Raw genomic sequence first — 136,599 nt, forward strand, 5'->3', positions numbered from 1 at the left:
TGGAATTGCTTGTGTTAAAAATATGTAATTATGAATTGATTCGGCTATTTGCTTTCACTGATTTTGGTTATGCAATTGTCTTTTCTAACAAATAAAAGCTGGTCACGGGCATTTATAATTTCTCTTATCTAATTTCCAGGGAACTGCTTACTTCGTTCTTGCTTTTGGTGCTCTTTTCAATTGCATTGCTTTCATCGTCACCAGACGAAACTGCTTTCTATATTTGGCTGTTGCTTTTACCATTTCAATAGCAACATATCTTGGATTTTTCCGTACGCAGATAAAAAAGAAGTTTAACATCAAGGTGAGCTATTTCTTCGCTCTACCACTGTGCTTAATTTCTTACTGAAGGATAATGTGACAAGTGGTAGCCTTTTTTCTGGTTTTTAAATTTTAAAATTGTCTTACACTTCCATTTTTCACTCATGGCTAATCATGCTCCCAAGATAGGGTTTATAAGCTTTTGTAAAACAGAGAAGGTTGAGGGTAGGGGGTTGATAGTGGATTGCTATCTATGCTGGAGGTTAAGAAGACATTGTATATGTATATATATTTGCAAACGGTGAACTTAGTCACTCTGGGATGCATAATCTGTATATCTATAAATACCTAATTTGTGAACTACAATTTGGGGTGTTTGGAGATATTTTAAGATTCAATCACTTTGTTGTGCATAACAATTGACTTACTTGACCTTTAAGTGATGTTTTAACAATTGAATCACTTAACAATTACTGACTTTGATTGTGTTTAGTACTTAGCCTTTAATTATATGATTTTAAAACAAGTAATGACATTGCCTTGTTTCTCAAAACTGTATATATTTGTTTTCTCCACTGCTGGTTTTTTTCACTATTTTCTGGTACATGAACGTGGAGCATTTTGTCTCTCACTATTCTAGTTTCTGTTCAATTGAAATAGAAATTATTCATTTATTTTTAATTTATAATTTGTTTTATTTTCTTTTTTTACTTCAAAGATTTTATTGATTATAATCTTTTGTTGACATACAAGGTATTGGACTGAGTCATTGAGATTTGTTTGACATTTTATCTGCTTATCAAGAAGCCTATAATAGCATGTACAAATATTTTCTTAAAAAAAAAAAAAAAAAGAGGATGAAAAAACCATCCTTCTGTATGTTATACCTTTTGCTGTTATACTTGAATTATACTAACATTGTGGGAAAAATAATTGTTTACAGGGTAGTGATAGTACGTTGGATGAATGCATCTTCCATCTTATCTGCCCGTGCTGCACATTATGTCAGGTCATTTTCTTTGCATAACCTATACCTAAAGTATTTTATAACACCTTTGTCATCATTAAATGAAGGGTCTCAACTGGTGAAAGTAGAATATAGCATTAAAACTTGCTCCACATTTTTGTTATTGCCAGAAACTTAGTATTGGTTAATATGAAACAGGAATCCAGAACATTGGAAATGAACAATGTCCAAGATGGCATTTGGCATGGTCGGGGTGATACAATATGCATAGGGGGCTTTCCTGAAGGGGGAAAATCATTCTTTCAGCTGCAGCCACCTCCTCTTGTTTCACCTATGTCCCCTGAACTTCACAGCACACAGAAAAGTACAGATGCTACTGATCATTCTTGAACTTGAGAAATTGGAAAACTTTGGCAATTTGTGAACTCAGTCATCCATTCTTGCATATCATGGTGCCTACAGCATATTGACTTGCCTATCGGTGTTTAATCCAATGGAGAGTCGTTAAGCATCTTGATCAGATCAGCTTTTTTTATTCTGGAATCAGCTGTAGCCTCTAGAAGTAGAGCTCCTTTTGGCTGCATGACCTGTGGGTCACTATTCTTACAGATCGAGAATGTGATAGGTCTTGAAATTATTTGGATGGAGGATGTATTTTGGTGATGTGCATTAAGATAACTGTGTTATACACTTTTTTGTTTTGTGGGGGGGTGGGTGGGTGTGGGGTGGGGTGTGTTTAGAACATCCCCAGTTTTCTCTGTATTTATTAGTGATTATTAACAAATTAAATTTTTATTTGTTACTCATTCACTGTCCACAATTTTTATGTTTGCTTCTCAGTGTATGCCTACTCCTTGTTAATACGGTGTTGTTTGGGAACAAAGCATTCAAAGGTGGGTAGGCATCTATATTTAAGTTTCGAGACGAAGGGGAAGCTGTGGAAGACAGAGGCTACGCCTGCCTGCATTTCTAGAGCTTCTGATGTTGTTTTCTGATATTGCTACAAGTATCTATAAAGCAAAAAGGTTGGAACCGCATATGTAACTTGTAAGTCTCGGTCATTATCATTTACACTTGGAATTCTTTAGACTTTAGGCACAACAATAGACCGCACAAAAAAAGTGCTCATGGTCATGAGTGTTTATTTGTTTCCTGGCATGATCTGAACATATGTCGGATGGATTGGCTAAGAAAATTCACACACACATATAACCCTCTTCATATAAGCATTTATATGAGCCCAGTATTTGGACTACACAGAGAGACCAAACAGGAAAACAGGAAGAAAAGAATAGAAAAGAAAAGAAAGGAATTCGCAAGTCTAAAAAGCAAAGCATGTGAGGTAGAAATCAAGTAAAACTGATATACGAAATTGCCATGTGATATGCAAACGGATGACTTTCTTTTTTTCGATCGAAGGATGACTTTGACTTGGATGTTTTTATTTATAGATAAATTATTAGACTAACCAATGAAATTAAGCTATAGTTTATACTTTTTATAGCATGTTTTAGGCGTGCCCGAGTTATTGTTTGTTGAAATTCTTCCAAAAGTCAGTTTCCACACCCAAGGAAACTTGCAAGTAAATTGTAAACGATTCATATATATATATATATATATATATATCATAATCTCACGCAAGTAGAGGTGTTAAAAAAACTGATCAGATCTAATTCAATATAATTGAATTGGTTAATCAATATTAAATTGGATATGTTTGGATGATTTTTTGAAAAATTGATTTGATTTGGTTTAGATCGTTTTTTAATTTGAAAAATCCATTCTAAACCGAACCTTAAAAATTATATATTTTTTATATGTGTTTTTTTTTTCCCCCCTCCCAATTATATAAAAAAATTTGGATCGTTTACATGGAAAAGCTTAAAAAATTAAAACCGCCAAAAAAAAAATAAAAAAAAAATCAACCAATCCAAATAAACATCCCATCCAATTAATAATAAAAACTGATTATCCAATTCGTTCCAAACTGATTTACAGTGGATTGGATTAGAGATTTGAATTGAATGCAAAATTCATAAAACCGATCAAGGTTGAATTTGTTTGATTATTGGATAAAATAGTTAATTATGAACCGATGTGGTAAAGTTTAGTCTTTGAAGCTAATTAATTATAAGTTTATTTATTTATTTGTAACTTTGTTTTTATTAAAGGTAGTGGAAACCAGCTCCCTAATTGCAAGATGCAAATGCAATTCAGCTGGTCACTGGCGGGCTCTTTCTGATTTTTCAAATAACCTGGCCATTTTGATGGTTTAATTTATTACCTTGTCATTGGGTTTTCATTTAATCAATTGCATGCATATATGGTGTTAACCATGCGTACAAACAATATAACAATTATCACAAATTCTTTGTCCATCGCCATGTTTTGGAATTCCCAAAAGACAAAATGAAGTTAATTTCAAACTAGTTCTACTGCTAATGGACTTTCTTTTTTTTTTTGTTTTTAACTTTTTTATGGCTAGCGCTAAAAACGAACTAAATATTATGCTGCCTAAAGCCAACAAATGTGAAGCCACATAAGTCCTTTGCAAAATTAACAATTAATGTTACAGTTGACATTATTTACCTTGACACTGTATATCTATATATGTTTTTTTTTTTTTTTTTTTTTTTTTTTTTCGGCTAAAGGACAAAGGTTGAGAACAACCAAAACACCCAAAGCCCAAAAGCCTACAAAAGGGAGTTGGCCCAAAGGCCATTCTCCTGGGCAACAAAAGAGGAAAGGATTCTTGGGAGGGAATCTTGAGGAATAATCCTACAAAATTATTAGTAAAGCACCATCTACTCACGTAATGTTTGCAATAATTCCGTCTGTCAGCCAGTGGGTTAAGCAGAGAGATTGGTTCTCAAGATGTAGGATTATATTCCTCGCATCTGTCTCGGACCAAATCAAATTCCATCCTCACTCTTTGGCTAGTTCAAAACCCTGTAAAACTCCATAAGCCTCAGCAACTTCAGGAAGATCGGTTTGAAACCAGGTTGCCTTAATGGCAAGCGCTTTGCCTATGTAGTCCCTTGCGATTATTCGAACGAAAAAAATGCCATCTTTGACTGCAGCATCGGTATTGATCTTTATAAAATTATTTGGGGGTTTAGTCCAAAGATCTTTGCGATAATGATAGTCTGGGCCTTCAATACTCTCCTTAGATAGTGTAAGTTTAAACTCTGAAAATCTGTGGTGAAGGGTATTCATAGACTTTTCGAGGGTGAATGCAACGTTTTCCAATTTTACTGCGTTTCTGATCTTCCATAATTGATCCAAAAGTAGAACAGTATAAAGAAAGAAGTCCTCCTTGTCAGTGGTGTACACTGACAGTGCCCCGTTTGGGTTAGACAGAAGATGCATTTTTTCCTCTACTGATAGGTGAGCAAAGCTTTCCCATTTGATGTTCCAGGGAGAAGAGAACCAAAGCGCCTTTGCCACATCGCAATGGAAGAAGAGATGGTTGTCTGCCTTCTCGCTGTTACATCCATGGATGCAGTCTATATAGCTTACCTCAATGTTTCGCCTGCGAAGATATGAGGCCGTAGATAAACCCCCATTAATTAGTTTCCAAAAAAAAAATTTCAATCTCTCGTGTATTTTGGATGTCCATAGGAATTTCCACCAGGGAGAGTGAGTGAACTCATTCCAAAACTCTATCATAAAAGCTGATTTTACTGAGAAGGAACCATTAGCATTGCCACTCCAAATAATTTTGTCCTCTAAATGAGAGGTGGCGATAGGAATCTTGAGAATGTTTTTGATCGTTTCTCTATCAAACAAACGCTGAATTTTCTCCGAATTCCATCTTCCATCCGAGCTCATAAGTGAACTCATCGTTCCTAGTTCATTTCGAGTTTCTTCATGTAAGGGAGTAGGCTTGAATTGTGGATTATTTTGCACCCAAGGGTCTTCCCAATAATCAATGCTATTCTTCGTTGCTACTCGATAGCACAACCCCTTTTTCAATATGTTTCTAGTCATGAGTATACCCTTCCAATGTCTAAAGCAGTTTTTTCGGATGGGGCACGTCATGAAGGGTCTACCCACACAATATTTAGCTCTCAATGCTTTGACCGAGAGTTTGTTTTCTTTAGTAGCTAAACTCCAACCTAGCTTGCTGAGTAAGGCCAAGTTCATATCTTTAAGTCTTCTCAAGCCTAGACCTCCTGCTGCTTTTGGATGGAAAACTCGAGACCAGGAAATAGGTATGAGGTTCTTGTTCGATTTTCCTTTATCCCAAAGAAACCGATTCTCCAATTGTTCTATCTTTTGGCACCAAAGAATAGGGAGCTTGTCTGCTGACATTGCATACAGGGGTATGGTGCTAGTGACCGATTTTAAAAGAGTAACTTTGTTCACTTGAGACAGGAGTTTAGATTTCCAGCCCTGAAGTTTGCTCTTAATTTTCTTCTTTAGATCCTCATAAGAATGAATCGTCTTTTTCCTCGTGAACAGCTGATTTCCAAAGTATTTGGAATCGTCTGTGAGTTCGTTTAACCTGAAGTTTTTTTAGGTGGTGATCTTAGCTCTTCTTGGAGTATGCTTGGAGAAGAAGCAACTTGATTTGGCTAGGTTGATTTTCTGGCCGGACCAGCTGCAGTAAAGATTTAGACACTTTTGAATTTCCCGAACCTTTCCTGAATTTCCCGAACCTCTATATATGTTGATGGGGTCGAAATTATATGTACGAATTATTTTTAAACCCCCCTGATACTAAAAACCTTACATTTTACAAGAGGGTAGAAGGAAAATTCATGGTTCACCTTTTTTTTTTTTTTTTTTTTCGTTTTGTTTTGGGGTTAAAGTGGAGATAAAAAAAATTGCCGATCATATTATTGGTTAATGGTTGTAACCCATTTGATATTTGTTAATACTGCACGCATGTGGCTCTGATTAATTTACTGTATAATTATGTATTGCCAGCTTAATTATAACTAGATATTTATATTTGGAAGCTAGGGTCAGTTGTCAACCATCTATAGCAAGTCCAATTATTTGCGGATCATCCCATTATGCCATGCATTTATTAATGTCGGGAATGGCATGCTAGCTGCAAGGGATATGTGTAATATATATATATATATATATATATATATATATATAAAGTAGTGCTCACTGCTCAGGTCGGTCGGAATATCGATATAACTAAATAAAGTTTCATTATTTAGAACTGTTGCGTTATATGTATCTATGTAACAAGTTTAATGTGACACGTATATAATTCAACAGATCTAGATTATCAAATTTATTGATCCTTAATTTAAAAGCACCATACCGTACATATAGTAAAAATTTTCTTGTTATGATGTTTTGATAGTTTTCTTATTAGAATTTCACTTATAGATGTAAAATTATTTTTTTGAAGTCTAAATGAGCTCCGAGGTTTACTTTGTCCTATTAAAATTTTACTATATCACTTTTAAACTACCAAAATATTTTTAAATCTTAACTCTTGAAATAATATAAGAGTCAATAATAAAGATCCAGATAAAAGACTAATTATTTGTATATGTATCAAGTTTAGATGAGAATGCTAACTGGAGGATATTATTGACATACATATTCCAACATATTAGATGAATTTACTTTTGTGACATGTTAAAAGATGTGCATGCTTTCGATATCCTTAAATTAGCTTTGTTACTTGAGTATTATTGTATATGCATATGTAGGCCTGAATATGTGTTGGATAGGTCGGGTTGAAAAAATAATAATAATCAATCTGATCAAGTCGGATTAATTGAGTTTCCACTTGATTCAGTCTGATAGTCAATAGTAATTCAACCCAATTTAACCTAATAATAATTGGATTGGGTTGAGTTGTATGATCGGTTGGGCTTAAGTTTGGCCTAAACCCAAATGTCAAATTTTTTTTTTTAATTTTTTTTTTTTTGGGTGGAATCATAAACTTTTTTTTTGGATGACCTAAGGAGACCTTGGAGTCCGAATTCTTTTGCCTTTTTTCTACTTGCTTTCATATTGCTCATTTGTCTTTACCTTTTTTAGGCAAGATCTGGTTCCCTGCTTCATTACTTTTATGAATATTTTTTTTTTTGGTTCAATATTTTGGGTTTAGATGGGGTCAAGGACATGTATCGGTTTTACCCAATTTAGGTTGTTTTGCACGTCCATTTTAAATTCTTAAGCAATCAAAGGAACTAACCACCTTGAAAGTCTACAAAACAAGGAAAAAAGTGCCCTCTATTTGGTTGCCAGGAGATCGAAGATTACAGGCCAAGAGAAGAAGGGCAAAACCAATTTGGGGCAAAAATGGATGAAACACGTGATTTTATTATGTTTTATGAAAAATCATTTTTTTTAGTTAGTAACAATGTACGGGTTAGATTGAATTACATCGGATTTCAAATATATAACCCGATATCCGACTCAATGAATTTAGATTGAAAAAAACTAACCGGCAACCCATTTGAATGACATTGATTTCTCTTATTATTGGATTGGATCGGAGCGGATTGATAAGGTTTTACAGGTTGATGGGTTTAATGAACAGTCCTATGCATACACATAAATGATATTGTAGGCATTATATCCTAGCATATGGTGGGCAACAAAATTTATTATCATTCATTCAACATAGTCAAACAATCATCGCCCATCAAAAAATGGATGACGATGTTTATTGTTACATATATATACGGTTTTGATATAAAAAAAACTAAATTATTTTTATAAGGTAAAAATCTAATGCTAAACATAATTTAGGGAGGATTAATTTCATATCGAAATGGATAAGTATACTCTATAGGCATGTTTCATGAAGTAATGTTCATTCCAATGCAAAATTACCCCTTCTAAAATGATATTTAGCTTTAGATTTTTTTTTTTTTTTTTTATGGAGAAAACTTAATCCTTTTTATAATATAAGTGTATATATATATATAATTATTCTATAATATTAGTCATAGTATATAAATGTCCAGTAATATATAATTCTAAGTAATATCTATCAACTCATGCCCACCGTAATAAAATATATATATATATATATATATATCTTGAACGAGGCAACCCTGCTTATGCTGGCTGACTCATGTCCTGCCAGATCTTGCAGGGTGTAAAAGAACATCCCATTCGACAGCTTGCAATCCTGGCTGGTCCACATCATTCAATAGAATACAAATTTTATATATAAATATACATGTCCATTTGGATGCATGACAAAATTTATCATCAAGCCCGGAAATTTTGACCATTCTAAACATTAGATTATGGGTCTTGCATGACTCGCTATGCATATACACAACGTGCACCTTCACGTTATTATTATTATTATTATTATTATTTTTTCCTTCTTCTTTAATATTATGTACGTTCAAATTGCCACACAATACATATATATTGACTTGTGTATATGGAGAGGATTTACCAGATCTCACATATGGAAAACAACTCGCAATTAATTATTAGATAAAAGTGGGTCGGACTGCAAATCTTACAGGGTTGCTCCTTTTTTATTTAAATTTTATTTCTGAATTAGGGGAACTTTGATTTCATTAAATCTTGAAGATGCTTTATATAAATGTTGTCTAAGCCATGCCATTGTTTGGATTTTGTTAGATTTAAATTTAAATAATAATACATATATAATCTAACAGAAAAAATATTTATTATATAAGATCTTTTTATGTATTAAAAACTCACTTTATATATATATATATATATATATATATATGTATACCAATTTCAAGTTCTTGACCCAACAAAAAAAAAAAAGAAAAAAAAGAAAGAAAAAAACGTGCAGTTTTGTTTTATTTTTATTTATAACAGTATTGTTAGAATTTGTGGATCTAAACATACATAATAAATTCTATAAATCATAAATTACTAACTTACAAACGCAGCCATTGATAAATTAAATATTTAATTCTACAAAATAGAAAACAATGTAAAGTAGTGCCTATGGACACACTACTCTCAAACCATTCTCAGATCTTTAAAAACCCTAATATCAAAATACCGTATGACATATATTTGTGTGCTTGGCCTAGACCTTTTATAGTCTCTGCAAGTCACACTTACCCGTTAATTTTAACATACACAAAATACTAATAATTTAATAATATAATAATACTAGAAAAAATATGGGTGAGTCAATGGGCTTATAAAGAGAGTTGGTTCTCCAGTCTAATGGGCCAACTGGACTCTTATAGAGAGTGTGTGACCAAGGGCCCTACTACAAAATATTAAAATAAACTAGTCCCATTAATGGCATAAATAGGTCCTATAAGTGAGTAATTGATTATGCTAAGTCCACAATTATTAATTTATTTAACATTCTCCCACTTGGACTGCATAATCATTATTATATATATAATCCAAACTCACTTACTACAGAATCTCCGGAACCATAATGCCATTTCATCTAAATATATAGCATGCCGACAGGGCATAACAATATATTAGACTAGGCAGTAGAGATTCTTTCAGTAAATCTTCCAAAACATGATACCATTTCAACTGAGCACTTTGCATGCCATAAACTCAGTCTAGGTAGTAGAGATTCACCTAACCACATGCAATCCCTCAACACACAAATACCATTTCATCCAAGCACATTGTGTATCGACAGGATACAACAATATACCCAAACTAGGTAGTAGGGATTCACCATGGCATCTGTGGATCAACATATACATATACATAGACTAATAGTCTCAACAGGCCTGTAAATATAAGGAGCAATAATATGTGTAATAAAATATCTCATAAATATATAATGATCCACATACATCAATGTATCAAAATAATAAATAATACTTAACATGGATATTACTGCAAAAAATATAACAAACTCCCACCGATTCACAGCAGTCTCAGCTGCCTAACAATCCCATACGGGACACATGCTCTTCAAATATGCCTACAGGTAAGGCCTTGGTAGGCGTGTGAACTACAGTAATGAGGCCTTTTTCAACTTTCTCCTTAACCATAAAATACTGAACATCAATGTACCTTGCACCAGGGGTACCTTTTAAATTATTGGAGAAAGATACTGCTGCAGTATTGTCATAATATATCATAATAGGTCTCTCAATGGAGTCAACCACTCTCAAGTCACGAATAAAATTTCGAAGACAAACTGCATGACGAGTAGCCTCATAACATGCCACATACTTTGCCTTCATAGTCGAGGATGCTGTCACTGACTGTTTGGCACTGCGCCAAGATACAACACCTCCTGCCATGATAAATATATATCCAGTGGTAGATTTCTTATCATCCACATAGCCTTTATAATCTGCATCACTATAACCAACAACATCTAGGGAGTTGGTACGTTGATATGTCAACATATGATCTTTAGTAATCTAAAGATACCTAAAGACCATCTTAACTGCTTGGTAATGAATAGGACCAGGATTGCTCATAAATCTACCAAGCACACCCACAGCAAAAGCTATATTAGGCCGTGTACATACTTGAGCATACATCAACCTACCCACTGCTAAAGAATAGCAAACATTTCTCATCGCAATCCTCTCTTTATTATTCTTGGGACATTGATCCTTAGAAAATCTTTCACCCTTTGTGACCGGTACACTTCTAGGAGAACAACTATCCATATCAAATCTCTTAAGGATTCTATCAATATGGGCTCTTTGAGACAATTGCAACATATAATTAGTCCTATCTCGAACAATCTTGATGCCCAAAACAAAAGAAGCCTCTCCAAGATCTTTCATATCAAAATGGTTGCACAACATCTGCTTTATCTCAGCCAACAGGTCAGTGTCATTAGTAGCCAGAAGTATGTCATCAACATACAACACCAGAAATATAAAACTGCTCCCACTGACCTTTATATATATGCATCTATCAACAACATTCTCCTCAAAGCTATTTTGGATAACAACCTCATCAAACTTAAGATACCATTGCCTCGAAGCCTGCTTAAGACCATAAATTGACTTCTTAAGCTTACAAACCAGATTACCATTCTCTATTTCCTGGAAGCCAACTGGTTGAACCATATATACATCCTCATACAAGCCACCATTCAGAAAAGCAATTCTGACATCCATCTGATGCAACTCCAGGTCATAATGTGCCACAATCGCCATAATGATTCTAAAAGAATCCTTTGTGGATACAGGAGAGAATGTCTCAGTGTAATCAATTCCTTCCTTCTGGCTAAACCCTTTGGCTACAAGTCTAGCCTTAAACTTCTTCACTTGACCATTAGAGTCTCTTTTAGTCTTAAAGACCATTTGCACCCTATAGGCTTGCTACCCAATGGTAACTCAACTAAATCCCAAACATCATTTGATGCCATGGATTTCATTTCATCTTCCATTGCATTCAACCAAAAATTTGAGTGCGAACTGCTTATGGCTTCCTCATAAGTGACTGGATCTGAATCATCACTTATGTCAAAATCATGCTCTTACAAGTAAACCTCATAGTCATCAGGAATAGCTGACCTCCTAGTCCTTTGTGACCTTTTCAAAGGCACATTAGCATCTACAATAGCTGGAATATCTTGTTCCTTAATAATGGATTCATCCTGACCAACTACTGGTTCATTAATTATTGGATTAATAATATCTCTATTATGAACTAAAACACTGGGAATGAATACATTTTCTTCTCTAAATTGAGGCTCCCTTGGAGTATTACTATCATCAAACCCAAAATCATCTTCAAAATAAATGGCCTTGTTTGACTCTACAATTTTGGTGGTGTGAGATGGACAAAAGAATCTTGAACCCCTAGATTCTGTACAATAGTCAACAAAATACTTACTTATAGTTTTAGGATTCAACTTCTTAATTTGGGCTTATAAATTCTTACTTTAGCTTTGCAGCCCCATACTCGAAAATGATGCAAATTAGACTTTCTTCCTGACCACAACTTAAAAGGAGTCTTAGGAACGGATTTACTTGAAACTTGATTCAAAATATGAGCTACCGTCCTTAAAGCCTCTCCCCATAAATAATCTGGTAAACTAGAATTTGCCAACATAAATTGCACCATATCCAACGAAGTACGATTTCTCCTCCCAGCAATGCCATTCTGCTGAGGCGTACCAGGCATTGTATATTGCACATCAATGCCACATTCATGTAAATATATTGTAAAAGGCCCTGGGTTCCATCCAGTCTCATCATATCTACCATAAAATTCACCTCCTCTATCAGACCTCACAGCCTTTATCTTTTTATTCTTTTAAAGCTCCATCTTTACCTTAAACTCCTTAAAAGCACTTAAAGAATCTGACTTCTCATATATAAGCTCAATATGTCCATAACGAGAAAAATCATCAATGAAGGTAATAAAATACCTATAACCACCCAAAGCAGTTGGAGTGAAAGATCCACATATATCAGTATGGATTAATGTCAAAACATCTCCACACCTTACTATCTTATCCTTTCTAACCTTGGAAGTTAGCTTTCCTTTCACACATTCTACTTAAGTCGACAAATCAGAGAAATCAAGATTAGGAAGTATTACATCCTTCTTTCACACATTCTACATAAGTCGACAAATCGGAGAAATCAAGATTAGAAAGTATTACATCCTTCACTAACCTTTCCATCCTGTGCCTAGAAATATGTCCCAAACGTTTATGCCACAACATTGAAGAATTATCATTAACTTTTGGACATTTAGAAGCAATAATAGGGGCAACAACAGAATTAATAGAAGAATTGACACCATTACTAAACAAATCAAGTCTATATAAATTGCCACATAAAGTTCCCAAACCAACAACTTTACCATCCTTATACACTTCAACTTTGTTATGTCCAAACAAGAAACTATAACATTAACTATCCAAAAGAGAAATAGATAATAAAATCCTCCTAATTTAGGGTACATATGAAACTTCTTGTCATTCTAAAACATATCGAGTAACAAGCTTCAACTTGATTGTTTCTATGATATCCATTTTCACTCTTGAGTTATCTCCCATATAAACATGCGGCTCAAGATTAGTTGGCCCCTTTTGCCTTATCATCCTTTGTAATGAATTAGTAACATGAATTGTTGCTCTAGTATTTAACGTCCAAGAATTCAAAGGCACATCAACAATATTGGTCTTAATCATTAAAATATTATCTTTCTTCTCTTGCTTTCCCTTTAAATTCCAACACTCTATCTTCTTGTGTCCAATTTTATTGCAGTAACCACACCATCCATTGAAGTACTATTTCATTTCTCTTATCTGATAAGCATCATCATACTTAGTATTATTCAAAAGGTCTAAATAATGATGTTTCTCATTCATATCAAACTTGATAAATTTATTTCCTATCTCTTTAAGAAGTTCCTTTGCAGTATCAACCTTAGGAATACTAGCATACATTGATTCGTCAATATAATTCTCCATCATCATCATGCAGCACTTATTAGAATGCCTCCAATCCTCATAAAGTTTCCTATCTGCTACACTACTCTCATCAGTTGGTATCTCTAGTGGATCTATCTCCAAAGCCAAATCCAATTTCATAAAGGTAAAATTCATAACTAAAATCTTCTTCCACTTCTGATAGTTTGTCCCATCCAATTTCATCATGGCAGTCATAGGCAGAATATTCGGGGTGTTACTAACTGTGAAAATAGTAAATACAACAAAGCATTTAATATATATAAAACAATAATTATTTTCCAACCCCTTATCACATAACATAAAATCAATATCGCTAAGGTCTTTATAACACTAAAGATACCCTTTCGCGGGCCAGGGACAGTCAACTAAAAAACCACAATCAAATATATTGAACTGAATTACCAACCGGGTAACTCAGAACCTGCGATTCATGGCATTCAATCAACTTCCACTGCCATTCCAGACGTCATACAAAGTAACTAAAACCACCGACAGGATAGCCTAGTTACCCGTATAGACCCTGATTAATAAGTGGGAGATAAAAACATATTGGCAATTTCATGAAATAGGTAAATATAAAATATCCCATTCACTATGCCAACATACATTACATCGGTACACATAATGCAGACAAAATAAGTCTCACGACAGGTGAATACTTAAAATTCTACACTATTATACCAACTAGGCACAAAGTCTCTTTAGGGAAAGCTAACACAATCCAATTCTTCAAATATAGATATTTAATTTAATTCAATAAATTTGGAATAAAATAATTAAACAAATAAACAAATGAACTAATTACCAATAAACAAATAAATAACAAATTTTTATATTTATATTTTTATTTTATAATAATAAAATAAAAACAATAGATAAATAAATAATTAATCAACAATAAATTAAATAAATGAGAATAAATATAAGTAAGAAAACAGGTTTTTTTTTTTTTTAAAATTTTCGGCAGCTGACGTCAGCAAACGACATGTCGTGCTGATGTCATCATGCTGACATCAACAAGCCAGCCAAAACTACATGTCGTATGTTTCATCTTCTTCAGCTAACCGGGTCACGGGAGACCCGGTTCCATTCCAAACGGGTCACGCGACCCGCTTATTCGACCCGCCTGGAAATTTCTTTTCCGGCAATCTTTTTCTACAATTTTGGTGCCGTTTGATTCCTTTTTTCTTGGGCAATGTTTTCAACAAATCAATTTCAATGTTTTAGCAACCAAAATCAATGCCCAAGAAAACTTATTGGTTCGGCCAAAATGGGGTTTCTCAATTTTTTTTTTATTCAAAAAACAAAAAGGTTTCAAGTCCAATTAAAGATGTTAAAGAATACAATTCATACCAACAACCTATTTTTCCACCGTGCCCAGATCTTAATTCGAACTAAAACAAAAAATTTACATAATTTGCACAAACTCAATATAAACCCAATATTGCGCAAGAGAAAAGAAATTAATCAATAAAATTCAAAATTAAAATTTGGATCTCCAGACAATCAATAGCCGCAAACACAAATGAATATCACATATTGGATTTCAGGAAACAAGCATGTAATAATAGAATCACGAGGACGAGAGAATAATTATAAAATAAATATCATGTCATCAATATACACGATTAAAGTTCAATGGCCGCATATCAATATAACAACAAATTTCAAAATAATTTATTATGCATATTAACCATGTGCTCTGATACCAATTGTTAGAATTTGTGGATCTAAACATACATAATAAATTTTATAAATCATAAATTACTAATCTCCAAACGTAGCCATTGATAAATTAAATATTTAATCCTGCAAAATAGAAAACAATGTAAAGTAGTGCCTATGGACACACTACTCTCAAACCACTCTCAGATCTGTGAAAACCCTAATATCAAAATACCGTATGGCATATATTTGTTTGATATCAAATTTTTCATCTCTCTTTCAAATATTTTTGGTATTCTATTGGGTGTCAACTTAGAATACATTAAATCTATAGTTAGTTTCTTTATTTAAAAGTGTATGATTTTTCTGTATATGCTAGATGACAGAACACCATAATATAACGAAAAAAGTTCTTGTGCACCCAGAATTTATACTCCTTTCTCTAATACACAGATAAAATTCTGTGATTCCATCTGTGTATTAGAGATTCCACCTGTGTATTAAAAAAAGGAGTACAAAGTCCGATTCTATTGAAAATTTTTTGCAATGTAACCGATAACCACACAACTGATAGTGTAATACAGTCAAAGATGTTTTTCCATGGTGGAATTAATAATCAGTAAGTCAGTCAATTCATATGCGCCTGAGACCATAACTTATTAATTCTAAGACTTATGCTATATATTGTAGAAGTTGTTTCGTAAAATATATTACACGACCCTACCATATACCATATTATTATGATTATGAAAAAAAAAAGAAAAAAGAAAAAGAAAAAAAAAAAAGAAACAGGTGTTTCTCAGTATTAAAAGGAAGATTTTCAAATTAAGACCAAATTAAGAAAACATATTCAAAAGGGGAAAGGGACCCTCATGGGACATGCTTCTCGTTTATATATATATATATATATATATATATATATATATATATATATATATGTATATATGGAAATTCTATGGTGAGGACGGTCCGCATGAGGACCGCAGTATTAGTGACGGTTTTTCATAGTATTAACGACGGTTTTTTAGAAAATCATCACTAATACTATGAAAAACCCTTACCAATACTGTAGTCCGCATGAAGACCGTCCGCACCATAGACGGACTGTATGTATATATATATAGCTGTTAGGGTCTTATACGTGGGCTGGAAACTAGTTGAATTCTGACATAGATTTTATAGAAATGGTCAAAACAACATTGACTGGTGAGAAGACTTGTCTGAAGAAAGGTGCACGGAGTCCTTAAGAAGATCTCAAGTTGGTAGTTTATATTAAGAGATACGGCATATGGAATTGGAGTGAGATGCCAAAACCTGCTGGTAATTCCAAACCCTCTACAAACTTTTTAATTTTTTAAAAATATTATATTTATATATATATATATATATATATATATTATTAATTAATTAAAATGCTGTAAATTAATCAATTTTCCTCCAAATTTGTTATAGGTTTGGCAAGAGTTGTAGGCTTCGATGGATGAATTACTTGAGGCCAGACATCAAGCATGGGAACTTGAGCAAGGAAGAAGTGGAAACCATACTCAGCTTGCATGAAATGCTAGGAAACAGGCAAGCAGGGCTTTAAGAGCCGTTTAGATATATATATCTATACTATATATATAGTTTTGGCACAAACATGAATTATCTTGTTAATATGAAAAGCTAGCTAGCTAAAACTTTAAAATTAATTACTCCTCTGGTTGAAATTAAACAATGAAAATATAAATATTTTATAACAATTGGATGTGAGGATAAAACTCTAAGCAGGTCGATTCCCCATGAAATTTCATAAGTAGAATATTTCTGCACCATGGTGTCAATTGATCCGTCACTTGGCTTTGTCTATTTCTTAATAACAAATTAGATTTCGCATAAAATAATATCAGTCAGTTGACACTGTTGAGTTTTGTTAAGAATTCGTAGACGATGAAGCAGACCTAGTAATTAATCAGTTTTCACAAAGGTACACTGAAAGTAATATAATCAAGATGGTGCAATAGAACAATTAATTTCTTCTAGCTAATATAAATCTCGCTATCAAGATTTTTTTTGTTTTTTGGTATAATATCTGAAAATATTTTCAATATTGTTTTAAATTTTGTTTCAGATGGTCTACTATAGCAGCAAAACTTCCGGAAGAACCGACAACGAAATAAAAAATTACTGGCATAGCCACTTGACAAAACGTTGCAAGGTAAATTTATCAGTTTTACCAAAGAAATTTCAAGTTGCAGCAGAAGCATCCATTACCAATCATGATGAAGCTGCTTATAACCAGAAGAAATATTCTGCTTCTGAAACTGATCAGGTCCAATACATAATCACTGAAGCTGAAGGAGATCCAAAAGCCTCAATAATAATATCGGAAAACATGTCCAGCAGTCAGTAGTACTAGTGTCCTCATACCACCACCACAATTTTCAACAGCGAATTTGTCATCATTTAGCTCCGTTCTTAGTAATTATGATAAAATTGATAAAAGCCAGAACATTGATCAGAAGAGTAGTATTGCTGCATCTGATACATTTGGACAAATCCAAAGTCTATGGACAAAACCAGTTGCAAGTGGAAGCTTAGAGGATTCTCAGCTGACCATATTTGGAGATTCTGAATTTGTTGTACCAGCTGCAAATTCTCAGGTGTGGCAGCAGGAGGGGCCCATTGTGGCATGTCATTTCTATGAAGATATATGCAGTGAGGATTGGGTAGATATAATAAATCCATCAATACAACCTGAAAATAGAAATACTTGATGCTAGTCTCTCTCTCGCTCTCTCTCTAAAGTACCTTTTCTTGTAATTTTAATGCATTGTGAAAGAGAAATAGTTAAAAAAAAAAAAAAAAAAAATGTTTAAGATTGACCCGGATGATCTCCTATCAGTTTAAAAGAAAAAAACAACCCTGTGCTTTCATTGAGAGTCGAACTCAAGACCTCCCGCTTACTAAACGGGTGCTCTAACCAACTGAGCTATGAAAGCTATATGACGCATTTTATTTAATATGTAAAATTAATTAGTATTTAGTACTATTTACGCAACATTTTTCAGCAAGCGGGACGTTTTCTTCACACGGACTGCGGAGAACTCGAGTCCCAGACGTTGGCGTCGATTATTCCATTCCTTCGTTGGTACACCATGTTAAAAATCAACTTGGAGAAAAAGACAAAAAGAAAAAGAAAGTGTTGTCGTCTAGATGAGGGAAAGAACCAATATTCATTCCATTTTTCAGTCTTTTGCCCGAAACCCTCTCTACAGCATATATACTATGGTTTGTATCCCAAGTCATCTCCACGAAAAAGAAATTCTTGAACCCCTTTTTAGATTATTATGCATTGGAGATTGAGATTCAATTTCTCAGTGGTGTTTCTGACTTCTCGTTGATTATCCTTTTCTTTCTTCTCCGACCAATATGTCTTTTTCTACAGTCTCTTCCTTAACAAATACCAATGCAAACTCGGTCCTTGAGGGCCTTGACAAAGTAATCGGTATTGTTCGCACTGTGCTCGATCGTCTAGAATGTTCCAAGCCCAAAACCACCACCAACGCCAACCAACAGAGCGCTGACGTTGTCGACACCAACCAGCCGCAGCCCCATACCGGCAGCGTTGCTAGCAGTAGCAATGCCAACCAACAAGCCAAAAGCGTTGGCGTTGTCGACAACAACCAGAGACAGAGCCAGAGCCAGACCCAGCCCATGCCCATTCCCAATAGCGGCAGTGTTGCTAGCAGTAGCAATGCCAACCAACAAGCCAAAAGCGCTGGCGTTGTCGACAACAACCAGAGCCAGAGCCAGAGCCAGCCCATGCCCATTCCCAATAGCGGCAGCGTTGCTAGCAGTAGCAATGCCAACCAACAAGCCAAAAGCTTTGGCGTTGTCGACAACAACCAGAGCCAGACCCAGCCCATGCCCATTCCCAATAGCGGCAGCGTTGCTAGCAGTAGCAATGACAACCAAGAAGCCAAAAGCGTTGGCGTTGTCGACAACAACCAGAGCCAGACCCAGCCCATGCCCATTCCGAATAGCGGCAACATTGATAGCACTAGCAATGCCAACCAGCAAGACGACGGCGTTGGCATTGGCAACCGTCCCCGAACACAAATCGAGGCCCAGCCCTTCCACGATAGCAACACCATCGCTAGTAGCAGCGATGCCAACCAACAAAACAAGAGCAATGGCAAAGGCAATGATTATCAGAGGTTGTGTGATCAATTCTTCCAGCTGGAAAGAGATCTCTCCTACATCAAAAATGCCTTCATCAATCTCAACAAATTTGAGCAAAGCGCATTGAATCTGTTGAAAAGTCTTGAACGTTACGGGCTTGACGAACAGCTCTCTGAAAGCCTAAAAAATTATCCCAGTGATGATGCCTCGCAAAAGAGGATCGAGGAGAAGCTTGGCATACTAGTTGAAATCGTCATGAGGTTGAAGCTCCAGATTCCATCTCTCCACAAGATATCTTCCATGAGTTCGGAGATCGGTCGTCACTTGCGGATGGCCTCAGGGAATGATGCCCACCACTTCATTGCCAAATTGTCTAAGTTGCATTCAAGTCCAACTTTTAAAGATAATCCACACTTCAAAGATTTTCGGGTGATTTATAATAGTCTTGATGTTACTAAGAAACTATGTTTGTTGTGCTTTGCTGCTTTTCCTGCTAATGAAGTCGTGAACAAGAGGCTTTTGGTTTATTGGTGGCACGGAGAAGGTTTCGTGGAGCCTCCGGTTGATGGGGAAAAGACGATCATGGATGTCGCTGATGAGATATTCCTTGAGTTAGAGAAGAAGGGCTGCATCGAACCCATTAAGACGAAACGCGGTAAGTTGTCCCCAGATGGCTACAGGATGCACCTTGTGATTCATTGTTCGGTGTCTGTGCTTGCTAAAGAAGCCCGGTTCTTCGATTTCGATAACGGAAGTCCTACTCCCACTGTAAACTTTGCCACGTCTTACAGAGCTTCTCTGGATGAGGGACAGGGGAAGCCAAAATTGGATTCGGAGCATGTAAATCTGCGGACTATATTCAATCTTAATCAGCCATATCCTGATTTCGAATTGGAGTGGTTCTCAAAGCTGAGGAATGTCAAGGTTCTTTCTCTGGGTAGGTGGCAGGATACGGCAAAGAAACATATTGAAGTAGAGGGTGTTGAATTCTTAAAAGGGTTGAGTAGTATGAAACATTTAAGGTTTTTCAGCCTTCAAGGCATCTCAACGATTGCAAAGCTCCCTGATGCCATATGCACGCTAAGTAGTTTGAGGATTTTGGATCTTCGAGCATGTCACAATCTAGAGGTACTTCCAGATGGGATAGGTTCACTCAAGAAGCTGACACATTTGGATATATCCAAATGTTACTTGCTAGATTACATGCCCAAGGGGATTGCTATGCTCTCTGAACTCCAAGTCCTTAAAGGGTTTGTAATTGGTGACGACAAAGAAGGACGATCATGCCCTTTCAATGATTTGTCATCATTGCTGAAGCTGAAGAAGTTGAGCATCAACACAAGCAGACAGAATTTCCCCAGTAAGGAAGAGCTAAATACTCTCCGAAGTTTTGGAATGCTTCAAAATCTGACAATAGCATGGGGAGGGATATCCTTCTCCACCCACCAGTTGGGAACTGCAAACGACGCCAGAGTCAAGAAGAATCGAGGTATCAGTAAAACTCCAACTAAAGCCCTGACTAAGTTAACGTCGACTTTAACAAGATCAACAATGTCGTCTACCAAGACTAAGGAACCTTTTAAGGAGCTAAGGAAACTGGACCTTCAGTGTTACCCTCTGCGGGAAGCACCCAATTGGTTGATCCCACGTGAACTCAAAAGCCTGAAGAAACTCTACATTCGAGGAGGGGAACTGCAAGATCTGCCAGTGCAAGAAATTAGTTGGGAGAGCGTTCAGATATTACGCTTGAAGTTCTTGAGGAACTTGAGGATGGATTGGATACAACTTAAGGAGTCATTTCCTGAGTTGACTCACTTGGAGAAAGTCAAATGCCCTAAGCTCACCTTCTTTCCATGCGATGAGGGTGGGATATGGGTATCAGATCGGTCGAGTGTATAGCATGATGAATTCAGGCAATTCATGTTTACTACATCTCAAGCATACGGCCAATGCTTTTTACTACGAATTTCGTTCTATTCTGTTATATAACATATCATTTTAAATTTGTAATTATTTTTCATGTTTGGAAGATAATTAATTTTGCTGTATGTGTGAAATAAATTGCTAAAGATTGGCCCAATTACGTGTGAAGATTCTTGCTCTATCAATTTTCCCACTACCCCTTCTCCTCAATACGCTATGTAATAAATTTATAGTTTTGTTTAATTACTTCATCAAAAGCACACAAAAAGAGTTTTAGAGGGGGAAAAAAGAATTTATATATATATATATATATATATATGTTTGATATTGAGGTGTAGATTTGAGGGCAAATTTCAACTATAGTTTTTGAAGTTTTTCTTAATTCAATTTCAATTCTTTAAACTTTTTTTAAACGTTTGAACTATAATCCTTATCGATGGATTGCCATTTGGAGCTTTCCCTTCTCTGTCCTATACGATCACTTAAATTACTTTTGCACCCTTAATGATTATATTTCTTTTTTATTTTTATTTATTTACAATTTATTTCATAATTATTAATATATACTAACGTAAATATTGTACTTAAAAAACAAATAACTTTGTCAAAATTTATATTAAAATATTTTATCACACGCCCGCGTATATATATATATATATATTCATTTCTTATTTTATATGTACATATTTAAAAATATTAAATTTAATTTACAATATTTTCTTCAAAAAATAAATATTTGATTTATAAAATAAAAAAAAAATTATATAGAAAAGTACTAAATTTTTTTAAAATGTGTCCAAAAAAATCTCTTTCTAATATATATATATATATATATATATATCCTTTTAACTGATTTCATCTAAATCTAAGAAAAATAAAATATTTAAATATAAAAAAAATCAAATAAACAAATAACCTTCCAAATTCCATCAGATTTCATTTTCCAAAGAAAGATTAAAAAAAAAAAAAAAACGTTCCAACAAATTTCAACTTTTCTTTAAATTTTTTTTTTAAATTAAAAATTAAAAATTAAAAATTAAAAATTAAAACTTAAAAGAAGAGAGATTGAGCAGATATAATTTATGCATAGATTTTATAGATTTTACCTTAATTCATTCATTCAAATTTTTTCTCTCAATGCAAGTATAATTTCTTTGTCTTTGTGATTGGCACCAATTTTCCAGTTCTCAAGTTCAATCCATGAAAAAAATTAAGTGAAAAATGAAGAACCTTTCAAACTTGCAGTAGTCCATGATTTGCTCTATTTCTTTAGTATTATTTGAACTAAATAATAATAACGATGATAATTTCAAATTACAAAGCAAACAAGTATTTCAAGATTTAGTAGATCTAAAAAATCTAATGGGCAAAAAGAGCATGGTTTGAGCACAGGAAATGAGGCAGGGTTAAAATTTTCAATGATTGCCACTGATCTTGCTACCTCATCGCCCAACATCACCCACCAGTCAGTCTTCGATCTCGATCCTGCCACTGATCGTTTGATGATGGTCTTCCTCATTCAATATTTTTCTTATCCAAAAATATTAAAAAAAAAATTAAAAATTTTGAAAAAGAAGAAGATGAAGATGCAGAAACCCATAAAAAGAAATTGAAGAAGATGAAATAAAAAAAAAAAAAAATCCTACAAGAAAGAAGGAGAAGAAGAAGAGCCTTTGGGAGATATATACAAAAATATATATTTTTTATTTGCCAAGGAAAAAGAAGAGTGGAATCTTGTTTATTTGATTTGGTTCACAGAGAGATGAAAAGAAAGAGAATGGGGAAGGGAATCGGAAAAACAGATTTAAAAAGAAAAAAATTATTTTATTTGTATTTTACATTTTTCAATATAATAATAATAATATATTTTTATTTCTAAAATATGCAATTACATATTCATCTTTTAGCTATTAACAATAATAAAATATTCAAAATGGTAGGGATTACAATTTAAATATCTAAAAATTTAAAAATTAAATTTGAATTAAGGTAAATTTCAGGGATTTTAGTTAAAATTGTTTCTAAATTTAATATATACCCCTTCGTTTTGCTATAATTATACTTATATTTTTTTTAATCATAAAAATTAATTAAAAAAATGATAGACAGTTTTGAATATAATTTTTCATAAGTATAATTTAATTATAATTAAGATAAAATTGAAAGAGTTTAAATGAAATTTTTTAGGATAACTATTGTTAGAGGAAAACAAGAAAGTAATAAAGTTTTATGTTCAATAGGTGATGAAATTAAAAGACTGGAATGTTCTTGAGTAGCTTTTGGGAAATTTTATCTACTCTTATGGCAGTTGATGAATGTACATTTTAGTTATCTAAAGTTAATAATTATCATTTAATCTTAAGATTTGGATAATAATTATCACATTACACTCTTGTTTATAACCATAGTTTAAAAAAAATAATCTTTTTCTTTCCTTTTAAATAATTAATTTGATTGATGATTTTTTTTTTTTTTTTTTTTTTTTTACCATAGGGTATCTTAATATTCAATTGAGTATAGGCCTAATCCCTATTTAAGGATTAGAGCATTAATAAATATTTTATCTCCCAATAAAAGGTACTCCAACTTAAATCCTGATTTTGGTGAGATAAAATCTTTGGGGTATCAAAATAATTATTAATTATTATTTTTATTTACTTTATAATTAGTTATAATATGTATTAAAATTTATTTACTGTGAGACTAATACAAGACTTTGTATTTATTGATGTATAAAATTAAAATTAAATAACTATCTAATAACTAATTTGGTACATAAGTGATAATTTTCTTAACGAGTGCTAAGCAAGGTTTAAAATATCAAAAAAAATTTCGAGATTTTCTCGAAATGTTTATTTATTTAAGAAGTCGAAATAAAATTTAGGTTTCAAATAGAAACGGGTAGAATTTCAGTAATATCTATCGAAATTTCTAAAATTTTGCAAAAATTTCCATGGAAATTTTCATCTAAATATTTACATAAAATCCTTAAAAATTTTGTTAAAAAATCAATAATATCCATCGAAATTTTGAAAATATCTATGAAATTTTTTTAATAAAAATTCAAAAATATTATTGATATTTAGTAAACTATTTTACCAAATTAGCTTTAGTGATAATTTTTTTAACCTTTTAATTATTTTTTAAATATTTAATGATATAAATAAAGTGAGTAAATTAAATTCAATAACCTTACTATGTTCTATTCATAGATAAAATATATGTACTTGCTATACATTTTGTATAAGATGGATTCAATAGAATCACATAATTATAAGTTAATAATTGATTATATAATAATAAAAAATAATAACATGGAAATATAATACTATGTAGTAATAACATGGAAATGTAATACTATGTAGAATTGATAATGATAACATTTAAATTAATGATATTAAACAAATAAAAATAAAAAGATGATATAATATATTATACTAAACATCAAAGACAACTATATTTAATATAAGATTCTTATGGTTAACATATTAATAATCACATAAAAAATTATTAAGAAGATACATATTTTAATAATTACTTTTCACATTTCATAACTCAAAATGAGAATGACAAATATATTAATAATTTTTAATTATCTAAGAGTTGTATGAGTATTGAGATGATATTCATGAAAGATAATGTAATAGTAATGATTGTTTTATCTTAATTAATAAACAATTTATCAAATATATACTTTTTTCTTGCATATTGTTATCAATCATAGTTTATTCATAATTGTTACCTTTTACTATAAATTAAATTGATTAAGAAAAATATAATATCTATTCAATATTTTTACAATTTTTATAATTAATTTGATAATCGATTGTTTAAATAAGCTAATGCTAAAGTTTTCACAAAAGTTTTCATTTTTTTAAATAAATTTTAATCATTTTTTGTAAATTTTTATCGATATTCAATATTTTATGATAATACTATGAAAATTTCTATATTTTGAACTTTCAATATTTTTATTGATATCGAAATTTTAAACCTTGGTGCTAAGGGAAGATTTTATAAACCTCGTAGTGCTTTTATAAACCTCGTAGTGCCTTTGTGTTTAGGAGTGATTTTTAAACCCTAATAGGATTGCAAAGAGGACCAAAACTTTTATCAAATTTTTTGGCAAAAAAACATAAAATTTATTTTTAATGATTTTATTTTGGATAAATCATCAATTTGATAATTCTGTTAAAAGAATTAATTACATACTTTTTCAAAAATCACTTTTTTTCCCTGCTTCTAAAATAACTTTGAAAAGGATAAGCAGTGCTTATAAAATCATTCACAAATAGATTCAAAATTTACCATCAAACAAAATGGACTTTGTCAACATTCCGACTTTGCCACACAAACATGCATGAAGAATATATACCCATCAAACGAATTCAAATCCAAGTATAGTATAGGAGTAATTCACTTATCTAGAAACAATGTTTTATTAGGATTGTCCACAAATACATCATACCAATGTTTATATGATTTATACACATTTGGTATAAACTGCGTATCGGACAATCTAAGCAAAATTTTCGATATAAATACATAATCTATTTTTTTTTTTTTTAAAAAAAGATGCCTATATGAAATGTAATATATGCATATACACACACACACACAAAAAGTGAGAAATAGTTGTCTGCATAATCATGATAATCAGATGAAGATCAAATTGTTGCTGTCAATAGAGCTATATATACATAGAGTAGTTCTACGGTGTGACTATACCAAAGCCAATGTTTTTTTGCACTTTTTGAAGAAAAAAAACATCGGCTTTGCTGTATATACATATACAGCAAAGTCGATATCTTTTTTTCAAAAAGTTTCGATTTTGGTGTAATCCGCATATAGACCATCTACATCATAGAATTTCCCTATATATATGTATATATAGGAATCTGACATGGTAAAAACTTTTTCGACGAAGTTAGAGCACCATTAATAGAAATGTGGATTATAAAAATTAGCTAACAAGACATGTAATCAAATATGAAAATATTTTTAAAAAGTACTTTGTAATGGAAATGTGCAAAATGTGTAGCATAAATATTTGTCAAGGTAGATCTTTATTTCTAGAGGCTTTATTAGATATTATTATAAATTTTTCTTAAAAACCAAAATTTTTTTAAAAGATCAATTTTTTTTTATAGAAATAAAACAATTAATAAATATATAATTAATTATAGCATGTTTTCAAAATATAATTTGACAACAATTTTTAAATTGGTTATCAATACATTAGGCATTTAAGGTAATTTATGCATTTTCCCCCTTAAACTATGTATATTTTAATACTTTAGTTCCTGAACTTTTTTTAGCACTTTGGTCCCTTAAGTAGCATATTTTTTTTGACAAAAATAGTCCTTAAACTTAATTTTGTCAATTCTTTAATGATTTTGATTATGAACATGTCATATGTGGAAACAGAGAGGAATAGTGAGTGATAAACATGGTCTTTTTACCATCTGAAAAAAAAAAAAAATTCATAGACTAAAGTGACAAATCGCGTGTAGTTCAAGGATTAAAGCGACAAATCTTGTATAATTTAGGGGAATTTGCACCAATTAATGATTTGACATTATTTTTGTACTAAACAATTTTTTTTTAAATGTCATGAGCTAATTTTTTTTCCAATATTATAAGTTAAAATATATAGTTATTATGTAATTACTAGCATTCATCTTCGTACGATGCACGACATAACCATAATAAATAGATTTTGAAAATAAATCATAATAATTAATTATGTTTGAAAACTTATTTAAAAATTTTATTGCTTCTAAGTATATTTGGATCGTTTTTTTTTTCAATTTGTATTATAAAAGTTTGTTAATGACTATAAATTTAACCTCTACATATAATACTATTCAGTTATAGAATTCAAATTCAAAAATGTTTACCTATTTAATTTTTTCCATCCATGGAATTTTCCTATCTAATTTTTTCTATTTATGAAATTTAAATTCAAATTTAAATGTATTTATATAATTTAATTTAAATTCAAATGTTTTCAATCTATAGATAATGTATTTTTTTATTCCTTGTAAATAATTATTTTTCATATATTAAATACTCATAATGTAACTTATTTATTTATTTATTTATTATTGTTATTCTATAAACACATTTTTACCTTATATAAAATTTAAATTCAAATGTATTTATATAATTTAATTTAAATTTAAATATATTTATATAAAATTTTCTATCTATAGAATTCAAATTCAAATTCAAATTTATTTTTTGATTTTTTGTAAATAATTAATTTTCTATCTATGGAATTCAAATTAAAATTCCAATATATTTTTTGATTTTTTTAAATAATTAATTTTTTCTATGTTAAATCCTTATAATATAATATAATTATATTTATTATTAATATTATTATTATTATAACTTAGTTAACAATAATTTGGATTTAAAATGAGGTGTATATATATACATACAATATCTATTTTTGTTATTGTAAAATAAAAAGAACATCTTTTATTATATAATAAAAAAAGGAGATTAATTTTATTATTAATTATTGTATATAAATATTTTTATTTTATAATAAAATATACATAATAAACTACTAAAAATATTTATATATAGATAATAAATCTTTTTCTATGTTTTCTTATAACTATATATAATTTATGTACTCATAAATTTTAATATATACATACAGTATTCTTTTTCATTGATTTTGTATTTTGTATTTTTATTTTTTGCTAAGAAGATGGTATGAATATATATAAGTACAATATTCTTTACCATATATATATATATATATTATCATAATTTTTAGATCACCTTTTAAAAGCAACTTTAATATATATATATATATATATATCAAAATGCTTTTGAGCATTGGTTTTCTTTGTTAACATATATATATATATATATATATATATATATATATAAGTAAATTTTAAAGATTTTTTGAAAAATATTGAAAAAACATTATTCATCTTAAATTTTTTGATAAAGATATAAATTTCATCATTAATTACCATATTTTAACATTATTATTTTATAATAAAATTTCATTTATTACATCTCCATACATTTTCAAGAGAAACAAACAACCACCACATCTTACTACATTCTCCTTTTCATTTTGTGAATATTTGTCGAATAATATAATATTGGCAAAATAAAAGAAACAGAAATGTGGGTGCTTATCTGATATCATTGCCTCTGATAATAGGGATGGTGGTTTTCACGTTTAAATATTTTGCTAGGCCTAACGTCCCCAAATACATCCTCTACATCGTTGGATATACCTAGCTCAGCTCTCTATCCATCATCATCTTATTCCTGCTGATATCTGAACAGTAATATATACTTACATGTTTATATATATAAAATATAAAATATCTTCCACATTATGTATATATTAAAACATTATGCATCAAAAAATACTCTGCGTGTGTGCTTGTATGTGTGTGTGTGTGTGTGTGTGTGTGTATATAGGGCGTCTCAACAATTTTTTAGGCCCTAGGCCAAACAAAATATTTAGGGTCATAATTAAATATTATTTTTTATAAAATTGAATTTTTGATATAAAATCTATATATATATATATATATATATTTTTTTTTTGCTTTTTAAATGTAAAATTACTAATTAAATTTTTATATTTAAAATTTGATAATAAATATTTTTTAATTGATAAAATTATTAATTATTTAATCTTTTTGAGATATAATCAAACATAAATAAGCTTTTGTTAATTTCAATTTTGAAAAACTTTTTTTTTATTGAAGCTGCACTAACAAAAAATAATAAATCTATACATAGGGAGAATAGTTTATTTTTTTTTAAGTTTTAATTCTCAAAATGAATCTAATTAATTTATTTGAATTAAGATATAAAAAAATATATAAAAGTAAAAACTAAAGGGATATAAAGTCTACTTTTTTACAAATAATTAGAACAATTAGTAAATAATTAAAATTATGAATTCATAAAAAACAAATTAAAACTATTATGAGAATGAACAATACAAATTCATTAAAATAAATTATCGCTTACAAGCTTACCTTTTATTTTAAAGTCATTTACATTAAAATTGCTAATGATATAGGTTGGATACCAAAATTAAATAAATATAAAAAATGAGTGAATGATAAATGATGAAAATAAGTGAGTAAGATGAGAAAAAACGCATAAACAAATGAGAAAAAGTGCATAAATGAGAAGAATATTTAACATGCTTTTTTCTTCTTTTTTTATTATTAAAATATAATTAATTATAGAATACAAGATATTTAATTGAGCTTAATTAATATTATTTTTCAAAAATAAAAATAATTAAAAATGATTAATGTAATAAATAATCAATTAAAATTCACCTAAAAACAAATAATCAATTAGAGATAATTTAATTTTTTTTAAGTCAAAATTTTTATACTTTTAAAATTAATTAATAATTATATTCTATTTAATATATGTATATATTATATATATGGATTTTTTTTTTTTTGAGGGGCCCCAAGGAAATGAGGGCCTAGGCATGGGCCTTAGTGGCCTATGCCTTAAGCCGGCCATGTATATATATATATATATTTAACTATTTATGTATTGCATCTATTTACTTATATATGTGTTTGGGAATCATTCTAAACATTTTATATCTCATCTGCTAACAATTGTTGGGGATTTTTATATTAATTGGAGCATTCTTGTATTGATTGATCAAAATGTTTCAATTAGAATATGATGGAAAATGCGATTTTGATTATAAATTATAAGTTTAGGGTTTAGGGTTTAAAATATAAATCTTAAACGTTATAGATTTGGAAGCGCCCCGCGGGGGGGGGGGGGGGGGGGGGGGGGGGGGTGGGGGTGTGTGGAAGATTGGAACTTCTTAGCGTTATATGCATCATTCCAATAGATGATAGGGTTAAGAACATAAACAAACAAAGCAAACCCAATGAAGATGATAGGGTTAAGAACATAAACAAACAAAGCAAACCCAATTAAGATGCTAACGATGGCAAAGTCTAGTGTAGCCAAGGCCAAGAAAGCCGATAATAGTAGACCAATCAAAGACAAAAGAAAAGATTCAGAGGCCGTGAAGACCAGAACCAATATGTTGGGCAATGATGGGTTTCTTTCATATCAAACAAATAACAGAAATGACAGTAATTGAAGGGAAAATATAAGGTGGAATGACATAGTAAGCAAAGTTGTTTATGAAGACTAAGAAGAAAAATTGTAGCCTAGTATGTCCTCGCTTTTGCTGTTTTTCTTTCTCATGCAATGCCCTGCAAAGTTCACAATAAAAAACATATTGTATACCAATACAAAATGTGAATGAGGTTTTCGAGTTGAAATTTACCAATTTCAAGCAATTAAAATAATTAAAATTTACTAATTTGATCTTAACTTATCCTAAGAAGTTTCCAATCTTTCCCCCCATACTTTTTAGGATATAAACTCTAAAATATATATTAATTGGTAAATAAATTAAGATTAAATAATTTGTTTTAGATATTAATCTTATTTTATTATGTTTAACAATTATTATTTATAATATTATATTTTTTATATTCAAATAAAAAAGATATTTTTATTAATTCCATATAACTATATTTATATATGTAAAAATATTTAAAATATGTTTAATTAAAGAAACTATATATATGCAAACACATTTTAGGTATTTGACTTATTTGGTAAATAAGATATTTTGTTTATTAAAAATTTATTTCATACCAATACAATCATAAACGGTAAGATACTAAATAAATAAATAAAATAAAAATAAAAAAGATGATTTTGGAATAAGAATATGCAGACATGTGGTATATATTTTTTTTCTTTTTTATATTATATAGATTGACGCATTATTGGAATGGAATAACAAGAATGTAGTTTTAGGTTTTATTATTTTTGAAAACTATATTAACTTTTAAATTATCCCTATTATTTTCAAATTCTGGCTTGGTTATTAGTTTTGAAAACTTTATACTAAATTTTAAATTATCCAAACTATTTTCAAATTCTGGCTTGGCCACTCGAACAAAATATACAATTATAATCTATTGAGAATATGTTCCTAATATGAGATTGATATATGTTGAGGTGTTAAAGTGTTGAGGATGACATGCCAACTAATGATTTTATACTATAATTAAGCAAATAACAATCCATCACACTTGTTAAATCACTAAATGTCCAACAAATGTGAGAACTAAGTTCCCAACATAGATCAAAACCTTCTATATATATAGAAATATTCTTTTTAAGCAGTGGCAGATCCAAAAAACTTGGTTAGAGTGGGCACAAGTGAAAACAATTTTTTTAAAGAAATTATATTATTAATTATTGATAATAAAACCAAAAATTACTTAATGAACAAGTGCATAATTAGTAATTTATATTTTCCATCCAACTATTGTGGTATATAAAATAATGCAATAGTTATGATAGAAATAATATTTAAAAAGTTAAATATTTTACATGTAAGTATCTCGAAAATTTTATTGTATAAAAAACTAGTTTCAATGGTGAAAGATATTCATAAAAAAATAAATGCTGAAAATTATTTTTGGATTTTATTTTCCTCAAAGAAATAAATTTGTAGGTTTACATGTAAATTCTAAAAGTAGTTTTGCAATAATCAATAGAATATTTAGGATTGATTAGACAAATTCATTAAGCAAAAAAGAAAAAACTAGTAAAATGGTTTAAAAAAAAAAAAAATGAGGGAGGGCACTTGTCCCCCTCGTCTTTAAGTAGATCCACCCCTGCTCTTAAGCAATACAATTTCCCATAACATGTTGCAGAATGCCTAGGATATACTGGGGTTAATCACCTATAAGAATATGATTGTATATACAAATATAATTTTTCTCTTGTCTAGGAGAAATTTGTCTAAGATGATCTAGGATGACATCATATATTGCATGACAGTATAATATTCCACAATGTATTGCTTGACGATAATTTCTCCTTAGTGGGAGAAAATATATATGATATATAGTCTCATTCTTGTAAGCAATAAAGCCTAGTTTCAATCATAAGAATCCTTTAAGATTCTTTTATTCGCTATTTTCGATTATAATTGTCTGATTTACATAAAATTCTTATGCACTTTAATTTTATTTCAAAATGAAGATGGCATGCGAGTATTTATATTTACAAAGGTTACAACTAGTTTGACTTTTTTTTAATCCATAGTTTTAACACCCAAAAATATATATATATATTAGGATCCAAAAGATCCAACAAAAGTGCCGTTGGTACTATGCCAGGTTTTAAGTATCTAAAATTTTTATCAAAATTTTTTGGAAATTTTTCTTTCTTTAAAGGGTCGAAAAAAAAAATTTAGATCTCAAATGGAAATGAGTAAAATTTTTATAATATCCATCAAAATTTTCAAATTTCGTCAAAATTTTCATGAAAATTTCTATCAAAATATTCACATCAAATCTTTAACAATTTGTTTAAAAAACCATAATATCTATCGAAATTTTAAAAATTTTATGAAAAATTTGAAAATATAAATATCTATTAATTTTTTAAAGAAAAATTCATAAATATTATTGATGTTTAGTAAATTATTTTACCAAATTAACTTTAGTGATATATATATATATATATATATATATTTTTACTTTTAAATTATCTTTCAAATATTTAATGATATGAATAAAATAGAGTGAATTAAATTGAATAAGTTTGATAGGTTCTATTTATTGATCAAATAAATATATATACTTACTATATATTTTGTACAAGATAGATTCACTAGAATCTCATAATTACAAATTAATAGTTAATTATATAAAAATGGAAAATGATAATATAAAATAATAATATGGAAATACAATATTATATAGAATTTGTATTGATAGTATTTAAATTAATAACATTAATCAAATAAAAATAAAAAAGATGATAAAATATATTATATTAAACGTCAAGGACAACTATATTTAATACAAGATCTTTATAATTGATATATTAATAATTACATAAAAAATTATCAAGGAGATATATCTTTTAATAATAATATTTTATATTTCACATCTCAAAATGCGAACGAAAAAAAAATCAATAATTTTCAATCACCTAAGAATTCTATGAGTATTGAGATGATATTTATAAAATATAATATAATTATAATTATTGTTTTATCTTAATTAATAAATAATTTTTTATCAGATATATACTTTTTTGCATATTTTTATTAATAATAATTTTTTATGATTACTATCGTTTATTATAAATAAAATTGATTAAGAGAAATATAATATATATTCAATATTTTTAAATTTTATAATCAATTTGATAATTGATTTATTAAATAAACTAATTCTAAAGCTTCAACAAAAATTTTTATTTTTTTAAATAAATTTTCATCATTTTTATAAATTTATGTAGATATTCATTTCGATATATTCATGAAAATTTTCATATTTTAAATCTTTTATATTTATATCGATAACGAAATTTTGAACCTTAATTATATATCACTCCACTAAAAAACCTTTGAAAATGAAAGTATAATTAATTTTCCATTGAAAAAAAAAATACAACCACCAAAAAAAAAAACAAAAACAAAAAAGGTAATTGGTGCGTATAGCCGTGCTTTAGTTTTTGAACTACTGAAGATTTGACATTTTACTTCCATTTTTCTTTTTTCTTTTTTCTTTTTTGAGTGTGAAAAGACCATGTTTGCTATTTGCTATTCCTTTCCATTTTTCACTTGTAACATGCACGTGATCAAAATCACCTTGGAATTTATGGAAATAAGTGTAAGGGTCAATCTCACCAAAGATATGCTAGTTCAAAGACCAAAGCACTAGAAAAAGTCTAAAGATTAAAGTGTCAAAACATGTGTAATTTAAAGAGAAACACATCAATTATCCTAAATATTTATTTGTCGCTTAAGTATCAATACTGTTAATTTCTATGGCATATAGATAATAAATTAATAATACAGATTTTCATTGAGATGCCTTTATAGAGAGAAACTTATGTGCGGTTCATGTGTGTCAACCTATATTATCCAAATACTGACATGATATGTCAATATATATGTGTATATATATATATATATATTAAATAAAATTTAAATAAAAAAGACAACAATGTACAAGATATATATGAGTTAGTAATGGTTGATTCAAATTTTGGAAGTAAATACTACAGCTGATATGACATTTTTTTTTTTTTTTTGGCTAAAGGATATGGCATTTTCTTTTTCATAGGTTCTTACCATCACACCATATCACAATTATGGCTATGTTTGGTACATAGGACTAGAATCGAGACTAGATTGGCCTTTTTGCGATTATTTATTTATTTTTAAATCTTTGTTTTTTTCCTTTTTTTTGATTATTTATTTTGTTTTCCCTTTTTAAATCTTTCCTCGTTTCTTTTTTCCCCTTCTTATTTTTCAATTTTTTTTTCTTTCTTTTTATTTTTTTCAATTTGTTTTTTATTTATTAATTTTTATTTTTATTCCGCAAGTTTTTTTTTAATATAAAAGGATGTCTAGATTAATATATGCAATTGTGCTAATTGATATTAATGATTTTTAAATTAATTAAATAAACTTTGTTTTTAAAAAAACGATTAGACTCTATTTTATTATATTGAACTTATTTAATTTAAATCATTTTGTTGAATTCAAAAATTAATAAATTATAAAATAATCTATACTCAGTTTAATGATTATAGATATAGTAAGTCTTTCATTAGAATTTTTTAATTGCTTCAAGGGCTAAAATTTAAATATTATGTGATAGTTTAAATAAGTTGGATAAAGTATTAAAACACTAAAATGGCAAAGTGAACCCTATTTAGGCTCATTAAAATAATCTAAAAGTTAAAAAATGAAATCTTGATGAGAAAATAAAAAGACTACCTGATTGGGGTTTTCCGATATAAATATATATATATATATATATATAATTACTCTTGTCTAATTGATACTAAATACAAAACTAGATTAGTTTTTATTCCATCCTATCCTAAGGTAATCCTAGTCCTAGTCTTAATCTTAGTCCTAAACCCTATTGAATCTCCTATCCTAAGGTTCTAGTCCTACTCGTAGTCCTAATCCTAGCCCCAATCCCTATTCAGTCTTGCATGCCAAAACAAACCCTATATAAATATAAATGTATATATATTGAAAGATTGATTTTATTTTAAAATGTAAGATATCCTTATTTGAGCCTAACTAATATAGAAACATATAGATACAATCAGTCTCTTATCAGAACGTGCTGATGATTTTCACATTAAAATCTTTAGTATTAGTCTTTTGATTACTTTAAGGGGTAGAATTTATATATATCTTGATAGACTATATGAGTTTGGTGAACTACTAAAATCCTAAAGAATATAGTGAACATCTTAGATAATTTGAGCTCCAAATTTGTGTATCTTTAAATATTAATTTTTAAAGCAATCCCGTAATAGGAAAATTTCTATATATTAAGACATAGTCTTGCATGCTATCTTGAGGATAATTTGAGGATGCACATCTTGCAGCATGTTGCAGGTCAAACTTGATCCCGCAACATGTTGCAAAATGTTGTAAAATTTACGTCTTTAAAGTCATGTGGATAGGCAGGAGAAGATTTAGGGGTGTATTCAATTTAGATTTTAAATTATTTTTATAGAGTTGAAAAGTCTACGAATCCATTGGTACATTGTACTGTAATACCCTATATTGAATTAATGATGCTGTATTAACTTGTATTGCATTACAACTTGCATTGTTTTTGTCAGGATCCTTGTAGGATTTCTTACTAAAACTCTAGGCTAGGCTTGAGTATGGAAAATCTCATCGGAAATTCGATAAAAAATTCGACAGTTTCTTCATTGGGAAAGAACCTTATCCAAGACTTTCCTGCACATAAAATATTTCCCAACCATATCCAAGACTTTCCTGCACATAAAATATACTAAAAAAAAAGTACAACTGCCTTATTCCTCCTCTTGTACTACAAAAGTTTTACAAGATTATAGCACTTGAATAAAGAAACAAAGCAAAAAAATAATTAATAAACATGAATAGCATTATACATGCCACTGAATCTACAAATTAGTACCGTAGCATTTTAATGTTATTTTAAGAAATATAGATATCACATAAACAAGAGTAATGATAAAAAAAAAAATATATATATATATATAGAGATAAAGGAAGAACAATTTCTACTATTTTGCAACAACAAGAGGAGGTAGTTAAAGGAACTCACAACTGGGCAGTCGATCCATTAATTACCTGAAACAAATTTTTTTTAAAAAAAAAATCTAATGAGATGCTAATCATCCCAATGAGTGATACTACGTTAGTTATTGACAATAATATTAAATAGTCAAAAATACATACATGAATAAGTAAATAAATAAATAAATAATTAGAAAATTAAAAGTTTAATAATGGCAAAGGTAATTTATGAAATTTAAGAAAATATTTAGAAATATGATTTTCTTTGAAAATCCTTATTAATTCACTCTATTTGAAAAGTTTTTTTTTATTTAAAATCATTTTTCACAAAAACCCATAGTTTTGTATTCCCAAATATTTAAATATTATTATGGGAAATAAAAATAAAATAAAATAAAATGAAATAAAATAAAGTTTAAATAAGATTAAAATGAAACAAAACATTCTTCAGATTAATGTCCCAAAAATATTCGTTTAAAATTACTAAGTAAAATTATGGTTAAAATAATATGATTTAATAAATATTACATACATACGATTAAATAAATTTAATAAATGAGTAATTAATAATTTAAAATCATAATTTAAATGAATAAATATATTTTAAAAACATTTTTAAAACATGTATCATGTATATACTAATACACCACACCATATATCAAGTGATGCTAGATGGAGATTGGTGTCCAAGTATCCCCTACGTGGAGATAGGGAGATACCTTGAGATCTCAAGGCATCGATGCTAACAGTCTGTCATTCTACGGCTCAAGGGAGGGTGACTAATGCTTATGATGCCAAATATCTGCCGACTCTCTCTCATTTAGCTTCAATAGGATGACTAAAGAATACTAGTGTACTAATTAATAATTTGATAGTGTTCTTATAATGCATCTAAAAATGGTAGAAATTTACAAATTTATCACAATATCTTTTTTTTTTTATAAACTTTTACGGGGTAATTGTAACATACCAAACCCATATAAATTATTTAATTGATTTAAATCTTATTTATAAAAAAAAAAAATCACGATATTTTACCTAAAATACATTACCAAATATATATATATATATATAATTTTAAATCAAAAATTTATTTCATAAATTTCAGCCAACCATTATTAAGAAAATGATCATAAAAACATTTTCATTGTACATACATAAAATAACCATTTTCTTAATAAAAACAACACAATAATTTTCAAACATTCATAACATTATAAAATTAATTAATTCCCATAAATAAGCATTGGAAAATGTACTGCTCACTTGAAAATATGACCACTTCAGATCCTCTACAAGATTCATCCCTCACTTCATATGGATACCTAAAATATCAACAAAAATACAACATCCACTAAAATATTATATTTAACAGGTATTTTATACAGACATTACTTGAGGATTTAAATACAAATCTCAATTAAAACTAGCTATATACCAACATGAAGCTTATGGTACAATGATGATGAATCGGGTCTTATCTATTGGAGATGCTATTGACAGCAGTTGGGATTTCGTCGAAAATATCTAATCAACATAATGCCCTTGGATCTCATAAAATAGCTCGAATTGAGCTAAATGGACATTGGATTTGGGTTTAAAAGGGTAAAAAATGATGGAATATGATAGTGAATCGGTCGAAACTCACCGTAGATGGAGAATCGATGAGCCACCATCGTCATCGGTCATAAAATTTTAAGGGAAGGTTGATTTTTGAGTGGGTAAGAGAATGGTGGCAGTGGTTATGCAAGACGTTGGTTGGATAGAGAGAAATCATTTGGCAAAGCAAATGGCCGCTGCCATCGAAATTTGCTCTGATCCTGGTGCATCGCCTACTGACTTGCCATGAAATTTGGCAGGTTAGTGCACCGTCAAGTGGCCAATCTAGTAGGTTGAACATGTAGTTGAGCGGTTGCCGAAGGTAGATGATTCGGTCAAAAAAAGAAATTATCCTCTCTCTCTCTCTCTCTCTCTCTCTCTCTCTCTCTCCCCTCTTTCACATGGGTTAAGTGGCCTAATTAAAGCCATTCGTGGTGCCACTATGCACCTATAGGAGCAGCTGGGTTGCTGACATGTAGCACATGTCAGTGGAGGCCAATTTCCCACGTTTTACACATGTTATCCAAAAATACTTAGTAAAATCAATCTTAAAAAAATAAATAAAATTTTATTGATCTATAACTTTTCAATCATATGTCCAAACTAAGCGTGCTGATAGTCTACGGACTTATATCGATGAGCACTATACAATGGTAAACAAGTCAAAACGATAATCTAGACAAGTTAGAAGTCAACCTCGGGCTTTCTCAATCAGTCCGAACCATTTGGAACCTTGTTTTGATCATAGCTTTTTGATGCTAGTATCAATTTTGTGCACTACTAATCTATGAACTCAAGATGATGAATACTTTGAAAAGGTCCTCAGTCAAAATAAAATTCCACCTACAACAAAAAGTTAATTGTGAAACCTATTTGATCAATCTTGATCAACTCTAGTTAAACTTAGTAAAAATGTGAAACATTTCTTTACATTTTGGTTTGGGATGTTAATGTATTATTACTATACAATTTTTGGTGCAAACTCTAGAGTAGTACTTTACAAATTGTGTTTGATAAAAGATCATACTACATTTTCTTAGTTTCTTTTATTATTAATTTTTAAATAAAAAATAAATTGTAATTTTTTTTTATTTATGTAGTATTTTATCCATTATTTTTAATAACCAAGAGAAAGTTGATAATATTTTAATTTTTTAATAGTTATAAAATGAATCTAATTATTCTAAGAAACCAACCAAAAAACAAAAAAAAAAAAGCCACTTTCTAAAAGTTTCATGATTTTTACTCATGTGATTTTTAAATATTATTATCATTACACACATGATATTTTAATTTGATTTTATCATTAATATTCTTATTGTTCTTTTGTGATAATTATTAAATTTTTGAAAAATGTTATATGAGCATAGTGGATAAGATAGCAAAAATTATATTTTCTAGCTTTTTATTAATTTTTTTAATATTTCTAAAATGATTTCAAACTTGGCAAAACCATAAAATAAAAAAACATAAAAAAAGGACAAAGAAAGCTGGAAAGTTGCACAACACAATTTACTCCCTTGTACATAAATTATACAGCATTTACGGTTTTACAAGTGCCCGTGCATAGTTTTTATATAGCGTAATGGTGTGGACTGCTTTAGAGACGATGATTTTTTAAAATATTATTATTAATATTCATTTTTGTGTGATAATATTAAAAAATTGTTATTTTTATGAAAGTTTATATGATAAAAATATGCGGACGTTCGCACCATAAACAGACTTTTGTTTTATCTAGTTTTTATAAGCTTTATTTTCCATGCTTTTTTTGAACCAAACATGGGAGAGTACTAAATTAATATTAGAGAATTTTAATTATAATATCAAAGCAATTTTAAACCCACACTCCCCTGTGCATAAATTATACAGGATTTACCATTTTACAAGTGAACCATACATAGCTTTTATATAGTTTTTATAAGCTTTTTTTTTTTTGTTTTTTTTTTTTTTTTTGGTTGCTTGAACTAGTTTTTATAAGCTTTATTTTTCATGCTTTTTGAACCAAACATGGGAGATTACTAAATTAATATTAGAGAATTTTTAATTGTAATATCAAAGCAATTTTATATAATCTTATATCCATTGAATGTACTAAAATACTTTTCTATTCTTTTAAAACCTTAATCATTAATTTTTTTTCCTTCTTCTTTATAATGTATATTTTAAACTTATATACCTTACATCTGAAACAGCCACCACCTGCAGCTGCTAAGGGAGTTATAGTAGACACCTTGCACTGCAAACAATAAATAAATAAATCTTGTTTTTCCTTTCTTTTAATTGATTTATATATTATTTTGTACTTTAAATATCATCCACTACTTTGAAGAGTTGAAAAGAGTTGGTGACAGTACTGAAAAAGTGGATGCCGGTTGGAAAACCACATTTCGTTTTTTGGTTTTTATAAAAGAAAACTAAAGGACACTTTAATATATATATATATATATATATATATATTTTTTTTTTTTGAAAAGAAAAGAAAAGAAAAAACAAAGGGATGGTCAGAAATGTGCGAGACCCGTTACGTCCATGTCTCAAAAGCGGTGCTAACAGTTTCTTGCCATTTTTTTTTTTTCCTTAGCTATGAAGAGCAAATATAAAAGCAAAATAATAAAAAAAAGATATTTTAATAAATACATATGACTATATAGAATTTAAATGGAATTGTAATTTTTTTTAATATTATTCTATATTTAATGCGTGAGCCAAAGACTTCATAGGTGTATTCAGTATATATTTTCAAAGACTCTATAAAGGTCATGGGTATTCAATATGAATTTTCAAGAACTTTTAAAAAATCTATTAAAATTAAAATTATGTGATATTCAATCTAGACTTGATTTTTTTTTTTAAGAAAAATCTTTGAAAGTCATAATATATTTAATTAAAATTTTCTAAAAGTTTATAAAAGTTAATGGTATTCAATTTCTTAATGAGTTTTGCAGACTTTTATTGACATTTTAGTTAAAAATAGAAATATTTAGCTCATTTTACAACAATCTGTACCAAAATATACATGTTTTAACAAATTTGATCAAGTTTGACCAAGTGAACAATATGTGGGTTCAAGTTGACTTTTCAATGGTCAATATTTTTTGTCTAATTGAGGTACTATTATGTAGATCTTGTCAATACAAGTTTATAAACCGGTGGCACATCAAATTCCGAGTTACGTATAAAAAATTATGGTTCTGAAAAATTTTAATTATAAGTTTTATATCAATGTCTAAACTAGTCCTCATTTTTTATCTGTTAGTGACTTAAGGCTCTATATAAGCCTTGATAAGCATGCCAAATAGGAAATCAATTTTCAAAATACCCATTTCATCCCCAAAACATGAGAAATCCTCCCCCCGAACTCGTGGGTCCGAACTGGATTGTTTCTACTCATTTAACGTCGAACCAGATCATCACCGTTTTTGCCCATTCAGGCCAACCACCACTTACGCATGCCAGACAGGGAGGAAGCCCACGTGGAGGCAAGCTCGGTCATGAAATTTCACAGTGAACGGCGGTCGAACGTGCTCAGATCTCACCGCCGAAGGCGGCGAAGGTTGGTGAGGTGAGTGGCCGAATTTTCCCATTTTTCAGCCATTTCAGGCCAATTCATACGCCTATCCTATCATTTTTGAATCTCTAAGCTCATTTCCATGGTTATTTTGCCCAGACTCCTCACCGTTTAAGAGATACGACAATGGGAAATTCAACTGAAGCTTCAATCGAGTTTTGCAGTCACCAGAGGAACCTTTGGACCGAGATGACCATACTAATAGGTTCCTTGTCTGTTGGGATTTTTGTTGATATAATGCTTGTGAATTTTGGAGGTTATTTGATAATTTTTCCATTTTTGGATCAATTAGTTAAATACCGGATAAATTGGGACTGTATTTGGACAAAATTTGTCAAATTGGATAAAATTGAAATTAGATTAGTGAAATTAGATATTACTAGGACCTATTAGAATGTTCAATTTCGAAATATTAGCCTTTGGGTGAAAAGTCCCAATTTTGAATATCGGATCATAAGGATACGCATTATAATCAGATCGGTCAATGTTCAATTTACATAATTTTATAGTTGTACAAATTAATTTAAGACATTTGATGTTCAAAATATCTTTGGTTTAGTTATTGGAACCTGAGAAATATTTTTATTATATTACAGATATTCGTGTTGACTCTAAAAGCAGTCCTACAGGAAAGCAGAAGTGAACATCTGCAGTATTATAAGTGGTTATATCATTTTAAAATGCTTTGGATATATAGTATAATATATATGTGGTTTAAATATTTTACGTTTATGCCATTTAATCGAAATGTTTGTTTTATGCGTGTATAAATATCCGTTTTCACATATATGTGCTATCATTTTATACGACTTTTGACAGTATTTTAAATGATTTTCAAATCTAATGAGTTCATAAATAGATTTGTGGTATTTAAATATCTTGGTATTTGAATTGAGATTTTAAATCATTTTGAAAATTAATTGATTTGAGAAAGCAGATTGAAAATTATATGATTTTAAGCATGTTCAAATATTTTATAATTTTATGTGCTTGAAATTGGTTTATGGTGAATATATTTTACTGTGGTATTTTTGGTTTTAGTATGAAATGATGATTTGAAAATTTTAAAATATTTAAATAAACGGTTGAATTTAAATATTAATTTATGATTTATGATATAGTGTCATTTGGAAAAGTATATATGATTTTACAAGATTATTTTAAGGATACTGTATTGGTTATTTTTAATTAATGTACTATATAGTATCAGAGTTTTGGTTCAGTATTATATTACAATGTGCTGGGTTTGTCACGATTCTATGAGGTTGGATTCATCCTACAGGTTATTTATTGCCACATTGTGAGGTTGGGTTTATCCCACAGGTTTATTGATTGTCACGGTACTGTGAGGTTGGGTTCATCCCATAAGTTATTTATTACCACATACTGTGAGATTAGGTTTATCCCATATGTTTATTTATTGTTACAATACTGTGAGATTGAAGTCATCCCACATGTTATTTATTACCACGGACCGTGAGGTTGAGTACGTCCTAATAGTTTAATATTTCCACGATGCCTTTCATATATTAAGGATCATGAGGTGGGTATATCTCACGGTTTACAGTTGGTACATCGAATGGTACATTGTATACATTTTGAGTATATTGTTGATTTTCAAATATTATGATTATTACTACGCATTTATAAATATTTTGTGGAACTGCGTTTATAATATTTTATGCTTAATATTTATATATTGATTAAGATATTTTATAATATTACAATGATTGTTTACTTTATACTTTTGAGCATCGATTTTATGATATTAAATTGGGGTACAAACTTTGATTTTATGAAATGATTTCTAAACAGGGAACTTTTCTAATGAGTAGAACGAAAGGTCTTGAGAGAAAGATTCTGCTGCAATAAATCATTAGTTTCCTATTATACTATACCACTCATTAAGATTTTTTTATTTCACGTTTTATTGTTTTAAATTTGTTCCCTTAGGTCCAAACAGTTAGTAGCAGTCTATCTCGTGCACCACTCGTTACTTCGTCCCTTCCATGTCAGCAATAGTATTTATCCTCTCTTTATTTTATTCTTATATTTCTAGACTCATTTACTACTTATTTATACTTCTAAACTTTATTAACACTTTTAGAATGTTCTGATCTAGTTATTGGACATAGTATTGACCGTATGTATAGTTATGCTGTTGTGGTTGTTATGTATATATTAAGGTATCATTGATAGTGCTTGTATTTCAGTTGTCCATGTTTTAAATGATATTCCATTGGATATCTTTTAGGGATTGTCCAGTGGGACTTCATTAAGCGGGACCACCTGGGAGGATGGGTCCTGTCAGCTTAGTATCAGAGTTTTGGATTCTAAATTCCTTGGGGTTATGCATTACTATACGACTCATCCTGTATTTTGCCTTCGATACCTACCCTTTTGTTGGTGTTAATTATATTTTGACTGGTTCCATCATATAAAATTTTTCTTGATGTCACGAGGGGGTAGACGTGGTTGCCAGTATGCAACACTAGAAGTACAGACAAAACAATATTTAAATAATAAGTTTTAATTCAATAAAAACAATATCTGATAAAAATTGACTTTCTCCAGCGTATTCCTCATCAAAAATTGGGGCAGAATCAAAATCAATGGGTTGATTTTTTTCAAAAACACAAACCCAATTGAAAAAGTTATGAATTTTTGATAAGATCCACTCAGGTGGACAACACCAAATAGATTTGTGTGTTGTTGTAGTTGCTTGATTTCGCCATGTTTTTGCTCCTTGTCTATGAGTTCATGACAAACAACAAAATGTTTCCAAGGCTGTATCACTTTATGTTTTAGGAAATGCTGATTAGGCTCTAATACCAATTGATGCTGCATGAAAGTGTGAAAAATGATAATAAATGTTAGATATATAACCAGTAAACTAAATCTATTGACTCATTCATGAATGCCACAATTAGATACTCAAATCTTGTTGATTCAACAGAATTTTAAGAATTTGACAAAAATTGAGAAAGCTCAAATATTATTAATATCAATGTTATTAAAAATGGACGATTCACGATACGAATCGTCCGATTCAAAACGAGATTGATGTTTAACGATACAGATTGTGTATTTGAATTGGTTTTCAAGTGAATCACACGTTTTACCCAAATGAATTGCATGATTCAATTGAATCACCAATTCATCGATTTTAAAATTCATAATCTTCTTCCCCGTTCTTCAATTAATTTTAGATAGAAGATGAAAAAGAGAAGCGAAAAAGATGATAATTAGAGAATATGTAGAAGAGAAGAAGATGATGATGATTTATTGAAAAAAAATAAAGAAGAAGATGTGCATAAGCATAGAGGAAGACGATGCAGAGAAGAAGACCAAGATGAACAGAAAAAATGAAAGAAAATTTATTATTATTGTATTTATTTATTTTTTAATTTTTATCGGTGATTTAAGATATTTAATTTTAAAAAAAAAAAACTTTCATACGGAATTTGCTGAATTAGGCAGAGCATGAGTATCTTTTTTATGAATCTCGAGAAAGAAATTAAGAGATGATAATATGTAGAATGGAAGACCACATAAAAAATATATATATATTATTTTTTTATTATTTATTAAGATGTCATGTTGTAATATAGGGCCACGTGCAAGAAATGATGTTGTAATATAGGGTGAATAAAAATAATTATTTTTTTATTATTTATTAAGATGTTATTAGATCTATTAGTATTATAAATAATATAAATTATTGGATATTATTTTTGCATGTATCTTAAGATGCATATGTTTCGTTTTGATACACATTTCACAAATTTTAAAACATAATTCATGTTTTAATTTAGGATTTGATAACATTAATTAATATTATTATTCATAGACAATTATCTTTCATAATCTTAAAATCGTCTATATATAGACAACATGTAGCATAGAAAGAAATAAATTGAAATACTAAAATAATTCAAAAATAATAAAATAAGGAAAAGATCTCCTAATTTTCTAATATTCTAATTTCCTTATTAAACTAACCACTAATAGATGAAAATAAGTAAGATAATATCTCTTAGTTTCCTAAATAACACTAATATTTAAATTTAAATATTAACAAATGATATATTCTATAAGTAAAATACAACAAATCAAATGTATGATATTTTCCTGCTATATCACTCTCCCTCTTCTTCTCATTTTCCATCTCTCTCTCTCTACTTAAAACTATTAAAACTAAAGCCTAACCCAAAAAAAAAAAAAGAATTTCAAAAAAGAAAAAAAGAAAAAAAGGGAGTTTTTCTCTATGTTTTTAATCAAACCATTATTATTAGAAAAATGCAACAGTTGATTTTTTTTTTTTAACATATAAATGTAAAAAAGATGCAACAGTTAATTTTTTTTTAAATATATAAATGTAAAAAAGTGTAATAAACTTTTGATTTGGTTTGAGAAATGGCCTCAATGACTATTTTCCTTTTTTTTTTTTCATGGTAATTTACTTTTGATTTGGTTTGAGAAATAGCCTCAATGACTATTTTCCTTTTTTTTTTTTATGATTATTTACTTTTGCTTAATATAAAATTTTTAAAATATCTAATGTATTTTTAAATACTGAATAAAAATATAAAGTAATTATGAATTTCCATCACTATTTTTTGTAAAAATATATTAATCAAGGTGACTTATTTTTAATTTTTGTGAATATTTTTATGGATATGAGAAATTTATTTATGTTGCGAAGGAGTCAATTATATATTTAAAAGTCAACGACATTGATTAAATTATTTTAAAATGAAAATCTATAAGAGTTTATAAAAGTTTTTTTTATAATTTTGTAAACTTTATAAAGTTCAGAAAAATCTTTTAACATGAAAGTCTATACAAATTTGCCGTAACTTTTATAAACTTTATAAAATTCCATAAAAGTCTATAAACTCTATAAAAATTAATCACTTAATAAAAGTTCATAAAAGTTTTCTAAAGTCTATACTGAATACACCCCATAATAGCATGGGGTTAGTGGAGACAGCTATCTCTATTCCAAATCTAGTTTATCCTTAATGAATATTGATTATCCAATGAAAAAATTGGATAGATTTATGTTTTTGCCCTCACAGCAAGGGTAATCTAATCTACAAAAAGAGTCAACAGTGTTGATAACTTCATATACTTAAATTATTTCATTAACAAGTCTTTATAGGGAAAATAAAATGCCTAGTCAGTAAATTCACAAATAGTTCGTGAATAATATGCATAGGTATGCATTTTTGACAAAAAAATTCAGTTTCTATATCAACTTCAAACATACATAATAATACACTTTTTCTTAAGGTAAAAATTTAAAATACGTATTAAGCGTATTGCTTATACAAGTTTTAAAAAAAATAAAAAAAATACATATTTTAAAAAATTAATAATTTCAATTATTTTTTCGTTTATAACAACTTAAAAAAATGTGTATAAAACGTAAATTTTTATTTTATTCTTTTAATTTTTTACTATTTTTATTCTTGTAATATAATAAATTATTATTATCTCACTAATAGTTATATTTTTATCATATATATTAAAAATAATTAATTTTAATATATATCTAATACCTGTATTTTTTGTCCCATATTATTTAATTGATAAAGTATTATACATGTATATGCCGAATTTATAAACTTCATTTTTATGTATTTTTTGGTCACATTTTCTTCGTATTTTTAGACAAATAATACGAGTTATATACATGTGTATCGTTCTATATTTTTGCCGTCCCATATTTAACTATGGTAAAATCTAATGATTGGTTCCTCTTTCTTTCTTTTTTTAAAACCAACATCCATATTCACCATAAACAACATCTAATTAATGTAAGCAAAAAGGTAATATTTATCTTAAATAATTCATAACTAATGTCAAAAAAATAGTAGTGGTTCACCTATCTTATGTTTAAGGTTAAAATTGTAAAAAAATTTCTTTCTTATTTTTTTATGAAAAGGAAAGAAAATACAGTAAAAAAATCTTTATTATTTATTTAACACAAACTTCAGGACTCAGAATTACTTTGAAAGTTCAACAGAAGAAATTTTTTTTAAAGGATTTATTAAAATTAGATAAATTTTATTTCAATTTAAACCATTTTGTTATTATTATATGTCTAAATCTTTTTTTGTTTCCAAAAAAATTCTTAACTTTTTTGTTAATTTGTCCTATCTATTTGTAAATATTGGCTCCAGCTCCATGTATAGGTATGAGTGGCGCAACATAAGGTAAGTAAAGTGAGCTGCAACTATATATATATATATATATATATGCAGCCCATTATACATAGCAAAACTATATATATATATATAGATAAGTGTTTGTGGTAAAACTACTATTTAATCAAACAATGATTTGAATCATATTGTCTAATCTCAATATATATAGAAGAATTCTTCTATCAGGACTTCCTTTTTTAGATTGTTTTAAAAGTTGAGATATAAAATTATTTATATATATATAGTTATATATAAGTTTTAGTGGTAAACCTACTATTTAATCAAACAATGATTTGAATCATATTGTCTAATCTCAATATATATAGTAGAATTTTTCTATCATGACCTCACTTTTTACATTATTGTAAAGGTTGAGATATAAAATTATTTTTGGGGTTCAAATGAATCCTAACAGGTTAACTTTGCCCTTATAGATTTTAGTACATCATTCCACTTGTTTAGATCATTAAGGCATCTTTAAATCTTAGTCCTTTAATTAATTTAATTACTAATGATAAAGGTCTTGATGAGAAAATAACTATACATATATATATAATCTTGATACAGACAGAATATATATTATAAAAGTACCATTAAACAAATATTCTTTTATTATTAAATAAGGAAATTTAAGAAGGTTTTATTGGTTTACAAACTCGTTAATAAACCTGAAAAATAATGTAAGAGGCACCAACTAGTATACAAAGATATAAACATAAAACCAATTGATGTAGTGATATTTTATTATTGATTTATAGTTAGTTAAACATATATCTTAAATGAATCCAAATCTGTTATATCCAGAAGGTTTCTACTACAAAAACACATAAATACGAATTACACGTATAAGAAGAAGATTATAAAAAAAATTGCTAATTTTTAGTTGATGTAAGAATTTGATTCTTTGGTTTTAAGACAATTTTTGTTCTGCACTGATGCTGAGAAGTCTAGTATATGGTGAATATCTTCTAGTCTATAATGATTACCTTTTGATAATAGCAGCACTTCAAATCCTTAGAAACAAAAAATAATTTTGTAGACATTATTTGTTAACGTGAGATGTATGAATGATAAAAATAAAAACAAATACTTTTTTTGCATCTTAATCATAGAAATCAATGTTATTTATAAAGTAGATTGCATCTATTGAGAAGAAATTCAATACTTCAAAATTTACAAAGTGATAAAAATCATTTGGTTTCCTATAATAGTTATTTTTCTATTTTGAAGTCATGTTCTTTCACTAAAATACTGTTTTTTATTGATTTATTTATTTATTTTATATAAAAAATAGTAATATAATTATTTTTAATAATTTGGCAACCAAATAAATAAATAATATTTATAATTTCTATTCACAAAATTTCTACAAAATCTATGTTATATTAAATTTTCAACCAGCTAATAAAATAAAAACATATCATTTTGGTAAATATATTAGTAAATTAAATGGTACCTCTAGCATTACTTATGATTTAAAGTGAATTTTTAAATGAAATATGAGAAAGCAAACTTGGACAATTGTGGATTTTTTTAATTTTCTTTTTCGCAGGATTTATTTTAACTCATCATAATTTTCTTCATTTTTTTTTAAATAATGATAATTGTCTTCCTCCCTTCCTCTTCAATATATTACATTATGTGAAAAGTATTTTCAAAAGTTAATCAAAATGCATAATGATTTGGAATTCTTCCAAAATTATAAATTGATTGAGTGTTCTATCTCATGTTATATATATGTGTATACATATACATATATATATAGGGTAAGACTACAGTGCGGATCATCTGCATGCGTACTACACCAAAGTTGATGTTTTTTTTTTTTAAAAGTATCGGTTTTGCTTTTACATACAAAAAGCAAAGCCGATCTTTTTTTTTTTTTTAAAGCATCGGTTTTGATGTGGATCCGCATGCGGATGAATTACACTATAGAATTACCCTATATATATATGTGTGTGTGTGTGTGTGTGTTTGAGTCAACAAGTATCAAATTAAGTCTTTAATATCATAACTAATATCAAATTTTTTTTTTCAATCCTTGGATTATATTAAAGACTAAAATTTAAAATTATATTTATTAATTATTAGATCCCAACATGATTTATTTTTTCTAAATAAAATTTTAGTATGCAGCTAAATTTATATTTTATTATTTTTTAATTTTAAATTCTAAAGAAAAACTTATCAGGAGCCTGACTTTTACACGAGTAAAGTTAAAGATATCGATTTATCTACTACCATAATGTGGTCTAACGATATATTCATATTTTATTGACTGACGTTTTAATAATATCTTGAATATAGTTAAGTGAACCCTTTAAAAAATAATATACAAAATATAAACCAATAATGCAATACTTACCGCTTGTAGATGAGTTAGTACATTATTCAGGTCATTACTTTTCCACTGCAACTCCATCAATGGCGAGTTATCATAAATTTGTAAACTTAAAATTTTGTTGATACATTTATCAATATGGCTTTTATTATTTAAATTATGAATGTGTTTATATAAACATGATTCATATAAAAACATTACAATGCCTTTTATTATCCATCACAGAGCATATTTTCATGGTACTTTGCTTAAATTTTATTAACATTTTAAGTTTTTAATCGTCCATTGTAAATAAAGAGACGGAGAAAGCTTACGTAAAAGTAAAAAAAAAAAAAAAAAAAAAAAAAAAAAAAAAAAAAAAAATCCAGTGAAAGGAAGAATGCTTGAATTTTTTTGGTAATAAAAATAAATGATATGTGGTTCATGCGCAAATGGAAAGATGCAATCTCTTTTGTCACTTTAAATTTGGTTCCAAATCAGCATGACATTAGTGAACTCCATGGAGAAACATTGATATGGTAGTACCTGAACTCCTATGCTCCTACTCAAAGACCAAATTCCTTACCAACCTATGCATTAGCATGTGGTAAGCTTGAAGAACTTGATCAAACAAAAGAAAACAAAAATACAGATTGAAACATTCCATTGGCACAAGAACCAAATTTTACTCAAATTTTCCAATAGTAGCCCAAACGACTACGATTCAATTCATTCATTCACCCAACTGTGGATGTGTATTGGAATTGATTAGTTATTACAAGAAGGAAAGCTTTCTATTTTTCCCTTTTTGTTTTTGTTTTTCTTTTTTCGGTAGAATGAAGTAATGAAAGACAGAATAATGATTAATCGTTTGTGTTGAGCAGAGCACTAGTCACTCCGCTTCATCTTGGCGTTGTTGACTACACATCTCACCCATCATTTTTGCTGCTAATGGAATCCCACCACATTTCTGCTTGACTTCCATTTGCAGATCTTCCACGTTTGGAGGATTGTACGTGTCATCGTTAACTGCGTCTTTGAAGATTGCCCAGCAGCTCTTAGACGTAAGTGGTAGAAGATGATGCAGATTCTTCTCCCCCACCATCGTTTTCGCTAATTCTTCATTCCTACTTGTCACGATTACTCTTCCTCCATACCCTTTTGGCAATCCATCTCCAAACCTCGTTTCGCATTTTTTATCATCAGCTAACCCCCCAGAATTCAATTGCTCGTACCACGAATCCTTATCCCTGGCATCGTCGAGAACTATCAGGTACTTCTTTCCTACCAGTTGCAAGTAAAGAGCGAACAATAGGTCTCGGAGTCCATGAGACTCGGAAACAGTCTTCTTTTCAACTCCCAGTGAAATCAACATTCTCTTGACAATTGCTCGTTTTGGGTCCTGATCATCATCATCATCATCATCATTGTCATCGTTGGACATGGATACCCAGATTCTTGGCAGGAAGTGGGTTTTCACCTCGGGTTTGTTAAATATCATCTGGGAAAGTGTTGTTTTCCCTATTCCCTTGGTTCCAACAATGGCGATCGCCTTGAACCCATCTTCATTTGTTCGAGAAAGAAGCAATTTCTTTACTATGATAGCATCCTCATCAAACCCATGAACCTTTATCTCAGCTGCTGGAGGAAGAGAAGTCTCTGGGGGCTTGGAGATAGGCGTGTCCACTGATGACCCATTTTTTGGTTGTTGTTGGATGTTCCCATTCGAAGCCGCTCTCTGAACTTTCATTTCCTTGAGTTCTGTCTTTATCTTGTTCAACTTCATCCTGATGTTGTTCATGGTGACTAGATCCTCTGGAGAGAAAAATATGCAGTGCTTTTCCGATAACATCTGAGACTCGACCAAGAGGTCGTTGAGGGAGTAGAGCTTCTCCCTCATTGATGAATCCTCCCGCGGGGTTGACCATAAAATCTTTCGGAGCAAAGTCTTTATTTCTCGAAATTTGCTAACGAAGGGAATTCTGGAGCTTCCCTTCGCATTCACATCAAGTCCTTTTTCGAATTTAGACATTAGATACTGTTCAATCTCCGGAGCCATGGCAGGAGTCTCTTCAACTCTATCTTTGCTGTTCAAAACTGTGGTAGCAAGTTGGGTTTCTGTCTCATTTGTTTCCATTTACGCCCTTTTTTTACATGCAATTACCAGTTTTATCTGAAATGTTGCTCAAATATTCAGACTATAACAGAAGTAAATGGTAGAATGGATAAGCAGATTCCTAGCTGGTAGAAAGATGGAGGTGTTTATTTTGTTGTTCTGGTCAAGCTCCATGGCTGGCTCTAGAATTACGGAGACTTTGGAGAAAGCTGACTACTTGTCGTGATGATGCATTAAGGAATAACTTTTTCTTTTTTTTCCACTCTCTCTCTCTCTCTTGTAATTTTCTTGCTTTCTTTTGCCAGCTAATTATTCCTACTTATGTTGATAGTCAAATTTGGAATTCGTGGCTATAAAGTTGCCAATTTTCCTCCTTGATCTATCATCTATTTTCAAGGTCACTACATTTTTAAATGTTTTAACTGGTATGTACAATAACTGAGAGATAAAGTAAAAAGATAAAAAAAAAAAGGAAAAACTGAAGTTCCAATACTATTGCAATAAAAGGTAATGTATTAATTAGTTATCCCTTTACACCATAAATGTTCCATTTGCATGCAGAACAGGGAAGGAAAGGATCAAATTCTAATCTGTTAGTGGTAGTTCAGGAACCAATTCTTCCAGTGGATTGCGATCCGGCCTTAGTTAATAAACGAAAACCTGTTTCTTTTTCTTTTCTTTTCTTTGACTTGTTTTTCTTTTTCTTTTTCTTAATAAACTGGACGTTCTTGTCCTTTTGAAGCTACCATGTGTCCGTAAATCAAAAAACAGGGGATTCTATAACAAAGAAGTTTAGAGCTCCATCATTTGTTAATAAATTAATAAGTACTCCGAAAAAATAATGATAATAATTGATAATAAAGCATGGTAGGAGTCTTTAGCAATCTCTTTAACACTTTCTGTGTTTGCTTTTCTGGATTCTGAAACTCTTTGGTAAATATGACACCAAGACACATTAGTCATTCCCTCATCTTTGTAAGATTCAAGTTAAGAAAAAGTTTTCGTGCTCGAGCAATTCGTCTAGATGACTCTGAATGACTTTCCTTTTTTCCCACTTCATTGATTACAATAGTACTATGGACATCAAAATCAAATCATCTATAGAGTGACGTAACAAAATTGAAATATTTTATTACCAAAAAAAATTATTGAAATATTATATTTTATTAGTTTAAAAATTGATATAATTTAGATAAAATTAATGAAATTTATTATAAACCAAATAAAATAATGGCATTCTGTTTTGCCTTATTGCTACCTAAACAGGTTGATAAACAACTTTGATATATTTTTATGTTTTTGTTGTCTTATGAAATTTAATTATAATTTTCTCTAATTTTGAAGATATGAAGCCAAGTATGTTATTTATATATTTATTGTAATATATTTTCTCTAATCTTCCACTGTGATCTATTTTTAGGTTCACTACCAATTGTTTGTTGCGTTTAAAAATTGTTTAATTGGTATGTAGAATAACTGAGAGATAAAGTAAAAGGGTTATAAAAAAAAAAGAAAAAACGAAAAAAGAAGAAGGAAAAACTGATGTTGCAATATGCTGTTGCAATAAAAGGTAATGTATTACTTATCCCAAAACTTCAACTTTCTTTACACCATAAATGTTCCATTTGCTTGCAGAACAACAGGAAGGGTAGGATAAAATTCTAATCTGCCAGTGGGAGTTCAAGAACCAATTCTTCCAGTGGATTGTGATCCGGTCTCAGTTAATAAGCGGAATCCTGAGGTAAAGTATTCAATCTCTGAACTACGACTAATTATGAGAATTTTTTAAAATTATTTTTCCTTCTCTTTGCATTGGTTTTCTCAGCAGCCAAATATTAGGGCATGTATATATAAAAATACAATATTTATTTCTCTCTCACTTGCAGCCTGTCTCATTCGCCACAATCACTATAATATTATATGGAGTTATGTTACTTAAAAAAGTAACACCTATGACTCTACTATTGCATACTGCCAGTTTAGTCTTCACTGTTTCATTCATGCACACTTGAAGTGTCAAAAAATGAATCTAAAATCTCATATTTGTTTTTGCATTTTTGATCTAAAGGGCTGTTGAAATTGAATATTGACCAGGGTATTACAAGAGAACAGAAGCTAAGCTAGCGAGACTATATGGTTTCCGCAATCCCCATAAGCGTCAAGAGGATATGGGATGAATGGAACCTCCGGGGTTCTATTATCTTAAGCCTCTCACTGCAGACCTTTTTAATTCTTTTTGCACCCTTCAGGAAGCGAACAGAGAATATGTCGGTAATCTTGCTCATCTGGTCTGCCTACCTGCTGGCTGACTGGGTTGCCAACTTTGCAGTTGGACTTATCTCCAGCAGCCAAGGCGAAAGTCCGAATCCAGACGGTAATCATGATGCCCTTTTGGCGTTTTGGGCTCCCTTTCTCTTGTTGCACCTTGGGGGTCCAGACACCATAACTGCATTTGCTCTAGAGGATAATGCATTGTGGCTAAGGCACTTGCTTGGCCTTATATTCCAAGTTGTTGCTGCGCTTTATGTCTTCATTCAAACACTTCCCAAAAATAAGCTGTGGCTTCCAACTTTGCTTTTGTTTCTTGCCGGAGTGATCAAATATGCTGAGAGGACACGGGCTTTGTTCCTTGCAAGCTTGGATAATTTCAAAGAATCCATGCTTAAAGAACCTGATCCTGGGCCCAACTATGCGAAGCTCATGGCGGAATACTCTTCAAAGAAAGACTCCAAACTCCCAACTCGCATAGAGATGACTCCAGAACCTGACAGAAAAATTAGGAATGTACCTTCACCAGATGAACGACTAGACAATGTTTTAGTAGTGCAGAATGCGTATCGCTTCTTTAAAATATTCAAGGGTCTTATTGTGGATCTAATATTCAGCTTCCGTGAACGCGATGAGAGCCGATTCTTTTTCTACCAAAGAACATCAGAAGAGGCTTTCAGTTTAATATCAGTTGAGCTCAACTTCATCTATGAAGTTCTCTATACCAAGGTTGTTGTAGTGCATTCGAGGGTGGGATATGTCTTCCGGTTCTTATCTTTCAGTGCTGTTTTGGTAGCCCTTTTGCTCTTCAATTCATTTGAGAAACGTATTAAGCTCCATCACATAGATGTTGGCATTACTTACATGTTGCTCCTTGGTGCCATAGGCTTGGATACCATAGCTTTCTTCAAGCTCATTTTCTCAGATTGGACTGTTATTTCTCTGAAAGAGAAGAAGAAAAAATCTTGGATTTACGGTATCTTTGAGAGATACCTCAAGTTAAAGAGGCCAAGTTGTTTTACAAGTTCACCATATTGTTTGGATTGGGCTAGAAGGATCTTTTTCCGAAGATGGTCAGAATCTGTTTCCTCATTCAACTTGATAGATTATTGCCTGAAAGAACGCCCCAAATTGAATAAGGTCATTGATTGTGGGGACACTGTTTGGTTGAAAGTGATTGATACATTTGGCCTGAGGGATTTTCGAGATAAGATGAAATACGTGTCCAGCAAGCCACTTGACAAGAAGCTATGGGAATTCATTTTTGAGGAGCTAAAAAAGAAATCCAAGGTTGCAAATGATCCTGAAACTGCCAAGAGAATATGTTCAGCTAGAGGCTATTGGGTTCTCCAGGATATCCCATGGAACAGTGACAGCACCACTCTAATGCCTTATGTTAGTGATGTTGATTACGATCAGAGCCTTCTGCTGTGGCACATTGCCACTGAAATCTGTTATAATAATGACAATGCTAAAGGGCGTAAGGATGACAATATTAAGTTTAGTAAGACCCTGTCTGATTACATGCTATATCTTTTAGTAATGCAACCTACTATGATGTCTTCAATAGCAGGAATTGGTCAAATACGATTTCGGGATACTTGTGCTGAGGCCAAAAGATTCTTTAGCAGATCGGAACTAAAACAAAGAGAAGAACAGAGTGAGGCCTGTAAGAGAATCCATGAGGTAAATACGGATGTTAGACCTGTGGCTGTGAAGGGCGACCGTAGCAAATCTGTACTGTTTGATGCAAGCATATTGGCCAAGGAACTAGATAATAAGTTTAAAGGAAAGAAATGGGAGCTTATGAGTGCAGTGTGGGTGGAATTATTGTCATATGCTGCCAATCACTGCAGGGCAAATACCCATGCTCAATTGCTAAGCAAAGGTGGAGAGCTTGTAACTTTTGTTTGGTTATCGATGGCTCATTTTGGCATCGGGGAGCAGTTCCAAATCAGTAAGGGTCATGCAAGAGCAGAACTGATTGTGGGCAAATGAAATAAATTTTTCCTCGTTTGTTCAATGCAGTACACTTTATTTTCCCTCTTTTTTGTTTCTCTGGAATCAAAAATTTGCTGTAAAACCTAATTCAATGGGAATACCCATGATTTGTGTTGGAACCGAACTTCTTGTAATTCTGGTGCTTTGCTGATATGCAGAGAAAAAGCATATAACTATTTATTATAATGAAATGTTGTTCTTCACATATTATGAACTGCTTTTCAATCCATTTGCTTCCAGGTCTCACCTGGACACAGAACTTGGTAAAGTTTAGTGTAGTTTGCTAACAGGTTCGTTTTTCGTGTTTTACCTTTATTTATTTATTTATTTATTTCCCTTCCTACTTAATTTGCATAATACGTTTAGTTGAAATAATTATTAGTAATTAATAGTAATTAGAATTTATTAGATATTTTAAATATCTTAAATTTGACGGAAGAATAAGAAAACCAATAGATTTTAATTGTGTTTCATTATTATTGTTTATTAAATTTGTAGTTAAGTGAGATGTGATTGTGCTTTTATTATTATTTATTTATTTATTTTTGTGGTGCTCAAGCTGTTATTTGAGAAAATAAGCATTTCCCAACATGTTTGGCAAAATTTAAATAAGTGTTTTTTGGATTGAAAAACAAAGCACGATACGTGCTTCTGCTAGAAGCACCACATAGTAGGTGCTTTTCAAACGAAAAAGTGCTTCATGTTTTAATCATCATATTATATTCTTAAAAACGCCCTATTTTACTTTTAAAAGCCCTTTTTTTTATAATTTTTTTAACAAAAACCTCACTGTTTCTATGTGAGAAGTGCCATTTGATAAGAGTGCTACAAAATAAAAGCATTACTAGGTAAAGCCAAACACACCCATACTATACACGATTAGCTAAAATAAAGATATAACTTTGTCCATAAACTTAAATAGTCTGGAAGAGATTATAGCAACTAAAGATGTTTATCCTTGCCATATTAGAAGATCCAAATATATTCTCATTACTTAAAAAAGAGCAAAGTAGATAGACAAAGTGAGATTTCCATAAGAAAACAACCCCCAAAAAAAAAAAAAGAAAAGAAAAGAAAAGAAAGACAGTGAGATTAACAGCTCTTCCAAGAAAAACAGAAAAAAAGAAAAAAAAGGTTAAGATCACCAGCTGGCCGGCATGTATTGCATCTCAAGGTTCTTTTTAAACAGGGTTCCTTTAAAGTATATATGCATTACATTACAGTTTTCTGTTACACTTATTTTAATTTATTTATTTTCCTTCTGAAAAAAAAAAAAAAATTATTCGTTTCTTTTGTCCAGGAAAATGGGTACAAATTTTCAGTATCTTTTTTTCTTTTTCTTTTTCTTGTCGTATAATCAACTGGACATTCTTCTTGTCCTTTTGAAACTACTATGTGTAAATCAAAAAATAAGGGATTTTAATAACAAAGAGGTTTAGATATGCTCTATCATTTGTTAATAACTCAATAAGTACAAGAAAAAAAAAAAAATATATATATATATATATATATATATATATATATATATATATATATAAAGCATGGTAGGAGAGTCTTTAGCAAGCTCTTTGTCATCATCTGCTTTTCTATATTCTGAAACTCTTTTGCAAACAAGACACCAGGACACATTGGTCATTCCCTCATCTTTCTAAGATTCAAAGTTAAAAATAAGTGTTGCCGCTCAAGCCTCGTCTAGATGAGTCTGAATGACTTTTCCCTTTTTCCAACTTTATTGATTCCAATAGTAACGCAGACATCAAAATCAAATTGTCTATAAAGTGATGTAACAAAATTGAAATATTATATTATATTAGTTGAAAAATTAATATAATTTAGATAAAATTAATAAAATTTATTATAAATCAGGCATTCTATTTTCCCTTATATTGCTAAGTAAAACATGTTGATAAACAACTTTGATATACTTGTATATTTTTATTGTTTTATGACATTTGATTAGATTTTTTTCTCTAATTTTGAAGATATCAAGCCAAGTATATTCTGAAATTATTTATTTATTTCAAAAAAAAGAAAAAAGAAAAAAAGTTGAGTGAGGCCCATTTGCACAGGCCCAACAATGCAAAAAGTACACGTTAAATTTGGCACCATCCGTGTGGTGCGGGAGGGAAGATTAGAGAAGTGTGTTATTGTGGAAGTGGAAGAAGACTCTGAATCTCCTCCGATCTCTCATTCCACTGTTTCGTTCTCGATTTTCGCTTTCAAACTTTAGAGTCAGCTCCACCGGCTTAAGGTAATTTTGCTTTACTTTCTCTATGCTTTCGTTTTACAATTTTGCGTTTTTTGATTAATTAGTTTGGTTTTTTTAATTATTTTTATTCATTTTATTTTTGTTATAACTTGGGTTTCGCTTTTCTTTATTGCCGATATGTTTGCCAGTAGTTTAACATACACATAATTCTCATTTCATGCAATACAAGGTTGATCTCAAGATAGGAACAAGTGTTATGAACTTTGTGTTGGTTTTTTTTCCTTTTTCGTTGTTTTGAAATCTTTGTTACCTTCCATGCTGTTGGTATCAATAGGAAGACACAATACAGCAGAGTAAACGGATATGCTGAATTTACTGAGAATTTAGGTGGTGTTTGGTTGGTAGAATGGTAGAAGGAATGGATTGGAATTAAGAGTAGGATGGAATGGAATGGATGGTGAGGTGGATGAAAAAAAGATGATGGAATGGATTCTTTTGTTTGCTTAACAATGGAAGCAATACTTCAATCAATAATGGGAACCCTTGACATCAAATTGTTACATATTATTAAGTTAATTAGACTATAAATAATAAATTTCATTTTTCGTAAAATATTTTTCCCCTCTCTTTCTCTCAACTTTCTCAATCCACTTGTCTCTCTACATTCTTTCAGTACATTATTTTTTGCTCTTACTTTTTTTTTTGCTTTTTTTCCCCTCTACTTTCTATGGGTACATATTTCTCTAATTTTTTAATCTTAATTGTTAATTTTTATCTCTATCTTTTTGCCGTGTGATTCTCTAATTATTTTAGTCGACAAGTCAACTAAAAGTGAGATACAATATAATTTAAAATTCTATTTACATTCTTTTTTATTTTTTAATAAATATAATATTTTTGTTGTTAATAATAAATAATAATTTAAACTTTTGTTAATAATTAATTTATATTTAAGTAGACATGTAAAAATTTCATGTTGAATTGTATTCGTGTATCGTGTTTATGTTAAATTTTATAAACGCGAACACTATTTGTTAAACTTTTGTTTGGAAATATGTAAATCTAAACCTATACATTAAATTATCGTATAACCGGTTATCTAACTTATTAACTCGTTAAAAATATATATAAGTTTAAATATTCAAATTTAATTTAGATTTCAAATGATAAAATGATTTTTATTTTTAAATCTTGCAAATATATTTGTTTTTATATTTTTAGAAAATAACATATTAATATATGTTTAAATAAAAAATTATGCATTTTTAATATTATAAAAGCTATATAATTATAAAAATATCCATCTTTAATAGGTTATTGTGTATTGTTGTATTTTACTAGTTGAGACTGGTTAACTTACTGGATTTAATTGGATGACATCCGATATGAAATTATTAATGCGAATTTATAAATTATCATACGAGATTCGATTTGTGATATCGTGTCATATAGGATTTTGTCGGACCTAATTTCAAATGTTCCACAGTCTATCTAATTCACAAGTAATTCATATTAAAGAAATAATAATATTAAAATGTGACTGAAAAACTCAACACAAAGGGAAAAAAAAAAAAAAAAAAAAAAAGAACAATGCACAAGTCCATGAAAAAAAGAATCCTACATAAACATTGCATTTGAAAAATTCACCTGGAAAAAGAGACCAACTATAAAAACATAAAACAAAAGAATATATTTATATATCACTGCAAAAAGGCAAACATGGATTGCTTTTGTAAAAATTATCAAAAATGAAATGTGTAGATTGCGTATAGACAATAAAAATGAAGAGTATAGAAAGAAAAAAAAATATTGAGAGAGAATGGAGCAACAAAATTTAGAGAGAGGAAGTTGAGATATAAAATCTAGAGAGAGAACGTGGATGTAAAATTTTTAAAGTTTTAATTTTTATAAGCTACCAATTCAAGAGTAAAATAATACTTTTCACCTGAGAAAAAAAAGGAATGGGGATTCCACCCATTTTGATGGAATGGAAGGGGTAATGGAATCCCCATTCCAACCATGTTTGGTCCAACCAAACAATAGACTAGTGATTCCAATGCATTCCATTCCATTCCCTTCTCCATGTGACCAACCAAACACCATCTTAGTTATGTGTACCTTTTGAGATTTGTTTGTGAACTTATCTCTAGACGTTTCAAACACATTATAAGAAACAAACAAATGGAAAAGGAGGTTTGAATTAGCTAATATTCCTTGCGTTCTCGAAGGATTTTATAATAATTGTAAACTTGATTTCGGAATATGCTTCTGGATTATGGCCCATCCTCCTGCCTGTAGTGATTTCATTTCACAAGGAGATCATATTAAATGTGCACTGATTTCAGTAAAATTTATTATTACTCTTTTCTTTGTTTTGGCCTTGTTAATATGAACTTTGACTTGTTTATTTATGTTTATTTTCCTTAGTATATGGAGAAACAACAAGGTTGTTGACCAAGGTTTCCCTGACCCTACAAATCTGCTGTCAGCCTTTGTTTTTTATTGATATTTATCCCTATCCTCCGAGTCTTGTAGCGTCGTTATGCACACTGTCATAGATTTAAAAAGGAATGATCAAGTTATCCAATAAATCCCACAACCAAGATATTTGTTTAACTTTGCTGCACAAGTAAGAAGTTAATTTTTGGTGGCTGCTTGACCACCATTTGCATGCAGCACTAGAAAAACAAATGAAGCTCAAATTTTTTAAGTTATAACTAGGTTAGTATTATGTACTTAGTTTAGATTAATATTAGGTTGCTTATTTCTTAAGTCAATGGAATTTATCTATATCAATTTGGGATAGTATAGAATATTGGTTTAAGTTGGGAATTAATTAGACCTTTTGGATTGTTTATAAAATTAACGAGAGAATAAAGGGGAACCATCATGAGAACTGGTGCGAAATTAAGATACCTAGAGCTAGTGGATCATTGCTGTAGCAAGCAGATCGAACTTTTATGCAGAAATACAAACACAGCCCACCTCAACCCTTAGTTGTACAAGCAGGGTATCCTTGTAGATGTTTTCTTTTTGACTATTTCTTAACTAAATTATCATTTTAGAAGGGGCATGAAGAATGCTGACCAGTGACCACGATTACTTCTAGAACTTGAGGTAAAGTAGGAGTTGGGAGGAGAAGACCCCAGTACCCTCAAATCTCGTAGACATAAAAGTCTTCTTCATCCTCTGTTTGATTGGCATTTTAAGCATCTTCTTCCACTCCTATGCTTGCTTTATTTTCTCTGTCTAGCTCTTTTTATTTTTTTTTTTGCTTGTTATCCACACCTATGGATTGCATTTCCCTTTTTATTATCATTCATTCTATTGTTGTTTTATTCTTTATTGCAAATAAATTATTTCTTTTGCTCTTAGTACAGTATAAATGTGAGATTAATGTCACTGTAATGATTTGACTTCATTAGTTTTAGAGGTAAATGACCTGTTGAAATGTGGAAGAAAATGATGTTTTTGGGTGCAATTGTATAGCGGTTATTGAATTTCACTGAGTAGGTCTTGAGTAGGACTTAGTTCTGAGGCATTACTTGACACCTATGCAGGTATCCTCAGAGTTACTCAAGAGGGTGTGAAGGCTACTCAACCTCCTCCTGGTAACTTCATACTATTTAAAACTTTACTTCAGTAGTTTCATTGCTATTATTCTGCAGTCCATTTAGTTACTCATGAGAGTGTGAAGTAGCTAATCATACCTCCTTTTATAGCTACTGGTGTCATACTCCAAATTTTGGAAATTCAGATTCGAAAAACATATAAAATACCTACTAAAACGATATCTTAAAATGTAGCAAAAACAAAAAATTTTATTACCTTATACTATGAAACTTAATTCCTAGAAATGTACAGTTATCCAAAATAGGCCACCCCTAGAATTGTACAGTTATTCAAAATAGACCACCTTATATTTATAACACAAATAATACTAAAAACTGTGAACTATGAACTCAAATACAAAAAAATACTAAATAGGGACGATATGAAATTAATTAAACTGAAGACTTCTCGAATCCACCTCTAACATCTCGTATTTATGTTTCCTAAAATCATAGCAAAACTAAATTTCGATAGCTAAGTTTCTTGTTTTGACTTTAAAGAAAAATAATAGGAAAACATGTGCTTATAACTTTACACAAAAATGCTCATACGCAACCAATTTAAAAAATATCAAAACTTTGAGGGGAAAAAAAAACAGGTAGACTTGATCAAAACAATCCATAATTCAAATATTTCAAAATTTGAGCCAGTTACTGTTTTAATGCTTCGAAACTTGACAAAAGAAACCATAAATCAAATGTATATCTCATATTTTTCATCTTCATTTAATATTGAATACTTACTAGTTTTTTTCATGCAGTTAGTCACCCATCAACAATCCAAAACAAAATCAATATGTATGTGAGGTAAATACAAATAAGGCCAACATTTTAAAATGGAAACTCATTTCTGAGTCATGAATTACTTTGGAAAAAAATAATAATAATATGAGTAGGTCTTCCCATATTAATAATGCAGCTACATCTAAGGTGAAGAACCATGAATTACTGGTAAAAAAGCTACATGACTTGTTTTAAAATTTCCCCACTAAGATCAATTGACCAGACTATCAAATCCATAAAATCCTTATCATATCAAAATATGTCCAAAGACTCATATAATATGAAAATGTCAAAAATCCACATCATATCAAAGGTTCCAAAATCATTACACAAAAGATAATCGTTTTTCATAAAACAAAAATAATTTCCAAAGCCAAGTATTAAAACACATACATATGATTTGTAATGGTTTCAAAAAAAATTCTAGTGATTTTTTTTTTTTTTTGACGAAACCGGTGAATTAAAATAGATTTAAACCATAAAAGAATACACATAAAGTCCTTAAAACAAATTCTCAACCTATCAAATCAATTCAGTAATCTTGCATAAGCTTCATAACCCTCTAAAATTTTGCAATGTTAGAGCCTAACACAAACACAAATATTTTTACACGGCTGATTTTCAAACGCAAGACAAAAGTCTATATTTTATTCAATACCAAAGACATTGAGTTTTTGAATGAAACTTTTCAGAATAAAGCCATTCATCGTGAAGTAGTCGTATGTGAATGCAATTTTGGTTCTAGTTTTGCACGCTTGGGCCTGATTTTATCATTATTAATTTTTTTTTTTTTTTTTCCCCAAAAACTCAGTTGCTCTAGTTGGTCACTAGCTATTTTTCCATCCAAAAAATTGAAGGGATCAAAGTGCAACTTTTGCACAGTTTAGGAACCTCTCATGCCGTAAGCACTAGAAAGCCTAAAATATATTTTTAAAAAAATATTTTTCTATTAATAAATACTTAAAAATATAAGAAATTATAGATTTTATAAAAAAAAATGGAAAAAAGATTGAGCAAGTGCCAACATTTTTTTATTTTTTTACATAAAATTTTAAAAAAGTATATAAATTATTTTTTAAAAACTTTATTCTGAAAGCCATTTTTCCACTTGCTAAATGTTCGTTTTACTCCATTTATTGTAACAATTTATTTTATTTTAATAAAAGAAATAACTTTTTTAAAATTTTGTAATTTATATTCTCTTAATGTTTTTAAAGCTTTGTACTTAGTTAAATTTTATAAACGTCATACTGTATGAAAATCATAATTTCTATATTTTATTAGTTATAAAGATTTTTAAAATTTTAAATTAGTTATGAAAAAATATTTTGATATTTTTTTTATTATTTTTAATGCTTATTGCACGTGTTACTTTTTTTTTTTTTTTCTTTTTTTATCATTACTACAATTTTTAATCTAAAGGAAAAATGAGCATGTTTTGAACTACGACCTTATGAATGTGAATGTAAGGGGCATAACAAGACAACGTCACTTGACACATGTGGTGTTGATTATCTATGTCGAAGTTATACTTTAGCCCCTCTTACTGACATATTTTTGGAAGGAAATTGTCTAGGGATTAATAATGCTAGAGAAACTCAGTTTCTTGGGACTAAATACGAAAAAAGTAAAATAAAATACAACAAAACTGCGTCAAGTGTATAAAATACACTTAAGGTCCTGAACCAAAAGCACAAATTACCATAAAAAAAAATTAAAGAAAATAAAAAAAAACTTAATGCTAATAATAAAGAAAATTTAATGATTATGGTTTAAAAAGAAAAGAAGGTATTGTTTTAATACATTTAATGGTTAGAGCACTACATAAAGTTACATAGAACATAGAGTTGCTTTGGTATTGCAACTAGAATTTCTTTTAAAACTCATCCAAAATCCAATTATATTTTATAAATCTCAAATGTAAATAAGTATGTATGTATGAGATTTGTATTAAGAGTTTAATATGAATTTTGTAACATACTTAATTTTTTTAAAAAAAAATAAACCTTTTAGGATTCAGATAAACAATCCAATTATTAATAAATAAAATTCTAATAGTAAAACTATTAGGTCGATTTGATATTACTCTAGTTATATATATATATATATATATATATATATGGGTATAAAACGACTTCACATACCCACAAGGGTTAGTCCGGTTGGCAAGAGGAGTCTCAAATATATTTTTAATCTCATCAATCTTAGAATTTCTTAATACAAAATATTTGCCAAAGCAATATATTAAATATCTGAGTATTACAGCTTTGACATAAACTTTACTAGTTACTAGACTGACTACTCGAAATCCTCTTTTGGTAGTTATTACAATGATGAGCAGACCCAGTTACCACAATGCTGATATCAGCATTCAAAGCACCTCTTCCTTCATCTTTTTCTTCTTTTTCCTCGTGTGTATGTGTCGTTGTCCGATGAAACTCATCGTTTTTATGTCTCGTATCCATCTTTCAGTAAGAATTAACACATTCACACTTCAGAAAGTTTTATTTTTCAAAAATATTCATATGGTTAATTTGCTGTAAGAAGATGAAAGCAAACAAATTAGAATATGAAAATATGTAGGCAAAACATGAAAAAACAAGAAAAAAATAAGGCATGAAAAATAGGGTAAATATCACTCTTAGTTTTTGAATTATAAACGTATTCTTAGTTTGGTCCCTAAACGATTGTTACATTTTGGTCTAAATGCGATCAAAGTGCAACGTTAGTCTTCATTTGGTTTTCCAATCAGTTTTGCTAATGGAAAAGTTTTTTTTGCTAAAATTTGCTAATGGAAAAGTTATGTGCATATCATGTGTGCGGTCAGCCAAGTTTAGTGCTGGTTGTAAGGACCAAAATACAACTTTTAAAAAGAATAAGATATGAAGAAATCTATATAAATATTAAAAAGGTAAAAGAAATATTAATAGAAGATAAAAATATGTTTCGAGCAATAAATAAATGAACTACGAAAAAAATAATACTTGTGCACATTTTATTTATTGTTATATAGACGTATTTATGTGTATATATATATATATATAAAATAACTATTTTAGTTATTTTAAATACTGTACAATCATAAAGTTTTTGAAAAATAAGTTTTAAAAAGAACAACGATTTGAAAAGTCCATATGTATATGGAAGAAATATTTATTTTTGTAAAATAATAAAAAAATTGAAGTTTGTATTTATTTACCATTGTACAAATATATTTCTTTTAAGTAATTAATTAGAAAATGTAACTATTTCTGAAAGTTTAAATTTTATAGCTTTTAAGAAATTTTAAAAATAAACCTTTAAAAGAATAATTAAATACTACACAATAATAAATATTAAAAATAATTCTTTAAAAGAATAAAAACTAAAAAAAACATAATTTATTTATTACTTTTATCAATTTTTAAATTTATTTTAGAATTTTCAAAATATAAAAGCGTGAAGTAGTATTAAAATTCTTTTTCTAGTTATTACTTCAAAGTTGAAAGAAATTTAAAATTTTTTGACTAATTTCCAAAGAATGTTCGTGTTATATTTTTAAAACTTTTTGTAAGTTTTTGAAAAAAATTTACTCTTTAAAACTTCTTTTTAAAATTATTTATTGGATAATAATATTTAAAATTTCTCGCACATTTTTTTTTGGGAATAAATTATTTAAATATACTTATGAAATAGTAAATAAAACGTTTTTTAGCACTAAAGTTTTTTTAAGTAACTTTAATTATTCATAACATGTAGCAATTTTTATTTTTTTAATCTTTTATGAAAATAAATATTTCTTTCATATTATTTATAAATTTTTAATTTTATAATATTTATAAATTTTAAATAATTATTTTGGAAAAAAAAGGTTCTATTTAATAATAAAGAAAATGTGTTTACAAGTATTATTATTATTATAATTATTATCATTACTATTATTTTTTCTAGTTCCTTTAGTTATTAGCTGTAAGAAATTTAGGTTTTTTATTTTAGGTGAATATATATTGTTTTTACTCTTCAAATATTTATATTGGTTTTTTTTTTTTTCCAAATATTCTTTAAGAAGATAAAGTTTTAAAATTCGTTGCATTTCGGTCCTTAAATAGTGCTAAATCTCACTTTTGTCCCTGTAAAAAATTGACCATCTCTACCCTTGGAGAAAATCTTGCGTACCACCGTGGTACCATATCAGATTATGCCACTTCCATTAGTTTATTGCCACGTGTTAAAATTTTTGACATCTCTTTCTTCATTTATTATGTTATTGAAAAAATACCCGGCTCACCATTTTTTTAATAAAGAAAAAAATAAAGTTTTAAAAATTTAAAAAAAAATTACTCGTACGTTTTGAAGACGATCTTTCATATTCCAAATCTGGCTTTCCTCCATAGTTTCTCAATCGTTAAGTGCTAGAGCTTGAATATTATGCTAGATACACTACTAAACCTGCTCTATATTATGAAGCAGATCACAAAATGTATCAAATAGGTATGTTCAAGTTAGTTATTTTAGAGGTTCTTCATCTACTGATAGATGGCCAGATCCAAACACAAAAAGTCTTCATCTAAGTTTGATGAAGGATTTTTTTTTTTTTTTCCCCAGAAAGTTTGATGAAATTTTTTACCAGTAAAAGGAAAAAACCGAACGAGCATCATATCCAATATTCCATTTGTCTAATTTCAAGTTTAATTGATAACTTTTACAAAAGTAATAAAATAAAATTTATCCTGTAGAGATATCAAACCTGAAGCAACATTTCATTCACCTTTGCAGATAAAATAATAATAATAATAACACAAAAAAAAAAAACCTTCAAAGTTTGGAAAAAAAAGGGCGAAGTACAGCCATAACAAAGCGCCAATATCCTAAATCTGCTCCCATATTTCATTCACCACCTATAGATTGAAAAACATATATAAAACAAAACAAAAAAAAAAAAAAAAACCAAAAGCTTAAGAAAATGAGAAGCAAATGGGAGAGCCACACTTTGGTTTCTCCATGGGAGGTTTATGCATGTGAAATCTGGCTAACATGTTTGCTATTATTTTCTTCGACTACAGTCGTAGTTACTTGTGAGACTGCATATGGTGTCGCTACGAAAGAAAAAAGAGCCAATGGAAAAAAAAAAAATATATATATATATATATATATATAATTATTTTACTTTTTCAAAAAAATAAAAAATGATGAGTTTGGAAAATTTTAAATGACGAACCAAATAGAAAAACAGATATCAAATAGTCTTAACATGTGGCAAAAAACGAATGGAAGTGGCATAATCTGATATGGTAGCACGGTGGTACGCAAGATTTTCTCCTACCCTTGGGGACCGAAAGAGACTACCTGTAAAGCTTTGGAAGAAAAACACAGAAGAATCCTACGGTTTAAGTGATTTGGGTGTATTATAGTCATCTTAACTTGTCTTTGGGTTAATTTTAAGGTTTTTAAACAAGAGTGGCTAGAAATCATTATATCACATCTGAAAAAGGTCATTCAGTAAAAAATCTTCTATCAGTCATTACCAAAGAGAAAATAAATTACCATTTAACTCCAATTGATGAGGTCACATTTTTTTAACACACATATCACATAAGCAAGGTTTTAAATATTTAAATTTTTGTCAAAATGTTTTGAAATTTCTGCTTTTGTGAGGATCAAAAAAAAATTTAGGTTCCAAATTAAAACGGATAGATTTTTTATAATATCCATTAAAATTTCATTGAAATTTTTATGGAAATTTTTATTGAAATATCCACATCAAATTCTTAACAATTTAGTTAAAAAAATCCATAACATCCATTGAAATTATAAATATTATTGATGTTTAGTAAATTATTTTACCGAATTAACTTTAGTAATAGTTTTTTTTAACCTTTTAATTGTCTTTCAAATATTTAATAATATAAATAAAACGGAGTGAATTAAATTAAATATCATTGATAAGCTCTATTTGTTGATAATATATATATATATACTTGCTATATATTTTGTATAAGATATATTCATTAGAATTCCATAATTACAAGTTAATAGTTGATTTTATAAAAATAAAAAATAATAATAAAAAATAATAACATGTAATTATAATATTATATAGAATAGGTATTGATAGTATTTAAATTAATAATATCAAGCAAATAAAAATAAAAAGATGATAAAATATATTATACTAAACATTAAAGATAAGTACATTTAATACAAAATCCTTATAGTTGATGTATTAATAACTACATAAAAATTATCAAGAAAATACATCTTTTAATAATTACGTTTTATCTTTCACATTTCAAAATGAAAACGAGGAATAGACCAACAATTTTCAATCTAAAAATTCTAGAGTATTGAGATGATATTATGAAATATAATATAATTGTAATAATTTATTATCTTAACTAAGAAACACTTTTATCAAATATATACTTTTTTTTCCATATTTTTATAAATAATAATTTATTTATGATCATTACTGCTTATTATAAATTATATTATTTAAAATAAATATAATATTTATTCAATATTTTTGTAATTTTTTAATCAATTTGATAATTTATTGATTAAATAAACTAATTCTAAATTTTTAACAAAAATTTCGATTTGTTTAAGTAAAATTTTATCAATTTCCATTATTTTTTGTGAATTTTTATCGATATTCAATAATTTTCAATATTTTCATAAAAATATTCATATTTTAAACTTTTCATATTTAATATCGATATCAAAATTTCAAATCTTACATACAAGTCATTTTACTTTCCCAGTTGAAGTAAACAGAATGCATAATCATGGCTCTTTAAAATAATAATAATGATAATGATGTCATCCTTTGTCCATTAACTTATATGTAAATCTTGGAGCATAATTAAAAATTTATGAGGCGTTAAAACCATAGTTGTTACAAAATATTAATAAAAAAAAAATAAAAATAAAAACTTTAGGTTTATGTAACGAAACAAACTGGTCATTGGAGAAAAAAATATGTTGCAAAGTCAAAGAAATCTTTGGTTATATCAGCTACAATTCACAAGCAAACTTCATACTGACAGACATGTCAGTACCTATCTAGCTTAAATGGAAATTATTTATAGAGTGTCCAAATTTGTCATACCTTCAAAATTCAAGGGTTAGAATGCTATAAAAAAATAAATAAATAAAATTTTAAAAAAAGGGGCTTATTAATTGTAAGAAATGACACGAAGATAAAAAGCTTGGAGCCAAGTATTTTCCACAATTAACCCTTCTTTTAGGAAAGATACATATTTCCACAGCTTAACAAATCTTGTGGCAGTGCACATTTCTGTTATGCGAACCCTAAGTAGATACTAATATATATAAAAAGAACTGGATTTGTCTTTCTGAAATGTATATTACTTATTTTCTTATCAAATTTTATTGTGTGACTATTTTAGAAATGGCCTCTAGGGAAACTGTAAAGAAAGAGATTCGACAAATGCTAGAAGATGACAGTGTAACATCAATCATTCTTCTTGGGGAACAGGGAGTAGGGAAGACGTGGATGGCAAAGGAGATAAGCGAGATCTGCATGACTGAGGGCTTAACACATAGAAATCTCTGGGTATATCTAAACAAGAAGTATCATAGTAAGACTCTTCTTGAGAGCATCGAGCGTCAATTGTCTCTACTCTCTAATGAGGAGTTTGAAGATGATGAGGAAGAAAAGGAAGAGACTTTGGAAAATTTGAAACTCAGAATTTCTACAATGCTTGAAGAAGAGGCAACTGCAATGAAAGAAAAAACACAATTTGTTCTACTAATTCTAGATGATGTTTTGGAAGATCATGCAAAAGATATTCTGTCAGATCTTCCGGTTAAGGGTCATCCGCATAAGTTCTTTAAGGTTCTTATGACCATAGGCAAAACTCATCACCAACTTGCTTCTGAAGTATTCAAGAATGAGATTGAGAGCAACAACAGAAGGCTGCATCAGATGGAATTCTTGTCTCCGGATGAGTCAGAGAATTTGTTGAAGGAAAAAATCAAGGCAGACCATGTCTTTCCTCATTTGGATCAACATATTGCAACCATGAAAAATGAGATAAATAAAGGTATCCCTGCAACAATAATTACCATCGCAGAAGCCTTGAAGTACCTTCAAAAGCATGACTCTGGGGCTAGTCTGTTGGAAGGTATTCTCGAAGAAGCAGGCAATGATGGGAAAGAAGCTGACTACATAACTCAGCTACTATGTTGTTGGTATGATGAGTTTCACAAGTCGTGTAGGATCGATATGCTTCACTGCTTCTGGCATAGTATGCAACATTTTCATACCCATAGCGGGGTGCATTACAATGAATTGATCACGCACTGGATAATAGAAGGATATTTTGGATGCTTTGATCAAATTCAGAAGGCATATGAGCAAGGACATGAAGTTCTAATGCATCTCATCAATTGTGGGATGCTGAGCAAGCAAGAGGATAATATAGTTATCATGAATCAAGCAATTTCTCGTATAACTCATCATCGCCATTCTGTATTCAATAAAACTGCAAGCCTCGGTCTGCCTATTGTTTTCGATGGTAAGGATGACAAATGGGAAGGATTAGGGAGGATAACACAAACAAGTGGTATGAGAAAATCACTCCACGGTCATAAAAACTGGGAGAAAGTCTCTACACTCCTGATGGATGGAAGTTTTCTCTCTAGGGAAGTTCCGGAAACATTTTTTCAGCCCTTGCGGGGACTTCAAGTTTTTGCCATATTCAATCCCCTGTTCAGTTTTCTGCCCTTGCCCCTGTTGAGTCTTGAGAACCTTGTTGTACTGGTGCTTAGAGGGTGTGATCTCCTGGAGAAAATTGATGATATCTGTGAACTTAGAAACTTATGTGTTCTTGAGATATCTAGTGCTGCTTCGTTGAATGCAATCCCTCCTGATCTCTTTGAGAACTTGCCTAACCTTCAAGTCCTTAATCTATCTTCAAGCAAGATAGAATCATTGCCTCGTTCTCTTTTTAAGCAACCTAAATTGCGTCAGCTTATCCTTAGACAATGTCATCGCTTGAAAGCACTCCCAAGCCTTAAAGAGCTTGAAAATCTTGAGGTAATTGATCTTTGCGGTGCTGACTCTTTAATCAAAATCCAGGACAAAAATTTTGCACCATTAAGAAAACTTCAGATGCTTGATCTTTCCAAATCCAAAATTGATCGTTTACCTTTTCTTCACAATCTTGAAAAGCTCACTGGACTCATGCTAAGTGACTGTCCATCCCTGACAAGACTGCCCAGCCTGCAATCATTATGTAGCCTTCAAATTCTTGATGCTTCAAATGCTAGAAACTTGGTGGAAATTCATGATGACCCGTTCGATAATAAGGTTGACCTTCAAATCGTTGATTTATCTGGAACTGCAGTTAGGCAACTACCTTCCAACATAAGCTACCTGTCTTCTCTCTACTTGAAAGATTGTTCTTCATTTGAAATATTGCCATCCACAAAAGCATTGAAAAACCTCAAGAAACTGGATCTTTCTGGTACCAGTGAACTGCATGAAATTGAAGACAAATCCTTTGAACATCTTAGGTACCTTCAAATTCTTAACTTTTCAAAAGCCAAGATAAAAGAATTACCATCCCTTTCAAACCTTGGTAACCTTCTTGAGATCTTTCTAACAAATTGTTCAAATTTGCAAAAGCTTCCCATCTTGAATGGACTTAAAAGACTTAAGAAGCTCTACCTTTCTGGTTGTGTAGAGTTGGTTGAGTTGCCATCCCTAAATGCTCTTGAAAAACTAGAGGACCTCGACCTTTCAGGTTGTAGAGCTCTGGAAGTTATACAAGCTAACTCTTTTGAGAAAATGATTGGCCTTCGGATCCTCAACCTCTCTGAAACTAAAATTAAGTCCTTACCAACCCTTTGCAACCCAAGCAACCTCAGTCACCTCATACTTCAGAACTGCATTGGCTTAAAAATACTTTCACCCCTTGAACATCTCACAAAACTTGAGGAGCTTGTTCTATGTGGTGCATGCTCCTTAGAAGAAACTAAGGCTCAATTCTTGGAAGGTATGAAGGACCTTCAAATTCTTGATTTATCAGGAACCCCACTTACAACTCTACCATCCTTGTCAAACCTCACCAACCTCAGGAAGCTCACACTAAGAGGTTGTTCGGGCTTAAAGACGGTGCCAGGTATGGAAGCCTTAAAAAATCTTGAGCATATTGATCTCTGTGGAACGGCAATTGAAAGGTTGCCATCCCTAAATATTTACTGCAGGCTCCACCAGCTTCTATTGAAAGATTGCTCAAACTTAGAAGAGTTGCAGAATCTTAATTCACTTACTCAACTGGAGGTTCTTGATCTTTCAGGAACCAGAATAAAGAAATTTCCTTATGAGATATCAGAGTTAACTTGTCTGGAGCGTCTTGATTTGCCAGACTTGAAGGATGTGCTTGAAATTGACTTGGGAAAGATAAAGTATCTACCAAAAGAGTTAAACTGGGATCAATGTGGCCTCTTCAAGGATACTGCTAAACTTGTGAAGTGTGAGAAGCCTACCATATTTGTAAGAGGTAAAGAAATTTTCCAGTGTTTGGAGAAAAGTCCTGAATTATGGAATAAATATTTCAAGCAATTTCATTTCGTTGTTGGTCATCATATGAAGCAAGATGAAGATGGAGATATCAATTTTTCCAAAGATAGACTTTTCTTTAGAGATGTCTATTTTCATACTAGATATTTCTGTATTCCTGTTGAAGATGTCCAGCTTTTGGAAATCCATGGATCATATATCCTTCCCAATGGTTTTGAAAGTGTCCTTAAGCACACCAAATACTTGTCTTTGGTTGATAACAAGTCTATAAGTCGCTTATCAAAATTAGGTGCCCACAATGTAGCAGAAATGAGAGGCTACTGGATAGATAGATGTACCAAAATGGAAAGCATTCTTGATGGAGAAGAGGTGGACATCAGACTTGGGAGCAATTTAGAGATTTTATGGGTCTCAAACCTTCCTAGTTTGAAGAATATATACAGTGGAACTGAGGGCTTCAAAAACCTCAAACATTTATATCTGGATTGTTGTCCAGTGATTCTAAATGTTTTTTCCTCTTCACAATTTCCGGAAAACCTCGAAATTGTTCATGTAAAGTTTTGTGATAAATTGGACACTTTGTTTGAATCTGGGACTATGGAAGGGCGTAAATTGCAGAAGTTACACACGTTGTATCTATTCGAACTGCCAGAGTTGAGGAGTATTGGGATACAATTGGCATGTCAACCAACTATTAGGGCATGTCCCAAGCTGGTATTGGATCAAGTTGACTCAAAGAACCATAAAGGTTTTGAAATTTAAATTGCGGAGTAAGCGAGACCCTGAAGTTGCTGATTTTGTTTTTTTTTTTTTTTTTTTTTTTGGGTGTCTCGTTGTATGTAAACTTGCAGCATCTTGTTATGTGTGGAAGAAGCATTTTGCTTCATTCTTATGCATTTTGTGTGTCACTGCACTAGAAATATCTACTTCATAAGTGTGGATTGGCTGGATTTGGTAATTGGAAATGTGATGTTAAAGAGATGCCGAGAAGACTAGTCAGGCGATGAATCTTCAACTTGGATGAACAAAAGGTATTCCTGTAAACTCTAATATAATGTTGGTTGTTGAATTTTTGTGGAAGTGAACTGGAAGCTTTACTCAACTATTCCAGCTTCTTGTTAACAGATATGCAATCCTTAAACACAAGCGAGTTCATAAATAATTATGGTCTAAAATATTTTGTGTTATATAATATATATATTATATCAGTATATAGCCTTTTTATGATTACTTTGGTCTCAAAGTTTAATTTTTCTGTCTTTTCTTGTGGATATTTATGTGCCATCCTGTTTTCCTGATGCAGAACAATGTTGCATCTTGTGATTTCTAGCACCAGTTGAATGGAGAATAAAAAATTGATGTTATAGCTTTGATATTTTCGTTGTGTCAAGTAAGCAAAGTTTATGTGCATGTTTAAGGTGGTGAGGTTGGTTGGGGCCCTTGGGGGATGGAGTTGAGAGTTGTTTTGGGACTAAGGACATATTTCTGTGTCTACAATAGGTATATTAAGCATGGAACTACTGATTCCCAATAAAGTAAGGAAGCCATAGGATTTATGGAACCTCCGTAGTGTTTTGTGAGCCTTGTACTACAGGTTTTCATATATTATGAAAGATTATATTTAAAATAAGTCTATGACGGTCCAATGGTAAGCCATTTTTTATTTGAATAGTGCTAATCCTCCACCCCAATGTAAAGAATGCATATATAGTTGTTAAATTACTATTTTATTATTTACTTTATAAAAAATGGATATGGATCCTTTTTTAATTTGAGTTTGGCTTTTAAAGATTTAATGATATGTGATCATTAATATATTTTATGGTCAAGATTATTTATATATATATATATATATATTTTGGCAAATAATATTTATATTTTGTTTTAAGTTCTAAAACTTCCAAATAGGGACATTTTATAATAAACGCATAAATTTAATCTTTAATGCAATTTTTTTATTTTTCATTTTTACTTGTTTTAGAGATTCATGGATAAAAATAAAAAATAATGAATCTCCTTTCAAAAAAATTTTAATAATAATATTCATGAATATAATTATCTAATAAAAAATTTTAAAATATAAAAAATTTTTGAATACTTAACATTTTATATTCATAAAAAAAAGCTTTGATAATAAAAATGCACTTTAACTTGGAGTCTTTTGAGATAAAAGTTATATAGATTTGAGTTTAAGTATAAAACAAAACCAATAATATTAGTTATAAGTAATTATTTTTAATTCTTGTTGGAAACATTACTTTAGTGATTGTACAAATTTTTTAATTTTTATTATTTTTAATATATATATATATATATATATATGTATATTGTTCAGATTTCTTTAATACTTAGATAATTTAGAAATTTTTTCATTCAGTTTCAAATTTGTTTCTTAGGTTTTTGAGCTTGGTTTTACTTCCGCCATTATAAGGTCGAGTTATACTAAAAAAAGGAGTTTGAGAAAATATTTCTTCTTAAATTCTATGTGCACAGATTTTAAAATCACTTTTACTATCGTTCAAGATTTCCACTTCCATAGTTTTGTTGTTATTATTTTTGTAATTAATAAGTAATTGATGATTATTTACTTATGTATTTAATAGATATTTATTAAAAAACTGTCTATATTTGGAAGTTTTTGAAATTAAAAGATGAAAAGAAATAATCTTAACCTTCCAATGGGTGGATGACCCCTTGTCCTAAAATTTTTTTAAAAAGCTTAGATAAAGTTTAGAATAGAAGAGGATTCATGTCCATAAAAAATTGTATAAAATCGTTGATGAAAGACTAAGAGCATGCTAGAAAATGCTTTTTAATAAACATTTATTTTCGGGAACACTTATTTTTTGTACCAGTTTTGGTAATAAGTGTTTCATAAAATAAATGGTAAAATGTTTGGCTATACGCAATGAAAAGCATTTTTAAATTTATTTTTGATATTTTGGTGCTTTTTTTTAGAAGCACATTTAAAGGTTTTTTTAAGGCCTAAAACCGCTTTTCACACATTTGGATGTGCTTATTTTTTGCCAAAAAAGAATTTTTCACACCAATCTTCATGCTTCTTTTTAGACGCACATTTAAAGAATATTTTAAGGTCTAAAACCGCTTTTCACACCTTTGGAAGTGTTTATTTTTTGTCAAAAAGGAACTTTTCAATTTCTTGCTAAACATGATCATAAGTACGTTTTTATTCTTCAAAGAATTTATCATAATTCCAAAAACATATCCAAATGTGCCTTAATATATAACATTTTTATAATATTTATTGTTGATATAAAACTAACAATGATAAGATTATTGTGATGATTTTCTAAACAAGTTTTAAGAGAAAAATTTGTAAACCTTCAAATGGAATTTACCCTCTTGGCTATGTTTGTGTGTCTAGTCAAGTGGTGAGAACTATTAAAAATACATTTCCAATTCAGAATTCAAACCGAGTGAATCCCCCCTTTCCAATTGAATGAGTTTTGGTGACCCAAAATAAAAAAATAAAAAATAAAAAATAAAAAAAAATAAAAAAACATACTTACGTGTTGTTCGATAAAGTAATTGGCTTTTTCTTTTCGTTTTTATTTTTTTCAACATAATCATATGTATTTTGCTTACGTCAAAGACAGTACTAGTTCATTAGATAATTTAAACAATTATAAACTTAAAGAAAAAAAATAAATAAATAAATAAACAAACACAATTTAAAATTGTATTGAATTTGATGATTTTTTTTTCCCTTTAATTTTGTAGTTAGTTAGATACCTAGAAAGGTTAACCCATAAATTTTTTTCCCGCATATATAATATATAGTTATGTTTATTAAATAAAAATATAATTATTAATTTATTTTGAAAACATATCTTCTACTTTTTCTTTTTTTCTTTCTTTTTTTTTTTTTTGGGCAAACCATAGAAAATATTTCATTAATCAAAAATCAAATTATAGATGTTAGAATCAATTGATTTAAGTAGGCAATCTAGACTTTCCAGAAACCAGGATTCAAAAGAGTTTATAGAGAGAGCATGATGAGAAAGGACATGAGCAACTCTATTAGTCTCCCTAATAGTATAAATTTCATTTTTTTTTTTTATCTACCCATATGTTTTTTATTATTTCAATTTTACCCTTATCAACATTTCATATTTAATCTCTCTCTCTCTCTCTACCACATTAATCTCTCTCTCTCTCTCCCCATTCTTTACTACTTCCCCATAATCCTCAACTTTCATTTTACTAAATCAAAATGTCCGTTATTCAACCAAAAAAAAAAAAAAAAAAGTTCAAGTCAAAATCAGCTCCATTATTCAACTTCAAATCCAACTTCTCTTCCCTTCCCTTCCACCAAACCAAGAAGTTTATTTATAGTAGAGACAGAGAAGGTTGCACAAAAGCTCATCAGCGGATGACCAAAACTTGAGGTAATGAAGCAGTATTGAAGTGATGAAATTAGTGAGATGTAATGGTTATTGACATGTAAAAGCAAATTCATTATTTTCCATTCTATTCTTGAGTTTCATAAAATATTATGGATGACGGTTATCGTAATTACCAATAAGCCATTGGTGATTTGGGTTGTATAATTTTATTTTATTTTTATGTTAATGGAACTATTTTCTTTTTTTTTCTTTTAATTTCTTTTTCTTTTTGTTTAGGACAACTTTTATTATTATAGCTACACAATATAAATAATTGTAATACCATATGGAGTATTATAAAAACAAAAGAAAAATATTACCAAATGCATAAATTAGCAAAGAAATTACCAAAAGGTGTATCAACGATACTGAGAAATGTCATCAGTAAGTTTTCCAGAAAATATGTTACTCTCTGGAAAAATTAGCAACAAATGTTATTGTGACTACTAATAGGATATTGGCAATTTCAACTATACAATTATTATTTTTTTAGACAAAAGGTTAATTTGTATTTTTTATTCATTTATTAACTTGTTATTCAATGTATTAGTATAACTTTTATGATGACATATACAAAACAAATAATTGCACTACCATACGGAGCATTATAAATAAAATAAAATAAAAAAACAATTATCATGTACACAAATTAGCAAAAACAATTATCGAAAAGTGTATTAAAAATACCAATAAATGTCATTTCAAATATGGGATCTACATATATGATCCATATACATGTGCATAAGAAGTTTAATATTCTAGTATGGCTATTATTATGCCACAATTTTGATCCTGGCTTATAAATTTACTATCTCATTCATCTTTATCAACTATGTTTATTAATAGCTAGTAACTATGTTATTGGGTTAATTATTCTTAACTATGAACATATTTCATTATCATTAAATAGACTTTTTCCTTTTTTGCATTTTTATGAAAATGCATTTAATATTGTTTATTCATTATCATAAGGATAGAAAAACCCTTTAAATTTAGTTTTTATTATTCAAAAGATTTGAAATCTTATGACCGTGCTAAGTAATTGAAGGTGGTGCCAAAAAAAGATCCATTTCATATTCACAAATTAACTCTTGCTATCAACAACATGAATTTCAGTGATATTTTTTTATTATGAAACTAGGAGTTTAAGTAAAGAAGGTACGTGGATATACTAAAATCCAAAGATGAAGATTGCATATACAAAAAGAAATTCTACATTGGTAGAATTTAAAGATGTTGTCTACAATATTCTTAATTTGGATTCTACACAAGACAAATTAACTTTAAGTTTATATACCATATATATTTGTCATGCAAACCGTATGTAGTGAACAATGATGATGATGTGCAATGCTTTATAGATTAGTATACTTCACATAGACCTCCAAATAGATTTTCATTTATTGTTGATGTGTGTTACTCAAGGTCTCATACTTTAACAATCACGAAGATGATGATGATGTGCAATGCTTTATAGATTTTTTTTTTTTCCCCAGAAAGTTTGATGAAATTTTTTACCGGTAAAAGGAAAAAACCGAACGAGCATCATATCCAATATTCCATTTGTCTAATTTCAAGTTTAATTGATAACTTTTACAAAAGTAATAAAATAAAATTTATCCTGTAGAGATATCAAACCTGAAGCAACATTTCATTCACCTTTGCAGATAAAATAATAATAATAATAACACAAAAAAAAAAAAACCTTCAAAGTTTGGAAAAAAATGGCGAAGTACAGCCATAACAAAGCGCCAGTATCCTAAATCTGCTCCCATATTTCATTCACCACCTATAGATTGAAAAACATATATAAAACAAAAAAAAAAAAAAAAAAACCAAAAGCTTAAGAAAATGAGAAGCAAATGGGAGAGCCACACTTTGGTTTCTCCATGGGAGGTTTATGCATGTGAAATCTGGCTAACATGTTTGCTATTATTTTCTTCGACTGCAGTCGTAGTTACTTGTGAGACTGCATATGGTGTCGCTACGAAAGAAAAAAGAGCCAATGGAAAAAAAAAAAAATATATATATATATATATATATATATATAATTATTTTACTTTTTCAAAAAAATAAAAAATGATGAGTTTGGAAAATTTTAAATGACGAACCAAATAGAAAAACAGATATCAAATAGTCTTAACATGTGGCAAAAAACGAATGGAAGTGGCATAATCTGATATGGTAGCACGGTGGTACGCAAGATTTTCTCCTACCCTTGGGGACCGAAAGAGACTACCTCTAAAGCTTTGGAAGAAAAACACAGAAGAATCCTACGGTTTAAGTGATTTGGGTGTATTATAGTCATCTTAACTTGTCTTTGGGTTAATTTTAAGGTTTTTAAACAAGAGTGGCTAGAAATCATTATATCACATCTGAAAAAGGTCATTCAGTAAAAAATCTTCTATCAGTCATTACCAAAGAGAAAATAAATTACCATTTAACTCCAATTGATGAGGTCACATTTTTTTAACACACATATCACATAAGCAAGGTTTTAAATATTTAAATTTTTGTCAAAATTTTTTGAAATTTCTGCTTTTGTGAGGATCAAAAAAAAATTTAGGTTCCAAATTAAAACGGATAGATTTTTTATAATATCCATTAAAATTTCATTGAAATTTTTATGGAAATTTTTATTGAAATATCCACATCAAATTCTTAACAATTTAGTTAAAAAAATCCATAACATCCATTGAAATTATAAATATTATTGATGTTTAGTAAATTATTTTACCGAATTAACTTTAGTAATAGTTTTTTTTAACCTTTTAATTGTCTTTCAAATATTTAATAATATAAATAAAACGGAGTGAATTAAATTAAATATCATTGATAAGCTCTATTTTGTTGATAATATATATACCTCCAAATGTGGTTGCTTCAAGTAGTGGATCATGTTCTATAGTAGCCATCAAAAGACGAACATCTATCGCTTCTCCAAGTTAAGTTTTAGAGCTAGCAATATATATTTTTGAAGCTGAAATGCAGTCCACAGTGATTGAAAACTATGTTCCTAAAACTCAAACACAAATCCCTAAAACTCAAATTCTTGAAGATGAGTGCAAAATTTGGTACGCAATCTTGAATATGAAAGCTTTGAGATGAATGATTTAAATGAATATGATAGGCATATGATGAGTATAAAATATTGTTATTTTATGACTCATATTCTTGCTTATTATTTGCTATTTCTTTCCTAGGATCAAAAAGTTAGCAGATAAGCTATTTCGTGTATCACTTATTCATTAAATATTTCATATCAACAACAATATTTAACATTTTTTTTTTAATCGTTGTGTATATATATACATATATATTTTATCTAAATTTAATCACATAAATTGTATAATTTAAATTTACGAATACTTTTATAATGTTCTTATCTAAATTATGGACATAATAATAACTTTTGTATATATAGGTGGTAAATAATATTTTTAGAATGCTCTAAACTTAGTAATGGACATAGTAATAACTTTTGTATGTATAAGTTGTATTGTCCCTGCTATAGTTATTGACTATCATTGGAAACTTGCATGTTGTTATGGCTTGTCTATATTTATCGAGGTGTTATTTTATGTGCAAGTGTTAATTTGTCCTTAGTTTAGTTGTGTTTCTATTAAATTTTTCTTAAGGATGCCCAATAAATTCCTTGGGCAGAGCCAACCAGAATTTTTGAAAGGGTTTCTAAAACCAATCCTGTTAAAAACCATTTTATGTTTTGTACATACTATGCATAAGTGAAAACAAGCTTTTTGTACAAACTAAACATAAGTGAAAATAATAGTAGCGATAATAAGTAGACGCAACTGATCCTTTTTTTTATCCAAATCATAAATTCATTGCATGTCGGTATGTGTGTGTGTGTGTGTATATATATATATATATATATATTTAAGAAAATAAATAGGCATATATATTATATAAAATATTCAATTATTGTTTTTTATTAAAAAAACAATAATTGTTTATTTAAGATCATAGAGTAATATATATATAAATATATATAGAACACAAAGAATGACCACAACCTATAAATTCAAACTTTTTTTTTTCAGATAAAGTCCAATTAAAGGTTTAAAGGGATAAATAAAGTAAAATAAATACAACACCAAGAAAATTAATGAATGAAAGTGATATAAGCGTGATTATGTATTTATTTGGTAAAGTAAATGAAAAAAATTATTATTAATTACTTTTTTATATTTTCATGAAAAGGGAAAAAGAAAAACGGTTGCCTTTTTAAGCTTCTATAATTATTTAATTTGAAAAGAAGGGGGAAAAAAAAAAGCATTGTTAGACAACAAAAATTTTTGGAGTGAGTGGAACAAAAATTGTAAAGCAAAAATTTTAATTTTTGAATAAAAAATCTTTAAAAATATTTGAATTTTTAAAAATAATTGATAATTTGAATATCCCACTTTTATTTGATTTTTAAAAAGTTTTAAAGTCAACTTACATTTACGGCATTTTAAATTTGTCTTAATTACATGTTAATACATAATTTTCAAAATTCATCAATCTGTCAAATTAGACACAGAAATAAAAATTGTATTTTAAAATGAATATTACTAGGCGAAGTGGATAGCTTTAATGGTTAAGCATATTTATTTGTATTTTTAGACTATTTCAGTAGTTGAATATCCCTATTTATACATATAAGAGTATGAATTCAAATCATACAAAGAGATTTGTTAAAAAAATAAATAGTAATAATAAAATATTTTACCAAATTTATTTATCAATTTATACATATTAAAATATTATTTTTTTAACATATTAATTTAAATAAAAAATAATTTTTAATGTATAATTGAATTTTAAAAAAAAAATTATGGCATGATTTACAACATTATTTGAAAGATAAATTTTATTAATATTTTAGGAAATTTTATCATTATTGGAAAGCAAAACACTTCTGATCTTAACACCCATTCTTTTTATCTTCACTCTGCAATTTCTACCCATTTCTTGCCAGCATCCTCCGCCGCACACGACCTCATTCTCTGCTCTGCCTTATTGTCACCATGGTTGTCTTCATCCTCTGCGATCAAGCCATTTGGCTGACAAGATTGGGAAATACCGGAGGGTTTTAATCTTTTTGGGGCTATCGATTTTTTTAGTTTTTTGTTTTCCCTTTGCCCTTTTCTCTCATATGGGTTTTCTTCCTTTTTTTTCTTTTTTATTTTTTTTTATTTTTTTTAACTACTTTATGAGAATCTTCTTGTGAGGAGCAATTGAAGATTCAAATATTAGAAAAGTGGGAGAAAAAGATAGGAAATGATGTGCTAGTGGAGGAGCCATAGAGTAATAAAGCCCTGAGCTACAGTCAGAATCGATGGCTTTTCATGGGTATGCTTGCATTTTTATTATTTGGAATAAATTTTTTTTTTTTTTGATAAATGGAATAATGTTTTTAATATGACAATTTGGTTTAATTTTAGAATTTAGAATTCTAATTTTGTGAATTTTTCTGAAAGATGCAGATAGGTGATTGTGAATCGGGTATTTAATGGCTTTGTATTTAAAGTCTTTTGTAGTGATTGTGAACAGGGTCAGATGGTTCCATAGCTAGATGGAAACGATAATCAATTTGTGGATTTAAAAACGCAATACGTTTTCTTTTTGTGCTAATATTTGACTAAATAATACGCTGTTTTCAAATTTGGAGTTAACATTTTATAAAATAAATAATACTTTGGTTTGTGTTTTTTTTTCTATGTACTTTCCAATGTTTTGTTAATAAATATTTTCTTTATTACTATTTTTTTATCCTATTGAATTTATTTTTTATAATCATTTGAAGAAAGAAAAACAAATAGTTCGTGTAAAATCGTTAATTTAAAAATTATTCATTTCTAGATAACTGGATTTGAGGGGTAAGTGATATTTTATGAATATTGTTTTATCATTTATATGTTTACATTTTTTATTGGTAATGTGTAATAAGTGCCCTTTATTAGGGGTAAAATTGACATTTCGGCAGTCAAAGCACTAAACCTGTTAGTGTTATCAGTATTAGGGCACAAAGGTCATCGTCTTTTTTAAAATGATGGTAGTAAGACGTAATTATTGCAAACTTAAGGGTATTTCAAGGAATTTGATCAAGTTTAATCAAATATACTAACTTTTAAATTTTAAAAATCATTACAAATTTATATGGAATATTCTTAACTTTTATAGGTATCTATAAAACTCTATATTAAATAGATTTAGATTTTTCAAATCCACAAAATTTATAAAAAAATTTTAAAATAAAAAAAAATACTCCTTTTTGATATTTTGAAACAAAAAGTAATTCTCACCCAAATAAAAATCATTATCAAGAATAAATTGACTGCCAATTGAGAGTCACTATGCAAAATACCAACATGATAACATATTTGCTCATGAAAAGTAACCTTGCATTTATTGGAGAAATTTCCAATAATCTATTATTTTCTTGATATGTGGGTATGCTATTTAAAATTTGTAAAAGTTCCAAAAAAATATTTTTTGAAAAAATTTCTAGCAATCTATTGCAAAGTGCCATTTTAAAACCGTAAAAGTTCAAAGAAAGAAAAATATTAAAAATATTCAACAAATAAATCAAAATTACTTGGGTAATTGTTATTAACTATGGAAAACATAATAATTATCAAATTGCTCTTGCAATTAATATAAAAGGACTTTACTAACTATAGCAGAATTAACTGAGTAATATATTATTGTTATAGTTGTATAGAGATGAGTGTATATTTTTAAAGATAATGGAGCTTTAATTTATGTAAGAAGAGATGATATTTCATACATTTTTTATGTGGGATTGTTGTAAATTCAATTTTTAATAATTTTCAATTTATACATGTATAAGTCACATAATCCTTGATCTCGAATCAGAATCAACATGGGATTAATCATTTAATTAATCATTTAAAAAATAATATTTCAAAAATTAAAAATATTAATTTAGAAAATTCTAAGGCCCAATCTGCTAGTTTCACCATTTCACTTTTATAGTCTAAAATTAGTCAAAAGGAATTTCACCATGAATAAACACAACCTGCGATTCCATATGCCCCATATAACCAAAGCAAAACGTTCTCCTTATATAGAATAAAAACTAGAGAAAGCTTGACAACAAAACTTACCAAAGGAGGAAATGTTCAAATCCTTTTTAGAGAATAATAAAATTTCATTAGTTTCCAAATTCTTTCGCGTTAACACATGACCAAACAGCATGCAGCTCACTTTCGAATCCAACCTGGCACATATCATATATAATTGATCATTTATTACTATAATTATATTTAATTATTTTTATTTGTGGAAAAAAATAACAGTCAAGTCCAATTAAACTCTAATTGTTTATACTTTCACGTTTACAAAAATATACAAAAAAAAAAAAAAAGGAGGAGAAAAAACATATTAGATGCCCCTTCTTGTTTATGCACTTTTTTTCTCATCTATTTATGTATTTTTGCTCATCTTACTCACCTAATTTCTTCTCTTTACATTTACTCATCTTTCATATTTATTTAATTTTATTACTCAACTTATATAATTTATAATTTTGATCCAAAAGGTCCCCAAGTTCTTATTTATTTTAATAAATTTATATTGTTTGTTCTTGTAATATATATATATATATATATATATTTATTTATGAATTGATAATTGTACTTATTTATTAATTACTTTTACTTTTGATAAGAAATTATACACTTTGTGTTTTTCTGGTTTTTCTTTTTCTTTTTTCTTTATTATTTGAATATAAACTGTTCATACCTGACTCCTGATATATATATATATATATATATTTTTTTTTAATTTGGGCCAATTATTCTTTTAAATGCTCATCCATGATTAAATCTAAATAAAAGTTAATATTTTTTTATTTTTTTATTTTGTTTCTCATGTGGTAATGTTAATGTCAAACTTTGACATATTATCAAATTTAAATTACAAATCATAACTCAGATTTTATTACTCCTTGTATTTTTAAGCATTTTTAATTTGATAAAGTATCATGGACATATATTATCTATTATTATTATTATTATTTTGGTATTAAAAATGAATGAAGGGATCGAGATGGTTGAAGGGGCAAAAATTGAGGTGCGCACATCCTCAATCCAAATCCGCTAAGCCCTTGCCTTCTCCTTCAAAATGGAAGCCCTTTTTCAAAACCTATTCACTTGGATCTATATTATCTATTATTTGACTATAAACATGTGTGCCAGAAAAAAAAAAAAAAATTGAATATAAAAGAAGAAAAGTTGAAGAATTTATTCAATCACAGAAATGTGTACTCCATAGATTGTTACTGATACTAAAATCAAAACCTAAGAAAAATAAATTGAAAATTTAAATTAAAAAAATAAATAAATTTTTATTTAGAATATCATATGTTATTAGGATAACATTTAAACATAAAATTTAATTAGTAACTTTTTATATTGAAAAACCATTAGATTCAAGATATATATATATATATATGTAAAATTTATATTTCTTAAAATAATATTTAATTACAGCCCGGTACCGCCGTCCTAGTAAATGGTTGAGATATTTATGGTTAAAAGTACCTTAGGCAACTTACACACACGTTTAGATATAAAAGAAAAAAAGCAAAAGAATTTCTAATTGAAGCATATAAGCTCACCAACAAATACAGGACATGTGAACAATTCAATTTCAATTCCTTTACGCAGTTGTAGAATGAACTGAACTAATGATATTGCAGAAACACTGATTTGGTGAGGGAAAAAAGAAACATATGAGTAGTAGTGCTAGGTGTTATGAACTCGATTCTGATTCCCACCGAATGTGGATGATTCATTTTGGATTTTCTTATGCAAACTCTCACCCAGCATTTTTGCTGCCAATGGAATCCCACCACATTTCTGTGTCACTTCCATTCTCAGATCTTGCACGTTTGAAGGATTGAACCGCATCCCATCTTTCTCAACCGAGTCTTTGAATATTGCCCAGCAGCTATCCGGGTCCGATAGGGGTAGAAGATGATGCAGATTCTTCTCCCCCACCATCATTTTGGCCAATTCTTCATCCCTACTACTCACAATCACCGTTCCTCCATACCCTTTTGGCAATCCATACCCAAACCTCTCTTCCCATTTCCCACCACCCTTTAGCCGAGAATTCAGCTCTCCGTACCACGGATCAATATCCCTGGCATCGTCGAGCACAATCAGGTACCTTTTTCCCAGCAGTTGCAGGTGAAGAGCGCATAATAGGCCTTGGAGTCCATGATTCTGGAAAACGACATCCATGGTTTCCTCTTCAACTCCCAGCGAGATCAACATTCTCTTGACGATTGCTCGTTTTGGGTCCTTATCATTGCCGGGAAACTTGGACATGGAAACCCAGATTCTCGGTAGGAAGTGGGTTTTCATCTCCTGGTTGTTGAATATCAGCTGGGAAAGTGTTGTTTTTCCTATTCCATAGCTGCCAACAATGGCGATCGCCTTGAACCCATCTTCGCTTTCTTGAGAGAGAACCAGTTTTTTTACTATGATTACATCCTCATCAAACCCATGAACAATAGACGCATCTACCGAGCGAGGAGTAACCGGGGGGCTGAAAATATGCGTGTCCCCTGATGACCCATTTGGCTCTTGTTGTTGGATGTTCCCATTTGAAGCCATTCTGCGAACTTTTATTTCCTTGAGTTCCGTCTTTATCTTGTTCAACTTCATCCTGATGTTGTTAATGGCGATATGATCCTTCGGAGAGCGAAACAAGCAGTGCTTCTCCGATAGCATCTTACACTCAATCAGGACGTTGTTGAGATAATAGAGTATCTCCTTCATTGACCTACTTGCAGGCTGGGTTGATCGAAAAATCTCTGTGAGCAGAGTCTTTATTTCTTGAAATTTGCTGAAGAAGGGAATTTCGGAGCCTCCCTCCGCATTCACATCAAGTCCTTCCAGGAATTTAGACTTTAGATACTGTTCAATCATGCTAGGAGTCTCTTCAACTGTATCGTCGCTGTTCAAGACTCTGGTAGCAACTTGGGTTTCTGTCACTTGGGTTTCTGTCTCGTTTGTTTCCATTTACGCCCTTTCTTTCTATGCAATTACAAGTTTTATCTGAAATGTTGCTCAAACATTCAGTCTACAACAGAAGTAATAGGTAGACGCATAAGCAGATTCCTAGCTGCTAGAAAGATGGAGGGGTCTATTTTGTTGTTCTGGTCAAGCTCCATGGATGGCCCTGGATCATAAATTACGAAGACTTTGAAGAAGGTTGACTTGTCGTGGCTTTCTTGCTCCAAATTAAATCCTTTTTTATCAAAAGTAAAAAGGCGTGGCCCAGTGGCTCAGGCCCAACAACCCAAGGAGCAGTAGACGTTAAATTTGGTGGTGGGTGTTGAAAGACTGCTTGTTGTTGACCCGTGGGAGAGACGACTAAGACGACTAAGAAGAAGTGTGTGGTTGTGGAAGAAGAAGACTCTGAATCTCCTCCAATCTCTCATTGCTGTTTCCAGCTTTCAAATTCGGTCAGCCCAACCAGGTTAAGGTAATCTTTGCTTTGCATTCTTGATTGATTAGTTTGATCGTTTAACTTGATTTTGGTTTCGTTATGGCCGGATATGTTGCAAATATACACCCGTTCAGTACTAGGCTGACCTCACGTTTGGTAACAACCTATATAAAGCTCAGAACCCAAATATACATATATATAAATTTTAAGAAAATGGTGTGGATTTTTCTCTCTTTTCTTTGTTTTTATTTTTTTCAAGTTTTAATTGTTGTTACCCTTACATGGTGTTGGTAAAATGATGCTTAATGGGATGATATAATAAACAGAGTAGACTGTACTGAATTTCATAAATCTTTGTTATTTGATGTGAGATTTGTTTGTGAATGAAACTCATTTCCAGATATATCAAGCATTTTATCAGAAAAAGCAAATGGAAAGAAGGTTTGAATAGATTCTTCTGTTCTTGAATGATATTTTTTTTCCAAAAAAAAAAAAAAGAAAGAATTGTAGGCGAGATTTCTGGAACTGTTTCAGGACTATGTACTATCAGTCCCTTTGTGATTTCATTTCACAAGGAGATCATATTTGCCGCTGCTATATGTGCACTTGTTTCAGTAACATTTGTATTCCTCTTTCTTTGTTTTGGCCTTGTTGAAACCAACTGTGACTTGTTTATTATCGTAGTAGAAAGATGGAAATTAATACTGTTTATTGACCAGGATTTCCCTGACACTATAAATCTGCAGTCAATCTTTGTTTAACATTGATATAGATTTGGTCCTTTTGGCCCAGTTAAGAAATCTATCATAGATTTAAAAAGGCATGATCATGTTAGAATAGATTTAAAAAGGCATGATCATGTTAAAATAGATCTAAAAGGCATGATTAAGTTATCTAACAAATTCCAAGGCCCGTCTACCCTTTTCAAGTTATTTGTTTAACATTGCTGCAACAGTAAGGTGTTGATTTTGGTAAAGGCTTGACCCACCTGCATGCAGCACTATGAAAGCATATGCCGCTAAAAGTTTTGAGCTATAACTAGGTTAGATTATGTAGTTTAGGTTGATATTAGTTTGCTTATTCTTAAATAAATGAAAATTATCTATATATTTTTAGGATTGTCCAGAATATTGGTTTAAGTTGATAATAAATTAGACCTTTTGAATTGTATATAAAACAAGAGAATAAAGGGAACCGATATGAAAACTGGTGAGAAATTAAGATGCCTAGAGACTGTCTTTGCTGTAGTGACCAAAATTTGAACTTCTATGTTGGGATACCGACATGGCCAACCTCAACCTCAAGTTCTACAAGCAGGGGTGACCTTATCAATGTTTTTGGGTTATTTGAACTAAATTACTATTTTAGAAGGGGCATGACGAATTCTAACCACAATTACTTATAAACCTTGAGGTAAAGTAAAGAGTCGGGAGGAGAAGATCATAGAACTCTTATTCGTCCTCTGTTTCATGACATCTTGCAAGCATATTCCTCCACTTCCATTTTTACGTCATTTTCTTTGTGTGACTATTCATTAAAATATATATATATATATATATATAATAAAAAATAAAAATCCTAACCCTTTCTTCCATAACTACTTGACACACCCTTTAGTAGTTTCATGGCTACTCGAAACGCTCTTTATTAGTTATTTAGATTGTCGAGTAGCAATATGGCAGTCCAATTAGCATTACATTGATGCACCCAAAACACATTCTTCTGCCTCTTTTCTTTTCCTTGGATGATTGTTTCTTTGTGTGGTGGAAACTCATAATTTTCTTGTCTATTTTACCCATCTTCAGTAGGAATTAACATATCCACGCTTAAGCAATTCTAAAAGCTAATTAGAGAAAAAGAATTGCGGTGCCCATATGGGCATCAGCAAAGGTGTAGAAGAAAAAGAAGTCTTATGCTTTAACAGATTTGGCTGTATTAAAGTCCTGTCAGCTTCTTTTTGGGTTAGTATTAGCCTTAGTTTGGTGGGAAGGAGGTAAATAGCAAGGATGGACAGAGTAGAAGGGATGGAAAAATGGAAAAAAAATTATAATCCCTCTTTGGTATTAATAAAGTGAAAAGAACCCAAAAAAAATAAAATTAATTTCTAACTTACTTCTTTGCCATTAGTATTAGTTGTAAATAAACATAAACAAAATTTTACATGGGTTTTGATGGTAGTTATACTGCTTATGTTAATCACCAAATATTTCCACATCTAATCCCTCCAATTATGGAAGGCTTGTTTTGGATTTATCCCTCAAGTTTTTCCCTTCTCCCCTTTCCTTTTTTCCGGTCTTCCATCCTTCCATCCAAGCAAACACAGCTTAAGGATTTTGAAATGAGTTGCTAGAAATCATCATATTGCATATGAAGAGGTCATTTAGCAAGAAATCTTCTATCTTTCATTATCAAAGTGAAAATAAAAGACCACTAAAATCCAAGTGAGGTCAAATTTTTTGATCACATATCATGAATTATTTTCCTTTCCTCTTAAAGTAGCACAATGTATGTCCCTTTCAGATCAAACCACACCAATGTAATCATTGTTCCTTTTCCTTCTTCCTCTTTCTTTTTTTCTGTTTTTTTTTTTAAGAAAAAAATAATAAGGTCATCCTTTGTCCATGAACTTCAAACCTGTGACATGTAACACCTAAATTATTTATTGAATCTGGAAAACAATTACTACAAGTTTGACACAAGTAGCTTACATGTGAATCAAAGAGCATAATTAAAAACTATATGGCTTTGGAACCATATTTGTAAGAAAAAACTACAGGCTTATATAACCAAAAAACTGGTCATTGGAAAAAAAAAAAGAAAGTATGTCTGTCAGTTGCAATTCAGAGGCAAACTTTATACTTACAGGCGTGTCAGCGCCTATACAGGTTAAATGGAAATTAGTTATAAAGTGGCCTAATTTGTCATACGCACAAAATTCAATGGTGAAATTGGTATAGGTGAAAATGACATTAAGTTAAAGGCATGGGACCAATTTTCCATAATAAACCCTTTTTGGAAAGATACATATTTCCACAGCTTAAAGAATGTTGTTTTGGTGCATGTTTGAGTTATGCAAAGTCAAATAGATATTTGAATATGTAAAAATAGCTGGAATTGTCTTTCTGGAATTATTGAAATTTTCTTAATAAATTTTAACGCGTGATTGTATTATGTTACCAGAAATGGACTCTAAGAAAGCGGAAATGGATGAGATTCTACTACTGCTACAAAACAACAATGTAACATCGATCATTCTTCTTGGGAAACATGGAGTAGGGAAGACGTGGATGGCAAAAGAGATAAGCGAGCACGCCATGAGTGTGGGCTTAACCAACAGGACTATTTGGGTCTATCTAAATAAAAAATATAATAGGAGGACTCTTCATGAGAGAATTGCCCGCCAGTTGTCTCTACTCTCTAATGAGGAGTGGGAAGACGATGAGGAGGATGAAAAGGAAGAGACCTTGGAAAACTTGAAACTCAAAATTTCTACAACGCTTAAAGAAGAGGCAACTGTAAAGCGTGAAAAATCAGGACATGAAAAAAGTCAAGAAAACAAATTTTTTCTACTAATTCTAGATGATGTTCTTCAAAAACATGAAAGAGAGATTATGTCTGATCTTCACCACCTGGGACTGAATGAGCACAATTTCTTTAAGGTTCTTATGACCACAGAAGAAACTCGTGACCAACTTGCTTCTGAAGGATTCAAGAATGAGACTGAGAGCCGCAACAGAAGGCTGCATCAGATAAAAACCTTGTCTCAGCACGAGTCAAAAAAATTATTGAAAGAAAGAATCAAGACATCAATCCTTGACTCTCCTCACATAGAACGTCAAATTGCAGCCATGGAAAATGAGATAAGCAAAGGTATCCCGGCAACAATAATTACCATCACAGAAGCCTTGAACTACATTGAACAGCATGACTCTGGGGCTTGTTTGTTGGAAAGTATTCTGGAAGAAGCAGGAAATGATGGGAAAGAAGCTGACCACGTAACTCGGCTACTATGTTGTTGGTATGACATGTTGCCTAGGAATGTTATAGATCACTGCTTTTGGCATAGCATCCAACATTTTCTTAGACATGGTGGGGCACATTACAATGAATTAATCACCCATTGGATAATAGAAGGGTATTTCGGATGCTTTGATCAAATTAAGAAGGCATATGAGCAGGGACATGATGTTTTAATGAAGCTCATAGATTATGGAATACTGGGCAAGCAAAAGGATAATATCATTATCATGGATCAAGCATTTTCCTGTATAACTCATCATCGCCATTCTGTATATACTAAAACTGCAAGCCTTGGTCTGGTTAATGCTTTCAAAGATAAAGATGAGCATTGGGAAGGATTTGGGAGGCTAATGCACACAAGTGGTATGATAAAATCACCCTATGGTCGTAAAAACTGGGAGAAAGTCTCTGCACTCATGATGGATGGAAGTTATCTCTCTAAGGAAGTTCCTGAAACATTTTTCCAACCCATTCATGGACTTGAAGTTTTTGGTATATTCAATCCCCTGTTCACATATCTGCCCTTGCCGCTGTCTACCATGAAGAAGCTTGTTGTACTGGTGCTCCGAGGCTGTGTTCTATTGGAGAAAATTGATCGTATCAGGGAACTTGTAAACTTACATGTTCTTGAGGTATCTGGTGCTGCTTCAATGGATGAAATCCCTCATGATCTCTTTCAGAACTTGCCAAACCTTCAATGCTTTAATCTCTCTGCACCCAAGATAGAATCATTACCTCCTTCTCTTTTTAACCGAAGTAAATTGCGGTGGCTTATCCTTAGACAGTGTGTTTGCTTGAAAACGCTTCCAAGCCTTCAAGAACTTGTAAATCTTGAGGTAATTGATCTATCAGGTGCTGTCTCTTTAAGCAAACTCCAAGATGAAACTTTTTCTCCATTGAAAAAGCTTCAAATGATTGATTTTTCCAAATCCAAAATTGATCGATTACCTTCTCTTGACAATCTTAAGAGGCTCACTGGACTCCGGTTAAGTGGCTGTGCATCCTTGACCAGACTACCCAGCCTGAAAACATTATCTAGCCTTCAACTTCTTGATGTTTCAGACGCTAAAGGTTTAAAGGAAATTCAGGATGGCTCTTTAGACAACAAGGTTGACCTTCAAATGGTTAATTTGTCTGGAACTGCAATTAGGCAACTACCTTCCAGTATGAGCAACCTTTCTGATCTCCTCTTGAAAAATTGTTCTTTTCTCGGAAGATTGCCATCCACAGTAGCATTTAAAAACCTCAAAATACTGGATGTTTCTGGTTCCAGTGCTTTATATGAAATTGAAGACAAATCCTTTGAACATCTGAGGTTCCTTAAAATTCTTGACTTTTCAAAAACCAAAATCAAGGAATTACCATCCCTTTCAAACCTTGGTAACCTTCGTCAGATGGCACTAATAGGTTGTTCATTTTTGCAAAACCTACCTGACTTGGGAGGACTTAAAAGACTTCAGAAGCTCTATCTTTCTGGTTGTGTAAAGTTGGTGGAGTTGCCATCCCTAAGTGCTCTTGAGAAACTAGAGGTCGTCGATGTTTCAGGCTGTAGATCTCTGAAATTTAAGGAAGTTAAATCTTTTGAGAAAATGCTTGGCCTTCAGATCCTCAACCTCTCTGAAACTAAAATTGAGTCCTTACCAACACTTTGCAAGCCTAGCAACCTCAGTCACCTCATACTTCAAAACTGCATTGGCTTAAAAATACTTTCACCCCTTGAACATCTCTCAAAACTTGAGGAGCTTGTTCTATGTGGTGCATGCTCCTTAGAAGAAACTAAGGCTCAATTCTTGGAAGGTATGAAGGACCTTCAAATTCTTGATTTATCAGGAACCCCACTTACAACTCTACCATCCTTGTCAAACCTCACCAACCTCAGGAAGCTTACACTAAGAGGTTGTTCGGGCTTAAAGACGGTGCCAGGTATGGAAGCCTTAAAAAATCTTGAGCATATTGATCTCTGTGGAACGGCAATTGAAAGGTTGCCATCCCTAAATATTTACTGCAGGCTCCACCAGCTTCTATTGAAAGATTGCTCAAACTTAGAAGAGTTGCAGAATCTGAATTCACTTACTCAACTGGAGGTTCTCGATCTTTCAGGGACCAGAATAAAGAAATTTCCTTATGAGATATCAGAGTTAACTTGTCTGGAGCGTCTTGATTTGCCAGACTTGAAGGATGTGCTTGAAATTGACTTGGGAAAGATAAAGTATCTACCAGAAGAGTTGAACTGGGATCAATGCGGCCTTTTCAAGTATACTGGTAAACTTGTGAAGTGTAAGAAGCCTACCATATTTGTAAGAGGTAACAAAATTTTCCAGTGTTTGGAGAAAAGTCCTGAGTTATGGAAAACATATTTCAAGCAATTTCATATCGTTGTTGGTCATCATATGAAGCAAGATGAAGATGGAGATATCAATTTTTCCAAAGATGGACTTTTCATGAGAGATATCTATTTCCGTACTAGATATTTTTGTTTTCCTGTGGAAGATGTTCGGCTTTTGGAAATCCATGGATCATATATCCTTCCCAGTGGTTTTGACTGTGTCCTTAAGCACACTAAATACTTGTTTTTGGTTGATAACAAGTCTATAAGTTGCTTATCAGATTTAGGTGCTGACAATGTGGCAGAAATGAGAGGCTGCTGGATAGAGAGATGTACCAAAATGGAAAGTGTTCTTGATGGAGAAGAGGTGGACATCAGACTTGGGAGCAATTTAGAGATTTTATGGGTCTCAAACCTTCCTAGTTTGAAGAATCTTTACAGTGGAACTGAGGGCTTCAAGAACCTTAAACATTTATATCTGGATTGTTGTCCAGTAATTGTAAATGTATTTTCTTCTTCACAGTTCCCTGAAAACCTCGAAGTTCTCCATGTAAAATTCTGTGATAAATTGGAAACCTTATTCAGATGCGAGACTATGGAAGGGCGTGTATTGCAGAAGTTACAAACATTGCATCTATTTGAACTGCCAGAGTTGAGGAGCATTGGGATACGATTGCCATCTCAATTGACTTTAAATGTTAAGGAATGTCCCAAGTTTGAGGAGCATTGAGATACAATTGCTGTCTCAATTGACTTTAAATGTTAAGGAATGTCCCAAGTTGGTATTGTCGATGATGCAGGTATATCAGAATTGCTGAGGAATTTGATGCAGTTGAGCAGAAGAACCATAAAGATTTTGGAGTTTAAATTGTGGAGTAAGCCAATACTTTGAAATTGCTGGTATTGTATTTTTTTACTTGTTCTGGTCTTGTTGTGTATATGTCCTCCTCTTATGTGTAGAAGAAGCATTTAGCTCATTCTTGTACATTTTTTTGTGTCATTGTACTGGAAATAGCAACTTCATAAGTGTGGATTAATTACATTTATGAAAATTTGATGTTAAAGAGATGCCAGCCAGAGTAGAGCAATGAAACCTCAACTTGGATGGACAAAAAGTATTCCTCTAAACTCATAAGATTTTGATGTTGAATTTTTGTGGAAGTGAACTGTAAGCTTCAGTCAGCTACTCCAGCCTTCTTTTTGCCAGTTTTGCATCTCTAAGTATCAGTAGATATTTGCAAGTTTGATTTTTCTGTCTCTCTGTATTTTTTATGTAGCTTCTTTGATTTTTCTGTCTCTCTGTATTTTTTATGTAGCTTCCTGTTCTCCAGGTGTATAACAGTATTATAACTTGTGATCTCTAGTACCAGTTGAATGGAAAATACAAAATTGTAGCATCGAGCATTTCTTTTGTGTCAAGTAATCAAAGTTTATGTGCATGTTTTAGGTGGAGCTGGTAGTTATGGGATGGCACTGGAGTTGAGTTGGGACATATTTCTTCGTGTACAAATGGCGAGAACATCTTTGTAGACTAGCCCCAATATTTATATTCCGATGTCTTATGGTTAAATAACTCTCTTATTGAGGATCCCTTACAAAAACCAATGTTCATTCAGGATCTTCGTAACAGGCTGATCTTATGATGACCTGTGAGAACCATTTGTTATTTAATCCCCGGCCAAAAAAAAAAAAAAATGTTTCTTCTTTAATTTTTTTAGCATTTTTTAATATTCTTTTAACTTTGACGAGATATTTAAACATACTCATTGAAAAAAAAAAAAATTATTATTTATTTTTTTAATATAATAAAAAAATTAGTAATAAACAGAATTATTAAAAAATTGTTAAATTAATAATTCAATGTTTTCTCTATATGTATATATGTACACGTTGATTTTTTTTTTTTCTTTTCTTTTTTCCCCTCCAAAATCAACCACACGAATTCCACTATTACCCACCAAAAAAAAAAAAAAAAAACAAAAAAACAAAAAAAAAAAAAACAAAAAAAATACAAAAAGTGAGAAAAAATGGAGGGTAGGACAAAGTCAGCTTCTTTTGGTGTTTCCCAGTGAGTGCGGGGAAGTTGACACTACGATAACCAAGGCGTCAGACTTTGACTGGGAGGGTCGCAGCCAAAAAGTATATTTGGGGCCCACGCCGCTACTTGCATATTATAAAAACTTTTTATGTTCAAATTATTTTTTGCACCCTATGTAATATTATTTAATCATAGTTAATAGTATAATAATTATATAAGAATCTTTATTTGAGTTTTAAAATAATTTTGTGTAATTGTTAAAAGAAAACATTTATAATTTTTTAATTGATTATAAAAATAGAAGAAATAATTTTAAAAAATGTATTTGGCTAATTAGAAAATGGAAGGTACACATACAAAGTTAAATATTAAAAGAAAAATATTTCCCAAAAAAAAAAAAAGGTCAAATTAAAGAAGTACAAAAAATTCTAAAAGTTACTAATTAAAATAAATATTAAGCATGAAAAGTTGTCCTCTTTTATTTTTTTGGTATAGTTGTCATTTAAATGTATAATGAAACTATATATATGGATCAGTATATATATATATATATATATATATTTTTTTTTTAAATTAATAAAAAATCTCAAATTTGGATTATAATTTTACAACAAATACAAATTTCTGTAGATAAGTTAACCGAGGGGGCTATTATCTATTTATATAAATCAAATTAGTTATTTTAACTTAATCTTTTAAAATTTAATACTCAAAAGAAATTCAAAAAGCTAGGGGCAAAACAATACAACTTGCAAAAGTAAATAAATTAATGCAGAATAGGACAAAAAGTCAGTTCTTGGTGCTTCCCAGTAAGCCATAAGAATGTGTGTGGAACTTGCTAAATCAGACCTTGACTATATGCATAAAAATATGTTACCCTATTGCTACACAGACCTTAACTAGAGGCATAAAAATATATTACCCTATAGCGACATAATGTAAAGATCTGACTAATATGAATGTGACTCAGTATATCACCCAAAGAAAAAAAAACAAAAAAACAAAAAAACAAAAAAAAAAAAGAAAGAAAAAAATGAATGTGAGTCAGAATTTGGAAATGGTGGAGACAATTTATAAAATTTTCAAAACTACAAAGCCAAAATGCACTGCTAGGTACATCGTAACTATATATTTTAGTTTTTTTTTTTTTAAAAAAAAAAACTATAAAGTCTGCTTATAAATGTTTAATAACTGAACTTTTACTTACAATAAAATAAAAATTAAAGAATTTTTTTCGAAAAAGGATTTAGGCCTATATAAGAAAAATATATTTTAAATTAAAAAAATACATGCGGATTATTCTAATAAAATTCATTTACCAATAAGGTCTTCTTTTTTTTAAATTTTTTCCTTAATTTGTCTAGATTAAATATATTAAAATGCAGAATGGGAGCTTCTTCTTTTTTCTTTTTTTTTTTTTTTCTTTTTTTGTGGTTGGTTTTTAATTGGGTCCCAGTAAGCCATGAGAATGTGCGAAGAAATTGACACGGCAATACCCACAACATCATACCATGACTAGAGGCATGCATATTTATTAATATATAGCTACACAATGTAAATGTATGCACACCAACTAAAACGTTCTTCTTAAACATGCAAAGCTTTTTGGCTAAGGGCGAGCCAGAATTTGGAAATAGTGAAGACAATATGAAAAGTGAACTCTAAATTAAAATGAAACAACTTAAGGATTTTTTTAAAGATCTAGTCATATATAAGATAATATATTTCAAGTTCAAAACATATGTGTGAACTGTTCTAATAAAATTCATATATACAATTTATTTATTTATTTATTTTTTTAACCTAAAAGTCAAATCCGGGACATTCTCATAGTTAGTTTGAGAAAAAAAAAATTGTATAAAATAAATTACAACAAAATATATTTTTTTAAAACATTGTTTTTTTTTTTTTTTTTTTTTAAGGAAACGCGAAGAGAATAACAAAACTGTTTTTAGCCTTAATTGTGTATCATTTATGGTGACATCAATTGTGTATATATATGTATATATATATATATATATATATTTTTATGGTAAACATAAGTTTTTCTGAAAATAAGGAAGGAGTAAATTAGCAATTTAAAATTTTAAAAGCTTGTGGACTCTATTGATCTCAGATACAAACATGATAAATATTTAATTTGGGAGCAAAACAAGTAAAGTGACTAATTTTTATCTTCCAATAATAAGGTTAATTAAGCGGCTAACATTTTTTTTTTTTTTTTTTTTTGGTGGGGCTGGTGCTCAGGGTTACCGTTGACGAAAACGACGACCAAGACTACAATAGTAGCAATATAGCATCAAGAAGAAACATTCATTTAGGAAACTTCCAAGTATGAATCCTAAAATCCCAATTAAAATTGCCTAAAAACTGTAAAATATTCATGCTGTATACGTTTTCATTGTTCAGTGACTCACACGAAATGAAGAATTTGTCGGCTACTTGTTATTGGATTGGAATATTATAAAAAGATTTGAGGAAGAAAGGAAACCAGGTAGGAGGAAATATCAAATTAAAGCATATGGAGCTACCCATTCCCAATAAGGTGAAAAAGCTGTGGGATTCATGGGATCTCCGGGTATGTATTCTGGTGAGCCTTGTATTACAGGTTTTCCTGATGCTTTTTGCATCTTTCAGGCAAAGATGCAGAAGCAAATTGCTTCTCGTGTTCATCTGGTTCGCTTACTTGCTTGCCGATTGGATTGCTGCTGTTGCTATCGGACTCATCACCAAAAGCCAAGGCAACCATTGTGACCATGAAGGACATCAAGACTTTTTGGCATTCTGGGCTTCCTTTCTTTTGCTGCATCTCGGCGGTCCGGATAGCATTACATCTTTTGCTCTCGAGGACAATGAATTCTGGCTCAGACACTTGTTTGGCCTTATTTTGCAGTTTCTTGCTGCTCTTTACAGCTACTTTTTGACACTTCCTGATAACAAGCTACGGTTTCCAACGGCCATAATATTGGTCGTCGGAACTATTAAGTTTGCCGAGAGAACGGCTGCTCTGTATCTTGCAAGCTTGGAACATTTTGGCGAGACTGTCAGGCCAAAGCCTAATCCTGGACCTGACTATGAAAAAACTGAGGCAGTTTACTCTTCAATAAGGTGGGTTCGAGTAACAATTCCAACACAGGCAGCTGAGACAACGACCACTACTGCCGGGAATGATAAAGATCCTACATCTTGTGCTGATCCTCAGGACATTTCAGAATCGGATGAGTTCAAACTGCTGGAGAAAGCGCATGAACATTTTGAGAGCTTCAAGGGACTTATCATTGGCATCCTTCTGAGCTCCAATGTTCGAGAATCCAGCCGGAGTTTCTTCCTCAGAAGATCTGCAGATGAAGCGTTTAGATTAGTAGAGAACGAGCTCAACTTCATCTACGATGTTCTTCACACCAAGATTGTTGTGGTGCGTAACAAATTTGGATATACCATTCGATTTTTAAGTAGCTGTTCTGTTTTTGGTGCCTTTTTGTTGTTTTACTGTGCTGCTGAGAAATACAATATGTCTCCCAAGTTTGACACCGTCCTCACTTATTCCTTGCTCAGCGGAGCAATGGCGCAAGATATGATATCTGTCTTTAAGCTTATTTTTTCTGATTGGACACTTATCATCCTCAATAGCAGCTTGAGAAAATGTGTTCCCTCAATTATTCTGAAAAAATCGAGGTGGTCGGGTTCGGTCTCACAGTACAATATCATAAACTATTGTTTAGATGAACGTCCAAAGTGCCTTTACACATTGGGTGGCTATCTATATTGCAAGGGAATTCTTGAAAACGTGAAAATCTGGTGGTGTCAATCCTCCAAGACCGTTGATACAAAACTAAAACTCTTCATTTTCAACGAGCTGCGAGTGAAATCTCGGGCTGCAAACAACTTGAGTGCTGCAGTAGAAGCATGTGCGCAGAGGGGTATTTGGGCTCTCTTGCAGAATTCCAGCAGCTATAACAAACTCAAATGGAGCATCTTGGAGTTTCAGTATGCTGAAAGCTTACTTGTCTGGCATATAGCTACTGAAATTTGCTATCTGAGTGCCGAGAGTACAAAATTACCAGATGATGGTAGTAAAGAAATTTGCAAGGTCCTTTCAGATTACATGTTCTATATAATGGTTGCACAGCCAGCAATGGTGGCACCGGTTATGGGAAATTGGCACATAGCATTCCAAGATACTTGTGCAGAGGCTAATAGATACTTCAATAAGTTTTCAAGATGTGAACATATGGAAGCCTGCGGTAGAATTTTGAAAGTGGAAACAAAATCCAGACCAGCTGATGTGAAAGGAAATGTAAGTAAATCCGTGTTGTTTGATGGATGCATACTAGCTAAAGAGCTTATAAATCTGGATACAGATCGATGGAAACTAATGAGCAGAGTGTGGTTGGAATTATTGTCCTATGCTGCTATTAATTGCAGGCCAATTGTACATGCCCAGCAACCCAGTAGGGGTGGAGAACTTTTGACTATCACTTGGTTGCTAATGAATCATTTGGGCTTGGGAACACAGTTCTTTGAGCATGAACAGCAAGCTGGAACAAAGAAGGTTGGAGTGAAGTAATTAAGGTGAAACAAATTCATCCAAAAAGTGGAAGAAGAAAAAGAAAAAAAAGTTATTGGTAATGTTTCATGTATTTTCTTTATCGTTAAAAAATTTATCTTTTCTTGTAACTCTGCCGCACGACTTTTATTTTAGTCAGTACTTATGGGAAAACTTCTGTATACAAAGTTTTCTTCCTTTATCTCACTATAAAAAAGAAGCATTAATTTCGATTGCTGGTTTGTATGCTTGCCTACCATCTATTAAATAGAAATGTGTTTTAACATTACTTTATTTGTTCATGATATAAATTAATCTCAGTAAAGGGGACTTGATTAGTTTTTGAGTTTTGACAGAATGCATGTTATCAAATTAAAAGTTGTTAAAAAAAGGTTTCTGATAATATGGTGAGTTAATTACAAAACGTACATTTTATATAAAAAAAAAAATATATATTTGACATTCACCTCATTACCAAAATAATTTCAACTTAAAAAAAAAAAAAAAAATCCGTTTCCTTTCCTCAAACAAGAAGTCTACTAATCTGCAACTTTCTCGACACTTTCTCGGAACTCTCTGTTTTCGTTTAGTTAAGACTTTAAGCTTGATTCTTACCATGGCCACCTTCATTGAAAGTGATATGATCTTTTAGGCTGCTATTTTAAATTTGGTCACCCGAAAGACTTTAGACTACTTCAGTCTTCATCTACGGTGAGTGCATAATCTTCTCCAAGTCTTTGAAATAAGATTTTCATCGTTAGTTTTGGACTATATTTTTGGTGACTTTTCAACAGAAGGGTGGCCCCATTTTATACAAAATAAGAAGGGGGAGTATGGCCCAATACCCCTCTTTTGAAAGCGTTAATAAAAATTACCCTTTCCGTTTTGAATTTTTTTTATCTACCCATCTCTTTTTCATTATTCCAACTATACTCTTTTTCTTATCTTATTTCTATCCCACAGTCCACATTTCATGCTGAATGTCCAGCCTCACCCACCTGATTGATGTCCTGCTTGTCTTCGTTGACTGGCTCTTCCTCTACTTTTCCCGTGACTACTCTCTCGTTCTGCTCGGTTTCGCCATCGTCGACTGATTCATCGTGGTGGGGACTCGGGGTGGTCACTGTCGTGTCTCTTTTGCTGATGGGAGTGTGGGTCATAGATGAAAATAAAGCAGGGGTAAGCTAACTTTTGTGCAACTGATGAAGGCACTTGCAGAATATTTCAGCACATCTTCGTTCATGAGAGAAAAGCATGGAAATGTGACTAAAGAGCATCCCTTTTCTTCTGACTGGTTTTGGACCGTCGAAATAAAAATGGGATAAGAATCATTCAGTTTGTAATTGATAGTTATGTGATCCAGCTTCTGTGGAACGGATCTTACAATTTTTAGGAAATTGAAGCAGGAGGTGTTTTTTCCAATGAGCTTATGGGTTTTTCGGGGAAAGAGGATCAAAGAGAGCAGAGGTATGGAAGGTTCTTTATAATGGTTGTTAAGGGAAAAAAGCAAAGTAATTTTTTATTTTTATTGGGGGCAAAATTGAAATTAAGGGGTATATTAAAAAAATCTGGAAAGGAGAGGATAGATTTCATTACCCACTTATTTTGATGGCTATGGGGCCAAATTCTCCAGATAAGAATGAATCGAGGTGGTTCATGGTAAATTCCTCTTAAGCCCATTGACTGAGTTAACGAGCCCTGACTTTTCATCAGAAGGGTGGCCCCATTTTATACAACAAAAGAATGAATCGAGGTGGTTCATGGTAAATTCCTTTTCAAGCCGATTGACTGAGTTAACGAGCCGGGACTTTACCAACTCTTCTTTATTTATTTATTTATTTTTCTCCTTTTTAGGTCAGCTGAGAGAGGTTTGTCGTTCCCAACTCGAACGGAAGAAAAGACAGAGCAAGTTAAAACCATTGTACTTAATATACAGAATAGATTTCTATCTTTTCCTTGCCTTTTTGTATTTTTTCTTTTGACATTCCTTAATTTGCTATTTGTAATGTCTACCGCATCCAAAAGAGGCTGTTCTTCTCCTAGTTCTTCCTTTGAATCTCCATATGTGTCTATTGAGCTTCTTTCCTACTTGAAACCTGAGCAAAAGACGCCATTTCAGGTACTCAGAGAAGTTGTCATGCCAGAATTTAAGCGGCATTTATCAAACGGAAAGCAATTCCTTCCTCCACCTGAAGAAACCCACAACGGCAATGGCAACATCATCACCGTCTCCGCGGCGGACGATGCCGGCAGCAGCGTAACCGAGGAGGATTCCGGGAACTACTCAAATTTGCATGCAGTGTTTGATGAAATTCAGAGAGATGTCAACTATATCTACAAGGCATGTGGGAAGCTGGAGCGATGGGAAGCTCTCGTCAACTCTGAAATAAAAGGTTTAGTATTCCAGAGGTTGGACGATGGTTTTAAAGAGAGAATGAATACGTCGTCGTCGTCCTTGGATAACACTGTCAGAACCAAATTTGAGGTTCAGCTGGATAAACTTCTCAAGGTTCACAAAATCATATCGGATTTGAAGAATTCGATATGTTCACAACCTGAGCTGGCCCCCTCAGCTGATCTGGAATCAGAGAGCTTTAAAAGTGCTACCTCGTCCATGACAAGACAAGGGATAGTTAATTTCCCGGTCCAATTGCCGGTCGTAAACATCGGGAGAGAAATCGCGGAGGTATCAACTTTCGAAGAAATTCAGGCAATCTACAATGGTCTAGATGTTACATTGAAGCTCTGTTTGCTGTGCTTCTCTGTTTTCCCTGAAAACGCAATTATAAAGAAGAAAGTTTTGGTCCATTGGTGGGTTGGAGAGGGATTCATAGACTTCTCCTCATCCATTACGGATCAAGGAGGCAAAACTGTGGAGCAGATTGGATATGGGTATTTCAAAGATCTCATTGCGAAACGAATCATCGAGCCCGTCTACAAGAAGAGGAGGCCAGGAGCTGACAGCTGCAAGATGAACCCTTTAATTCGTTATGCTGTAATCAATCTTGCTGAGAGAGCAGGGTTTGTTGACTTTGACAGTGATAGAAATCCCACCGCAAAATTCACTGATTCGCGGAGGGCATTTTTAGTAAGAACCAAAGAAAGATCATCTATGGAGGAGCTAACCAATAATTTCAATTTGAAACAGGAAAATGTTCAGACACTGTTCAATGTGAGTGAGACCAATTTTGGTTTCAGGCAAGACTGGTTCTCAAAGATGAAGTATGTGAAAGTACTTCAGCTGGGTAGGTGGCAAAGCTCGGTCAAGCATGTTATTGAAGCAGAAGACAGTGGGTTCTTGAAGGGCTTGAAGAAAATGAAACAGCTTAGGTACTTAAGCCTTAGGGGAGTGTCCAGAATCACAGAGCTTCCTGATTCAATTTGCAAGCTTAGGAATCTGAGGATTCTGAACCTTAATGGGTGCAGAGATTTAGAGAAACTCCCAGATGGGATTGGATCGCTGGATAAGCTGACGCACTTGGACATGTATGAATGCTTCTTGATAAGCCGCATGCCTAGAGGACTTGCTTTGCTTTCAGAACTCCAAGTCCTCAAAGGCTTCGTGGTTGGAAAAAAACCAAGCTCGGGAGAAGACCAGGACCACTGTAAGTTGAAGGATTTGGCAAAATTGGAGAAGCTAAAGACGTTGAGAATCCATATGGATAAAAGCTCTTCTCTGACAGATCAAGTGCAAGAACTAAGCTGTTTGGAACAGTTCAAAAAGCTGAGGTCGTTGTCAATATCTTGGTCAAGGATTTATGGCTCGTCTGCTCCCAAAAGGAACATCCAGAGGATGATCACTACTATTTACTCAATGCGATCGGTTCCAAGAACGCTTCCTTCTTTTTCTTCTCCCTCACTTCCTGTTCTATTAGAGAAGCTGGACCTCCATTATTTCCCTGAATCTACAATGCCTGAGTGGTTGGTGCCGGATCGGCTGAAGCAGCTAAAGAAGCTGTATATCAGAGGAGGAGTACTCGGGGATCTGGGGCAGGAGTGTTCCACATCGCCATGGAGTAGTGTCAAGGTTTTGCGCTTGAAATTCTTAAGTAAATTGCAGATTGAGTGGCGAGAAGTGCAGGCTTTGTTTCCCAACTTGGTGTACTTAGAGAAATTCAAATGTCCTAAACTTAGTTTCTTTCCATGCGATCAGAATGGAGTATGGGAAAAAGCAGAAGATCATACAAATTAAAGCATGAATTGGTTACTAGGAAATTGGTTAGTGTTAGTAACTAATTTGATCTTTTTTCTTTGGAATGATCATATTCTTATTCTTTGATTTCTATCAAGTTATAAGTGTAAATTTTTTAAGTGGGTTGTAATGCAAAAGTAGTAGTATTCGAATCTACATTTTTAGAATTTTAAATTTTGATAAGGTACCAAATTACCACTAATCTCGTTAGGACTTTCTGGTGCAGTTTATATATATGATCCAATTTGGCCTTTAAAATGAACAAAATTCATTATTGTGGTTTAATTATTTTGGTAAATTAGTTGATTTATTAATTCTATTTAGTAATGCACAATATGAGTATAGTCAGTCATTTCTTCTGGTAGGGCAATTGAGAAGGTAGGTTGCCACGATGAAGAACAATTCATCAAGTAAAAAGCTATTTTTTACTCTCCAACATTAATAACTATTTTTTTAACCTATACCTTTGAATTTTCCGGAGATTTGCAGTTTACCTTTCATATCTTGTTTTCATCATCTGTGCTCTTTGAATTTATATTTATTTTTTCAACAACACTCCCCACCCTAACTTCCTTCATTTTAGTTCGTTAAATGACCTGTGCAGTGCACATTTCTGTCTCTTTAAACCATTTAAGGGGTAGAAATGGTATTTTAAGTTTTCAACGTATTCTTTTTCCAAATTATCCAAAAAAAAAAATAATAAAATAAAATTGGCACATATCAAGTAATGTGACCGGTGGGTGAGGAAGCTAGCTCAAAACCAGTAGTTTAGCCTCAAAAAGCATATATAATTTAGCAACCATTATATATGTTGAAACCCAAAATAATTATACCTTAATGTTACATTTACACTTCACATGAATCTGATGTGTTGCATACATATTCGTGATAATTATAACAAAAAATGTAACATTAGTTCATTAAAAAAAAAAATTCTACTTTTTTTTTTTTTTAATAAATGGTAAATAAAAATTACTATCTGATAATTAAGATGATTAAAAAAAAAAAGAAGTCAAAACGTACTTTGGTATCCTCTCTTTTAACAGAGTTTTCACTTAGAAAGTTTATCAAATGGGTTTTATTGTCAAGCAATAACATATTAAACGAAGATTGGAATAGCCAACCAAAAAAAAAAAAAAGGTTTAGCAAAACAATGCCAAAAACTAGCTAGGGAGTAGTTTGTGTCCTTTGTGGGTTATTCTCTATTATCGATAATCATATCAAAGAGAAAGAGGAGAGAGAAAGATAGAAGAAGAAGAAAAAAGTGAGTTTTGGTTTTTCAGTTTTTATAATTTTTATTTTATCAAAACAATTTCAGAAATTACAAAGAAAATCAGCAAAACCAATTTATTGGTCACATGAGTATAGTAGCACATGACCAATTTTAAATAGAGGATGTTAAAATTTGATAGTTTTGATAATAAAGAATTTTAAATGTTTAAAATTTTTTTTTTACAGCCACTAACTAAAAATTGGTAAAAATAAACGGTACAAAATTACATTTTGACCAAAATTAATTTACTACCCGATAGGACATTTTAACTAATTTTGGTTACGAGGAAAGAAATAGGCTAGCCTGCTAGCTTGCTGCCTTAAACTCTTCTTGAAGACTATTTGCATGTATTTCACCACATGAAATCGGTATATCCATTATCATTTTCACATACCAAAAATAAAAAATAATCCATCGTCATTTGTCAATCCCAACCCAGATGTTTTCAACGTTCTCTTATTCGGACCTTTTACAACTATTTTTTTTTTTTTTTAAATAAATGGAGGGAAGGATTCTAATATTTGATGTTAAATCCAAAATTTAGAGGCCATCACCAATAATCACTATCAACTGGATTGCTGTAAAAAGATGATTGTTCACCACTAGATTTTTTTTAGATATATATATATATATATATATTTTTTTTTTTTTGAGATGATTTTTCAACACTACTTAACATGCAGGTCATTGTTTAACTATAAATTTCTCCTAAAATATAAGAAGAGTCAACCATAAGTCATATTATTTTACTAGATATTCGCATAATGTGTCAAAACAAGATAATTTCATTACCGAACTTAACTCATGGAAAACGTTTATTTTTTTATTTTTTTATTTTTTTATTTTTTTTTTGTTGTTGTTTTCACCATTGCCCCCTAGCCTTTCACTCTTTTTGCAATTTGCACCTTGACCTTTGTATTTGACACCATAACTTCACTGACAGGATCTAGCTCGGGAATCCTCTCAAGATCTCTCGTGGGGTTCTGCTTAGTGAAATCTCACTGGATAATTCTTAAAAGATATCCAACGGAATCTCACTTCAAACGTGGACAACGAACATATGCATTATCAATAATACCTCAATATATAAATATAAAACCACAACAGTATAAAATCCACAACTATGGCCCATAACTAGCCTACAATATTAGAGGCCATAACTACACACATAAATACTATGGTCTCTACTGAGTCCCACAATTAAATCAGAGCATTCTAAGAGTGTCAACAAAGTTTAAGAGTATAAATAAGTAATAAACGAGTCCGGAAGGATAAAGGTAAGATAAAAAAAAAAAAAAAAAAGATAAATACTGCTGCTGTTGTGAAAGAAGCAAAGTGACAAGTTGTGCGTGAGGTAAACTGCTACTAACTGCCTAGACCTAGGAGAACGAATTTAAAACAAATAAAATGTGAGATAAAGATATCTCAGTGAGTGGCAGAGTACAATAGAAAAATAATAATTTATTTCCATAAAAACTTCTCTGAAGACCTCTCGTTCTACTCGTTTGAAAAGTTTTCCGTTTAAAAATCATTTTGTAAAATCTGAACTTGTACCCCAATTTAATCTCATACAAATCGATGCTCAAAGGTATAAAATGAACGATCAATATAATATTACAAAATACTTTAGTTAAGATATAAATGTTGAGCATCACATCTCATAAACATAGTTTCATGAAATAAATATGAAAGTGCAGTAATAACAACCATATTTGAAAACCAACAATATACTTAAACATATACAATGTACTATACGATATACCAATCTGTAACCCATGGGATACACCTACCTCATGACCCTCAATATATGAAATGTTTCGTGGAAATAATAAACTGTTGGATAAATTCGACCTTATGGTCCGTGGCAATAATAAACCGTTGCGTGAAACCAACCTCACGGCACCGTAGCAATAATAAACCGTCGGATAAATCCAACCTCACGGTCCATGAAAATAATAAACCGTTGGGTGAACCTAACCTCATGGTACCGTAGTAAACCTAGCACGTTGCAATATAATACTGAACCGAAACTCTGGTACTATATGGTACATCAATTAAAAATAACCAATACAGTATCTTTCAAACAATCTCGTAAGATCATATATACTTTTCCAAATGATATTGTATCATAAATCATAATTTAATATTTAAATTCCACCGCTTATTTAAATATTTAAAAAAAATTTCAAAACATGATTTCATGCTAAAGCCAGAAATGCCACAGTGAAATATATTCACCATAAACCAATTTTAAGCACATAAAATTTTAAAATATTTGAACATGCTTAAAATCATATGATTTTCAATATGCTTTATCAACCAAATAATTTCCAAAGTGATTTAAAACCTCAATTTGATTTCCAACATATTTAAATACCATAAGTCCATTTATGAACTCATTAAAATTGAAAATCACTTAAAATATTGTCAAAAACCACATAAAATGATAACACATATATGTGAAAGCAGATATTTATATATGCATAAAACAACATTTCAATCGAATGGTATATACGTAAAATATTTAAACCACATATATATTATACTATATACCAAAAACATTTAAAAATGATATAACTACTCATAGTACTATAGATGCTCACTCTTACTCTCCTGCAGGACTGCCTCCAGACTCAACACAAGTGTTTGCAATATAATAAAAATATTCCTCATGCTCCAGATAACTAAACCAAATACACTTGTATGACCTAAATGTCTTAAAATAATTTATGATACTATAAAATTACATAAATTGGATACCGAGCAGTTCAATTATACCGCATACCATTAGGACCCGGTATCCAAAATTGAGGATTTTCACCTGAAGCCTAAACTTTCAAAATTGAACCTCCTAATGGGTCCTAATAATATACAATTTCACTAATCCAACTTCAATTTTAACCAATTTGACCAATTTTGTTCAAACACAGTCCAAATTTATCCAATAATTAACTAATTGATGCAAAAATGGAAAATTATCAAATGACCTCCAAAATTCACAAAATTTATATCCATCGAAAGTCTAAGAGACAAGGAACACAGCCGTATGCTCACCTCAATTCAAAAGTTCCTTCGGTGGCTAGAAAACTCGGTTGAAGCTTCGGTTAAACTCCCTGTTGTCGTATCTCTCAAACGATGAGGAATCTGGAAAAAATAACCAAGAAAATGAGCTTAGAGGGTTTAAAAATGGTAGGATCGATGTATGAGTTGGCCTGAAATGGCCGAAAACTCACATTGCCAGCTGCAGATGCCTTTGCCTGCTAGATCCGGGCACTTCCGACCGCCGTTCACGGTGAAATTTCACAGCTGAGCTCGCCTCCACGTGGGCTTCCTCCCTTTCTAGTGCGTGTAAGTGGTGGTTGGCCGGAATGGGCAAAAATGGCGATGACCCAGTTCGACGTTAAATGGGTCCAAAACGATCCAGTTTGGATCCATGGGTCTGGGGAGGAATTCACGGGTTTTGGTGATAAAATAGATATTTTTGAAATTGGTTTCCTATTTGGCACACTTATTGATGCGAATTTGTCTGTGCCCGCACAACCGACAACCCGCTGGGTTGCTGATCCGATACGGATGAAGACCGGGCTGATCACTAGGGCTCAAGCTAAGTGATTTAGGGAAAACTTTGCTGCTTTTATCTAGGGGGTAATTCATTCTCAAGAGCACCTGTCCATACCCAAAGATCCAAGACCTAATTTGGGCATACAAGTGGTAGAAGTTGATATAGACCCGGGTAGCGGTTTTGGTACATTTATGGAATCCGGGCAGCAAGAAATGGTTCCAACTCTTTATGGATTCAATAAGTATCACTAAGAGGTCATAGAAACAAGTCAAGGCAGAAGTAAAGCCAACTTGTAAGGACTTGTATGGACAGCTTCAAAATTTGGCCGAATATTACTGTATTGCTTGCTGGCTTTACTGTATTTTGCTGAGTTGGCTTTTGCTCTTTCCTCCAAGTAAGGAAAACGTGTGGGACTCCATAATAATCCTATTTGGCATCCTAAAAAGCATATAGAAGCTGATTTGGAGCTCAAATTGGTAAAAGATTGGTAAAAGTCAATTTAGTCAAAAAGCTAGTATTTTAGTTTCCTAATTTGATTTCTACTTTTTGTTTTAGGAAATTACCTTTACTTTTGGTTTTTATTTATTTATTTTCTGAAAAAATAAATTTAGGAAAGTTATTATTTTATTATTTTCATTGTAAATTAATTAATTCCTAATTGAAAAAAAAGGGAATTAATTAATCCAAATTAGATTAGGAAAGGGTGTGAAATTAGGCAATTTCCTAATTGGATTCTATGTTGGCTGAAATTTCCTAATCCTTTTAGGTTTTATATTGTTCATTCAAAGCCTATTTAAAGTCTTATTTTCAATGAGAAATCAAGCTTAAATTTTATATAGAAATTTATGTGTGAGATTGAATTCTCTTTGTTCTTTTGAACACCTAAAACACCATTAGTGAATAAGTGTTTTAGTTTGACTTATCAATAAGCCTTCCATCACTTATTATGGCGTCATCATTATATATCAAGGTTTCTAATCATAGATTTGTTAGGGGTCAAGGTGACCATTAGAACTTAAGTATAATTAGATTCGAGCTAATATAATAAGGGTTTAGGAGCAGGTTGTCCTAGGTTCATATCACTTATTGAGGGTTATATAGAGCTTGGGGTAACTAACAAACAAAAATTGGGGACTAGTTTGGACACTAATATAAAACTTATGCTTAAAACTTCTTAGAACCATAACTTTTTATCCATAACTCAGAATTTGGCGTGTCGCCAGTCTATGAACTTGTATCGACAATGTGTACACAATGGTACCTTAGTTAAACCAAAAATATTGGCCATTGAAAAAGTCAACTTGGACTCATATATTGTTCACTTGGTCAAACTTGATCAAACTTAGTCAAACATGGTCAAACTTGTTAAAACATGTGTATTTTAGTACAGGTAGTTATCATCTACCCCATTAAAGAAATTTCATCCATGAAATTCATACCTTAGTTTTGGAAGAGGTGAGGATATTGACTCCGTATATGATCCTTTCACTCTCAAGTTGCCTCCTCAACTAGGTGATTTCTCCATAGAATTTTCACTAAAGGTATGGTCTTGTTGCGAAGCCCTTTCTCTTCCCTACTTAGAATATGCATTGGCTGCTCCTCATAACAAGTCATCCCTCAACTCAAACTCCAATGTCTTCAACACATGGGATGGATCCGAGCCATACTTGCAGAGCATGGAGATGTGAAATACATCATAGACTCGAGAAAGCTCCTTTGGCAAGTTTAACCTGTAAGCCACTGGACTGATCCTCTCAACTATCTCATATGGTCCAATGTAGTGAAGAATTAGCTTCCCTCGTTTTCCAAAGCGTACTACGCCCTTCCAAGAAGAGAGTTTCAGGAATACCCGATCACCAATCTCAAACTCGATATCCTTCCTACGCACGTCCGCATAGCTTTTTTACCTGTCCTATGCTGCTTTCAACCTTGTCCATATAATATTGACCTTGTCCATTATCACTTGTATAATCTCGAGACCTAAAAGTTTTATTTCACTCATCTTATTCAAACATAATGGTGTTCGACATTGTTTCCCAGACAATGCCTTAAACGTGACATCTAAATGATCGAGTGGTAACTGTTGTTGTAGGTGAACTCTGCCAAAGGTAGATACTCATTATAATTTCCCTTAAACTGTAATACACATGACCTCAACATATCCTCCAAGGTCTGAATTGACATCAAGTTCATTCATTAATCTTTGCCAAAACATCAAAGTGAACGGTGGATTTCTATCAGATACAATCAATACTGGCACCCCATGCAAACTCACTATATGATTCATGAAAAGTTTCGCTAACTTTTGAGGAGAAAAGTTCTCACAAATGGGTAGGAAATGTGCGGATTTGGTGAGTCAATCCACTATTACCCAAATACCATCATGTCTATAAATTGTGGGAGAAAGCTTCAATATAAAATCCATTGTAATGCAACTCTCATTTCCATTTTGGGATGCATAAAGGCTGTAGAAGTCCAAAAGGCTTTGTCTCTCTATCTTCACTTGTTGACAAATGAAACACTTGGATATATATTCAACAACTTCTTTTTTCATCAATTTTTAGCTTTTCATTAGCTGGAAAATAATGTCTAGAACCAATTTCCAAGGCTACGTTGCCTCTAAAAGCGAAATTTGACTTTTCCCCTTATTTAACTTTCTTTCACATGCTCATCAAGTAAGGATCTTCAAATTGGGCCTAAAAAAACACAGTTCATGAGTATCGGTTGTAGTCAAAAGCTAGCAAAAACTTCTCATGAGTATGCATCCGTAAATTAACACCTAACTATTACAACTTAAAAATCAAAGGAATGATGCAATCATAATCCTTGAGCAACCTAATCCATCTCTTTTGCCTTAAGTTCAACTTTTTTTGAGTAAACAAATACTTAAGGCTCTTATAATTGGTAAAGGTCCGACAAGCAAACTCCATGTTAGTAGTGCCTCCAAGCCTTCAATATAAAGATCACTGCAGCAAGCCCTAAATCATGAGTCAGATAATTCAACTTGTGCTTCTTCAACTACCTAGAAGCATAGGTAACAACTCATAATTTTCTCAAAAATCCAACCAACAAATAAAAAAGAAAGTTCGGAACTTAAATCTAATTTCCCCAAACCAATACTAGTATCACAAAGTTAAAACTGAGATTGTTCTTTTTGCCTTCGATTACACTCTTAGTACTTGCAATTATAAGATCCATATTCCTCATTGATTATCCAATTTTCTTAACCTCGACAAACATATTTCTTGTAACCAAATTCATCAAAGTCATAAAATGAAAAATTCTCAAACTTATTCCAATGGAGAGCCTTAGATTGCTTATAAAGCCTAAAAGAAATCCTCAAGATTGTCAATACTAAAGAATATGAAACCAAAAGATCAAGTCCAAGTCCTCTCATCATCTCAAATATCATTCTTGAAGAAACCTCAAATTCTTCCAATTTCAAACAAACTCAAAGAATACATAACTCAAGCAATAAAGAAATTTAAATCTTAACTATAATATCACAACCAAGTACTAAGAACTAGTTACTAGATCCTTAAACCATAGGAAAACATTCATCACTTTCTTATGTTCTAACTATGCCCCCCAAAATCAAAATCTTTAGAAGGTCAAGTTATCATCAAGAATATCAACCACCTTAGATCCATAAAACATTCTCAACATAAAACCCTCAATCTCCAAGAAAACAAAATATCAAAACCAAGATCTAAAACTATCACCCAAAAGCAGATGCCACAAAACCAACTTATGAAATTTACTGCTTAATTATCAACAAGTTGTCCCACACAAGATCACCAAAATGCATTAACCAAACTTTGTCCATACCAGATTCTAAATTAAGATCTTAATTTCCATGCAACGAAGATAACTACTCTTAAACATCTTATGAGGTCAAAAGAATCTTTTTGTGGATGTGGAACTTTTCAGGTAACAACCCAAAGGAACTGGAATCATCTCAACTTGTGTAACATATTCACGTGAAACAAAAGAGCATGTGTTCCTTGAGCCATTAACATATATTCATCATTACTAGGCATATATAATGTATTTGTCACAACATCGGGGTTCCTTGTGCCTCCTAACTGATCATAGCATATACCTTACTTTTGGTAAGTTGTCATCCCTTTTGACCTCTGCCTTTGGCTATGGATGAAGATCGTTATCCAAAGTTGGTAGAACCTTCTGAAGTCTAGCTTGTTTATGTATCTTATACTTTGTACCCATCAATCAGCTGAAATTGTGCTCCCGACCTTAAAGCTCTAGCATGGCTATATTCTTAATAGGGGCAATCCTTTTTAAAGTATTCCAACTGCCTATAATGAAAACATAATCCATCCCACTGGCAGTGTCCATCATGAAACTTACAACATAAGCTATCTCAAATTGTCGATCTCTGAAAATAGTCACTATTGTTATTCACTATCTACTGTCTTGATCCCTAAGTGAGTGTCTTAACTTTAATCTCTTAATCTTAATAAAAGTTGGAGGATAAAACTTGGTGTGGAATATAGTCTTGAACTATGTCCAAGTGTGACGTCTCCTAGTTCTTTCAAATGTCCACCATTTTTTTGTGTTTCCCTCTAGCATAAAGCTAGCTAAAGAGATCTTGTCCTCGTCCAAACATTGCATAGGATCCGTGGAGCCATTACAACCCACTACTCCAAGTCTATGAGCTTAATTAATAGAATAAATAGTAAACCCACTCTTCTCGAGTGATTGAGCTAGGCGCTTGACAAGATGCTCCTTATAAATGGACACATCTATACTTCCAGCTGTAGCATGCTGGCAACCATGTCTACCTCCTCGTGACATCAAGAAAAATTTCTATATAATAGAATCGATCAAAATATAATTAACACCAACAAAATGGTAGGAATGGAAGGCGAAACACAGGATGAGTCGTACAACAATGCACAACCCCAAGGAAATTTAGAACCTAGATGATAGGACTTGCCCTGGGAACCCTCCTAGAATCTCTTGTGGGGTCCTACTTAGTGAAGTCTCACTGTACAATCCTTAAAGGATATCCAATGAAACCTCACTTCAAACGTAGACAACAAACACATGCATTATCAATAATACCTCAATATATATATATAAAACTACAACAGCACAAAGTCCACAACTATTGTCCACAACCAGCCTATAGTACTATATGCCATAACTACACACATAAATATTATGGCCTCTATTGAGTCCCATAATTAAATCAAAGCATTCTAAGAGTGTCAACAAAGTTTACGAGTACAAATAAGTAATAAATGAGTGCGGAAAGATAAAAGTAAGATAAAGAAAAGATAAATACTGTTGCTGCCATGAAAGAACCAAAGCGACAAAACTACTACAAACTACCTGGACCTAGGGGAACAAATTTAAAACAAATAACACATGAGATAAAGATATTTTAGTGAGTGGCAGAGTACAATAGAAAAACAATAATTTATTTCTGTAAAATCTTCTCTCGAGACCTCTTATTCTACTCGTTTGAAAAGTTTTCTGTTTAAAAATCATTTCTTAAATCCCGAACTTGTACCCCGATTTAATCTTCTTAAAATCGACGCCCAAATTATAAAATAAACGATCAATATAATATTACAAAATACCTTAATCAAGATATAAATGTTGAGTATAAAATCTCATAAACACAGTTTCACGAAATAAATATGAAAGTGCAATAATAACAACCATATTTAAAAACAAATAATATACTCAAACATATACAATGTACCATATAATATACCAATTTGTAAACTGTGGGATACACCCACCTCACAACTCTCAATATACGAAATGTGTCGTGCAAATAATAAACCATCAGGACATAGCCAACCTCATAGCTCGTGGCAATAATAAACCGTTGGGTGAAACCAACCTCAGGGCACCGTGGCAATAATAAACCTTCGAATAAATCCGACCTCACGGTCCGTGGCAATAATAAACCGTTGGGTGAAACCAACCTCATGGCACCGTGGCAACAATAAACCATCGAATAAACCCAACCTCATGGTCCATGACAATAATAAACTGTTGGATGAAACAACCTCATGGTACCGTGGCAAACCAAATGCGTTGTAATATAATACTGAATCGAAACTTTGGTACTATATGATATATCAATTAAAAATAAACAATACAGTATCCTTCAAACAATCTCATAAGATCATATAGACTTTTCCAAATGATACTGTATCATAAATCATAATTTAATATTTAAATTCCACCGCTTATTTAAATATTTCAAAAAAAATTTCAAAACATCATTTCATGCTAAAACTAGAAATACCACAGTGAAATATATTCACCATAAACCAATTTTAAGTACATAAAATTTTAAAATATTTGAACATGCTTAACATCATATGATTTTGAATCTGCTTTGTCAACCAAATAATTTCCAAAATGATTTAAAACCTCAATTTTATTTCCAAGATATTTAAATACCACAAGTCCATTTATGAACTCATTAAAATTTAAAATCACTTAAAATATTGTCAAAAGTCACATAAAATGGTGAAAGCAGATATTTATATGTGCATAAAACAACATTTCGATCAAATGTTATATACGTAAAATATTTAAACCACATATATATTATACTATATACCCAAAATATTTAAAAATGATATAACCACTCACAGTACTGTAGATGCTTACTCCTGCTCCCCTGCAGGACTGCCTCCAGACTCAACACGGGTGTTTGTAATATAATAAAAATATTCATCAAGCTCCAAATAACTAAATCAAAGTCACTTGTATGATCCACATTTCTTAAAATAATTTATGGTACTATAAAATTACATAAATTGGACACCGAATAGTCCAAATGTACCCCGTAGCATTAGGACCCAGTATCCAAAATTGGAGATTTTCACCTGAAGCCTAAACTTTTGAAATTGAACCTCCTAATAGGTCCTAATAATATCCAATTTCACTAATACAATTTTAATTTTAACCAATTTGACCAATTTTGTCCAAACACAGTCCGAATTTATCCAGTAATTAACTAATTGATCTAAAAATGGAAAAATTATCAAACAACCTCCAAAATTCACAAACTTTATATCCATGGAAAGCCCAAGAGACAAGGAACACAACAATATGCTCACCTCAGTCCAAACATTCCTTCGGTGGCCGAAAAACTCGATTGAAGCTTCGGTCGAACTCCCTGCTGTCATATCTCTCAAACGGTGTGAGAAAAATAAGCATGGAAATGAGCTCAAAGGGTCCAAAAATGGTACGATAGGTGTATGGTTTGGCCTAAAACAGCCAAAAAAAGCAAAAATTGGGTGACCTACATCGCCGACCGCAGCTGCCTTCGCTGGCCAAATCCAGGTGCATCCAGTCGTGGTTTGCCTTGAAATTTCACTGTTGAGCTTGGCCCCACGTGGGCTTCCTCCATGTCTGGTGCATGTAAGTGGTGGTTGGTCGGAATGGGAAAAAACGATGATGACCCGATTCGACACTAAACGGGTCCAAAATGATCCAGTTCGAACCCACGGGTCTGGGGGAGAAATTTCTCGGGTTTTGGGGATGAAATGGGTATTTTGGAAATTGATTCCCTATTTGGCTCACTTATCGAGGATTATATAGAACCTAGGGTCACTAACAACAAAAACTGGGGATTGGTTTAGACACTGATATAAAACTTATCCGTAACTCAGAATTTGGCATGCCGCCAGTCTATAAACTCATATCGACAAGGTCTATACAATGGTAACTTAGTCAAACCAAAAATATTGACCATTGAAAAAGTCAACTTGGACCCACATATTGTTCACTTGGTCAAACTTGTTAAAACATGTGTATTTTGGTACGGGTTGTTACACTCATGGCCTTTACCAATAGTGTTGCTATACCCTAAAATGTTAACACCATTTATATTAAGCTATTAAAACCCATGTGCATGCCCATCCCTTGCTCGTTTAAACTTCATGGGCAAATTGGAACATTTTCTTCCTCACCCCTTCATTGGAACCAAAAACAACTTGCAATTCCGAAAAGAGGAAAGTTTAGGGTTTGGTTGAAGAATGTGAAATTATCAGAGATGGAGATGGAGGTCATGTGATGCTACTTCAAGAGACCATGGTGGGCATGGTGGTAATGACATCATGGACAAATATAAATCGTGGAAAGAGGTTTTATGGGTGCCAATTTACAAGGTAAGGAGGGTATATTGAATTTTTGTTTATTATACTATCTCCCACCTCTACTACAAATTACGGCACAAAACTTAAATATTGAATTTTTCCTTACTTTTTCTTTTTAATTTGATATGTGTAACACTTAAATTTTGTGGTGTGCAAACTTTAATGAACTGACACTAGCATTCACTATCTACCAAATACTTTAATGAACTTTTTCTGTTTACTTTTATTCATTTACACTGTGTTAATTGATGACTTTTGTAATACTTTGTATACCCCCATTCTAGGAGTTGTTGGATTTTTAGTTGGTATTAGATTATGGTTACCACATATTTGAATTCAACAGCCTTGATGAGATCTTTTTGGTATTTTGGAAAATGGATATACTCAAAGAAGGTAGTTTAGTTATGCGTACTCTATTGTTGACTGGATCAAACTATAGTTTTTAGAACACAAAGATGGAAGTATTATTAAAATCTTTAGATGAGAGAGTGTGATATTCAATGGTAAAAGGTTGGAAAGCTTTAGTTATGTACGTAGTTGGTATAGAGATACCAAAGCCTATGGATCAATGGATAAATGAGGGGATTACTATAAATGGTTGGAATTTAAGGCACTAAATGCAATCTTATATGCCTTAACTATTGGTGAATTTACAAAAGTTTAGACTCATGAAGTAGCCAAGGAGGCTTGGGACATTTTGAAGCTAGTTTAGGAGGGAAATTTAGCTGTGAAGAGATCAAAGTTTTAAATGTAAACTACTAGATTTGAGAATATCAAGATGGAGGAGAATGAAACTTTCTTTGACTTCTATGTGAGACTTAGTGAGCTTGCTAACTTTTTTCACATGCTTGGAAAGAAGATTCTTGAATCGAAGCTTGTTAGCAAAATTTTAAGATCATTGCCAAGGACATTTCAAGCAAAGTGACTGCCATTGAAAAAAGCAAGAATATTGAAGCATTAAACATTGACAAACTTGTTGGATCACCTAGAACCTTTGAGATGCCTCTTCCCCCAGTGAAAAAATGAGAAGAATTTAGCCTTGAAGATGATTAGTAAATAAAAATTTAAGAAGTAAAAGAAAATTATCAGGGTAGAGAACCAATATGTTTTTAGAAATTAATTTGTATGTAGGGTTTAATTTGAATATATTTGTTAATTAATGAAAATAGCAAGCAAAACATGTAAGTAATAAAATTTTTTTAAATGGTCATTGACCTTTTCGCATAAGATGAGAGCAGAGTTTTTTTAGAAATGTTTAAAACTTGAACTAAGTAGTTTCGAAAAACCTTTTTTTTTTTTTTTCTTTTTTAATGTTTATCAACAAATGGATTGCAACGGACACCAAACAACATGCTTCAAAATTACTAGGTGCGTTACCATTTTAATGGTATTTTGATATTTCAATAATACCTATATAAACAAAATATTATAAATAACCTTGAGTACTAAAAAAAAAAAAAATTATTAGAGAAACTACCTTCAATAGTAGCACGCAATTTGCCGGTTGTTTGAACAAGTGACTTTTAGGCGAACATACCACCTTTAAACTCTTTTCCCTCATAGGAACCTCCATGGGCACACTCACCATATAAACAACTGAAGGAGACAGTCTAGCTATGAATGACACCGTAGTAAGAACTTAACAACAAAGGCTTTGCATCGGAATCTGGCCAGTCCATCGTCTTCATAACTCCGGTCGAATAGGAACCTTACTAGACTAAAGCCTACAGAAACTCCTTCAAGTGTTCGGCTTCTGGGAAATCTCCACATCACTTGTGGAGTTCACGTTTGCAGCTTTGGATTTCCACTATGTGAGCCTCGTTGATGGTTTTAATTTGCCTTTTGTTGTGATGCCCATTAATGGCAGAAGAAATTGCAACATTATTAACTATGATAGGGATTTGAGATCGACAATGTCTGTCGAAGTTGGTGGTAAAAGTGAGTGGAAAGATGATGGCTTACCCAAATGCCTGCGACATATTTAACACCAACGAGTATTGTTACTGAGAGGTTTATAGGAATCCAGTTACTTGTTAACCTTGGTACTATTCCAAGATGTCCTATTGCTTATAGTTATCCTTATGATGATCCAACTAGTGTTTTTACTTGCTTTGGAACCAATTATGTTATTACATTTTGCTCCACTAGGTTATTACATTCACCTTTTAACTAATACATAAAATTGCATTGTTTGAAATCCTAATTGTCTATTACGATGAAAGTTCGATCAATCTATCTATGGTAGTTGGGCAAATGAAATGTGTGTTTGCATTTGGGTAACGCACGACCTCTTCATCTTCAATTTTGGACTAGCAAATGGGGCATTTGAGAAGTACTGAGAGGTGATAAGTAGTGGTGTGGTGGAGTAGATGAAGGTAGGGAAAAATTTTATGATGAAAAGATGAGGAGAAACAAAGTCCGTGGCGATGGTTGGGAAAACAAGGTGAAAGTATCGGATATTTTGTGTGGACTAGCCATAATCACGTGACTTACTTACAGAGCTTGTTTATACTAATAATGGGACTAGTTTGTTTATTGAACTTTTTCAATAAAGCTATTGGTTACATACTCTCTGTAATACTTCAGTTGGTCCATTGGACTGAAGGACTTATTCTTTCTAGAAGTCCAGTTGACTTATTCCCTTTTATATTATATTATATTATTATTACTATTATTTTATTAATTATTTTGTATATATATAGATAAATTAGGAATAAGTCACGAGTGTTATAATATGACACATACAATTGAGATTAGAATTTTAAGGTATTTATGATATCTATTTGGTGAAAACCTGAGGGAGAAAGGTTAGAGAGCAGTGTGTACATTAGGCACTGCTTCTGTTACTCTTGTGTTCTGTTTTGTAGGTATATTTGATAAATTAATGGCTGCACTTAAATGTTAGTAATTTAATTAAATACAATTTTATAATTATGTATATGAGGATCTTGGGATTACAGTGCTATAATTGATGCATATGAAAATGTTTATATTATGATAGCACTAACAATTGGTATTAGAGCCTACATACTTAATAAATTTCATCATGATCTATTTCGGTCATTGATGATTTTCATATTGATCTGTTATTATGTTGACTGTGCAAACATGTTTATGAATCTGGTTATCATTGTACACACTAGCCATTGATCATTAATTTGTTTATAGGTTTGCTTACCCTGATTATTTTATTTTCCTCATTTTTATGGATCTATGTAATTGCATGTGCTGTTTCTGCATGATTGTAGGTGCCACTGTATATATATATATATATATATGTATACAGATATGACCCGATTGTTATTTGCATATTAAAAAAAAAAGAACTCATGGCAAAATGCATTTTTGCATAATAAAAATCTAAAAAAAAATTATGGGAAATTGTTATTCTATTTTTCGAACTATTTTTCTAATGGAATGATGCCCTTGGCAGTTCATTTAGACCATGCAAATATATATAAGAAATTAAAAAAAAAAAATTGGTCAATTGCTTTTGGCACGAATTGAGACCTGGGCATTGTGGGCAATTGTATTTTGTGTTGAATGGAGTATTTTAGAGCTTTAATTTTGCTAGAGAACCTCCTTTTTTTTTTTCTTTTTGGTTCGAAACCATGAAACCCATTGAAAATATTTCTTGTTTGGGTGTTAAATTTTTACCATGCTTTGAACAAATTGGTTTGGGTATTTTGATGCCCACATTGATAAGATAACAACGGGACCAATATTGAATGCAAATTCTTTGGAATGACATGGAATCCCATTAAGGTTGAAATTTCTCTCTTGAACTTGAGTATTGATCCTTGAAATATTTTTCCCATTCGGAGAGGAGAAGATAGACACCAAAATGGAAGAAAATAATTGCCAAGAAAGCCAATTGGCGGATTGAAGAAGCGGGGTCGCGTTACCCATTACTTTTAAAACGAGTCGAACCATGACCCGATTGGATGGAGAAGATGGTTCACACGACAAGTCGTATGGAGAATGGTTTGTGCCATTTGTTGATGTCATCACAGTGTCATCAGCAACTGTGCTGACTTCAACATACTGACATCAGCAGCCAATAAAAAAAAAAAAAACAAAAACCTTATTTGTTTTTTCTTATTTATCTTTTATATGTGGTTTTGTTTAGTTATTTATTTATTTCTATTTTTTGGAAATTTATCTCCATTTCAAACTTAATTAAACATATATATATATATATATATATATATATATATATATATATTCATTCATTTATTTATTCATTTGTTTAGTTATTGTTAGTTTATCTGAAATTATCTCTATTCCCAGTTTATTTAATTAAAATTTCTAATATTTGAATTAAATATTGTTGGTTAAATTGCCCATTGAGAAGTTTTATTCTATGTTTGACATAGTGGTGAGGATTGACTAAGTGCTTGCCTGTCGCAAGATTTGGTATATCCAAACCATAAATTGTCAGAGGCTATGTGCCTAGTTGGCATAGTGCTGTGGTATTTTAAGTGCTCACCTATCGTGAGACTTAATTTGTCCATATCGTGAAATTGCCAATATTCTTTCTCACTTATGAACCAGGGTCCATATGGGTGATTAGGCTACCCTATTGGTGGTTTGATTACTTAGTAGGATGTGTGGAATGGCAATGGAAGTTGATTAAATACCATGAATCGCAGGTTCTAAGTTACCCTGTCTGTGACTTAGTTCAATGCATTTGATTGTGGTGATTTGGTTGATTATCCCTGACCCGTGTACGGGTATCCTTTGTGCTATGAGGACCCTAGCAATATTATGTGTTTTGATATGATTGAAGGGGGCTCGGAAGATAGCATTTGCATAGTCCTTGTGATGTAGTGCATTATTGTTATTTGCTATTTCACAGCTAGAAGCACACCTAATACCCTGTCTATGAATGCTATTATAAAATTGAGTAAACTAATTATCAAAAGCTGCTAAAGATTCTGAAACAATGTTTGACCCTTGTAAAGCCAGATTTAGCTTTAGTTTTTACACCACCCAAGATACCATATATTATAATACTGTTGAGGTTAAATGTTGTATAAAGACCTTACGCACTTGTATAAATGTTAAGTGATGGTCATGGAAAATCACTTGCATGATTATATATTTTATGTATTACATTCTATAAATATTGTTCTTAAGGTGTTTGATATTAGTAGAAAATTTATCAATTTGATAAATTAAGAAAAACCACTATTTGGATTTATTGAATTCTATTATGTATGATGGAGTTAGTGGTGTGCATGAGCTTATCTTGAAACTTTCCACTTATTTTATCATTATCATGGACTTTGATAAAGATTTTGGTAAAGAGTATCAACTATTGGAAATTAATGGCTTTATAGGAGATGATAAGTTGTTTGAGACTTTATATGGCATTTTACGGTAATTTGGTTTATAAGTTTTTCATTGTATTAATTTCCTTATTTTATTGTTGTTACTCCTATAATTGCTTTTGTATGTGCTAGAATTTTGTAATAATACTTTATGTTGTGGTATTAATCTTTATATTTTGTATACCACTTGCTTTGAAAGACTATATATATTTCATTACCTATATTGATAATTTTTCTTTTATTATGGATATGTTGAGATTATTTGTGATAAATTACATATTTTGATTGTCTTTAAGGAGTTCAAGATAAAAATAAAATTTTTAGAAGAATAAAAGTTAAAGGCTGTGAGGTTTGATTGGGTAATGAACATTATGGTAGACATGATGAGATTGGATAGAACATAATGTGATTCGTAATTTATTTTAGTCAGTGTGGAATTGATGTGAAGTTTATAATGCTTGGCACTCCTTAGCAAGTGGCATAATTAAGAGGTGGAACTGCAGCTTGATGGAAATGGTATGGTGTGTGTGTTGACCAGTTTTAATTTGTCATTTTTTCTTTTATGGGTAGCAAATTATACTTAGTTTACACCTTTTTCTTGTATGTGGGGTTCTAAAGTTGATGTTATGATGTATTATTTCGATATTAAGATGTTAGACCTTAAAACCTTTAATGGTTATTTTGTTGGTTCTTGTAAAGGATCTAGAGTTTCTGGATTTTATTATTCATCTTTCATTATAAGGATTGTTTAGCCAAATATGATTATTTATTTTGAGGAAGTTTAAGGTCTATCGAGAGTAAGGATCCAAAGATATTTGTTTTTCAAAGAGAAAAGTGTATTGATTACCATTATTGATGTCCCTACCAGAGGTATTGTTGATCAAATAATTGTGTAACTAGTAGTTAGTCAGGATTAGACCCTTTGAGATAGAATGAGATATTTTTAGTTATAGCTGATGCGGATGTGTTCCTTTGAGAAGGTTACCATAAGTTCAAAAATTTATTATACCTAATGACTATAAAATTTATTATACCTAATGACTATAAGGTTTATTTGCAGAAACATGAGTTTAATATAAGTGATAAATTAAATCTAATCACTTATGAGGAAGCCAATAAGCAGTTTAGTATCTCTTTTGGTTTATTACTTGAACTTAGCAAACTTATTGAGTGCGAATGGGACTATAAGACCAAAAGAGACTCTAATGGTCAAGTGAATATCTATAAAGCTAGACTTGTTATCAAAGGAGGAGTCTATTAAGAGACGTTCTCTCATATATTCACAAAAGATTCTTTTAGTATCATTAAGGCAATTATGGCTAATTTGTTTATGGAGTTGTATTATATATAGATGTTAAAACTGCTTTGTAAACGGAATTTTATATTTGAATGTGTATATATATGGTCTATCTAGTTGGCTTCCAAGCAGTGGGAATGAGCATTTATTTTGTAAGCTTAAGAGATTTATTTATGATTTTAAGTAGGCCTCCTGGTAGTGGTATCTCAAATTTTTGATGTAGTTGTCACCTAAAACGGTTTTAGAGAGAATGTTGCTAATTTGTATATATTTCTTAAAGTCAGTGGGAGCAATTTTAATATTTATAGCATTGTATGCTGAAGATATACTGTTAGCTTTCAGTGATATTGACCTATTAGCTAAGGCAATTTGTTTTTGTTTAGCCATTTTAATATGAAAGATCTTAAAGTGGTTTCATTGTTATTAGAAATAAAGACTCTTTGAGACAAGGCTAATTGTGTATAGTACTTGTCTTAGTTAGAGCCTATGTTGATAGGACTGTGTTGAGTTTTAATATGTATAATATTGTCCTAATATGGTATTGTTGGTATTGCTGATATAAGGATCTGTGTTCTAAAAGTGATTAAAAGGGACAAATTAGTTTGTTGTTCACTCAAGATTGCACATCATTAGATATTGTTTATGTTTTGGGCATATTCTTATAAATGCATGTAGTCTCGGTTATGTGTACTATGAGACAAGCATTGTTGGTTTTAAAATCAGCGCATCATTACTTTAATGCAGTGGGGTTTTGTGAGTTGATTATAATGGCTATATATATATGATTTAAAGTTTAATACCGGGAATGTTATTTTGATGGCAATAGAAGCTATTTTATGAATCAATGTTGGACAAACACTTATAGCTTCATTGATTGTGGAGGCCGGGTATATGTCGTGTTTTGAGACTATGATACATGCTTTTGGGTGCATTTTTTATTATAAGGCCTATAATGTTATTTTGTGGTAATTCTGTAGTTGTATTATTTTGGTGAGAGTCTCATTTTGTTGTGTACACTTTTATTACAACATGGTGTCAGACCCACTAACAAAGGCTAGCCTATAGACTTGTTTAAGGAGCATATGTATCTGTATGTGTGTGTAGCAGTTGAGACTGTTATAGCTCAGTGGGAGTTTTGTAATCTGTAATAATGTCCATGTTGTACATAGTATATGATTAAGTATTGGCTTGTGAGTAATACATATATGTATGTGGATCATTATAATGTGATGTTTATTACACATACCGTTGCTCCTTATGCTAGCAGGCCTGTTTGAAATTTTAGTCTCTATGTATATGTGTATGTTGATCCATGAGTACCATGATGAGTCCCTACTATCTAGTTTGAGTATGTTGTCATACTCTGTCAGTATATAATATGCTTGAATGAAACGGTATCGTGTGTTGGGGGCTTGCACGTGGTAAAGTAAATATTTATTACCTAGACTAAGTTTATGGCATACAAAGGTGCTCAGTTAAAATGGTATATAATTGTTTATGAGATCTACTGAGAGAATCTCTACTACCTAGTCAGGTATATTGTTGTATCCTGTCAGCATGCTATATGCTTCGATGAAATGGTATTTTGTTTTAGAAGATTCTGTAGTAAGTGAGTTTGTTGTTATTTATAATAATTATGCAGTTCAAGTGGGAGACTATTGGATATTTTGTGGGGACTAGTTATAATCACGTGACTCACTTACAGGGCTTGTTTATACCAGTAATGGGACTGGCTTGTTTATTGAACTTTTTAGTAAAACCCTTGGCCACACACTTTCTATAATATTTTAGTAGCCTATTGGACTAAAGGACCTACTCTTTCTAGAAGCCCAATTGACTTATTCCCTATTATGTTATATTATATTATTACTATTATTATTTTATTAATTATTTTGTATTTATATAGATAAATTGAGAATAAGTTACGAGTGTTATAATACGACACATACAATTAAGATTAGGGTTTTGAGGTGTCTATGATACCTATTTGGTGAAAATCTAAAAGAGAAAGGTTAAAGAGCAGTATGTCCATTAGGCACTGCTTCTGTTACTCTTGTGTTTTATTTTGTAAGTATATTTGATAAATCAATGGCTGCAGTTAAATGTTAGTAATTTAATTAAATACAATTTTGTAATTATATATGTGAAAATCTTGGTATTACAATGCTATAATTGATGCATATGAAATTGTTTATATTATGATAACATTAACAAAGAGAAGAGCTTGGATAGTCAGTGATGGTGATGTAAGACGTCAATAGTGTTAAAACCCTAAACCCAATTACATGGTGACTCCATATAGAAAATTAGGGGTTCTAATTAATTCATTAAGGGTATTTAGAAATTATGGGTTGTAGTGTGATTAGGTTTTATTTTAAGTTATTAAAGGTAAAATGTATGTAAATTATTAGTATAGTTAGCAAATATATGTTTTAATATAGGTGTGTATAGAATATAGTATAGCTACCAAATTTTGTACTGCATATGGAATTGTCCTATTTTGTTTTGCCAAAAAAGAGCTTTTAGTCCCTAAATAGAATTTTTAAAAAGGGGGGGGGGGGGGGGGGGGGGGGGGTGTTGCGGGACGGGAGAAAGAAACCTATACAAAATGGATACTAAAAACAGGTTCTTATAGTTTGGGCTTTGCATAAACATAGACTAGGTAATATGTGGTGGGTAAGGAAGCTAGCTTGAAACTGTTAATCCATGAACCAGCCGCTTAGCTTCTAAAAGAAATATAATTTAGCATACTTCATATATATATATATATATACAGTCCGTGTATGGTGTGGACGGTCCTCAAATGGACCACATTATTGGTGACGGTTTTTTATAGTATTGGTGACGATTTTCTAAGAAACCGTCGTTAATACTATGAAAAACCATCACTAATACTGCGGTTCTCATGCGGACCGTCCTCACCATAGAATTTTCGTATATATATATGTAATTATCTTTTTTTTCTTTTTTTTAATAAAATAATATACAAACGTCGCATGTCAATTGTTCTATAGAGGCTTAGTTACATTATCTCTCCAAGTTTCATTTATCAGTAATTAAGTTAAACATTAACACATGATATTTAATATATATTTTAATACACTTATTCAATACCATTATGTTAGTCTTTGTTGAAACCAAAAATAATCGTTCTTCTTCCTTTTTTTCTCTTTTTGGCAAAGCCCAAAATAATTGTACTTAGTGTTACATTTGGACTTCACATAAATCTAATATGTTGCATGCCTATATATATGTTCATGGTAATTATAACCCAAAAAGAACATTAGCTATATATATTTTTATATATATAATCAGACTCAAATAAGTCTTTTGATGTGATAATTGACATGGGATCTTTATTTTTTAGATTTTGAATCGCATCAAAAGCTAACATTTAAAATTATATTTATGAATCTTATTTTTTCTAAATAGAATTATAATATATTATTAAATTAATAATTAATTATTTTTTAAATTTTAAATCATAACTCTTAATACAATATAAAAAATATATTTTAATTTTATAAGATAAAATAAACTGATTGTACATATAAAAATTACTACTCAATTATTAAGACCATAATTAGATGGTAGTTTAGTTGGTACAAGCACCACCGTCTACGCTTCCTATCTACAGGGGGCAAGGGATGCTGGGGGCACCAAAAAAAAAAAGAAGAAGATAATTTACTACGATTTGACATTTTAACTAATTTTGGTCACGAGGATATAAATTGGATAGCTAGCTGCCTTAACCTCACCTCGGAGCCTGTTTACTTTTATTTCAACCACATAAAAATTGGCGTATTCATTGTCATTTGCAATCCTAGCCATGATTTCAACATTTCTTCTCCCCTAGTAACCTAGTTTCCACACATTAATTCATGCACCTCTTATTTTCTTTCTTTCCCTTCAAATTCTACCCTAATTTAATTTTTTTGCCTTAGACCCAAAAATACTTCTTTCTGTTTTTTTTTTCTTTTTTTTTTTTTTTTTGGGAATTTTCACAAGTACCTAATCAATGTGCAGGTTTCTGTTTAACTTTACCATTCTCCAAAATATAAGAAGAGTCAACTATAAGTCACATTATTTTACTAGACACGTCTATCACATGCTTTGTCAGAATGCTAGATTTGGGCTATACTTATTTAAGTGGACCTTATTTTAAAAAAAAGAAAAAATTTCTTAGTCATTTTTTTATTAATTTCTCAGGAAAATGGTTAACTTATGATATATAGTAAAGCAATTTGTCTTTTGTCTACACCACAAAGCAAAAGACACATTCAACCCACACCCAACACAGCACGACCAGAATGCAAAAACACATATTTTATTCAACATTCAAACCGCATGATTTGTCGATCAAAATCCCAGTCTAAATGCATACTCAAAACCCAATGAAACAAAAAGATTATTTTATATTTTCGATAATTATAGTTTTTTTTTGTTTTTGTTTTTTTTTTTTTTTTAACAGGGTATGAAAGGATGAGAGAGAGGAGTGGTACGGTAATAACCTGATATCATATAACAGATCCATTTGTTCTGCTAAATATCAGAGCCTCTCTGTTTCAATGTTGCTGGGAACAAATCTTACTAGAGATGGACCAGCTTCTTTGTCTCATTGCAACTCACCACTGATTACTCTGTGAAATCTGGAACCCACTTTTACTACAAAAATCACTCAATTTACGCCGCTTGATTTGTCTCTTCTCTGCTACTGCAATGGCGTCCGTTGTAGTTGTGGTGGTCGTATTACTGCAGGTGTTATCGCTTTCTGAGTTGGTCATCATGAAATGACGGTCCAGCACACTCATTGGTGTTCTTGAGCTTGACACCGTTTCTAGAATTGATTCGTAGCCTTGCATCATCACCATTTCTTGCATCAGATTCAAGCATTTCAACAAGCTCTCCTGAAACGTTCACTCCGAATACTAAGCAAGGAATAGTATTAATGTATATTATAAAATAAACTAAAATAAAACCCATCTTGGTAATTGATTTGCTTACAGTGTCTACGTATTGGCAATCTGAAATTGAAGCTTTGAAGGAAGAGAATTGCAAAGGGAATAGCTCATGAGAAGCAGAGAGAATTGCTGATGCCGCAATTATAGATGGTTTAAATTCTAAAAACTTCATTTCTATGAAAAAATGGACGAAAAAAAAAAAAAAAAAGGGTTATGATTTTCGGTTTGGTTAATAAATGGTCATTTATGGAGGTTGAAGAAGGTGAAAAAAGTAAGTACCATTATGAGCACTGTAGATGGTCTCTGAAGCTCGATCTTTAAGAGCTTGCGTTAATGTTGGGTCGTTTAGCTCGAACAAGGAGACAAAGAAACACAAAAATGAGAAAGGAGTTATGGATCTCATCCGCCAACTCAAAGTATCAAGAATGAGAACCTCCATTTTGTGAACTGTTTGTGCATCAAAATTGAAACCTTCTTCACCCTGCAGCCTCATTAATAATTCCACAAGAAAAATAAAAAATGTTAAAAACCTTCTTTGAATCATTTTCTCAATTTGATTGCAGATAATCAAAGTTGAATATTTACCTGAATATGGGAGAGAGAAAAGGGAGAGTTGCTCATCTTTGCTGCGAGAGAAATGGAAGCCACCACAAGGAGTTTTGAAAGCCATGGCTTTTCTTGCTACAAAATTGAACCATATTAATCAGACACATAACAAAATGCTCTGTTCTAATACAGTATATACAAATGTAAAACGTCAAGCTTATTTTCCCATTTCATTAAATATATAATTAGTTTAGTTACCGTAATTTCTTGCTTGGAAACGAACCGATCCATGTAATTTACAGCAAGGTACGAAACAAAGGGGTCAAAGTTGCAGGAAAACTGTGCCTATATGACAAGTTTATATAAAATAGTTAATTTCAAGAAGACGAAAAACAAGATACAGAACACAAGCTCTGTAAATCAAATAATACCTGAAAAATGAGAGAAATGGCTTCTCGGCGAAAGGAAACATAGAAATCTCTGGTTTTAGAGGGACTTGTTGAGAAGCTTTGAGAGGGCATATGATCATTTTCAGAAGCAAAGAGATCTGGGATAGTATCAGGATAGTGTTCTTGGAAGCTTGTTAATGGTTTTCCAATATTATCAAACTCCATTTTTCAAAATATATTTTTTTTTAAAAAAAAAAGAAAAAAAAAAAGGGAAAAAGTTGAATGTTGCTTGTGTATGTTGTATTGCGCAACTGAGGGAGGTCAAGTAGAGATAAATGCAGGGGACATGGTGGGAAAAGTTTGGAGAGAGTAGTAATGATGGAAAAGAGAAGCTTCGCTTTCTGTGCAGAAAAAAGAAAAAAAAAGAAAAAAAAAAAGAAACCGCTGACTGTGCTAGTCTTCACCTTCACTTCTTCAGTCTTTGAACCGAGTCCATTTAACTTGAATATATCTTGGTCATATTATTTATTTATTTAATTTAATTTTTTTTTTTTTTTTTGTCCTCACACCCACTGGTGAATATTAATAGGTTTACTAGGGTTGTTGTATTCTTATAATAGATTTTTTTTTAATCTCAATTGGAAACTAGATAAACAAATAAGGTGTTGTTTGGTTAAATATTTGGCTTTTAGTTTAATTTTTTTTAAATTTTTATTTAATTTTGTATAATTTACTTATATCAAATGTTACTTAATAATAGTTAGAATTTGTTAAACGGAGAAAAAAAAAAAAGAAGGAAATAGAAAAAACAAAAAATAAAAATAAAAATAAAAACATAAAAACTTTGTGCTAGTCTTCATCTTCACTTCTTCGGTGTTTGAACCAACACCCTTTAGCTTGTATACATGTTGGTCGCATTTTTTTTTCTTTTATAATTTTTTTTCCCTCACACTCATTGGTAAGTATTAATAGGTTTACTAAGTTTGTATTCTTATAATTATTATTTTCAATCTCAATTGAGAAAATAAATAAACAAATATGGGGTTTTTTGGTAAAACATTTTGTTTTAGTTTTAATTCTTTTTTCTCCATTAATTGTGTGTAAGTTGCTTATATCAAATGTTAATTAGTGATAGCTAGAGTTTGTTAGACATCTAAGTTAATCATAAAGTGAAGGATTGTGTTAGCTTATTATTATTATTATTATAATAATAATTATTATTTAATTTCTCTCGTTAAGGATTGTGTTAGTTTATTATTATTATTATTATTTAATTTCTTTCGTTCAAATTTATAATTGTTTAAGATATATAACAAACTATAACTATTATTAGCTAACATTTGACATAAGCAAACTTTACACATGTTACCAAACGACACCTAAAAAAAAAAAAAAGATTTCTTTTAACCTATCTTAATTTAATTTATCTAAAAAGATGTTAGAATTTTAGAAAAATTCAATATCTTTTAGAAGTTATTAATCATGAAGGAGGGAATTTGTAGAGAATGCTTGGTGCAATTTTTTAGTGATGAGTAGGAAATTTCATTCAGTTCCTTTCTTGGACATATAAAGGCTTATTTGACAATGTTAATGTTAACAAAAATGCTATTTGCTGTTAAAAAAAACAAAATGTTATTTGCAACTATTGGTGAACAATCACCAATAAACCCAACATGCCAAATGGTAATTTAAGTAGTTATCATTAAAATATTTACTTTTAAAATTATAATAAAAAATAATAATATAATTAAATACTTCACTTAAAACTTATCATATAAGCTAGTTATCATCACAAATAATGACAAATAATAATACTGTAATTTTAATATTTTTGATTTTTGATTTTTATTTTTTGTTTGTGAGATCAAACATAGTTGAATGATAAATCACTAGTTGATATAATAACCATTTATAATAATAATAATGATACCAGTCATTCAAAAGAGTTCCATTTTATACGTGGCTTAAAATGGTGTTCAATTTAATTAATATTTTCATTTTTGTTTTTTAATTTTATTTTAAGTAAGTAGCTAAATGAGAAGTGAAACCATTATTCAGAACAATGAGTGAAGTTGCCTCAATGGCTTGTGCATTAGGCCATGAGATCAAATCGGGCTCCACTCTTTTAGATTCGAATATTATTGTAATCTTAGATCAAAAGCATATCCATATATATATATATATATATATATATATATATATATATGTGTGTGTGTGTGTGTGTGTGTGTGTGTGTATAAAGTCAGTTATAAGTAATATTTACTTTATTTTATTAAACTAAAGTCTACTTTTAATGACCATTAGATCACATAAAATGTTAGGATTTAAAATTTTAAAAAATAGTTAGATATGTATTTAGTGACATATTAAAACCTTATTTAAGAAAAGTAAATCCAGTTGGAACTTAGTTATTAATAAATATAATTTTAAATCTTAATTTTAATGCAATCCAAAAACTGAAAAATGAAGATTTTATATCAGTTCTCATATTAAGGACCTTATTTAACTTTTGCTATATATATATATATGTCATTCACATGAATCAATTATACACACTAAGCAAAAAAATAAAAAATTAATAATAAAATGAAATAAAAAATGAGTGGTAAATAATATGATTTCCTACAAAATATTGAAAATGTTTTAGGGTTGCATCTTTATAGTAATATAATAGAGAATTTTTTTTTACCATTTTAAAATAATTTTATACAATCTCCTATTTTATACTATTATTTAAATATATATATATATATATATAAAATAAAATAACTTTATATACAATTAATATCTAAAATATCAACAATTTATATTGTTCCAGAATCGTGTAATTTTTACAACTCAAAACCAAAATTAAAGAAAAAACCTATAATATTGAAAGCTATTAACAAATTGAAAACCGGTGACTTTGTAGGTCTTTGATTAAAGTTGTTTATTCATGTACTTCCAAACATTTTTTTATGGAATGTTTACTTGGTTGTAACCTTTTGAGCAACCTTAAATATGTTTAGTTGCATACTTATTAAGAAATTTAAATTTGCTCAATTCGATACTTTTGAACATTTTTTAACAATATATTTTTTAGACTGTTTGATTATAAGCTTTGTACAATTTCGAAAATATTTGATTGTATACTTCTAAATACTTTCAAAATTATTTAGACTTGATTAACCAAACTAAGCAATCTCTGATAGTGTACAATTCAATGAAATAGTTTTCAAACAACATTGGGAAATTACAAAAATAAAAAATAAATACATAAAAATTATAGTTATTGCAAAAACTAAATACAACTAATTATTTCATCCTTTTGAGCTTTTATAATTTGGATAATCATTGTGTTGCAACCCAAGCTTATGGTGAAGTATGTGTTAGATGGAGAAAAATATATGTTGTATACATTTCAAGACAAAAAATGAATTATATAAAGAAGTTATTGAAATAGATTTAATTAATAAATATACTTAAAAATAACTTTAAATGGGAATAAAAATATAAATTTAGAATAAAACTTTATATAGTTTGTTTTGATAGTGTACTTATAAGTTCTTAATATCATATTTTGGTTAGGATAAAAAACAAATTAAGTATTGAAGACCAAAAATGGTGTTTGCAAATATTCAACCAATTAATGCATTATGCATTTTTATGTTGACCGACTTTTGTGACGAGGAACACCTATTATTTTATTATTATTTTATGAACGAGGAACACGTATTCTTTTATGTACATTTGGAATTATTATACATGAATATCCATGCAGGAAGTTTTTATTTTTAATTTATTGTAAAATTATCTTGACTTGTATAATTTATCATACCACTGTTCTTTTTTGGTTTTCCCTCCGAGCAAAGGAATCAGGGATATTTACCACATAGTTGGCAAAAGATGACCAAATCAGCTTTTCTAAAACCATTCCACTTTATTCTTATTTATTTCCTTACTTGGTAAGAATTTTAAAAACATATATACATTTTGCTTGGAATCCAAGACTGGCATTAAAATATATATATATATATATTTATATTAGCACAGCTCGACCACAGCACTTTATCCGTTCTCTCTTCAAAGTCTCAGAATTTGTACTAAAAAAATTCACTGATCCTTTAAAATGTGTTACATGTAATCACTGGTCGGTACCACTAGTGAATGAGAGTTGATATTCAAGCTATGAGCCTATGACAGACAATAAAAAAGCCAAACACGTCTCGGGAACTGAGTCAAATCAATACCAAATCAAACAATCAACATATAATAATTGTATGTTTCTTGCAGTCCAAACACCCCCCGTGCAGAATAATTTCATTTAGTACACACAAACTGACCATACTCATATATATAATATCGTTACTCCTTTAGTACATGGCGATATTTGGTTGTAGAAAACAAGAAATTGGAAAAGTACTGGTACGTTTTCACAGGCCAAGTCTATTGAATTTGATATAAATTAAAAGAATTGTAAATCACTCTCAGTCCCAGAAGCAGAGGAACAACAAGTGGTCCAATTCTAACACAATTGTGGTATACATACATCCTTTCTCTTTTGTCCGCCATAAAAACAGGCAGTAGATTTAGCTATAGAATTGCCAGTAAATCCATAGCTAAGAACACAGCTTACAGAACCAGTAGCTGGCAAAACGTCTTATATGAGAAGCAAAAGCCCCGTTGAGTTATTGAGTCATTATTGTATAAGATAAAGGAGGTAGAAACCTAGCTACCTATAGTCTGAATGCGTTCAAGTGTAAAAAAGCAATAAAACAGCAAAGATTTATCTATTTATTTTTTTTCGGAGTCACAATTCAGTTGGTTTCCTCATAATGAAAAATCTGTGTTAAATTGGGCAAAGAGCCCCCACCTGTGATTCACGTGTATTTGCAATAAATGCCAATTTCGTACTGAATCTGTTTTAAATGTGAAACCTTTTTCTACAGCTGACTTATATATTGCTTATTAATTATTTATAAATATGCATATATATATATATATATATATTGGTTATTAATTCCTTTTTCCTTTGCATAAAGATTTTGACAAGAGATGTTAATTACAGAGAAGCAGAAAAACCCAACCACTCAGATTCATAGAATTTCCCATTCAACCAATGGGTTTCAAAAGTTCGCAGAAATTTCCCTAATAAAATTTTATTTTAGAACAAAAGTATTGATCAAAACTCTTTGTCCTGGGCGGATTTTGTAATAAATTCTAGATTTAAAGAAAAAAAAAATTAGGCAGTTTGCTGCAGTAAAAATCCCTCCATTACCCATGTGAGAGGAAAGGGAGCGAAGAGAGGGTCCTAGACAAAAAGCCAAATGAATCAAGGAAAAAGAAA

The 136,599-nt window shown here is 30.7% G+C and overlaps 10 protein-coding genes and 1 non-coding gene across 15 annotated transcripts in view; 7 read left to right on the top strand and 4 right to left on the bottom strand.

The window, feature by feature from the left end:
* LOC107409092 (uncharacterized) overlaps positions 1–2,386 on the top strand; it is a 3,659-nt gene extending 1,273 nt beyond the window's left edge. The window contains exons 3-5 of the mRNA XM_048467355.2: positions 140–304; positions 1,205–1,270; positions 1,427–2,386. Coding sequence (XP_048323312.2) covers positions 140–304; positions 1,205–1,270; positions 1,427–1,618 — 423 coding nt within the window. The 3' untranslated portion in view covers positions 1,619–2,386. The remainder of the gene's footprint in view (positions 1–139; positions 305–1,204; positions 1,271–1,426) is intronic.
* Positions 2,387–18,164: 15,778 nt separating this feature from the next.
* Positions 18,165–18,238, bottom strand: TRNAT-AGU (transfer RNA threonine (anticodon AGU)). The gene has a single exon. It is a non-coding gene; the product is annotated as a tRNA-Thr (tRNA).
* Positions 18,239–18,428: 190 nt separating this feature from the next.
* On the top strand, positions 18,429–21,529 carry LOC125418666 (disease resistance RPP13-like protein 4). The gene has a single exon (XM_016016761.4). It carries the CDS (start codon positions 18,669–18,671, stop codon positions 21,318–21,320), a length of 2,652 nt encoding a protein of 883 aa, XP_015872247.3. The 5' UTR covers positions 18,429–18,668; the 3' UTR covers positions 21,321–21,529.
* A 29,198-nt stretch (positions 21,530–50,727) lies between these two features.
* LOC107406450 (probable disease resistance protein At4g19060) lies at positions 50,728–52,690 on the bottom strand. Its single transcript, XM_016013570.4, has one exon. It carries the CDS (start codon positions 52,365–52,367, stop codon positions 51,123–51,125), a length of 1,245 nt encoding a protein of 414 aa, XP_015869056.3. The 5' UTR covers positions 52,368–52,690; the 3' UTR covers positions 50,728–51,122.
* Positions 52,691–53,890: 1,200 nt separating this feature from the next.
* On the top strand, positions 53,891–56,809 carry LOC107406449 (uncharacterized). Its single transcript, XM_048473042.2, has 2 exons — positions 53,891–54,087; positions 54,441–56,809. The coding sequence occupies exon 2, from the start codon at positions 54,480–54,482 to the stop codon at positions 56,610–56,612; it is 2,133 nt and encodes a 710-aa protein (XP_048328999.2). The 5' UTR covers positions 53,891–54,087; positions 54,441–54,479; the 3' UTR covers positions 56,613–56,809.
* Positions 56,810–58,701: 1,892 nt separating this feature from the next.
* On the top strand, positions 58,702–75,466 carry LOC107422186 (putative disease resistance protein At4g19050). Of its 3 annotated transcripts, none has more exons than XR_007239838.2 (4): positions 58,702–58,866; positions 62,385–62,435; positions 70,607–74,777; positions 75,050–75,466. XR_007239838.2 is itself a non-coding variant. In XM_048470758.2 (3 exons), the coding sequence occupies exon 3, from the start codon at positions 70,609–70,611 to the stop codon at positions 74,506–74,508; it is 3,900 nt and encodes a 1,299-aa protein (XP_048326715.2). In that variant the 5' UTR covers positions 58,702–58,866; positions 62,385–62,435; positions 70,607–70,608; the 3' UTR covers positions 74,509–75,036. The 3 variants fall into 3 exon arrangements, 1 of the variants encoding a protein (XP_048326715.2); XR_009638082.1 differs by having other exon boundaries at positions 70,620–74,777; XM_048470758.2 differs by lacking the exon at positions 75,050–75,466 and having other exon boundaries at positions 70,607–75,036.
* An 11,460-nt stretch (positions 75,467–86,926) lies between these two features.
* On the bottom strand, positions 86,927–88,210 carry LOC107422194 (probable disease resistance protein At5g45490). Its single transcript, XM_016031617.4, has one exon. The coding sequence runs from the start codon at positions 88,208–88,210 to the stop codon at positions 86,927–86,929; it is 1,284 nt and encodes a 427-aa protein (XP_015887103.3).
* A 325-nt stretch (positions 88,211–88,535) lies between these two features.
* LOC107422245 (putative disease resistance protein At4g19050) lies at positions 88,536–96,136 on the top strand. Its single transcript, XM_016031669.4, has 2 exons — positions 88,536–88,676; positions 91,821–96,136. Exon 2 carries the CDS (start codon positions 91,823–91,825, stop codon positions 95,714–95,716), a length of 3,894 nt encoding a protein of 1,297 aa, XP_015887155.3. The 5' UTR covers positions 88,536–88,676; positions 91,821–91,822; the 3' UTR covers positions 95,717–96,136.
* Positions 96,137–99,545: 3,409 nt separating this feature from the next.
* LOC107422203 (uncharacterized) lies at positions 99,546–101,591 on the top strand. Its single transcript, XM_060812004.1, has one exon. It carries the CDS (start codon positions 99,546–99,548, stop codon positions 101,589–101,591), a length of 2,046 nt encoding a protein of 681 aa, XP_060667987.1.
* A 449-nt stretch (positions 101,592–102,040) lies between these two features.
* On the top strand, positions 102,041–105,936 carry LOC107422260 (disease resistance RPP13-like protein 4). Of its 3 annotated transcripts, XM_060812710.1 has the most exons (3): positions 102,041–103,333; positions 103,425–103,491; positions 103,690–105,936. In XM_060812710.1, the coding sequence occupies exons 1-3, from the start codon at positions 103,314–103,316 to the stop codon at positions 105,760–105,762; spliced, it is 2,160 nt and encodes a 719-aa protein (XP_060668693.1). In that variant the 5' UTR covers positions 102,041–103,313; the 3' UTR covers positions 105,763–105,936. The 3 variants fall into 3 exon arrangements, with proteins under 3 accessions (XP_060668693.1, XP_048325044.2, XP_060668697.1); XM_048469087.2 differs by having other exon boundaries at positions 102,042–103,333; positions 103,425–105,936; XM_060812714.1 differs by lacking the exon at positions 103,425–103,491 and having other exon boundaries at positions 102,043–103,333.
* Positions 105,937–129,688: 23,752 nt separating this feature from the next.
* Positions 129,689–131,728, bottom strand: LOC107422234 (putative cyclin-D6-1). The gene is made up of 6 exons (XM_016031657.4): positions 131,316–131,728; positions 131,143–131,229; positions 130,924–131,019; positions 130,618–130,819; positions 130,382–130,512; positions 129,689–130,284 (listed from the first exon to the last, which is right to left on the bottom strand). Exons 1-6 carry the CDS (start codon positions 131,496–131,498, stop codon positions 130,003–130,005), a joined length of 981 nt encoding a protein of 326 aa, XP_015887143.1. The 5' UTR covers positions 131,499–131,728; the 3' UTR covers positions 129,689–130,002.
* Positions 131,729–136,599: the final 4,871 nt, after the last annotated feature.

This window comes from Ziziphus jujuba, chromosome 1 (assembly GCF_031755915.1).
Source record: "Ziziphus jujuba cultivar Dongzao chromosome 1, ASM3175591v1".
Classification (NCBI taxonomy): Eukaryota; Viridiplantae; Streptophyta; class Magnoliopsida; order Rosales; family Rhamnaceae; genus Ziziphus; species Ziziphus jujuba.

What these genes read in the sequence shown, in the direction of transcription:
- LOC107422203 (XM_060812004.1), top strand. Translation starts at nt 99,546, where the DNA reads ATGGAGCTACCCATTCCCAATAAGGTGAAAAAGCTGTGGGATTCATGG.
- LOC107422234 (XM_016031657.4), bottom strand. Translation starts at nt 131,498, where the DNA reads ATGGAGTTTGATAATATTGGAAAACCATTAACAAGCTTCCAAGAACAC. An exon ending in CCATTTCTCTCATTTTTCAG is followed by an intron (nt 131,230 to 131,315) that starts GTATTATTTGAT and finishes CTTGTCATATAG; the next exon opens with GCACAGTTTTCCTGCAACTT. An exon ending in TTTCTCTCTCCCATATTCAG is followed by an intron (nt 130,820 to 130,923) that starts GTAAATATTCAA and finishes ATGAGGCTGCAG; the next exon opens with GGTGAAGAAGGTTTCAATTT.
- LOC107422260 (XM_048469087.2), top strand. Translation starts at nt 103,314, where the DNA reads ATGAATCGAGGTGGTTCATG. An exon ending in ATGAATCGAGGTGGTTCATG is followed by an intron (nt 103,334 to 103,424) that starts GTAAATTCCTTT and finishes TCTCCTTTTTAG; the next exon opens with GTCAGCTGAGAGAGGTTTGT.
- LOC107422194 (XM_016031617.4), bottom strand. Translation starts at nt 88,210, where the DNA reads ATGGAAACAAACGAGACAGAAACCCAAGTGACAGAAACCCAAGTTGCT.
- LOC107406450 (XM_016013570.4), bottom strand. Translation starts at nt 52,367, where the DNA reads ATGGAAACAAATGAGACAGAAACCCAACTTGCTACCACAGTTTTGAAC.
- LOC125418666 (XM_016016761.4), top strand. Translation starts at nt 18,669, where the DNA reads ATGTCTTTTTCTACAGTCTCTTCCTTAACAAATACCAATGCAAACTCG.
- LOC107422186 (XM_048470758.2), top strand. Translation starts at nt 70,609, where the DNA reads ATGGCCTCTAGGGAAACTGTAAAGAAAGAGATTCGACAAATGCTAGAA.
- LOC107406449 (XM_048473042.2), top strand. Translation starts at nt 54,480, where the DNA reads ATGGTTTCCGCAATCCCCATAAGCGTCAAGAGGATATGGGATGAATGG.
- LOC107422245 (XM_016031669.4), top strand. Translation starts at nt 91,823, where the DNA reads ATGGACTCTAAGAAAGCGGAAATGGATGAGATTCTACTACTGCTACAA.